Here is a 144,179-nt window from a genome sequence, read left to right on the forward strand (position 1 = left end):
CCCGCACTTTGACTTGTCCCAAGGAAACGAGTGAAAATGGAAGCAATATTTTGAGTCAAATATCAAACCCCAAAAAAAAGAAAAGGCGCAAAAAAAAAGTGTCTCCTTTACAGTTTTATATTCATTTACAGTTAACTTAAAAACGGTAAGAGCCCCTGGTACACGGCCAGTCTTGCCTTATCACAAAGGGTCGTGAATACCTGCATGGGTCTCAAAAATTGCTCCTCCCTGACTATTCCCCTTACCTCAAGCCCATTCTCCCTCAACCCCGCCTACCCACCCCCCCACCCCACCCCAAGAAATCCCATTTACATCCGTCTTTTTTTTTGTGTGTTTTTCTTTTTTTTAAGATGTCAACCTCTCTGTTTAGGTCTCCGTGTTGTCCCAATGTTTGTTGTTTCGTTTAAAAAAGTCCTGCCGCAAAAGGGAGGCGGTGGTTACACATCCCAGCGGGGGAACCTCTCAGCCGAATCAAGAGGGCTGGCACAGAGTTGACAACAAATTCTCCCACCCCCCGGTAAAATAACCCGCCCACCCAACCCTTATCAGTGTGTGGGGTATCCGGCGGCGCCCATCCCTGGCTGGTTGGCTAGCATACTCCCATTCAATCCCTGCGTAGGCTCCATAACCCCACCGTTACTGATGGCACTCACGCCAGTCCACCCAGCACTGGCCGGTAAGTGACTGCGAAAACGAGGGAAAGAGAGAGAGAGACAGAGAGGAGAAAGAGAGAGACAAAACGCCAGCAGGTTAGAAGTGAGGAGGCGACAGGGAGCTGAGGGAGGGATGGAAGGGTGGGTGGGGGAGGGAGGAGGGGTAAGTTTGATAGGGAAAACATTAAGGGCCGACTAGAATCTCAACAGACTTGAATGAGAACAAGAAGGTAAATGCAGTTATGGGAGATCATGAGGGTTTTAGGCAGGCTGGGGCAAAAATGAAGCTGGCGAAAACAGGCTAGTTGAGAAAAGGTGTGGGGGCATTTTGGAAGGTCCAAGGGAGGGGCTTAATTTGAGGGAGCGTGAGAGGGCAAGCAGACAGAGCAAACAGGCCAATAAGCAGAGCAAGCTTTGGACCCCTACCACCCTCCTTACCGCGAATGAACACAAAATTGCCAAAACTCAAGCTCCAAAGGGACAACGGTTCTATATTTGGCCATGATGTAAACCAAACTAAAAATATAACCAAAACAATGTGACTCTTACCATCTTTATGCAACAAAATAAAACTCACAAAGGAAAATTGACAATTTATACAGGTTTATCTACCGATTATATGTCCAAAACGAATGGCATCAACTATGCAATTCCATTAGACTTGTGGTGTCATATGCTATGGAGAGCAAGAGCAGGTAGATTTTAATTCCAAACAGACACGACACCAATTGCCATTTGATGGAAATTAAGATCTGCAGACATTTGGTCCTCTGCTGCACATGTTGGGACACTACTGGTAGATAAACAGTATGGTTGCTTATCCATTTCCGCAGCTATTTCAAAAGGATTTTTTTTGTTGACATGGTATGGCATTTTGTTTGTTGGAGACACGAAACGTCATTGCACATATGTTCCAACATTAACAAAATTAAACAAAAAGATTCAAATGGCCTACAAGCAAATATTCACACAGAATTTATTCAGTTATCAATGTAAAAACAATTCAATGAAAATTAAAGAAAAAAAAAAGTCTCAAAGCGATGATATGGTTGTTGAACAAACAAAAAACAAAGGGTGTGACTGAATCCTTCCATACATTTCAGTAGCCTGGGTCAGCGATGCTAACAAATGTGACCTGCACTACCAAAAATCTGTCAAATGTTGCAAAAACTCATTTGGAGAAAAGTGAGAGTTTACAACAAATTTTGGCTCTTTCACTGCAGTAAAACTAAGTGTTTGCTTTCGGTAAATACGTCAGGAGGACTCATACAAACGTGGGTGATGTGAAATGCAAACTTGCAGTCTTTTGTCCTTCAGTGTACCTTTGAAAACATGACTCGTCTACAAGACTCGTGACTAAGCTTATAAGGTTCTAGCATCAAGACCATCAAATTACCACAAGGACGATATACAGCATTGTGAGCCGCTTTGGATGTGCAATGCCATTTGTAAGCTAGAAAAATACAAAGCTCACAAGAAAGCTCAAATTCAACTCAATTTTCAGCAGCAGCCAACTTGTGATTTTTGTAGAGAGGGTCACAAACGTTAGTCAAGAAATCAGACCATATATATGAAGGTTTGCTCAAATTAAAACAAAACAAAATACTTTATTCAATGAGTTACTCGTTTAAGAGAAACGTTTGCCATTTGCTATTTTAAGGGTTTTGCCAGCCAATCACTGCTATTTTTCAAGCGGGGAAATCTGTTTTGAACATAATTTTTTTTAGGAAAAAAAAGGGGGAAGAAAAAAAACGTAAGCGGCTTTTTGGATTGAAATCCCTTCACATGATGGAGCATGCTTTACCAGAGAAGGGGTTTGATTGCGTGGCTGGCGGTGGTTACTACAACATCCTAAACGACAGTCAATTACAAAATAAAAGATAACGTGTATGTTACATATTGTTGGTGTGCTTTAGTCTCAATCTTCATAAAGCTGGACATGGTGAGGGCGGTAAAGGTGGAGTTGTGGAGAGGAGGGTTACGTGTCACCCTCACGTGGCCCAGAATTGATGCCCCCTGTCCATGGTCTTGGAAGAGTCCACACATGAGACCTCGACTGATGCTTGGAGAGGATGGAGGATGTTGTGGAGGTGGGTGGGAAGCCATGTGCGCACCTTGTTGATACTTACTTGAAGCCTTGCTGGTTCCAGGCTTGGCCATACACGCCGTAGGTGGGCACCTGCCAGCCGTTGGGGACGTACTGGCCGATCTGAGGACCGTTGCCGTACCACTGGCCCCACTGGCCGTATGGCTGAGCTGCCGCAGGGAAACTCATCTTGTTCTGCTGGAGAGAGAGTATGAAGCCAGACTATCAACTCACACATCCCAAAGTTTAACAGCATGACTCGATGCAGAGTCAATACATAGTTTAGCACATGGCAGGGTATCTGTTGGCAGACTGGCAAACAAGTGAGTGAGAGGGTTGTTTATAGCCTAGCTGAGCTAGACATCCCAGCCATGTTAAAACAAGGAGGGAATGGATACTGCAGTTAAGTTAGCTGCATTAGTATATAGGCTGGCCCCAGGCTAGGTTGTTTACAGGGATGAAAAGGGGGGGGGGGGGGGGGGGAATTAACTATTATCACAAATATGCAATATTTGTATCATCCATATGTTTCTGATGTTATAAATACAGCCAACACTTTGTAGAAAAACCTGACTTTTTAACCATCTTTTATACTACATTTACAACCATTAGTTTTATGCGCTTGAACTTTTATTCTACTTCTACTCTGACCAATGCAAATAGGTGATCTATTATTACCATAGGGCTTGACTTAAGTGAGGAAGAAATGCAATATGCCTGTAGGCTTCATTAAATCATCTGAACCATTATTCAACCACCTTGCATTTAAGGGAAGAGGAAAATGTGCACGTGAGAACAGAGATAATTGACACGAGTTAGTTTATAGACCAATTGGTTTTGGCAGCTAACATTCAAACATATAGTACGCTGTTAAAAATGTTTTTAACTGTATTCCGTTTTTAATTTCATCATCTTTATGCTTGACATAAATCTTAAAAGTGAATTTTTGTCCTCAGCAACACTCTAAATCAAGTTATTAACAAATGGTTGAGCGATAATAAACAACAGTTTATGTTCCGTTATGAAACGACATACACAATTTATGTACACAACTGATTATAGATTCACATGCTTCCATAGAACTAGTCTTCACTCCAAGATAACTATTGTTTTAGAGTGGACATGGCAGCCTTGTCATTGTGAGAAGGAAAAAAAACTTCTCAAACTGCACACAGAACATAAATGCTCCTGAATCCAAGAGCTTTTTGTACTACAGACTGCATAACGTACAGCAAGATCACCAGCGAGAAGAAGATATATTATTTTAGCCAATCTGCCTTTTGAGCATTTAAAATGGCTGCCGGATACTTCCACTTGAAAAACCTAATAATACACTTTGGTGTCAGTCTGAGTTTTTACGTAATTTGGTTCAAGCAGTTTTTAATGTATTTATTTTGCATTAACCTGACAGCAAATGCTAAATAAATCTGGAACATTTACACCACAGAATAGAGATGTTAATGTGTCCTGTCCCTGTCAAATAAACAAATACACTGAATCAAACACTGATATCAATTTAAAACAAGGTACAGACTTCTATGAAGGCGTGAGTATGATCTAGTTACAGTAATATGCCGTCCTCCAGGATTGGAACAAATAACCAGAATACATGGCTTTTATCATTATAAAATACTACTACTCAGTAGCTAGAGCTGCTTATTTCTTCTTACCTGGGGTATGGGCATCTGCTGCATTGGGTTCATCATATCTGGCGTCTCCTTGCCCCAGTAGCACTTGACTATATGGCCTTCTATCGAGGTCCCATTGACTGACACAATGGCATGGGCTGCTGACTCGTGGGAGTTAAACCTAGATGGAGAGGGGGAACAACCGAAAGGAAAAGGTCACCCAAAAATACAGTCTTCTAGTCTTCAATTCAAAAACTGATTATGCAAAAGGAGTTTACCAGCAAACCACTTAAGCCATGTTGCTCAGGTTATACTAACTGGTTGCTATGGGACCAGCTAATGGGGATCCTTAATCAAATCAATCAAATCAAAAACTGCATAATCAAAGTTCAGCTCTTACTGTTTGATGTCAAAATTGCTCAACTTGATTAGACAAAGAAACAATCTATATTACAACTGTCATGAAAGAGTAGACAATGACAGTCATTCTTGAGGAATAAGTTAAAACTCTAATTGACTAAGTTGCCAAAAAAACTTCAACATGGAAATGCATTCTGTGGCTCCAATTCTAGCCATAAAAAAAAGAAAGAAAAGGAAATCATTTTTATTATGCAGTTGCTGGCAATATTTATTTGCCAATTACCAGCATCAATATGAAAACTACAGACTTTGATATCCTTCTCTTTCCCTGTGCAAGATAAATATACTACATTATTACATCTCTAAATGAATGAGGGTCGTTTCACTGCTCTTCACACGCTCTAAAATAGCTTGAAAAGTTTTGAATTACTGACTTTCAGACACAGGTGGTTATAAAATTGACAGGAGACATGGCGGCTTACTGATAAACAGTAGCAATAATCACAAATCCGCTGTGAAAGTTATATTACCAGAGTTCCCCTTGTAATACCAATCCTGCGCAGCTTTTGTTTTTAACCATACTGCAGCAGAATTGAATGACTACATTCAGGTTTTACTAAGTGGAATAAATGAGTGAATATTTATTTGTGGTAGAATACAGCACCATGGAGCTACAGCAGTGATGCAATGAGTGAAAACAGGGGTTGCCCATCTTCTAGTTGATTGCATGATGTAGGAACTACCCATCCCTTCGTGATTTGATAAATGTTTATTTTGTAATGCACTTTGAGGATGTTAGGGTTCAATTCAATGATAGTAGTAAAGTTAGATCTCTGGAATTTCACTTTAACATTGGGAAGGACAGCAGTCATACCTGAAAGGGTAGAGGGGCCATCTGGTAATCAGAAGATCCCCGGTTCACCCACCCCACCCCCAGGTACAAGGACATCACCAACCATTTCGTTCTTACCTCACGAAGGAGTAGCCTTTATCTGGGAACACACGGATTTCCATGATTTGTCCAAACGGAGAGAATGTCTGTCTCATCAGTTGTTCTGGAGGACAAATGTAGAGAGGAGAGAAAATCAACATGAGATAGACCTATTTTTTCCATGTGGCTAAATGTGCCATGACGGCAATGTGTGCAGCAAAATAAAACTAAATTATGCTAAATTCAAAAGCAGGGTCTTATTTTTGCCATTACCAGTCACTAAACTATGAACTGCGCCTTTTTTAGTTCATCGTCTAAGGCTAGATTTTCCCCTATAACCAATATACACGTTCATTCTTGCCTTTTTTATTTTTTTTATGCCAAGTTCCCTAAAGTTGTACCGGCTCTCTTGGCCGGAATGGCTCCTCAAGTCATTTCTTGGCCAAATACTCCTTTAGGTTTAATTCTGTGGTACCTGCAGGGTAGGCTATGGGATAAATACTGTAGCATGTCAGTTGGCCTGACAAGAAAAATGCCAATCGAGGAGCAGCTGGGTATCCTCTTGACGTGTGAAAGATTTACTTTTATACGTTTGTGGGTATGGGGACGGGCAGTACGGGACTTAACACGGGCCGGTAACATTTTATTGTGAAAATCAGAGAGCACCTCACAGTAGCAGCAGGACACACACAACCACAGCATGCATGCATATAAACAAAGTAACACGGATATTATTCACTGCTGCGTGAATTCGATAGCCTATGTTCTCATAGCAAGAATGGTTTAAAAGGCCATCTAAAAGAACTAAGAGTGGCAGCCAACCTGGCGTTTATGTAGGCGCTTATGTAATATAAATAGAATGTCTGTAGGCCATTTACTTGTATTGCGTGAAAACGGCCAACGGTTCCTTTTTTTTGACGGGCTGGGCGGGCGCGGGTTGTCAAAATTTTACCCGTGCAGAACTGGTGTATGGCATCATAACACCTTGCTAGAGCAATGGGGGTAATCTTGACGCAATCTCTATGTCATCTATAGAGTCGCTAGCTTATGAATCACCAATTATTTCTGGGGTACCCGGAACAAAAACAGCTCCCCCCCCCCCCTTTTTTTTTAAGGAATTAAACTGAAAAATTAATGTGTATGGAAGAGGGGCTGGGCACAAGCTCGACACAGAAGCGGCCATCTTTGGAGTGGATCGTCGCGAGTCGAGTTTCCAACTCCAGACCCCCATGTGCATCTTTTGAGGGCTCCCGCAAGCAGATCGGCAACGCAGAATATTCAGATTTTTCAAAGGTTAGTGAAAAACTCTCCGAAAGTGTGGCAGGGAGCGACCAAAGTCAAAAAACTATGTTGGCAGTAAATGAGTTAACAGGAATGGCCCCGTCTCCATACAGCAGTGATGTTACTAGGTTTTCAATGTAATGGGTCCCGGGACCCACAGGTGGTCATTCAAATGGGTCCCAGAAAAGTTTTATGAGTCCTCAATACAATGTTTTCGAGCGCTGTGAGCTTGTAGATCGGCTATTTTCAAAATGTTTGCCTATTTCTTATATTTATTTTACAATTTGGCTAATGTTTGAACTTAGAACTACTAAAACTACTAAAACATGTGCCCCTAATGAATTCGGGCGCGCAAAATGGCGTCGGACGTCAGTGGAATCAAAACATTGACGTTTCTATCGCCTGTTTAAGACTTTCTATGTGGATTTTATTTGTGTTAACGTAGGGTAAAGTAGGATGCTTTCACCCATGAACAATGGTGGTGTCTGTGGAATTTTAAAATGTTTTTCTTTTACCGCGACCCGGTAAATTATTTTAACATGGACTCCAGTGGAGGCGCATCCCCGGGACCCCAGGATCATGATATGAATGAGTCCCTGGGCGACTTGAATGAGTTTTTGATGCGGGATGCGCACGTAATGACATCACTGATACAGTATCAATGGTTTAATACAAGCTACAACTACTTTTAAAACCACAGCTTGTTTTGTCAAGTCGATTGCATAGAAAGTGAACCTTGATAGACACAAAACAAGATTTTTCCAGCCAACAGTGAACTGAGCAAAATAAAGGTGAAGGAACTGAAATCTTAACTAGGAACACAGCAGACCATTCTCACAAAGCCAAATGGTTAATGCGACCACTGTGGCCTAATACTGTGTGTGCCGCGCCCTTTAACACAATCAATTGTGTTACTGATATTCTAGGAGATCTTGCTTTCAGACTTTCTTAGGCAGTCCAACCATGCAGAATATTAACATCTGGATGGCACACATTGGCTGATGGACTCTACTTTCCTCATGGACCTGACAAAGATGCTGAATTAATTGAATTTAGTTTACACTGTAAATTGGATAATTATGCTTTCTTTTGTAGTATTAATGAACGCCTCTACACTATGTTGTTGTTTGTTTGTGCTGTATATACACATTTGTGTTGCTTAGTGTTGGACAGGCATGTAATAATAGACATGATCAGTATTCTTGATTGCAGTCATTCAAAGTCAAGCTGAAGATGAACTGTTCAACTGTATAGTGGCAGATGACCACCTTGTTGCATCTCTCATTGCCTGACTTTAAACAGCTAGTTCATGATGCCTGATTGGATTATTTGTATGACTGGACCAGCACCGAAACCTACCAGGGCACCACGCAAGCAATTTATGGGCATAGATAACCATCCAACCATATGGGCATGTGTATCGGATTGGTTCTGGACAACCAGATCACCATATATGTTTGCCTATGCATATTGGTCGGCACAACCACCTATCCGACTGACTCAGCGCTGGGCACCACACTTCCTCAGGTCTTCTGCGATACGCGCAATGAGTTTTAAGTTTAACAGTTATCGAGATATGCAAACTACAGACACATGTGTGAGACTATATTTGTCACTGAATGTATTAATTTTCATTCATTAATATTGCTTGTCTGCGTTACTCTCATGTTCATAATTTTGTGCCATTGTACTGACCTGTGAGTCCTGTGCTGACTCCACCACAGTAGACGGTGCAGTTGCTGGGACTTGACTGGTTCACCACCTCATCAAATGACAGGTGCTTTGAGTTGCCTGGTAGGAAACAATGGACACAGGACATTTTCACATAAATCTACTAACACAACTCAATGGTCAATTAAAAATGTCAAAAGAACCCAGCAGCACTTGTACATGAATACATTATACTGCTGCCTAGGGCATTAGTTGCAGGGGTTCTCAACCTTGTCAGGCTACGAGTACGACCCCCAAAATAATTATATTTTAACTGGGGACCCCCCGCCCTAACGAGCACTATGAGTTGAGCCATTACATTTTGTATAAGACGTTGTGAGCATGTATATCAGCTATTTTCACAATTTCTGCCAATTAAGCTAGTCATCTGGGGACCCCAAAGATTATTTGGAGACCCCCAGGATGAGAACCACTGGCCTAGGAGACACATGAACACGTTATTCTGCTTCCTAAGGGACACATGAAGACGTTATTCTGCTGCCTACGGGACACATGAACACGTTATTCTGCTTCCTAAAGGACACATGAACACGTTATTCTGCTTCCTAAAGGACACATGAAGACGTTATTCTGCTTCCTAAAGGACACATGAAGACGTTATTCTGCTGCCTAAGGGACACATGAACACGTTATTCTGCTTCCTAAGGGACACATGAACATGTTATGCTGCTGCCTAAGGCAGGGGTTCCCAAACCTTTTTGTCTCGGGGCACCCCATGAATATTTTTTTAATCCGAGGCACCCCTACATTATATATTTTTTTCCTTGTATGTCCAAAACCGTTCGTTTTGTATTTATCACCCATAAAATGTACTAAACTAGCGAAAACAGCAGATCTACAAGCACACAGTCTTGTATGATGAAGCTTTACCAAAAGACGTACACATTTGAAACTTGGAGATACAAGGTTTCTGCCCGACAGTGACGATATTTTAGTGATTAAGTTTCGAGGAAAACGTTGAGATAATAGCCATTTTAGTTAGAACTGACTGACAATAACTTATCTCGCGGCACCCCTGGACTGCCGTCGCGGCACCCCAGGGTGCCCCGTCACCCACTTTGAAAACCCCTGGCCTAAGGGACACATGAACACGTTATTATGCTGCCTAAAGGACACATGAACACGTTATTATGCTGCCTAAGGGACATATGAACACGTTATTCTGCTGCCTAAAGGACACATGAACACGTTATTATGCTGCCTAAAGGACACATGAACACGTTATTATGCTGCCTAAGGGACACATGAACACGTTATAATGCTGCCTAAAGGACACATGAACACGTTATTATGCTGCCTAAGGGACACATGAACACGTTATTATGCTGCCTAAGGGACACATGAACACGTTATAATGCTGCCTAAAGGACACATGAACACGTTATTATGCTGCCTAAGGGACACATGAACACGTTATTATGCTGCCTAAAGGACACATGAACACGTTATTATGCTGCCTAAAGGACACATGAACACGTTATTATGCTGCCTAAGGGACACATGAACACGTTATAATGCTGCCTAAAGGACACATGAACACGTTATTATGCTGCCTAAAGGACACATGAACACGTTATTATGCTGCCCATGACACATGAACACGTTATTATGCTGCCTATGACACATGAACACGTAATTCTGCTGCCTATGAGACACATGAACACATTACATTACTTGACGACAACTGAGTTTTAACAGCATTAACAGAAGAGCCCCAAACCAATTCCTCAGAAGCATTCGAAGAGTACCAAGTAAATTGTTAAATGGATAAGCTAATTTTAGCATTTTTTTCAATTAACATGCATCCATGTCATGTGGTACTGGAAGGACAGCTTCAGTTCAGTTGCATTTCCGTATGGGCAGAGGTTAATTTGCTGATCTGACCGGGAAATACTTTATTAGTAGGAGAGGCACAGATAAAACATATTACCAAAGGCACCTTTATGTAAAATGAATGTCAATGACAACATACTTTCATAGTTGGTTTTTGGAGCAGGGGGCTTTCTTGTGGCCCAGTTGGTTCGGATCTGTCTGCCTCCCAACCACTGCCCACCCATCTGCTGAATAGCGTTCTCTGCATCCTGGAACATAGGGAGGGAAAAAATCATTAAAACAAAATTATGTGTTTGTTTCCCATACACTAGCTTTATTGGTCAGGCTGTGGCACTTATTTTAAAGGTAGAGCAAGTGCTATTTTTGGTGAAACGGTTGTTTTTAGTTTAAAGCTCTACATATTTTTTTATGCTTTAGAATTTTTGTTCAAAGATGGGGAGACCCCGTTACTGAACAAACACTCCATAGCAATTATGGCTATCAGAATATAGAACTATCTAACGTTTATTTTAACTAACAAAATATATCACTTATTGCATCTTTAACGGCCTCCAAGGTAAGGACAGAAAGCGATGCAATAATCACTCGATTAACTAGCTGACAATTGCCCTCTTACTCTAAACCTCATGCACACGCACAAAGTCTTCTGCAGTGTGCAGTGAGACACACCATTTTCTCCCTTTCAGCCTATTGTGGAAATATTCTAATTTGGTAGTACAGTAAGTGCAAATTGTATGGAGAAATTGTATTGCTTTATCTTTAACCATGACAAACTGTTTGTTAACACGTACATATGCATTGAAGTGAAAGGTACAAAATGTACTATTTAGTCTAACAACAATTAGCTTGAATTGTTCCACATCACTCTCTACCCAAATGTTTTGCGTTTCCAAGTACCTCCAGGTACTTGGAGGTAATACTTTTTTTTTGTTTTCTTCTTCTTTTGTGCCCGTCCTTTCAAACTTCCACCGGGCTAAGCAAGGTTGAGGCAATACCAAATGGTTAAGTGCAACGCATCTGACCACTGGTCAGATAATTGTCACAGACAATACGTATTCGAAGACGATTTCATCCATCTTCAACTATTAACAAATGTTTAAACTAGATGGTGTAAATGAGAAATAAAATGGATTAATGTTTAACAACTGCAAGGAGCAGGACAGTTGTGGGTATCGCTTGTAACGCGTTACCCCTAGCACTGCTGTAGATGGGCCAGAGTGATCTAGTGATACTTGATAACAGGTACACCAGAAGTAAATACGGTACTGAACCTGTTAGAAACAGTGGCAATGGTAGTGCCCTGGGTTGCAAAATTCCAGTACATTCAAGGTGTACATTTCCCATTGGGAATAATCTGGAATTTAATGAGAATTAAGGGGAAGTAAAAGGAATAAAATGGACATGTACATGTTATTTGCTCAGGTTGTCTTTACCATGTAATATACAGACAGAAATATCATAAGCAGACAATCGTAAAGCCTTCAAATGAAAAAAGAAAAGTTGAAAAAATGTTGTCTCGTTTAACATTTGAATAAACTACAAAGACATTCCCATGACCCAACACTTACCCACTTGTTGAAGAAAGACACAAAGCCATAGCCTTTGGATTTTCCTGTAGCCATATCTTTTACAACACGAGCATCCCTGCAGACACATGCGTGCACACACAAAACGGTTATTCAGAAATGCAATCATATTGGACAACTAACTCACTACCAATGACGAGATATGACAAGCTATTTTAAAAAGCCTTCTGTACCAATGACGAGTATTGACAGATTTTTTTATTTATTTTATTTCATTTAATCCAACATTACACTGCCATTTATCTGCTCAAAAAGTAGCGATTCTTCTTTTGAACGGAAACAGTTAAAACATTTCTGTTTCCTGATCCTGCCTCGTGTCTTCTGTGAGTTTAAAGCATGCCAACATTTGGTCGTGGTAACATGGATGTTTTGTGATCAGATCTGTACGGTGACATGCATGCGAATCTAGCGTTCGTGCACACGCATTGTGCACAATTAAAGGTAAAAAACTATAAATAATCTGGATATTACGAGCAGTTTGGTTAAATATTCCGGTAGTAATGAGCCAATTATTTTTAATCATGTATCCAAAAGAGTGTGCACTTTGTTTAACCAATAAAGCCTGAGGGTAAAACTAGTGCTGCACTTACGATATCCTCCCAAACGGGCCGAAAGCAGCTTTGACGTCTTCTGTGGTGATTTCAGGGCTCAGATCTCCGACAAAGACATGGAAGTGATCTGCAGAACATGCACGGTTTAGAAATGACATGATACGTTATTATACAGGCTGTCCCAATATTGCAAAAGACAAACAATAATCTTGCAATATTTCTGCTAAATACTTGAGTGCACTATGTACTTTGATGCACATTGAAAAGGGATGAGATATTTTTCTTTCTCAGAAATGTCTTGCAGTGTTGTCAAGAACCGCAAAATGGGTATTTGCAGTGTTCTCGAGAATGGCTCATCTGATAGACTTCACACTCAACACTACTCCCATGTGTCTTCAGCAATACACCCGCCAAGTGTTTAGTCGATCAGGTGAACAATTCTTGATACATGCAAAACACAGACAGATATAAATCGAGATTCCTGGAATTCATAGACTGATTGAAATGGAATAATTCGTGACCATGATTTATTTGCATTACTAACATTAGATCAGCTGCAATATGGCTTTACATTTTTTTTTCTTTTTTTTTTTCTCCAATATGTTTTTCTTTCAGAATTACGTGCTCATTTCAGATGATTGCTGACAGTGGCAAGACATCGAGTTGCCAAACCACAGCGTTCTCAACTCCAGGCCTGGGGACTAATACAGGCCTACCCTAATATAACAAAACTAGCATTAATCTGGTTCCCAGGACTTGAATTGTGACTTACTAAACCAAGTCATACGGCTGAAGATCATCATTCCATTAATAGAAGAACAACAATTGCGTCTCCTTTAGTTGTTTGGAGTATTTGCCAAGTACATTTGCACATACCTGGAATTCATTCTCTGCATTTATGCATCCTAACTATTAGGAGCAGTGGGGGTAAAGGGTCTTGCTCAAGGACACCTCAACACTAAGCAGTACAGCCGGGGTCATATCGGGAATCTTCTGATTCCCAAACATCCACTCTACATCCTGAGCCACAGCTGCCACTAAAAGTCTATCTACAACTACAGGATAACATCTACTTATGTATGCATCCACAGATTCCACACCCCTACTTTCCCCATACTTTTTGCTTTATCCTAAAGTCGTCCAAATGTGGAAATGAGCCCCATATTTTCCAGACTGACCTGTGTAACAAACTCTGTGCTACAAATGACACATGACAGCGGAGTTCTTTGGACTTACTGCTTGTGTCTTTTTTCTGACTGGTTGGCGTCGTGGCCCAGTTGACTTTGACTTCCTGTGGAGAGGGAGAGAGAGAGGACAGGCAGGTGGGGTATGTTTACATTATTCACAGCATAACACAACTGCCTGCAGCTGGGGTGACGCCAGGGTAATGAACTGCCAGTCACACACACTAGTGGTGGTGAATGGGAAGGAGTGCCTGACAAACAGCTACAGAGAAATTGAAAATGCAAACAAAAAACGTGTGTGCAGTCTTTGTCTAATGCGAACGTCAATATAAGCCTGCACCAATGCCTCCAGGCCAAATGGCAGTTCAAGTTGATAAAAGTGATGTGATCTCAAATACTGCATCTGTTTTACATGAGTTAAACTGTTGGCATCTGGTCATTCCAACAATGGTATTGTCTAAAAGTGGTTACAACTGGGAAAACTGGAACTTTGATATTGCTAGGATGGATTTCAACAGTAGTTTATGCATATGGCTGCAGGAAACTATTAAAAAAAAGTAATTATGCTTGTTGCCAAGTCGGTTTGTAAATGTTGGTTGTCTAGGAGTATAAGCTCATTCCTTTGCTGCACTCGATGTAATGCACTGGTTAAGAGTATTGCCTAAAATGTCCATGTAAAAAAAAAAAAAAAACTTCAGTAATTGGCAGTGTTCAAATTTCCTAGAGCAGTGGTTCCCAGCAGGTGGATCTTGCCCCAAAACGGGTTTGTGAGAGATCTTGACAATGTCACAGATCAACAACTTAAAATCCAGGAGATTAGGGTCCCAGACAGTCAAAGTCAGTTAAGAACCACTGTTCTAGAAGGTGCGTCATTAAACTTCCCCACCCCAAGCCCACCCATCCCCACTCACCCTGTAGATACGATAGCTTACCTTACCCATTATTTTACGTCCATTCATGGCTGCCAGGGAGGCAGCAGCATGCCTGTGCTCATAGAACTCCACAAAGCAGTAGGGATCATTGCCAGCAGTCTGTTAATAAATGATATTGAAAATTGCTATACAGGATATCTGTACTTTTATAACTATACAGACTATTAAAGACTATTAAAAAAAAACAAGGAAGAAAAAGTATTATATTAGTCAATTTATGTAAAAGAGAGTTAAACATTTTTTATTTCAAAAGCAAAAACAAAAAATTATAAAAAAAAAGCTTTCGGAAAGATCTCAAATCTGTACTGATTTGACCAATCTGCAATACTGCATATCGGGTTTGGACTCAATGTCATGGTGACAATGAAAGCATAATGTGATCTAAATAGATTTTTCATCATAATCATTTAGACAAGACTGTTGACTGAACATTCAACTGGCATAAATATAGGATTAATAGAGAAACTGACATCCCAACTCTACAATCAAATCAAATACTTTAAAAATGCACTGCAAAGTACACTGGTATTTTGGAGTGGTTTCATTTGGCGAGTATAAATAAATACACAAATACAAAAACTTCAACCCTAACTATGTTAAATACAGATTATGTTCTAACACCCAAGTAGGAGATGTCTGTGCGCTTCAGCCAGCAGTTATTGGTAGAAGGACTCGTTGGTGCTCAACAAGGACAAACTATATCAAAGAGACATTATCTGGGCACTTCAAAAGAGAATACCCAAACAAAAATGATGGGAGCATTCAACTGGTCTGCACGTTCATTTATTGTATGTTCTAACACCATCAGTGACTAGGCCTGTTGACAGTTTTTTGTCAGGCCCTTAAAATGATATTAGTCAAAAAAGAAAAGAAACTGGAGGCCAATACTCACGTCAACTATCATTTTACAGCTCTTGCAAGGCCCGATCTGTGTGAAGACCTGCAGGATGAGGGGCTCAGTGACATCCCTGGAAAGGTTCCCCACATACCTGCAACAAGGATGGACTCTTTGTCAAACAGGAAGTAGCATGCAAACAAAGGCTAGTTAACCAAGCTAGTAGCTACAACCTCGGACTTTGACGAGAATTCAATCACATCCATCATAACGACCGACACCTAGATAAAAACGATTAGGAAAAAACAACACCACCCCGGCCAGACAATTGAAGGGCGATGATGAGCCCGTTGAAAGCACGGTCTTGTGTGTGTGTTGGTGCGTTGACGTGGCCGGTCTCTGTCATCCAGCCTGTAACCCGCCGGTGGAAAAATTGCATTCACATGGGGCCTCCACGGTGCTAATAAGCTAGCTCCAAAAAAAATCACCCAACGTTACAACTATCCATGAACGCATAACACGTACAACTCAAGTTTAATATTACGCTGTTTTTAGTGTGAATGTAAAAACAAAAAACCTACACACAAAAATATCAACCTTTAACATAACTAAAACAGCATTAGGAGGCCCCGGCTGCTCAAGTTAGCAGCGTTTGCACATTCAGGCTAGCGTTAGCCACGTTAGCAGCGCTTCACTTTCATTTTAGAACCAAACGAAACGTGACTCGTTGATACTTCGTCGCTGTTGCCCTTTCCGTCGACAAAATGGACGGAATTCCAACCGAATGCGGTTTATCAATTAAAAACGAGTCGTTTTTGTCGAGCTAATTCAACATAAATTCGGCTAAATAGCTAGCCAGGGCCCGGTCTATTGACACACACACATACACACACACACCGCAAGGAACACGCTCGTTCCCATAAAAACAACTTGTCATTTTAGTACACAAAGAAAACACCCAACTGAAATGGTAATACGTTAGAGCGGCGTTGTGTTAAAACAACAGCGGCTTTAGCGTTTTATTGATGGAATCTGGAAACGTTGCGAACATTTTCCGGAACGTGCCGTGCCGTACATGTATGTACACACACACAAGGAAAGATTTTCCATTCCAGGTGATAGACCGATCCCCGCCGTTTACTCACAAGGTTTTGGGTTGATCGTCGTCCATCATCATGCTTCCAGTGGTCGCGTCCTGAGAATGTCTTAATCCGTGAACATACGAATATACGTTCCCGTTTTTTGAACGAAAACCGGCCACGGGCGTTTACGGGAGTCGCTTCAATTTAACATCAAACGTCGGTCCCGAAATATCTACTCCACTCACACACACACATACACACGGCAGACAGCCTCAATCTGATGCAAACAATGGGAAGTTGAAGATGGCGGAGGACGGCGTCAGCAGCGTGAACCACGGCGTCGCGCTTTGCCAAAAAGGCCAGATCTACATGCTATCGACGCGTCGCGACGTGACGTGTTGTTTGGCTTTTAGATCTGGTCTTTTTTGGCAAGCGACACTCATGCGATGGATATCTGCCGCCACATCTGCACACAGTAGTTCGGGAATGTTTTCACACCATATTGCTTCATATTTATATACATTATACAGATAAATATAAACATAAATGGACGTGGTCCAGACCAAACTAATTATAAAGTGCTTTGTGTCCATTGTCCTATGTTCCAGACCGACCATTGAAACAACTGGTCATCACATCTGGAAAATACACGTGATCCAGCGGCAGCTGGTGTTAGTGGGCATTTGTCTTGGAAATGTGCATTTGCAAAATGTATTTATGGGATTTGTAGTATTAGTGTAACATCTGAATTTGTTGCAATACGTTATGTAAAAATCTATATGCATATACCAAAAACACGTGCGCCGCCCGGGAATCGAACCCGGGTCGCAAGAATGGGAATCTTGCATGATACCACTACACCAGCGGCGCCCATATTTAATGCTGTTGGAATAGACTTCTTAAATCTATGTGTGTCAAAGTTTATATTGTCATTTATTTGATAGGTTAGGCATTGATTGATTGATTGATTGATTGATTGATTGAAGACTTTATTTTGCATAGGAAAAGTTACAGTTTCATGACTGCAGTTCATGGGTACAAGGTCAACTAAAAGTTGATCCTAGTAAGCTTTTTGGCTTATTTACACAGGAAACCTTTATGTATCTCATATTATATATAACATTGAAGGACAGACAAATGGTACAAGGTCAACTAAAAGGTGATCCTATTAAGCTTTTCGGCTTATTTAAACAGGAAACCTTTATGTATCTCATATTATTATAATATAATAACATTTAATGACAGACGGATAGAATAAGAATAGGCAAATATGTTAATGATTGATTGATTGAATAATTTATTAGAAGGTTGCATATAGGAAAAAGTACAGTTTCATGACAGTACACTGGTACAAGGTCAACTAAAAGGAGATCCTATAAGCTTTTTGGCTTATTTACACAGGAACCACTTTATGTATCTCATATAACATTGTGTGCTGTACGTGAGTAAACAATAAACAACAGTGAAGCTTTTTTCTCTTCTTTTTTTAGGTTAAGCTCTATATTCAGATAAACTATTCTAGAGTGTTTTTTCAGTAAACAGAAAATACATTTTCAGGTGGATCACCAAATTAATCCAATTGATTGATTGATTAATTGATTGGTTGATTGATTGATTGATTGATTGATGGATTGATTGATTGATTGAAGAATGTATTTAGAAGTTTGCAATAGGAAAAAATACAGTTTCATCACAGCACAAATCACTGGTAATAGGTAAACTAAAAGGAGATCCTAGTAAGCTTTACACTTATTTACACAGGAACCACTTTATGTATCTCAGGAGTGAGAACCCATTTATCTGCTTAAATGGTAATAGTATTCCACTTCCAATTTTGTCTGCTTATATAAAGTATTATTATTAGTAGTAGTAGTAGTATTAATTCTGTGTTTACAGAAGATCTGGAGTGATGGACAGACCATACTGAACAAATTTACACTCTAGTCGAGGGGTCTTCATGATTTTCAGGCAAGGACCCCTTAGCCGAGAGACAAAGCAGGGACCCTACTACATAGCTTATACAGTATATCATGAATTGTGTTACATTTCAACGTTTTTATTTAATTACTTTAGGAGTAAAACATAATTCCTATAACTTTTCCTGTAGAGGACCCGGTAGGGGTCCCTGACCCATGTTGAAGAAAGTCTATAGCAGTGATTAGGACTAGCTAAGATATACTGTACAATATAGAGCTATCTATCCAACACTTAATTTAACAAAACATATCACTTACACCCCCTTTAAGAGTACCTATAACAAAAATATGTTAATTTTGAAGAAAAAAAAACTAAAATTTATTTATTGTTTAATTAGGGGGCATAACAACTCAAAGAAGTATCAAGGCACAAAATCCCAGATGATAGCCTTTAGATTAGAAGCATTAGTTTACCCACATTTATTTCCAAAGTAGGATAGTCTTTGATGGAAAAACACAACATACAGTTGTGTGTGCAGTTGGGTATTGTTAGTGCTACATTACATATACAGTAGGGTTTTTTCCTTCTAAATATTGTCACATTTGCCTTTCATTTCTTGTGTTTTGAAGCTCATGTCATCACTGAGCTCATTTAACATGATATTATAAAGGTCAGATTTGTCTTTCTGCTCTCCTGGTTTCTTCTCAGGCAGGTCGAACATGTCTTTCCTGCAAGGAAAACAAAAGTCAGTGTTACCATGATATTGGCATACTCTGCCAGACTCAAACAACTTTACAAAATATATTTTATTTTATTATAACAATTGTTTTATTTAATTTTCCAAAAGACTTGGTCAGTATACTATAAATTATAACCGTGGACCGAATTTGTGCCATACACTTTGTGATTTGATTCACAAGGAAACTTCATTAACTCATAAAACTAAAGTTTGTATTTATTTCTGCACTTTCACCAAACACTAAGTATAATTATATTGCTGTGAAAATGTCACTTACCCAGTCAAAACTGGTGGTGGAACGCATCGCAGACGTGTCACTACATAAACGCTCAAGACGAATCCGAGTACTGATGAGGCACAGCACCACCCCAAACACAGCCAGAAGGCATTCTACATAAACAAAATGAAAAGATAAAAACAATACATTTGATATACAGAGTATTTGAGATGTTATGTTTTCCAGAGCAACATGGAAAACATAACAGTAGTAAACATCCTTGATTGGTTAACGACATTACAACCAAACAGCAGCAAGAAACATAATAAGAGGATATTTTATTTTGTTTATGAATTTTATGTGAAAATAAAAATAAAATAAAAAATGTCTTTGTCTTGTTTTTTTTTCCTGCATCCCTTCACCAAAAGGACAATGGCAACAATTAGCCTTCAAGCTTTTTTCACTCTTCTCCTTTTACATTAATTTTCAATAAAGTGCTCAATCAATCAAAAGAGTACATCCAATATTGAGAATCCTTGATTTATGATTTGATGTGTCTAGTGTTAGAGAGAAAGATTAGATATTGACATGATTATGAAGAAATTAAATTCAATAATCTCCCTCATGAATCATCACACATGTTTACTCTTCTATTCTGTAAAACGTGTTTCTGCTGTCAAACTGCTGTGTCTCTGACCTTACACTTCTTACTGTTGTTTGTTTTAATGATGGAAATCAAGCCAATCAAAAGTAGGAAATGTAATGAAAATGTCTCACTCACCCATGGGTCAATCACATTTAGGCACATTGCTGTATACACATTGTCCACAGACCTTGCAAGCCAATTGCAACCCATAACCTCATGTAAGATCTACAAACAAGAAGAAAAAAAAAATCTCTTCATTCCAGCCTCTTTTAGTAAGTATACAACGCAGGCGTCTTCAACGTTTTCAGGCCAAGGATCCCTAGCTGAGAGGGAGATAAAGTAGGGACCCCCACTACACTACACATATTTCATAGATGGATTCATAGACTTGTTTGACAGCACTGTCATCAGTCTACAGTATGTTGGATTTGTGTTAAAGTGTTTTTTCACACATTTAACCACTTAACCTCTATACGAAACCTATTTGCCAAAAATAGCCGATCTACAAGCTCTCAACACCTCCCAACGCGAGGCATTGAGAGCTTGTATATCGGCTATTTTTGGCTAAAGTTCTCATTAGAATAGGGATGCGAGGGTTCAAGTTGTTCATGTAAAATAATTATCCTATCACACAAAGATATTTTCATGCACATGGGTGTGCACAGTATCTGAGGGATTGAATGTAGGAGTCTCAGAAGTAATGTTGGAGTGGCCGTTGGGCAGATCTTTATGCCCATACATGGTGTTCCATGTTGGAGTGCCTGTTGGGCAGATTTTTCTAAAGAAGAAGAAGTGTTGTCAGCATGCAGACATTCGCTTAATTAATAGGCATTTTCAAGAAATGGCCTAAGTCTGGAGTAAGTCAGTAAATAATTTGACCTAAGTCAGGTTTAATCCTATTTAATTATCTTATGTTACATACAGTAACTGACAGACTGTGTTATTTTAATGTCAATAGACATATATTGTTATAAACGTTTTGGGTGAAATGATTAAGAAATATCATATAGTTTTGTTTTGGGTCAGTTTTTCAGTTTTTTGAAAAAATACAAAAATAAATAGGCCATTAACTTAAGAAGGTGTGGTGACACTGTAAATCCATTTGTCACAAAAAGTTTTTCGTTATCATAATACAGCAGAAGTTCTTCAGAGATGCTATGCCATGTCTACAGAACCACACAAGTACTCCATATGCGCTCTTTTCATTGCTTCTTCACCCACCGAATGCCGGACCCAGCCCAAGTAGTGCAGTAGGGACCTCTCTGCTTTTTGCTTTGTGCACTTTGACACCTGAAAGAATAGAACATTTAAGCCAAAATAAATTCAGAATGTGTACAGTAATGGGAAAACCTACGGCATATCAAAAGAAAATACAACAATCTCTTACGTTAGACACGATGTACGGAACTTGGGCATGCATTGCTCCTTCAGTTTCATCAACACCACTCAGGGTTTCGTCAATATTAGTCTGCAGGCATAAGAGAGGTATTCCAATAAACATAAACTAATTTACAAAATTATCCTTTCTATATTATGCACATAACAATTTTGTAATGGAGGCAGAAATGTTTGAAGAGTGCCTGCAATATTCAGTACCTTGTATGTTTGGTTTATGCGTCTCAGAGCACCAACACTTTCCTTCATCTTGGCCTAAAGTGCTCAGAAGATTGAAGGAATGTCAGCTAAACATTTGATGGATGAACAATCAAGCTCACATGAGACAGTGAGATACTTCTATGCACTTTTTTTGCAAATGGATATTCTTTTTTGGCTTGAGGTGTGATGATATGACTTGACACAGGTTGACACAAGTAACTCACAGCGTCTGCTTTCTGTTGCCTGACCTGGCGGTGCAGGCCTCGTGTTTTCTCAGCCTCTTCTTGTAAATCGGTCTTAATAGGTGTATTTTCCTGACAGAATAGATGCAGAGGCTGTAAATCACTGCACACAGTTTACAGGATCTGTCTTTTCACCTCATTGCTTTGTTGGACAAACACCTACTGTTAGTTGTGCCTTCTCATCCAGTTCCACAGCCAAAGCAGCAAGGTCTCTCTTCACCACAGGTGTGCTGAGCTGAGGATGCAAAAATAAGCAAAGTGAAAATGTAACTCAACAACAATAAGGACTAAATAGCCAGATATGTGCAATATAGAAATAGCAAGGTAGACACACAAAGTCAAGTACACAGATGCACACAGACATGTACAGTCAGTGAACAAATGGACAAACTGAAAGAAACACATATAGGACACACATTGTACAGTAAACACACTCACCAAAATGCATATAGTCACAGACAGAAAGGAGAAGAAACAGCAGAGAAAGAGAGGGAGATGGCACTGATAGCTATTCATACCAGTGATATCAATAGAGTGTAGTTGATGGTATCAAGGCCAATATTTCGGAAGTCCTGTATGGCCTGCCTGCCAGTGTCAGGCAGCAACTTCACTCCTGTCATGTCTACTGAGATGTTCTCAGCAGTCTCGCTGAAGTTCTCCATGTACTAGAATGGGAACAGACAGTCAAAGTATATCCTATATTCTGTAGTCTATTCTATAACTGTACTAAAAATATATTTTTTAAATAAAATATTTGGAGGAAAGTCCTTTTGCACACCTACTGTACTAGGACAGGTGCATATACTGTAGGAGCACAAGCAGGTGACCAGTGCAACAAAAGAAAGAAAATGGAAGTCCTGCACACTGTCTTCACTTACAGGAGTAGTTTATAGGCTACGTTTCTGTCTAAACAACCTTCATCAGGTATCTCTAGAGATACCTGATGAAGGTTGTTTAGACTAAAATGAACCCTTTAACCTTTTTGTTTTAACTAAAACATATCACTTACCCTACCTTTAAGTTATCCATTCACAACAGGTCCATTACGTTTGTACAGTAAGACAGAGGAATTTACAGTGTTAGGAAAAAATACATCTGGCAAATGCAATAATTGGACCAACACCTTGGTGGAATTGAGGAAATCTTCCAGGTCAAAGCGTTGATTAATATCCATACTGTGAAACATGGAACGTCCTTTCCCACAGCCCCTGGAAACAAAGTCAAAGCACTATAAGTCTGTCTGGATGACAACCTCCCTGCATGGATGAACTGGCAGCTTGTGGGCATTGTGACTATACTGTAGTGACAATTACCAGAAGTGAGTATAATACAATAATCACTGAAAAATAGGCAGGAACATACACTCCACTATACCACTGGTCTGCCCCATAATAAATGGTAAATGGTGCATTCATCTACAGTACCTTTATCCATACATACACTTTAAAACAATGATTAAGAGATTACATTAAATGATATTTTGAGAGTGTATACAGTATATAATGTCCATATTGTGATGTATTCAATGTATCCAAAATCCACACAACAGCTGTCCACGCATCTTTCATCCAGCTATTAAGCACTGATTTTGGGCGTAACCATGGATGTACTCGATTTTCTTCTTTGTGAACATGGTATATGTATGACATTATCACTTACATACTGTAACAGAGTACCTACTGATAGACGGCATATGTGTCAGGGGAAATATTCAAGCTTTGATTTCCTTGATTGACATTGAGACTGCTGAACAGGTTTCCCTGCTGGTCTAGGAACTGTGGAGAAAGACAATGCAATAATATAGCCACTGGACAACAAGAGCTTGTGACAACCGGGTCACGGATGTTTTCTTTAAAATTTGACACAGCAACAGCTCATTGGTGGAGAAAACAACAGTAATATCAACCATTAAATTTAACATTTAAGCTACTGTAATATGAGCACTTACGGTAAAGATCTGACCACTGGTGAAGCTACGGCATCCCAAAGTGTGAGCATTCCCTCCAAAGAACAGGGTGACAAAGACTAAGATGATGGAAACCCAAGAGAATGCACAGCTCAGAATCATAGAACTGTGGAGACAAGAAACAACACAATTATTATTATTAAGTACAATGAATCCATGAGCAATTATTTGATGCAATCCCATCATAAAAATAGGTGTTCCGATCCGATCCCACTGTGGCGACTGTAAGCCTACAAAACATACCCTCCAAAAGGATTACTGGAGAATACAGTAGGCTACATAGCAGTAGCTGACTTTGGTGTGGGGGACAGCATCTTAGTTTAGTTAGGGGGAATGTGTGTGTGTGTGTGTGTGTGTGTGTGTGTGTGTGTGTGTGTGTGTGTGTGTGTGTGTGTGTGTGTGTGTGTGTGTGTGTGTGTGTGTGTGTGTGTGCGTGTTTGTGTGACTGTGTGTAAATGGTGCATTGATATAGCACCTTTACAACGATGGTGGAGGAAACCATGCAAAGCACCAACCTGCACATTAGGAGCAATTAAGGGTTCAGCATGCTCAAGGACACTTCGACAGTAACTCTGGGGGAGCCCAGGATCGAACCCTGAACCTTCCGGTTGCCAAGCAGCCACTCTACCGCAGTGTGTGTGTGTGTGTGTGTGTGTGTGTGTGTGTGTGTGTGTGTGTGTGTGTGTGTGTGTGTGTGTGTGTGTGTGTGTGTGTGTGTGTGGTACAGTATTTCGAGGGTTTGATGAAGGGTAACAAAGTTTGACAATTTTCTGATCTATGAGAGGCAGAAGCAGAGGCAGAACAGAGAACCATTGCTTTGAACCAGAATGGCTACTTACACTTTAAACAGGCAGAGAGATAGTCTTTCCAGTCGCATGTCTGGGTACACGGAGTATACTTTCGGGTTGAACATCACAGGCAGTCCAAGAGAGATGGCTGTCACTAAGAGCAGTGCAATCAATAGCATCACCGTGCAGACTGTAACTGACACTCCCCACCTGTAGAGGGCATTACATACACATGTCATTTTGTTGAAATAAGTTAAAGGAGTAGTTCACCCCCAAAATGACTCACACCATGGAGACTTTATTTCAATACAATTGTTTTGGTATTTGTCGCAAGACAAAAAATCTATTACAGAAAATGTACCCCCATTGATTCAGGATGGGGTCCCACATGCATTTGGGTCCCCATACAGAATCATGTGTGATCTGTAGAGAATAATGTGTGATCTGTAGAGCCATGGTCCATTTAATTTTAGCAATTATATTTATAGCAAAGATGAATCTACCCCTAACCTCACACTTACCTCTACAGTAAAAAAAACTTTACAGACAATTGGGACTTTGGAAAAAAGGGCTGTCGGACCAGTGGGTAGGCTCCCAACCTGTACTGTAGCCTACTGTACTGTATGGAGAGCACGTTATGTGCAGTTTGTGAACAAAGAACCAGTGATGTGCTAACCTTTTAACATGAGCCTAATAGTCTAAGGCATACATGGGCAACTGGTGGCCCGGGGGCCACATGCGGCCCCCACCTTCACTTAATGCGGCCCTCAGGTTAATACCAGAATACTGATATTTTATTGCTTTCAGCTGTTACAATTACAACCATGATCTGCTTTAATTCCGTCAGTCTATATTAGTAGCTTAATGACTAGTATAGTAGTATTAAAAAGTATTTTTTTATGTCCATTGTTTTTGTATTTAGGTTCATAAAGTTAACATGAGTATATAACAAAATGCGTTTGAAATTAAATCAAAATGTTACATTTCAGGATTCCAATTAAAAAATAACAAAAAGAATCATTCAGGATTCCATTTCAAAAGAAGCAAAAATAGCTGATCTACAAGCTCAAAACTCATCGCTATTTTTGCTTATCTTTTGTATGAGATACTAGAATGACAAAGTAGAACGTAGCAATATGCAATGTGGCCCTCTGGAGTGAAGGTGTAAATATAGTAGCCCTCTCCATTATAAAGTTGCCCACACCTGGTCTAAGGTGTGCTGTGATTACTGTATCAGTGTCAGCTGAGCTGTGTGGTTAGTGGTCTACTTTTGTGGGAACATGGCGTAGAGTGTAGACCTTTGTGGGGAGTCTGGAGATTGGGGACATAAATTACAAAACAACTCTGTTCTAGTGTTTTTGATGGTGCAATTCTATGGTGCAATTGTGACTTACAGTACAGTATGTATGTATACTCTGATTAGGCCTTCTGGTGTGGATAAGAAGAGTGCAAAACCTACCTGACATAGTCGTAGAAGGCTATGGCTCCTTTATATTGTTGGATGATGGTTCTCAGATCAGAGACGGCCTCAGTGAGAGACCACAGGCTAGGAAATGTCTGGCTTGCATTCCTCAGTGACACTTGGATTGTATTCAGCTCCAACAAGAGACCTACACAATACATTTTTCATTTAACTAAGAGTGTTTTACCATCTCGATTAACTGAGGATTATACCGTTTCACACCGCACATATAGACACATATGTATAGACAGACATTGAGGCAGGAAAAGAGAGTCGAATTAAGGAGGGACAATAAGAATACAAATTAAACAAACAACTGTGTTATTATCTTGGAGTAAAGGTAATACTGTTAGACTGGGAAATACCTGTGAGAGCAGGTGCCATCTGGTTGGAGCAGAATTGAGGAATGGCATGGAATGTTCTGTTACACTAAAAGAACAGTAACACTGATCAGGTCATTTTTCAGAAAACTATCACAATCACACAAAGTCTTTGAGCATAAATCACCACACACTGGGAACCTGTTCAGCTATTCATCAATAGGGTGCTGGACTGGTAGATGGCAGATCAACATTAGACAACTGGTATGCCTTGTCAATGGCCAACTGGTGGATGACTGGTAGATGATCAGTAGATGACCAGTAAATGACTGGTATATGACCGATAGATGTTTGGTACATTACTGGTACATGACTGGTCAATTACTGTTGGAAGACCGGAAGATGAATTGTAGATGCTACAACCACATAAAGTTGGATTCCGACTACAGACCAGTGTTGCATGTCTTTCCACTAACTGCCCTCAATGTCCTGTCTTTCTACAGTACATTGTCTGTAAAAGTTAATAGTAGTATTAAATCATTTGTCATCCTTACTTGTGCCACAAGGAGCTCAAAATCATGCTTGGGCGGCATTGCATCCAACTTGTCTTGTACACTGGGGATCTGAAATGACAAATTCACGGTTTGGACAACAATTTCAGTGTATCCGAGCAAATGAGATCATATACATGATGTATCAGATAGGATACAATTAAGTACTTGATTGTAGTCAGCATCAGTCTCCAGGTTGCTAGAGTCAGGAACATTACAGGCAGTGCAAAGTTTCAAGGCATTCAGATGGTCCCGGAGTTGCTTCAGCCCTTTCTGCAAAGTGCCGTGTCTTTCCTGCATGGCAGCTCTTGTTGTTTGAATGATCTGCAGGTTGTCAATGGTCTCAGCAGCATCTGTGTGTGGTGAGGAAGTAAATATGTACAGATGTAAAGTCTTTGGATTAACGGTAGGGCAAACACTGAGTTACATGTCTTAAAAATAATAATACTATTTTAAGTTGATCAGGTTAAAATAATTCAACAACCGCTCCTCAGATCAAAGACAAACATGGCCAAGAGTAGAAACTGGACCAATTACAAATGTATTGAAATATCCGACCAGATCTATTTCTGTTTGAGCTTACACGGGGTAGATTGGATACTTTAGCTGGTTTTTGAACATTTGTGAAAATGTATGAATTGCTTTGAACATTTTTGAAAAGAAAAAGGAGAAAAAAAAGTGTGGCAGACAGTTACAGAGGAGAAGCAAACAGCATACGCTGTACGGAATTACTCAATGGAAATCTAAAACCGGTTTGCGTGATAAATATAGTATGCATTGTGTGTTTTGAACAAAACACAATACACATCATACGTAACAAGAGGCTTGTCTTCTATAGATGACACACCTCTCACTGTAAGTGACAAATGTCCGAGGACTCTCTGAACATCACTGCTGAAAGACACGGATATTGTTGCTCCCACGGTGTCATTGGCTTCTGAAATTATGAAATAGTGCAAACAAAAAAGACAGTTAAACAAATATTGTGACAACACTTGCAATGACTTGTAAAGTCAAACTACGTTTTAGATGTTTATTTTAGCTTTGCTTTTAATCACCTCAGAAAACAGTATACTGTACAGAACATTATTAATTAAACAACCAGCAGATTTGTATTACCATTTATTGCCTTTGAGATTTCTGTCTTGGGAATATTGTACTGCTCCACGATGGCTTTCAATCTCTACAGAGGACAAATTAATAATAATTATACCAAAAGTTTTTGTATGTTGTAGCATAAATTGACTTGACTATTGTATTTTGTATGTTAACAGTTCTGATCTGAGAAACATTTTCCTTGTCAACCCAAATGAAACGTATGGTATGTTCATGTGACATATTCATCTCTTTTTATGTATCTTTTTATATTATTCACATTTAACTTCATTGTTACATAACCACTTAAACCCCATTTAAAAATATCAAAAATAACAGATCTACAAGCCAGAAAAATAGGGACTCTCTGCTGAAAGTGGTTATGAAAATGAGATAAGTCAAGGACATAAAGATTATTCAATAATGTCACATTAAAAAACTCACACATGACACACTCACCAGTACACACCCTGTCCCTGACACACATCCACTTACAACCACACACACGCTCGCTCGCACGCTCGCTCGCACGCACGCACGCACACCCGCAGGCAGGCACGCAGGCAGGCACAGGCACAGGCACAGGCACATTCAATCATACAAGAATGAAGTATTCAATTACAAAGAATATTTGGGAGCTGAGTACTATTTTATAAAGTTCAGAGGACTCATCAAATTTCTTTTGACAGATAATGTTGAAGCTAATGATGACGTGATGAAAACCTCAGGGATAGAATGTAGGTTGTCCTGTATGATCCCAACATTGGTGTCCAAATGTTGGAGCCCGGGGCGCATGTTGGCATGGGTTCTGTTGTTGGCTGTGAATGCTAAAATCACCCCTATCCTGCATATGGACAAAGAACAGAACATGCTGTAATTACTGCCTGCCAACATTAGTACAAAGAAAGCTAAGAAAAATGTGTAGAATGTACAGTACATGTATGTGTGAGAGAGAACGAGAGAGAGAGAGAGGCGGGGAGAGACAGAGAGAGAGAAAGAGAGGAAGAGGGAGATAAAGAGAGAGGGGGAGGGAGAGAGAGAGGCAGGGAGAGACAGAGAGAGAGAAAGAGAGGAAGAGGGAGATAAAGAGAGAGGGGGAGGGAGAGAGAGAGGGGGAGAGAGAGAAGATGAGATGAAGTGAGATCAGAACTCTCCTTTCTAAGCTCATGTCTTTGCCTTACAGTTGTAAAATTGTGATGAGAATCAGGCAGCCAGACACACCGATGTCCCTGTGGTAACTCTGTGACATGGACGAGGGGTCGCTGCTCTGTGCATTCAATTTCCCGCTGTGAAAATACTTCCAGACAAGAAGTCCACCGGCTATTGGCATCAGTAGGAGGTAAAGCAAAGCCAGGATGAGACAAACCACATACCCTGCCTCATAGAGCGCCAGCTATGGAGGTGGAAAGACAAGAACAATTGTCAATGACTGATGTTTTCTCTCGTTCTACTCACTCACATATTATTTGTTATATGAGCCCTGAATTTTCCCATTCATTTTCCCCGTAGATCTTTACAAAAATATTTATATATGTTAAGCCTATAGAACCAAGCCATCCAGGATCACAGTGAATCATGACCATAAAACCTTTGATCCTATATAAAAACATATTTTAATATTTAATTATTTGATATACTACATGTAATAAATACCCTTTGTTTAGCGATTTTCAATTATTTCTTCATGATTCACTGACATCCTGGATGGCTTGGTTCTAGGCTATTAGCATAATTGTTATAAATACTTTTGTGAAAGTCTATGAGGAAATGAACAGGAGATATTTCTAGTGGCACGCTGGCACCAGTTAACTATACGCCCACTGCGACACATATCTATGTGTTTAGCCAACGTTGTGCAGTAGGTCCCCTGTGTCCGTCAATGCTGCTATTCTAAAACACATTAAAAAGTCTAATGCTAAATGTTATAAATATTAATATGATGATTAATTTCATGAGTCACAAAGACCTTTGAGGCTTTGATACATGGCACAGTATCTTAACCATACTTTAAACATCTTGTTTTAACTCACTGTGGCCAAGTGAATCGAAAATCACAAAGTATTGAATTCAATGTCAGATATGTCCCTGTGAGTGTCTCTACTGGAGCTTAGTTGCACATGTAGGCATACCCTATTGCAATTATCGGCACAATTAGAACACCTCATATTGATTGGCTGAAACTATTGAGAAGAGTTGAAAGCAATGGTCCAATACAGTTGATATTATAGTATTTCAGTACCCACTACTACACTGCATTACATTGTTTTACAATAGAAGCTGTAGTGACATGTTGTTAGTAATTTGAGATAACAAAATGAACAGAAATACAGTTGCAACAAACCCATCTATAATTCAGGGAACATGTCGTCCTTTTGAGAAAAGAAAAAAGAGATCACTTCACGGGGACTGCCCATAAGTCCTACATCTCATTAGTCCTAATTTGGTTGGGTTAGGTTTAGGCATAGTTTTACTGAGGTTAGGGTTAGGGTTAGGTTTAGGTTTAGGCATAGTATTTTTACCAGGTTAACATTCACCAGATTCTGACTAATGGGATAGGAACAATGAGATGTCGGACCAATGCCATGGCACCCACTTCACAACTCCACAAGGATAATATTCTTTTGTCTAATGGTAAATATCTAAATGGAAAAGACTATATGTTATGGTAAATGTGAAAACTTATACATATTTACTTATAGATTAATAGAATTATCTACAATGTACTGATCACATTTACATACATGCATATCCACAAAAGAGGAAAAAAAAAAGTTTGCTGTACCTGTTGAATGTTCTGTGGTTTATTTCTCCAGGCTTTGGAAAGAATATCTAAAATACACAGTGTGAACATGTGTCATTGTCTGGGTATATTATAATGATTATGAATATCTCAATTTGCCCGTCACGTTTTCATCCCTGACTGTGAGTCTGTCTATGAGAGTAATCTCGGACACTGCTGGACAGATCGGTGTGTATTTTTTGCACGCACACTTAGGGCTGTCACAATTATTAAATAATCGTCTAATCGTGATTATTTGACCTTATTGCAATTATTTTGTCATAATCGTCATAATCATGAATGTTGAAAAATGCCCAAAATAGTGGAAATAGCAGATCTACAAGCTCACAACGCGTTGTGAGCTTGTAGATCGGCTATTTCCACTATCAAAGTTATTTTTTAAGTAGTAAGTTGTCAAATATGTCAGTAATTTCTTTGTATATTTAGGTTATGTGTCATATCTAACATGTACAACTTCAAGAAATGTAATTATCAACGACAAAAACACAATTAAATCGTTAATCGCCAATTATTTGAGTGACAATTAATCGTCATGTAAGATGTCATATCGTGACAGCCCTACGCACACTTCAAGTACAGTAGGCCAAGGAAGAACCTCTGCAACATTTTAAAAAAGATCTGCGTTCAACACTCCATAGGCCCATCCTCGCCTGACTAGATTTTCCACCATTTTGAGTTTTCCCAAAACACACTTTTTGCTACTACTCCTACAGATTTGTCCAACAGACACAAATCAGAACACATTATCTCTGCAGACATGTGATCAAGATCTATCAGTCATATTTTTAACATCCCTTTTCTATTGGGTACGGGTGGCTTCCACCAAATTAGACAGAAATGGGGAAATGACCATAAAACAAGGGTTTGTTACTCCATACAGTTTGCCTGTAATTGCCTTACACCTTGAACGACTTTTTCATACCTTCTGCGGGTACAGGATAGTGTCAGTTTAGTGTCTCCTGTTTCATTTTATGTTTTCTTGGGGGTATTTCAAATAATAGCCTAGATATAAGTTATAAGACAACATAAAGCACTCCAATAGCTGAACTGACCAAAAAGAAACATGTTGTATAACTATGTTGAATAACTATTGTGTGTGTCCACGTGCACATGTTTGTGTAATTGTGTTGACGATGTAACAATGAACATTACTGTTATTATCACTCGCCTTCAGGCAGGGGGTTTGGCTGCACCGCCTTGAGAAAGGCACGGGCGAAGTTGTAGAGGGGCACAAGGCCATCTTCAGATCTCACCACCCGCTGAGCTACAGATTGGCTGAAGGAGAGGAAGGGCTGTGGGTCACTGTCACCACTGAGACAGTGTTGAGCCTCTGCAGCTCCCAGTAGGAACATGGAGGCCCAGAGCAAGGCAGTGAGCTGGAGCCACGCCATTCAGACAGTAGACAACCCCCACTGATACACCCTGGAAATGTGGAAATAATACATTACAAAAATAAAGAATATTCACAGGAGGCAGGCACCCCATGTGCACAGTGCACGACTGCACGTGCCACCTCAGTCATGTCATATGGTTAAGTCATACACATGATCATAATCATGCCAGCACAAGTATCAGAACAAATATTCCCTATACAGTATATTGGTACTGTTTCATTTGAATAGCATTTCATTATTGTTATTATTATTTTTATTATGAATAATTAATGATATGTAGCTTTATTAGTTAAATATAGACAAGAGGTCATTTGATTGACAAGGATGAGTAAGACATTTGCCCTACAATACAATACATTGCACTGCCATAGTAGGTCTATACATAAACCAGGGGTTGACACTAAGGTCTCAGAGGCACTTATGTTCTACTTGCCCGAATGTAATGCCCACTTGCCCGAAAAGTAAATCGTCCATTATAAAATGATAGGTACGATTTTAATTACCGCCCAATATAACACTAATTTCTTTACTTTCTGGGGCTGTTCGATAAAATGTCATACCTCAATACCTCCAAATCCAAATACCAAATACTTTAGCTATGATTGAATATGTCTATGGTTTCACACTTGTTATTTTAAAATTTTAAATGTAGCAACAGTAAAAACAGCACATTATAGGTAAATAGTGCTCTTATTTTACATTCCACAGACCAGAAGACACTGGCCACGTTCAGGTGTTTAGACAGATATCTCGTGTTGTGTTTATAGATATTTGGGTCCCCTCTCAAATGAGCACTTGCCCTGTCGGGCAACCTGAAAGCCAACTTCACCTGCCCTGACGTTTTATTTACCTGCCGGGGGCAGGTGGGCAAGCCTTAGTGTCAATGCCTGATAAACGTATGCAGTGATTAGAAAATAGTTTTAAATGACCATTACCTTTGAAAAGAATGGAAGAGTAGTACTCCATGCAGGGACTGGAGACTGTCCTTCCTTTGGTGTTGCCTCGTTCATTCTGACAGATGTTCAGGATACTGTCTTAAAAAGACTGGAAGGTGTGTTAAGAACCAGTTAGTCAAGATCTTATGAACAAGCACAAAACATGCAGTCCAAGATACTTATCATCATCATCATCATGACCAAAGAAAACTCTAGAGTAGAGACTACAAATATGTTTATTTAATTCTGATGATATTTCAATGATGGCTCTCCTCTCCCTATATAAATTACTCAAGATCCAAGAGTGATTCAAGAGGGTTATATTTGTCTCTCACTCATACAGGTACAAGCAGCAAAATGTTGGTGTGGCATGTTACGCAAGACAACAATAACAAAGTAATTAAAAGTATATCAATAAAGAGAAGAATATATGAAAAATGTTGGCAACAGTACAGGTGAAAGAAAATAACAATTTAAATAATAATAATCTTTTCCTATCATAAATCGGTGAAATCTTATAATCTGATATAACAGTGATGATAATTATACATAAGGAAAGTTTGTGAGTGACTACCTGCAATTATGAAGTTTTATCATATCAATTTCTTTATTTCTCTTCTGTTGCTTAATGCGTGATGGTGAGGTGGTTGGTGGTGGGTGGGTGGGAGAGGGTAGCCAGACAATATCTCACTTGTGTTAGCAGATAGAGTTTAGCTGCGCTAGGCTTGGGAGAGGGTGAGCAAGCTATCTGTGTACTTTGACTGTATCTGTATCCTATATACTTTTATTTAGACCGAAGGTTGCAGTTTAGTAGGTGAAACGACTCTGTCTGTCTGTCTGTCTGTCTGTCTGTCTGTCTGTCTGTCTGTCTGTCTGGACGTGTACACTTTTGTACAGTCTATGGGTTTGCCGCTCTGCCATCACGCTTTGATATCACTGTGATGTCATGGGAACCACTCTATACCATAAATCAATTTTAAGCCCATATATGGAGATCCCTGATGTCATCAATATTAAGCCCATATCTAACAGGACTTCATATGGGAATGCCCATATATGGAGGAAGACAGCCCATATCTGTGTGGCTGGTTCAGACAGGGATCTCCATGTATGGGCATAAAAGGGATTGTATGATGTCAGATGTGATAGACGTCATAGGACTTTCACATAACGAATAACTGAGTAAACATGTTTGGGGTCTCACAGCATATCTCCAGGCCTACAGTATGGATCTCCATGGGTACCAGGGGTCTCCATATATGGGTAACTGGTCCGATATACATCACTGGCCTGATGGCCAAGACATGGCGTGACCTTGCTTGTCGCCCTGAGGCGTCTTACTAGTTGTACATTATCTATGTCTGCTGTTCATGTTTTTATGGGACCCCCTTGAAAATGAGATAATAAAAATCAGAAATCTTAAAGAGGCTTCATAATGTGATGATTGGATTATGAGTACTTATAGTGTTATAAGCCGATTACATTGCATCTATAGTGATTCATGCTTTATAATTAGTCGTGATTATTGTTATAAAGCATCATGAGTTCTATTTATGAGTTTATATTGCATTATTATAATTCATTAGCCTATAGGGATTCATATAGCAAGTGTTAACTGTTAACCATGGCATATAAGCCTGACTGTAGGTTTGGGAATGCTTGCTTGGGAAGTCATTGTTCCAGAGAAGACTTTTCTTAACTTACCAATAAATGCCGAACTCAAATTATTTCAATTGATCATAATTATCTTTGTAAGTTATGGGTTTTCATAATGCCGGTTGGCAACACATTTTTAATGTCAGATACATATGTGTAGGCTATTTTAACAGATGTCAGAAAATATAGACAATAACAATAATAATAAACTTTTCATTGGTCCGGAGCAAAGTCCCGGCCTTCGCTAATATTTCCGTGGGTATTGTAGTCCTTTGGCCAAATTGTCCTGTATCCGAATGAATTCCAGACATTTTCCCGAAAAACTACAAATACAGTGCGGCACGTGATCCACTGGAGTGGAGTGGGCCCTGCGAAATAAAGGGGAGTTTTTTAAAGGGAAACCAAGGTTGTTCAGGTTCCGTGGTTGGCGGTGGTTACAGTGGGATCGGGGTAGGTGAAAAGTGATCTTTCATGTAAATGGCTATTATTTAATGCTGTTGTTAACCGCATGCACAGAATGCTTGCCTGTATATTCGACGAGGCTCGTCGCTCAGGGTAGCGTGAATCACCCGGCTGGGGGTGTCTTGTCTTGGTTCCCAAACAAACGAGTGTAGCTGCAAGCTAAGCAGCTAACCGGAGGCTAACATTGATGTGGGGTTCTTCTGGTCAGCTAGATCAGGGGTCTTCAATGTTTTCAGGCCAGGCAGGCAGGGACCCTTTAGCTGAGAGAGAAAATGAAACGGGGACCCCCACTAGATATTGTATAAAATTGTGTTATGTTCATAGATTTCTTTAGACAGCTTAAGACTTGTTTGACAGCACTATCATGTTGTGTATTTTATCTTCTTTTCCCTCTACAAACCTCTTTGCCAAAAATAGCCGATCTACAAGCTTCAACGCCTCGCAGCTGTAAGCTTGTATATCTGCTATTTTTGGCTAATGTTCCACTCAAAATAGGGATGATATAGGGTTCAAATGGTTAAAGGAAAAACCATGATCCTATCACAATTGGCGCCCCCCCCTGTAGTAACTCTGAGGACCCCCTAGGCGTCCCGGACCCCCTGTTGAAGACCCCTGAGCTAGATTATATTCACTCTCTGTTTAGATCAGTGGTTTTCAACCCTTTTCCATGTCAAGGTCCATTATTTATTCGCCATTTGAGCCACAGACCACCGTTTGATGAGATTTAGCCTCTCAGAAAGCAAAACTTATAATATTTTGTTGTCGTTGGATAATAGATTTTGTCCACAATTCCATTCTGTATTGATGTGGGATATAGGAGAGATGACAGGCAAACGTTGATCAAAATAACAATTCTTCTACATTATCTAATTGTGTGGACACTTCTTGTAAATTGAGTAATGCAGATGTTAAGATAAGGGTCCATTTGGTTACCAACTCTCCATCATTTAGCTGGGGACCACCTGGAATCCCCTCAGTGAATACTGGTGGTGCCCGGAGCACTGGTTGAAAACCACTGGTTTAGATCAAATAATAATCCTGTTCTCAAAGTGTACATTGGTTATGACATTGTAACATTGTATTAAATATGCAGGTCTGTTCCTCACAATACCTGCAAGCATTGTGTTCATAACGTTACATGTTGGTGGTCGTAAATAATGACAGTTGCATTCCAAAAACATTTTTTATTGTATCTTCATTGAGCTACTATTCACTATAAGGTCAGCAGTTCAAGTCTTAAATGACACATTCAGTCAGACACAAGTTCCTTATATGATTAAAGATCAAATCAATAAACAAATCCACCATTTGGTCAATTGCTTCCAATCAAAAAGTAGTGCACTAGGTTTAACAATGGCAGAAAGAGAGTAGACCCACTGAATGATAACCCACAAGACATTTTTTTTAATATAACGTTCCACATGCTATTACCTCAAGCAACAATCCTAAATGTAGGCTAATGAATAATTAGGATATACAAAAAATAGCACACTCATAATGTTCGTTCCTTCCACATTTTTCTGTTACCATGCCAAACAATGCTAGGCTCTGTACCTTTTGAGCGTTTATGAAATACTATCTAAACATATTTCTTTTGCATTAACTTAACCAGATAGTTTAGATAACCAGCAAACGGTAATAGCGAGAAGTGCAGGGTCAGAGACACACTGCACAAACACATATTACAAATATTCTCCTGTCTCTAGCAAAACAATATGTAATGGATGGATTAAATATGACTTATCATGTTCATGCAAATGCTCTCGTGGTTCAAATGTCCTCATGTCTTAGTGTGACCTTGCTTAGAGAACCAGGGTTTCTATTTATTGGGCTTTCCTTGAGACAAATTCCTATAATCCCTTTGAGCGAAGGTCAGATTTGTAACTGTACACTGTGGAAAACGATACTGCCACTCTTGTCTTGGCCCATGTTTTTTTGCTCCAGACCTGACCTTGGTGGAGTCAACATTATCCCCAATGTGTGCTATACATCTGTGTGTCAGGAATTGTAATGACCTTTTATACCTTGAATGCAGCTGTCTGTGTGTTATAAAGAGGTCTTAACAACAATCTGCCATGGTTTATGATTAGGGCTTTTGTTTGTGTCTGCCCCTCTGTCCACTTCTCACTCACTCTCTCGCTCCCTTCTTTCTTGTCTTTCTTCTGCTCTCTGTTTCTCTGTCCATGTCTGTCCTTTGGTCTGCCTTTTTGTGTCTATCTCTTCTTCTGTGTCTCTGTTCAGATTGCTGCTGGTTGCAGGGCTCGTGGGAGCAGCAGAAGTGGTGTGCCATTCCCCAGTCCTCTACATGCCCCTCCCTTGTGTGTGTCCCTGTCTGTTAGTGCCCCTGCCCGTGTCCGTCCCTCTCTGTTAGTATCCCCTACCTGCTTTCCCACCTTGTCACCTTACTTCTTCAGTCCATTGAAGCCCCTGAACCCCCCTCCATGCTTTGGACACATTCAGCTCACTGCCAGCCCAATGACTGCCTGGATCGTCCTGCCTGTCAGCCTATCTGCTTTTTCCATCACTGGAATATGGATAGTGTAAGTAGCAGTTTCATTATTTATTCATATATATACACAGTATATATATGATAGGGCGATGCCCGTTGGGAATGCATGCCACTTGGTTGTTTACCCATTGCAGCCAGTACCCGTTATCACAACTTGGAGGCCAGTCTATGACATAATGCGTCCCGTTGTACCCGTTAAAGTGCAATACCCTTTCGTCTTAGTACCACTACTTGGAGGCCAGTTTACACACACACACACACACACACACACACACACACACACACACATACTATTCAAGCTGTGTCCGGCGCTGATCCGACCAACTTCCCACTTAGCACCTTGTCGATCGACCTCGTCGATCGACACACCCCAAGTTTGACGTCAACACAGACACACAGATTCAGTGCATTTATAGATATATAGATGTTTGATTACAGTGCCACAGTGTTTAATCATCATAGTAGTATAAGTGATACGTAACTGTATAGGACCATTAATACATATAGATTTATACCTGTATATACGTTTGTATTATATTTGGACACTTGCTTTGGCAATGTAAAGGTATGTTCACTCATGCCAATAAAGCTCCTTTGAATTGAATTGAAATTGGTACCCAGCATCAGCTTCAACCTTTATGGAGAAGAGATGTCATCTTGGTTTATGTGTTTGTCTGTCCTCTCTCCAGCTATGCCATGGCTGTGATGAACCACCATGTTTGTCCTGTGGAGAATTGGTGAGTGATGACTTCATACCAGGAAGGGGTGACTTGATTCCAGGACATAGAATAAACAGTTGTGTTGGATTTGTAGCTTTAGTGCAATCTTACCCTTTTAAATTCCTTTGAATTCAAAGCTCTATTGTCTACTAATTAATTTGGGATACTGACAGTATTAAAGCCCCTCTCCAGGCAGTATTATTATATTACTAGTAAGATGCCTCAGAGCGACATGCGACCTCGCCCTAAAGGGCGAGGTCACGACAATTCTTGGCCATCTAGCCAGTGATGTATATCTGAGCAGTTACCCATATATGGAGACCCCTGGTACCCATATATGGAGATCCATGTACTGTATATGGTACACCCCTTTTATGCTCATACATGGAGATCGCAGTCTGAACCAGCCTCACAGATATGGCATAGATATGGGCTTAATATTGATGACATCAGGGATCTCCATGTATGGGCATAAAAGGGATTCTGTTAGAGTGGTTCCCATGACATCACAACATACAATCCCTTTCATGCCCATTCATGGAGATCCCTATCTTAACCAGCCAGACAGATATGGGCCATGTCTTGGCCATCTGGCCAGTGATGTATATCGATGACATCAGGGATCTTCATATATGGACTTTTACATAGGTGATGTCACCTGTGATGTCACAGGGATGTGTCAAGGGAACCACAGTGTCAGGCATGACCTTCAGAGATAAACGGATACATGGACAAGATGTGCCGGCTGTGTCATCACAGTGACATCAGAGCATGATGTCAGAGCAGCAAATCCATAGACCGTAAAAATGTGTACACACACGGAGACAAGCTGTGACATTTCTCATGATAAACTGCGAACCTACAGTGTAGTGTTACAGACATATATAATAATAATAATATTCTTTTCAGAGGCACCATAGCCAATCTTTGACAAATAAGTACATTTTGAGTGCAAGGTTCAACATTCTAATTACTTAAAACAGTATTTTACTAAAAGTAACTTAATATCACAATTCCATTGTCCAGAGTGTCTTAAATACAGTAAAGCCCCTGTTCTACTAGAATACCATAACATTGGTAAATGGTAATAATAATAATAATAATAATAATAATAATAATAAAACATTTTATTTATGAGGCACTCGATGTCGCCGTACAACAATTTAAAAACAGCAGTTGATACTAACGTGGGGAGTGAATAAAAAAAGTAACACAAATTGTTGGCATTGGCAGTGGAAAGTCCCACATCCTTTATGGAGAAGTACCGTATGCGATAATGGCGTCTGTAGGAGATCCGTGGTTTGCCGCGGCTTGTGATTGGCTGAACCAGAGGTAGGGAGCGCTCTGCTGTGTTCAGTTGGACCGCGCGCAGGTGCCGAAAGTCGGGGGGGCGAAGATTTACTATTCTGGCACCCTGGTTTACAGTACCATGCATAGTAGTACATGAGGACCGCAGGAATACACAAGAAACGGAGGGTGAGAGAGATTTGGTCCGGTTGATCCGGTTCCCAGTACATAACACTCCGGATGATTTAGGTCCGTACACGGACCCTTACGTACAGCACCCAACTGGACGGACTGAACGTACAAGATGTATCCGTAGCAAGAAGTACCCGCGGCCACCGTTGTCAATCGTAGGCGCAGTAGTGAGGAAAATTACTTTTCCTCTGCTCTATGACAGCGGTTCTCAAACTATGTGTCCCAATGAGAAATATATTGTATCAAGAAACGGGAAAAAAGGAACGTCGCAACCACGTGAAGAGGACGCCTTGACTGCACACACACACTCTCTCACACAATCACACGCACACCGCCTATCCTCCAACAACAAGACGAGGCACACAAGAAGAGCTGATTAGCTCAGCGGCTCATCAAATACTTGGGAATTATATGAGCGGGTGTGTTTTGTTATAATTACTCCGGGTCCGGATCCATATGTGGTTAAATCTGTACCGTCACAGAGTTTTACATTTACCGCGAATCCGCGATGCAACGTTGCCGAACCAGTCCAGACTGTTACCACTTATAACATCACGTCGGGTCAAGAAATGCTGTGGTTCTACATATTTTGGCTTAATGCCAGCTTCGCTTTTGTTAGCTATTCTGTTCTGTGCTGGGAGGCACAATGTGGCGCGGGCCCAACGGAGAGCGGGTCGGCACGTACATAACGTAGAGGAACTATGCATGTTGACGGATTTACTGTACGTACTCTCTCACCCAAAACGTACACAAAATCAACCATACGTAACTATAAAATAAATGGCCCTTAACTTCTAACAGCGCTGAGTCAGCTCATGTGACCTTCGCAACGCTCGCCACAGCGACTCGCTCGCTACCGCTCAATGTGGCTCAAGGTCGCCTGTGACGGCGTGCCTCCGTTGGCATCACCGAAAACAAGCGCTCCTTTCCCTTGCATCTCCTACGGATACAATAATAGTGACATTCCCACATTTATATGTATGTAACGCGTACAGTACGTAATAATGAGGTGTCTAAAGCACGCTAGACTAGGAATTTGGGGATGACAAATTACGTATTTGGGACGAATAGAATTGATAACATCCATCTGCAAGATCACAGATCTCTGGTCGCAGTGCTCCGTCTCTCACCCACTCGCTAGAGTCGCTACACACAACGTACGGAGCTGTTCCTTAAAGGATTCATGCTACTTGTATTACGCCAGGAAATTGGAACTCAGTCTAGTTGGATACTCCATGTGTGTGTCTCTCTCTCTCTCTCCCCCATGCTCTCTCCACCAGCATGAACACAAGAGCGTATGCCATCTTGCATTGTAGTTTATACACTTATAAGACTGTCATATATATATATATATATATATATATATATATATATATATATATATATATATATATCTGTCAGCGAATCTCTTAATTACACAACACTGGTTTTATCAAGCATTTTAGTTTATAGAAATGTATTTTCATATAGAACTAATTTCGCCGTCATGGCACTACTAAGTAAACGGACGCTTTTCATTCCCACTACAGCTGTGTGAGAACAATTACTGGAAATCAGTCAAGGTAGGGAGTTGTGAGATTGGCGGTACAAAATAAACAGACATTCGAAATCGGCGCCGGTTCCCAAAGGACTGCCAAATGATGATTACTGGCTTTACATGCCAGTGGGAAAGCGGTTTAAGACTCACAAGTCTGTCTCTAAACACTTTGCACAACTAGAGACTGAGGACTGTCTCCCAGCTTTCATTGCTAAAACTGGGTGGAGTACATTTTTAAATTGGCTGATGGGGGCTTTAAGGCATAAGCTCAACAATAAAATGTAAAAGAAATACATGTCTTTTTTAAATGGCAAATGGCATCATGACCCCTATTAATGTATAGGGCATACTGTAGTGGCTGGCCCTATTCACATGGGACTGGGTATTACCTTGGGACCTCTGATAATTGCGGAAGTCGTCTGTGATCTTAATCCTGCGTGAACTAATGAATACTTTGTAAAGTAAAACTTCCCCAATCCCCAGGTCTCTAAAGTTATGTGTGACTTTCATGTACTAAGGGCGGCATAGCTCAGGGGTAGAGAAACCGTTATTAGAGCACGAAGGGTTCCCAGTTCGAATCCGGGCTCCCCCTGAGTTAATGTCCTTGAGCAAGACTCTGAACCCCTAATTGCTCCTGGTGAGTAGGTTGGTGCCTTGCATGGTTTCCTCCACCACCGGTATATGAATGTGTGTGTGTGAATGGGTGAAATCTATGTAAAGTGCCTTGGATAAAAGCGCTATACAAATGCACCATTTACCCTGTATTTGAACACAATTGCAGAATTCATTGCGTGCTTGTTCTGGGGACAAATTGACTTTTTGTGTCAATTCGTGTCAAAGGTCGTGTCCAGCCTTTACAAGATCTAAATGTCTCAATAAAAGAGCAGGGAGACCAAATACAACCGCCCAAATTGTATAACTATTTATTGTGTCTTTATGCAGGTCTTACAATGTGACCTGCACAGAGGAGCTGCCACGTCCCGGCTTCCCCAAGACATGTTGCACCATCCAGGACATTCCTCTCATCAGGTCTGCTGTTTTTTTGCTCTTCCTCTGCACAGATGTCCCTTTCACTCTCTTATGTCCACAACAACACAGGAAGCAATTGTCTGCGAGCGAAGTCCCTCCCGGCATGATTTGTTTTAGCGCCTTGTTTTATGGCACAGCTGTGGCCATTATTAGCACACATGCAGTATAAAATTGATGGTTTTTATGCAAAACCTGCATTTCTTTTTACCACTGGTAATTGAGTACTTTTTGTTAAACATGCATCAAAGGGGCAAAAAGAGGCACTGATAGTCATAAGCACAAAGACATCAATCCTTAACTTGGTTTTGTTTTATACACAGACATAAAACATAGTGTGGCGTGACAAACGTGACATTACAATGTTATAGTCTAAAGTCTACGTCATAGTCCAGATAGCATGAAAAAAAGAGGAACTCTGCACACTTGTTTGACGCTCCAGCGGATCTTCATCAGGTATGATACCTGATGAAGACCCGCTGGGCTTGAAACGTTGTTATCCTGAAATAAAAGTTGTCGCTGGAGCGTCATAACAGTGTGCGGACTTCCACTTCTTTTCATGGTGCGTATTTTTGGTCCAGCACCCGTAAATATTTTGGAGATGTGCGTGCTTCCTCCTCTGCTCTATAGTCCAGATAGCAGACATGGCCTATAAATAAACTGTTTCACATCGACATTGACATTGACGCAGTGAACAGCTGTTTTAACTATTCTGTCTTTAGACTTGGCAAATACAATGAGCTTCAGCTTTTGACTAGGAATGGCTAAACATTTGGACTGGACATACAGTATAATGAGCTGTTGCAGTCTTGATAAACTCCAAAAATTAGGACAAAACTAAGGCACGAGCACAATGTTGTTGTGACTAAGTGATTCAGTGGAAAATAGTTTTTGTATGCATAGATTATCAACTGCTCAACCTACAGATGACAATATTCTTTTATTTTTGTATTTAGTTCAATGAACATTATTAGATATCCAGTCTATGTTCATATCAGGGCTCGAGACTAAGGGACTCCCGACGTCCCGGGGACCTAAAAATATGTATTTGGGACGCAAATTAATCTCCTCTGGGACACAAATCGGGACGTAGATGATTTTTTGCACTGAACGTGCGCATATCACTGTCGCTACATACAGTAAACGGTGCGCAGCTAAAAAGTTACCACAGGCGGTGTTATCAATATCATCCTTTTCAGGTAGAACACGCTGCGTTAGAGGTTAATTTACACTGCAGAAAGAGGCGGAGAACAGACTGTCAATCTAGATTACAATTTAAAACGGCTTCAAAAGAGCCGATTTACAAGGCTGAGGCACAGCCAGCCATGCAAGCTGGCGCGTTCCCGAGCTGTGGCGGCTTATTTTCTCTTTCTTTTATTTAACTCTTGACAACAACAGGTCCGCTCGCTCAAATAAATAACTCTATCTCATCAGAATCAGAATCAGAAACACTTTATTGCCAAATGCGTCACAAGGACACACAGGAATTTGTTGTGGTGTTACAGCACAGATAAAAACACACAGACAGAACACATTTAAAACAAGACACTCAGGACATGATATAACCCATAATAAAAACTATAATATATACGTAAAACATCATTAGTCTTTAAAAATCAGTGGAATAAAAACTAGCTAACAAGAACAACGGGGGGTGGTGGAGAGGTCCTTATTAACTCATTCGTAGTTTACGGCCGTAAAGCCCGTTAATTTCTCTATGTCTTTCACTGCCGGCTTCTCCTACCGGTTAACGTGGGCGCTCGTCCAGTTCCCATCGTGCGTTATCGGACACTGCTATGCATCGTGTGTTCGCGTATTCCATCAGCTTCTCAAATCCGTTGAAACTTTTTCAATTGATCAATAAGTTCTCCATCTGTAAGCCGCGGAGCTCAGACAGAAAGTTAACGGGCCAAAATAGAGGACGGACTTCCGCTTCCGGTTCAGGGACTCCAATGTTAAAGTTGTCCGCTCAATAATGTGTCCGTGTAGAAACTGATCACGGAGCATTAGTTCCGGCCTATTTTAGTTGCGCTTCGATAAAAAAATGTTTTTTAATTCATTTTTATTACATTTACGGGCTCTACGGGCATGGCAGAGAAGGGGTACAAAGGGGTATTTTGATGGCAGAGTTTCAGTTAAGGAGGGAAAAAACTGTTCAGGTGACGAGTGGTCTTGGTCCCTATGGCACGGAAGCGTCTTCCTGAGGGGAGCTTCTTAAAAAGACCATTACCAGGGTGAGAGGGGTCAGAGAAGATCCTCCCTGCCCGCTTCCTGACCCTGGCATCGTACAGCTCACTAACAGAGAGCTGCTTCTGTCCCGTCAGCTTCTCCGCTGTGCGAACAACCCTATTTACATCCTCATTACAGTTCATCTGAACAAAAACAACGATGCGAGCCGTGAAGCAGACTGCATGCCATGCAAAGAGACCGTGGTTATACTTATTCCGTACGGCCATGTTGTGCGTGAGCCATTATGATCTAAAAGCCCTCCAAGCCCAGAGGATGCGACGAGTTATATAGTCAGGGAATTTTAATAAAACCCTGGGAATAAATTCCTTACCAAACAATTTCTTCACCAATGTGTTCGTAAAGGTGTCTAGTAACATATCAAACAAAGATTGAAATTCAACATCCCTAGCAAAATGTTTGACAGCTAGGGTAATTCTGGGTCTCATTCACTTACTATACACTGTACTATAAGGGAAAAAAATCACTCCCAAAAATATGCTTTAAGTGGGGTGTGAGGGGTCTAACTAGGTGTTTTTAAATTATTCTGAATCCATTGCAAGCATTTGTTTTGCACGAAAAACATTCTTTGGGCTAAAAATGGACCCCCATACCACTGTGAAAAGTGAAGACTCATCACTAAAGCATAGTTTTTTTGGGTCTGTTTTTTTAACCCAAAGAATGTTTTTCGTGCAAAACAAATGCTTGCAATGGATTCAGAATAATTAAAAACACCTAGTTAGACCCCTCACACCCCACTTAAAGCATATTTTTGGGAATGATTTTTTCCCCTTATACAGTGTATAGTAAGAGAATTACCCTAGCTGTCAAACATTTTGCTAGGGATGTTGAATTTCAATCTTTGTTTGATATGTTACTAGACACCTTTACGAACACATTGGTGAAGAAATTGTTTGGTAAGGAATCTATTCACAGATTTGACAGTTATTCTGCTAGTTTTCCCTGACTAATAGGCTTGTAGATTAGTGAGGTTCAACGCGCAACACCTTATTAACCTGGTTAATATGTTAACATGGTTCCACGATTATGGGGGTCCCCCCCTTAATAATAAGTGACATTATGTGCCTCTAAAGGGAGGAATGGTCCTAGCACACAGTGCAAAGTAACAGAATTGTACCGCACTGGTCATGGGAATCTACTAGTGATGTAAATATTGAGTTATGGATGTGTGTGTTAAATGATGGGGTTTCTTTGTTATAATGATGGATGTTCTGTGTCAACTCTCTTCTTGTGTTCTCCAGTAAGTGTGGCTCCTTCCCTCCAGAGAGCTGCCTGTTCAGCCTCATTGGCAACGTGGGAGCTTTCATGGGTAAGGCATCCATAGTCCATACTCTGTTCTAGTGTTTCTCAAACAGTGGGTTTGCAACCAAATGTAAGTTGTGAGATGTTGTGACAGGCTCACATTTCACCAACAACTTCGATAGAGGAAGATCGCGTTTCTGTTACTTGATACATGTGGTTCTGGCTTCACGGTTATTGCAGAATTTGGTTTCTCATTGTGAAACCCCTTGGACCACTGCTCAATCTTACTTCTGCATTCCACACGGCTAGTATAAGCCACACTGTCGCCCGTCTGACTGGTTGAGAGGGCATACTATTGTGTCATCTTTTAACATTGATGTAATTGTTTTACCAGTAAGACTCCCTAATCGGGAGATAAGCGACCGTAGGTGGCTTATCTCCACAAATAGGGCAAAAATTTGTTTTTCCAAAATCTTCCTGATCCATGTTGATGACATGAGTGTAGACATGCTGTGTAGTGATATTCGTAGTGATATTAAAAATCGGCCTGAAGGTGGCGCTAGAATAGGGCCATGTGAGAAATGAGGGGTGGGGTCTCCGCGTTGCCTTGGCGGACGAATAGGTACCGGCCCCGGCTCTCCCGGACGCTCCTAGCCCGAGTTACGGCATTTTATGTGCGCTGCAGTGGCAGGGGGTCCTCCACTGGGGGCGCCACCACTTTTGCATCCGTTCTGGAGCACCAGGAGTCGGTGGTCCCTGGGAATTCCCCGTGAGCAGCCCCGTTCATGGCAGACTTTGTAACTGTTACTGATAATATTTTGTTATGATTTTTTTTGTATTGCAATATTTTACTGTAGCCTACATACACTGTGAACTGGTGACCGTTCATCACAAATGATGTGCTTTCTTGTATTATAAACACAGTCAACCCATCTTTTGCACCTTCATGTGCTCGTATGCACAATCACTAACGGGAGAGTATTTTTTGCAGTCCGAGTGTATCAAAAAAGCAACTGGGTTAAGCACCGTTGGTCCGACCAGTTTAACATTCACCAGGTTTGCATTCACCAGCGTCGGCAGGTTGGCATTTCACCAGATTAGCATTCACCAGCGTTAGTTTTACTGAGGTTAGGGTTAGGGATAAGGTTAGGTTTAGGTGTATCCCCAACTTTCGTCACCTCTGCGCAGCCAATCACAGACTTTAGCTGCCTTAACCCAGTTGCTTTTTTGATACACTCGGACTGAACGAGCTGCAAAAAACACTCTCCCAATCACAAACACACTGTAATGATAATACGCCTTAAGTGAAGTTAAAACCATAGAAAGTAGCTATAATTTAGAACCATAGGAAGTAACCTACTGTCGTAAACACTGTGTCTAATAGTACAATAAAAGATCTTAACCTGAGTATACCATAAAGTACAATAGCATTAGCATACAGCATGCTGTCTTTGAAAGTATCGTCATTTTGTCAGTCATGGGTCACGTACAGCCATTTAAAAAGTTAGCCACTAGACATTACTTTTTGGTCTTCACATGCTAGCCACTAAAGCTCAGAGCATAGTACTGAGGGCCTTTAAATAGCTAGCACTCGGCTATCAATAATAGATGTGGATTTTCTCTTCCTCTTCCTTCCTCTCTCTCTTTCCTCTCCCCCTCCCCCATCCTTTCTGACCTTCCCCCATTGCTGGCCTTGCGGTCTTGTTTATCATCTATAATCTCTGCCCCGTTCTCCACCTCTGCGCTTAATTACATCCTCCTTCTCTTACACGTTTTGGCTCACATTTCACTTACTCTACTCTTTCTGTTGTGGCCATCTTATTCCCTTACTTATTTTTTGTATCATCTGTTTTCTGTAACTGTGTGTGTGTGTGTGTGTGTGTGTGTGTGTGTGTGTGTGTGTGTGTGTGTGTGTGTGTGTGTGTGTGTGTGTGTGTGTGTGTGTGTGTGTGTGTGTGTGTGTGTGTGTGTGTGTGTGTGTGTGTGTGTGTGTGTGTGTGTGTGTGTGTGCGTGTTAAAACGGGTCTTCAACAGGGGGTCCTAAGGGGTCCTCAGAGTTACTACAGGGGGTCCTCCAAATCTTTGTGTGATAGAAACCTTTTTTTTCCTCCTTTTTTATATTAACCACTTGAACCCTAACGTCCATATTCTGAGAACTTTAGCCAAAAATAGCCGATCTACAAGCTCACAACGCCTCGCAGCGCGAGGCTATTTTCGGCAAAGAGTTGTGGTATAGAGGAGAAAAGGTCAAGTTTATTAAGTGTTGACAGTTCAAGTGGTTAAATATCTGAAACCACAAATTGACATGAGTCCAAAATACAAGGAAAAGGTTGTGGGGGTCCCTGCTGCATCTTTCTCTCAGCTAAGAGAAAGATGCAGCAGGGTCCTTGGCCTGAAAACGTTGAAGACCCCTGTCTTTAAAAAGTTGACAAGTCACAGCTCATGCATGACATCATGAAGTAAAACCTCCAGGCAGCCATGCCTGGTTGGACTATTTGATTTATGGAAAGGGCTCACTGGAGGAACACATTGTTGAATAACTTTCTTTGCTACAGGTGAAGTATTTATAAAGACAAGTCTGTCACCACAACAGTCGTCATTCCCACAAGCAGCCAGCTTTTTGGGGGGGCTTTGCAACGCAACATGACATTGTGACGTGTGTTTCGTTTCAAATTGATTGCACTTGGAGTCCAGGCTGTTATTAGACTACGGCCTTGTTCTGCTGTTGCATTCATTGTAATTAATAATCAGGAATACCGTCTTCTATAAACTCCTCCAGTGGTAGTGTTAAACCTGAATATGTGCATCAACTATCAGGCCTAGAATTATTGAATGCTTTAACCAGGGTGCCGCGCCGCGAGCTTGTAGTTCTGCTATTTTTGGAAAAAGTTGTGAAAATGTGTGCAAATCTTTGAATATATGTATTTTCAAAGCGAACGTTTGTAACTCAAATTTTGCTTCTGGGTGGTCCCTGGAACTAGATATCTTGAGATGGGGGTCCATGGCCAAATAAATCGGGTCAAAATTCACATTTTCACGATTTTTCAAAAATAGCAGATCTACAAGCTCGCAGCGCGGCACTCGGTGCCGCGCTGTGAGCTTGTATATCTGCTATTTTTCAATAGTTAAAGCATAAAATAATGATACAAAATAATGTGTACCCGTTCTAAATGGGTTCTAATAATGTAAATGTTTCTTTCCTGGCGGTTTCCGACAGTGGTGATGGTGTGTCTACTGCGCTACGCCCAGGTCATAGAGCACAGCCATCAGTGTTGGATCAACACTAGCGCCGTGGTGTCGGGCTGCACCAATGCTGTGGGCCTGGTCATGGTGGGCAACTTTCAGGTGAGCGTCTTCACTATGGATTAAAGTTCCCAGTCCCCGCAACTGCTTTCAGTCATTTGGATTCCATAGAAGTCAGCATGTCTTCTAATGGAAGCATGATGCGCAATGAAAGTAGCCTATCTACAAGCTCTCTTGTAGATAGACCAAAGCTCGTAGATAGCCCAAATGAGGATTTGGCGAATGCTTGCCGTGGCGGTGTGGACCGTGCGTAAAATGACGAACGCGTTCGTCATAGGCATTAAAAGAGTTAAAACATAACTTTACCACTGAACAATGACACACTGTTCAACAATTTTTTGAGCGGTGGTCACACCGTCTCCATAGCGTGGCCGTGTGTGTAGGTATGTATGTATGTTTGTTTGTATGTATGTATGTATGTGGGTGGGTCTGTATGTAGCCTCAAGCCTGTGGTGTAGTACCTTTTATGACCACACATGTTAAGGGAGGGGCGCTGTTTTCAGGCCAGGCCAGGCCAGGCACACACACACGCGCACACACACACACACACACACACAGGGGGGGCGGGGGGGGGGGATAAACCACCGCTCAGTTCACACGGGTGTGTTTTTTTAAGTTTCATGTTCCTCACTGGAAAGAGTTTTGGTTTATGACAGCCTTTCAGAACCGGTTGTATAACTTTGGGTTAGGTTTGTGGTCAGGTTATTTCAGGCACATTTCCTTATTCCTGAACAGTACCTTTCTCTGCTACCTGTTGCTTGCCTTGCAGTATTGCTTACTCAGCCATTGACACACTTTCGGGCAGGTGAAGTTTGCTTTCAGGTTGCCCAACCGGGCAAGTGCTCATTTGAGAGGGGACGCAACGTTTACAAACACAACACGAGATATCTGTCTAAACACCTGAATGTGGCCAGCACACTCTGTCTTCTGAGGTGTAGAATGTAAAATAAGAGCACTGTTTACCTGTAATGTGCTGTTTTTACTGTTTCTACACTTAAAAATGTAAACTAACAAGTGTGAAACCATGGACATGTTCAATCATAGCTATGTAGCTAGCTATGTGGATTTGTAAGTATTGAGGTACAGTATGACATTTTTTATCGCACAGCCCCATAAAGTAAAGACATAAGTGTTCAATTTAGCGGTTATTCAAATCTTACTTATCATTTTATAATGGACAATTTACTTTTCGGGCAAGTGGTCATGACCTTTAGGCATGTAGAACATGACCTGTACTTGCCCGACAGGCAAGTGCCTCTGAGACCTTAGTGTCAACCCCATGTTGATGAATGTAATCACATTCTGCTGTCATGTTCAGTCACTCTAGGTGTGTGATCAGCCAAATCCCTTAACATCTAAATAAAATCTTGACAATATTGTGTACAAAGATATAAATTAGAATACTCTTAAAGAGGTGGTGCCATATACTTTTTCTGTTTTGTATGTGTCTATGAAGTTAACATTACTCTAATAGACCTCAGGGTGGGGTTGTAATGTGCAAATCTGCCTTCCCTGTGTATTGTTGATTACTTCCTGAAAGGTGAAAGCCAAAGTCAAAAGGCCCAACTGAAAAACACTGAGTTAATGACAACATATAATCAACCCCTCCCCCTTTACCATACACCCCACACTGTGGGTGTGGCTAACTTCCGCTGGGTCACCACCCACCTGGCAACCAGGCATACCTAATGAACTGGTGGGTGTGGCCACATAAAAACATAATTTTAACACTTTTTGTACACTTTTTTTTTTTTTTTTTTTTGAAAAATCTTCTTCCTAGTATAATCATAATACCTGATCACCATGTTTTAGGGGGGGGGGGGGGGGGAATCATTGCACCGCATCTTTAAGACTGCATTTGTAGACCACAAATTTGTAATTATATTTTATGTTTTTTGCTGGCAGGTTGACCACGCGAAGTCTCTCCACTATGTGGGTGCGGGTGTGGCCTTCCCAGCCGGGCTTCTATTTGTGTGCCTGCAATGTGTGCTCACCTACCGCGTGGCGGTGACTGCCCTGGACTACTGGATGGCCCACTTCCGTGTCGCACTCGCCATTGGAGCCATGATCTCCCTTGTCCTCAGTATCCTTTTGTGTCCATCTGGGGTCAGAAATGGGAAAGAAAAGAGGGGGTATATGAATATGTATTCACGCATCATCAAGTCAGTGCTACAGTCGAGGAGGCTGTACGTTTTTAACGAGGCACAAGAGAAAGGTTGGACTCAGTCCTACATCAGTTGTCAACCACTGCTAGACTATCAATGGACACGTGGCCCTTATTTATCAAAGTGGAGCAGACCAAAATCCACCACAGTAACTGTCAGGATTTTCTATCGTGACTTTAACTTGAGCGTGCGGCCAGCTCAGATCTCAACTTCTGATCTGAGGTCGTGAAGGATTTGTCTATATCAGTTTGTTCCATCATAGGCCTGTGGCGCAGCATTGTGGATATTTCCAAGTGTACAAGCAATGAAAATTGCAATGAAAAAAAGTAAAGCCCTGCTTCATCATACAGTACATGCCGTCTCACAAAAGTAGTGAAAACAGCAGATCTACAAGCACACAACGCCTCGCACCACGAGGCGTTGTGTGCTTGTAGATCGGCTGTTTTCACTAGTTTAAATATTTTTTAAAATGATGAATGCAAAACGAATGGTATTGGACATACAAGGTTTTCACCCGACAACGACGATATTTACGTTATAATTTAGATGCTTAATCATTCAGCCATTTAAACAGTGCTTTACTGTCACCTAATATCACCTACAGTAATGCTAGTTGACAGTCATATTTTTCTGCTACTATCAACATACAGTATATTTTGTTTTAAATAGAAAAAAATGTTGCGTACTGGTGCTTCTGCAACAAGGTTAAAGTACAGCACACTAAAATAAGGTGGCCTAAGTGATCACTGATTACGCTTATAGTTTTCTGAATCCGTATTTAAAACTAAATATAAACAACTTATTTTTCCTTGTTGGAGGTGTGTACAGGCTGACATTCATGCATGAGAATATATAGGAATAATATTGAGGTCATAAGTATTAACTAAAATGTACTTGTATTTCCCCCTGGTAAGAGGTAAAGAATATGGGAGAAATTGTTGTCCAGAGACCAGTCAATAATGAAACCAAGTAATGACTATTGTGTTGTGTCTGTGAATGTTAAGAGAAACTATTGAATCATGAGTGTGACTCATATCTCTTTGAAGTCACTCCTAGAATCTTGTTTATTGATGACTAGGCAGATTTTTCTCTGGAGGGAAGAGTGGTGGGGGCTGTCATGAGTGAAGTATGTTGGAACAGGATATGTCGTTGGGATGGGCAACAGAATGGCTAACATAATGTTGATATACAAGCATGTCTTGAAGTTTTAACTAGTGAGTCACAAATTATGACTTGTATGCAGAGAATGTATAGTAAGGACGTATGTAGTAAGGTCATTCGGATGAATTTAAACTGCTGTTTGGTTATGTGTATAGTACAGTACATGCACACAGAGCGATTAGCCCTATTCACGGCCCGCCCACTCAGCATCCCCCTGGTGCTGAAGTCACGTTTTGAAGGGTAAAACCCTGCTAAAAGCCCATAGAGTTAACACAGAAATTGCAAATTTAATGCAATTTCCGAATAGTAAAGTATAAAATACGGCTAGCATGATCAAGAACACAAGATAGTAAAAGGCACAAAGCATTATAATTTACTTTACCATTTGAAATAATGATTTGTTGGCTATTTCCAGCTATTTCTGTTATAGTTTCCCCTTCTAAACTGACGTCAGCACCAGGAAGTTGCTGAGAAATTTGCTGAGTGGGCGGGCCGTGAATAGGGCTAATTATAACGAGGCAATGAATCAACATAATATTTTTTTAAACAGCGCAAATAAAGTCAGAAAGGGTCTGGGCAGCCCAGTCGGTAGAGCACTCGCCTTTCGGCCACAAGGTCATGAGTTTGATACTGGGCACCACCAACTCAGCGTATGAGTACTCTGAGTGGTGTGGCAAGTCGTGTGGTTAGTACTGGGAGTGGGAGCTGATGGTAGGTGTTGCGCTCCACCTCAGCAATCCATCTCCCAGGGGTCTAGCACGTTGCGAAGCGGGGATAGACTCCAGTGCTCTGGCTCCGACCTACTTACTTCAAATCAGAAACCTGTATGAATAGAATGAGGTATCACCAGTGCCACAATACAAGTAATCACATTGCTTTTTAGTATGGTTTATTCGTGTCGCTCCTAGTGTGTAATAACCTTTTATAAAAACTATTTCCATTACTAGAGCTCACTAAATTAGAACTTGAGTTGAGTGACAAATGCAACTTGGGAAATACATTCTGAAAGGGCTTAACACACTGTTAGGTGATTAATAGAACATGATACCCCATTGTATGAGTGCAAAGGTTCTTTGAGTCCTTCTGCTCCTCGTCATACTCTGTGCTGCAATCGTGCTGGGAGGGATGTAAAAGCAGATGCTGTGTACTGCTGGAAGCATATGGGCCTGTCAGCCTGTTCCAGCCTTAAAAATAACATGATCTACAGTGACGATGCCTCAGTATACTACATCATCCTATTCAGTTTTTTACCATACAGACAGAACTCGCAGGCATTTTTCATGGGGTCCTAGTGCATTCCACAACCTGAATATAAAGAAAATACTGTACATTTACAATACAAACAATTAGAACACAGCAACAAATACAAGAAAATTATGAGATTAGATTATTTGCACAAGAGTAGAAATTGCCCTCAACTTTTCTAAGTAGCAGTTTATCTTGAGTTATAAAAACTAGCCCTTACCCGTTCAAAGATATGAGCTCCAAAATGATGTGCAGTGTGTGGGTTATGGGATGTGCACTGTGCACACAGTATATGAGGGATGGAAAGTAACTTTAACTGGTGCTTGCATGATGTAGGAGCATCAATGTAAGAAACCCGTTTCCTTTAATGGCTACAGAGATACTGTCCCCCCCCCAGCCCGCCCGCCCACCCGCCTGCACACACACCCGCCCGCCTGCCTGCACACACACACACACACACTCCCCCCGTGTGTGTGTGTGTGTGTGTGTGTGTGTGTGTGTGTGTGTGTGTGTGTGTGTGTGTGGGTTTGTGTGTGATTGTGCATGGCCTGAACAACAGCGCCCCTCCCTTAACATGTGTGGTCACAAAAGGTACTGTAGGCTAAATAGATATAGATACACCATAAAAATGCAAATATACAGCATACGATTTGCGAAAGTGACAAACGGGCTTCACAGTTATGTCAGGTGTGTTCATATGCTTATGGTGATGCGATTTCAGATCAATTGCTCCAGCCACTGATGAGAAACGCGGTTTCAGACAGACAGACACTCAGACAGACAGACATTCCGAAAATTATATGTTAGATGAGAAAGGAATGGACTTGCCCAAAGAGTTTTAATAATGAAGATGGGGCAACCTGCATCGCGCAACCTTGGATCCACTAGAGTGCGACATTGTACACAAAGCCTACAAATAGCCTCCTAAGTGGGCGCCGGCTCGGGGGCAAATCTCGCGAACGCCTGTTTACTGGCGCTATAGATCCCGCGAGAGTGTGTTTACTGGTGCTATAGATCCCCCGAGAGTGTGTTTACTTGTGCTAGATCCCACGAGAGTGTGTTGCTGGGACAGATAAAGGGCGATAATAAAGTAGATTTTCTCCTTTTTGTGTCGCTGAAAAAAGCCACTTTAGTATGACAACTTTGTTAATGTTATGTGGCTTGTGAGTTGTGACGATGGGGTCCAATATTTAGTTCAGTGACCACGGAGCAAAATAATAGTTCAGAAGCTGTGTTCACATTAGCTCTCTCATTGTAAATGAATAGACTCCAAACATGCTTCCACCTCCTAAAAAGGTATCCACCTACGTCACGCAGAAACGGGAAGTACGGGTCTGTCCCGCCCTTTTGCTATCGCCCTCTTGGACTTGCCCCAGGCCTGCTTGGGATACATGTGGCCAAAGATCAGAGTTCAATCAAAAGTCATTACCTTCAACAGGCATAATGTTACACGCTCTTAATGTATTTTTGTGCCAGAGAGTTGTTCCTTAACTTGCTTCCTCTAGGCGGCATCTTCTTCATCCGTGAGAGCTTTGTGCTGCAGCACGCTGCGGCCATCTGTGAGTGGGTCTTCACCGTGGACATCCTGGTCTTCTATGGCACCTTCACCTACGAGTTTGGCACAGTCACTAGCGAGACCTTGATGGCGGGCCTGCAACATACACACCTCCAACACCACCTTCACCATGGCTCAGGGGTTATCTTGGGATCTGGGGCCAGGGCCACAGCACTTGGTGGGACCTCCAAGGGCCCGCTGAAGTCTCCCGGTGGAAGCAGCACATCCACTCATCTCAACTGCACCCCTGAGAGCATAGCCATGCTGTAGCTTGCTCTGCCAGCCACCAAAACAAAATGGTTGTAGAAGGTCATCACAGAGATGCCACAAAGTCACCTATAAGCTACAACTTGTGGGAAACGTTGGTCTCCCTCATGGCATGTGGAAATGGAGGAGAGGGGTTTTTTTACCCCAAGAATTGGACTTGACACACTTGCTAATAGTGTCTGTTAGTTTTTATATTTTTTTTGTCAGAGGCCATTCTGTTCAGCCATTCCTGTCAAACCTCTGTTTGCATCTGCTGTAGGGGCACGTGAAGAAACTCTGAATGTGTGGTTGGACCTGGGAAGAGAAGGTTTATGGGATACTAGTCGTAACGAATGTTTTCCAAGATAGCCAATGACTTGAGACACCGACCTGTGACTCCGGTGTCAGGTGTCATTTTGTTCGGCTGTTGTGGCTTTTAGTCACAATTATCCGTGGTCTTCATAGCAGAATATGAAGAAAGTTTCCTTGAGCCACAAAGATTTTTTTATTTGACTTTTTTATTTCCCCCCAGACTCTTTATCACGAGATCCCCTCTATCCCAATGCTTGCCACAGCCACAATTGTACTATTTTGAACCCCCGAACCTACCACTCGCACGCCACACTTTGAATGAGAGCATAATAGTACTCTTTTTAAGTTTGTACTGTAAAAGCATCGTAATAGAAAATACTGAATGTTCAAGAAGCAAATCCTGTGGTAGTGAACAGTTATGTACCTGTACCTTTTGAGGGGCTATACATACATGGACAATTTTTTACATGTGAATCAAGTATAAATTAACTGCCAAATGATTGGTGAAAATCATTAAGGTAATTTGACTTGGCAATTTTTATGTGCACAGTGTCTGTCTGATATCTGGAGTAGACCCCCATATGGGCAGGTGGTATAAATCCTAATTTAGATTTATTTATTTTAAAATATATATAAATCTCAATTGAACCACTGAATTTGATAGTTTCATTCCAAAAATAGACATTTGTTATTTACAAAATGCTTTCAAGCTCCTCATGTCAACCGCTGTTTTTTTGAGGAAATAATAATCAGTGTTTTTGAAATATTGCTTGATAAATTTCAAGCAGCAAACAATATGGACAATAGTGTTCCATTTTGGAATGAAACCCTTTTTTGTTCTTGTCAGGACATTGCCCATTGTGTCAACATGTGAGTGCAGAATGCTTGCATAACCTCAATCACTGCTTTCAATTCTTGATTTATGACTGCCCTCATTGATATTTTAATGTACTATCCCTTCCTTTACATCATTCCATTGTCTTGTGATTTGATGTTTCTGTATATGTTCTGTACCTTTCATTGACGCCCCTTTTGGTGCAGTAACCCTGATGCCTTTGTAATCCAGGAGAGGTTGAGCCCAGGGATCTTAATTTCTATGTTAGGATACTTGAACTGATCTACTTCAAAGTTTAATTCAGTGGTTGTCAGATCCAGTCCTGGGGAATTGGACTACAGTCTAAAAGGGTTGGAACATGTATTAATCTGCTGATCAATTGGACTTATTAGATGACTAGAATGAAAACCAAACCTCTACTGAAGTTGTATTAGTGATTTATGAAAAAGGGTAAACCGATACAGTCTGTCATTAACTTGTAGATTAATTTCACACTTGATATTACAGTGGAGAAACACTGCTTTAGATTCCAGGCTGGACCCTTGGAAGCCTTATTTGAGTGTGGGGATGTGATCTCAATTTAAAGACTTAAAAATATGAAGTAGTAAGAACCATTTGGTGGTGGTGGCAGATGCTGCATGTACTGTAGAACGGAGGTATCTAATCCTGTGCCATGTGAGGGCCAAAGCTTAGGTAGCTTTTTATTCCAATCAAACTACATCAGTAGTAGGGCATTAACGAAAAAGTCGACTCAGTCGACTTCATTACACAAGTCGACTCCCACCAGAGAAAGTCGAAGTTGAAAAAAAAAAAAAAATCTGTTGTGAAAATAGCAGATCTACATGCTCACAACGCCTCGCGTATGTAGATCGGCTATTTTCACAATTTCTGCCTCTATATATTTGACAATTTGGCCAATGTTTAATTTGTCATTTTAGAGGTATTAAAAAGTCCTTAAATTGGCACTTTAGAAATGTGAAAATACCCTCTATACACTTAGACTTTATGTTGGTTTGTTTACAGTTGAGTGAGAAAACAATGTTTCACATTAAGTTAATCATCTGGGGAACCCCCAAAATAATTGTCGGGGGGGTTGTGTGTGATGGGTTGTGTGTGACGTCATCAAACGATAAAGTCAACTACAACTCAACTTTTTACTGAGTCGAGTCGACTTACAAAATCACAAGTCGTTAATGCCCTAGTAGTAGTCTCATTAATTGGCAAACTGAATTGTCAAATCACAACTTTTTTTCCTTTCTTTTGGTTGGTATGAAAACGTCCTTACTTCTGCCACTCCATTCTCATTGGCACCTAGATGGATACTTCTGCTGTAGACCTTGTGCCATTAATCTTTGGGTGTGTATGCATGATGTGATCATGAAGTTCTAAATACATTGTTTAACCAAGCAATATCAAACACCCAATTCCTGTTCAATCACATGCCTGAGTGTATACAGGTTTTAGTACAACAGCTAATGTCACTCTTTGGAATGCCTTTGACCAGACAGAACTTATCAGTATAATGTTTGGTTAGAATGAAATAATGTTTGGTTAGAATGAAAGCCTGCATACACTCAGGCAGGTGATTAGTTGTCATTGACCTGTACAATGCACCTGTCTTTCGTCATGACAAGTGAAATGAACACACATTTTGAACATGTCTTAAGTTGGTCACACCTCAAATGGCAGCAAACTAGCACCACCTTGAGGAGACACTGTCACTGTTTGAATGATGTGTGGTTATTCTTTTCGGGTCAATCACGTCTGTGATGAATGTCAGGGGTAACCTGTGGGTTAGCTGTTGGTAGTATTGGTGTATAAACTATGTCAAATCACTGGATGCCAGCAATATACATTTAAGTTGTCATTTCAGCTACCTCTGTTAATATCAGTGAAGATGGAAGTCAGGGTTCTTACAAATCCCCCCCCTTTCCAGTATGTTGTTTTTTTTGACAGATTTTTGAGACGTTTATCAGTGTTCAATATGATGTATGCTGATTCTGGCTTTGCAATGTGACTTGGCCAAATCAGCAGTGGCTCAGGAGGTAGTGTTCACTTCGTATTAAGACACTAAACCCCTAACTGCTCCTGATTATGAAGTTGATGCCTTGTATGGTTGCCTCCTACATCGGTGACGGTGTGTGAATGGGTGAATGTAAGGCACATTGTAAAGCACTTTGGATAAAGGTGCTATAGAAATGCGTGCATTTACCATATCGCCTATACAGCTTCAAGTTATTCTAACAAATATCACAAGATGTGAAATGACAGTGGGTCTACAACTTGATAAAATACGAGCAGAGTATGCAACCGAACAGTTTTTCCCAAATACCTTCTCAGAATTCCTGTGCTGTTTCAACAGAGGTCCCAGAAACAGTCTAGAAATGTATTTATCAGATTTTATCTAACTGTTTACAGGAACCTGAAGTAGAACAGCTGTGTCAAAGATGGTGTCTCAAACTCCTACTCTTGCCAAAAAAGAAATAAGATTGGAATCGGCACTGGAATTTTGATGCATCTTAACGTTTTCAGCCATCTGGCCCCTGGCAGTAGGTGAGATACTGTGCGTGGGATGTGCATGGTTGGTTTCATGTACTGTGATAGAGATTCTAGTTCCTGTATATGCACAATGTTCTTTTGGCCTTATCCTGCCTCATCCTGTGCCAGATGTTTTGTAGAATCTTGCTTTCTTGCTGTAGCCCATTTTCACAATTCTGTAAAACGAAGTCAAATAATCATAAGACTTCACTTGGCAGCTTGTTAAAACTAAACTGTACAAAGTCAGATTTATTCTGTGACAAAAACCCTCTTCCATCTTCCACTGGACAAGCCAAAACATACAGTATAAGTGGCTTTACAACTGGCTTTGTCAACATGTCATTTCTCCGCTTACTGGAACCCTACGGAAAACAAATGTCTGTAACATAATTCCCCCCCCCCCCCCCCCCCTGTAAAATGTGCACTCGACTTTATCTGATGGAAAACTGAGGACAACCAATGAACACCCCAAAAACAAGTTAACAAGGCAACACAGAGAATATTTTGTTTCCTTTTTTTTATATATATATAAATTACTTCTGTACATACAGTATGTATGATTTGTTTATCATTTAGGTAATTTCTTTTGTCAGAGATTTATATTAAAATATGGAATAAAAAAACAAATTATAAATGCTTGTATGATTGGTTATTTTTGCATGCCCAAATAATACCACTAGAGGGACCTTGGGCTCATTCATTGACATGATGGCTAGGTTCATTTGACAGGCATAGTGGCATACACTTACATTCTATCAATTTCATAAGCTATTACATTACATTTGAGGGAATGAGCAACTTGATCAGTGCAGCATATTTTTAAAATAGGGGTATATTATATGATGTGTAGATCAGGGGTCTTCAACAGGGTTCCAGGACCCCTAGGGGGTCCTCAGAGTTACTACAGGGGGGCCTCCATATCTTCTAACTTATCTAACTTTTTTCCCTCCTTTTTTATAATAACCACTTGAACCCTAGTGTCCATATTCAGAGAACTTTAGCCAAAAATAGCAGATCAGCTATTTTGGCCAAAGGTGGAAAAAGAGCACACCAAGTACAGAGTGAAATGTCAAGTTTATTAAGTATTGACGGTTCAAGTGGTTAAATATCTGAAAACACAAATTGACATGAATTAAAAATATACTGATGATTGTGCTGTCAAACGATGAAACTATATGGAATCTATGAACACGTTGTGGGGGTTCCTGCTTCATCTCTCTCTCAACTAAGGGGTCCTTGGCCTGAAAGGTTGAAGACCCCTGGTGTAGACCATCTACTGACAGTCAGCAGTCAAACAAAAGCAGGGAAACCATCAGGGTGGTTGCTCTTTTTGTTTTAGTGCTGAAGAAGGCAAGTTTGGCCAAAATGCATACACTTCATGGGACTGCTTCAATAAATGATTGGCGTTTGCTGTGATATTTGTCACTGCATGTATTCCTAAGGGCTGGGGCGGCACCTGTCAGCAGGGAGTGTTGGGCGGACGAAGGCTCTACGCACTGGCAGGTGAGTCAGTAGGATATAACAGCAGTGACAACACAGAAATGTGTGTGGGGAGGAATTAATTGGCATACCGACGATTTGGGAGAAAAAGGGGATGAAAAATCATTGGCTACTCTAAATTTAAGAAGGCAAAAGAAAAAGCATAAAATACCTATCTTTAAAGAAACAACAAATACTCATTCAGGCATCCTTAAGGCAAAGAAAGTAAGACTAAATACTAGAACATACAAACTTGGAATTCCTCCTTTTGTACAATCACAAATCATACTTTTAATTTCTTTGGGTTAAGAAATTCCAGTAGAATAGCCGTTTGTACACAATGTCTAGCATCCATAGTTCTATAAAAGAGAAAACGCTAAAACCTTTTCATTCACTCTAATTGAATGCAAGCAAAAGTAAAATAAATCACAGTTATGCAACCCTGTCACTTTGTAGGGACAGGGAAAATAAATTCATGCTACCTAGACAAGTGGAAGAAAATAACCACGTGTCCTACCTGATATCCAAAATAGACAATGACCTTCTCACATTTACATTTTTACAGATGGTGTTCCTAAATGTCTTTCCTTTGTATTTAACATCTCCAGGGAATTCCTTGGGAAACATATCACTGCAGACTATGTCATGAATTGCACTAAGGCCAATCTATATTGCATTACACAACCCCTTTGGCGCTAAACGGAAATTATGAATTTTCAGGTAAAAAGAGTTGTGTGATGAAGTATAATTTGGCCTGAAGATTGACATCTCAAACGTCATGTGTACATGGCTCCATGTAGGTCCTCTAGTCTGTGTTCCCTTTGTTTTCTTCTCTCCTGAAAAATATCCAGTCAGTTAGTTTAGTCACCAATTCCACAAGAGAATGACAAGAATGAATTTACTGAGAAATAAAGAGTACAATACAACTTTTTCTAACCTTGTCTTTTTTAAATTCTTCATACTCTGGATTGTCGGTTGGTAATTCGAGGCGACATAGAGGACAGGAGTTGGTCTATGATTGAAAAAGGAATAGTGTGCAAATAAAACATATGATTGAAAAGGGAACATTGTGCCCAGAAACCATATGATTGTGGACAGTTTTTCTGAAAACACAGAAACAGGGTTCCCTAGAATCAAGTCCCACCAGAGCCCACTTCCTCTTTCTCTCCCTACATAAGGTCTGCCCATCGGCTTTCCTACTGTCTGCATCAATAAAAAGATATGATTCCTGGCCTAACATTGAACTAGAGTTGTAGATATAGATACCTTTATTATCCCAAGGGGGAGAATTTGTTGCCCAGAGGCAGCACAGTAGTATAAGGTTATTTACAAAGTTACAGAGAAGTATGAAAAAGATAAGTTGTGGTGTGGTGTCTTGTCACTGGTGTGTGGTGTTGTGGTGTGGTTTTAGCCACTCTAATCTTAAATCCCACTTACTCCAAGCTGCATTGGTCACAACAAAAAGGTTTATTTTTACCATGCAAAAGTGATCCAAAAACAAAAGGATTTGCATATTCGCATACGTTTCTGCTGTGTAGCAGAAGAGTCCAAGATTTTGCTGTACCGATGGTGACAGATGGACATGTATAAGCGATGACAAGAAGCATTGTAAAATCAAGAAGAGCTTACTCGACTCAAAGCAAAGGATGATTTGTCTGATGGCTTACAAGATTTACAACTTTGTGTGTGCTTTACCTTCCCCAACCAGGGCAGGATGCATCCTGAATGGAAGAGGTGTTTGCAGGGCATTTCTCGAACTGTCTCTTGCTCCTCAAACTCCAGCAGACACACAGGACACTTCAGCCCTTTATCTGTGAGAACAACAACAACCAGGTTGACTTTGCTTACCTATTATTCATCGGATTCATCCATCATCTTCCTCGTAAATATGTACACTCTATTGGCTGGAATAACAAGCCTCCACACACAACCAACTATCATCATCATTGCAGATCTCATTCAGCTTATAAGCTGCATTTAAGGGATGAAAACAGGAGGATTTGTTTCTATACAGGACATTATCAAGCTTTTCTCCTCAAACTTCAATTCAAAAACCAATTTGGCTAATGGTGGATTCTGTTAATCTAATAACGATGTATTACTGACTCAAAATGTCACAGATGTGAAAGCAACAACAATTAGGGTCGTTCGACGACTTCACCTAAATTCAACCATGTCATCCCTTTTCTCTCCCGTCTTTCCCATTTCTCTGTACAGATTTCTCGAAGTGGTGATTAAATTCCAAAACATGCTGCTTCTGATTAAAAATTCCACCACTTGGTGTCCCAAACTAGTTTGGAAATCTGGGGTGCAGGAGTTCTGAGAATGCCCACCAGAAGTTCTGAACGACATTTGTAGCTATATCACCAGAAGGAGGATGTATTGGTCTTAAGATCTTTGGGATAGTGGTATTGGCCCATCTGACGGACATCACAGTCAGATCCTCTGCAGTTCACCTATCAGGCCAACATGGCCGACTTATGCAAGGATTCCTTTTGTGGACATTCTTGATCTGCTGCTCTTCTTGCACCTACTTGGGCCGATGCAGGTCAGGAACGATGCAAGTTGGGAATGCATGCCTCGTTTATCCATGCCTTTTGCACCAAAACATTTTGCAATTTAATTTGTTTTCACTGGTTAGTGGCTACGCTGTCCTCCCTTTGGCTGGATGGAAGCGATGGTCGCCCACATGTAGCCAGCCAGCTTTTTTCATTATATAGCTTGCTAGCTAGCCCACTCAAAAGTGCAATTTGGAAACGGGTGATATACTATTGTCTCGCCAACTTAGACGGCACTTATCCATGTGTAAGGCCATCGGCTGCTCGGGGCAGGCACTAGCTTAGGCGCATTTCACTACTCACAAGCCTCAAGGACTCCATTTTGGCGTGCCTGCCTTGTTATCAAGTGATGAGAAAACGTACAGCGATTGGGCATGGTTTGCAAAGTTTGCTCGTGCAAAAGACATACATGCCAAGCCATCCAGGTAAGGAAACTCACATTCGGTTCCCTGACAATCATCACTGGTGCCACCCCCCAGGGATGAATGCTCTCCCTCTTCTCCATGAAAATGAAAGACTGCTGAGAAATTCCTCAAGTTTCCACGACACAATCTGTATACAGATGGGAAGTCAAACATATGGTATTGTTCCAATACCATTACCAATATCGTAAATGCCTCCGATACTGCCTAAATTCGGAATTTACGCTACACAGGCAAACAAATGTGCCACTCACGACCAACAACAAGACCACTGCCTACAACATAATAAATTACTTCCCTTTGGCAGATGCCTCAGCTGACTGAGCACCAAAACGGCCAGACACACCACATGCCATCGCACTTGGATGAATGGCTGAAGCAGCACAGGTGATGACTGAATGTCTGTCAGGTTGTATTTATGAGTTTATGAATGCCTGGTTGCTAGAGAGATTTCAGGGATGTTTGTGGAAGTTGGCTTGTGTTTCTTCCAAACTACTCTGTCTTTCACTTGCTTCACTGCTGCTGACAGCTGGGCTATATACGAAAACAATGCGGAATGTCTGACTAGCCAGTTCGGCTAGTCGCATAAACTCCGAGACACAGAACAAACGAACTTTAGTTCTGATCCCACCCATCCTAACGTCTGAATGACGTCATATTGTAGTTTTGTTGCTGCGATATGTTTCTGCTGCTGTAAGTAGGCAACCAGAGTAAAATGTATTTAATGTGTATAAGCATACAGGTATACTCTGTTCACTGTACAATCCAGTAATAAGCCAATTAAATGAAGTCGCACATCACTGAACCCATGACCAGAATTGATCATTCTTTCTAACATCAAATTTGATGCTGATCATCATTCAGTTTCATCAGAGCAGTATAATTAACTCTATGATGACTCATCAACTTCAGTGTGTGGTGGACTACTTTAACATTCGATAACAAAAATGAAAGTTAATTGTCAATGAGGTCAATTTCTGTGCTGTTGAGTCACCTGCTTGTTCTGGAGAGATGATGACCACAGAGAGGGTTTGGACTGCAGTTTTGGCTGCTGGAGGTGGAAGACGCTGGTCCCAATCTGATAGGTCAAATGCCCCTGAGTCGATGTCCAAGCCCTGCATCAAAGACCTTCACAGAGGGAGAAATACCAGCAGTCTGTCAACACATCGACTTGTTACATTATTGATATATGATACGATATGATGATATAGACACAGCAGCCAATTATGCAAAACATATATATTATATTATTATTATATAATATATATCAATATTATATTATTGTTTTCTTTTTGACAACGTGTCACTTATTTACAGACATATCTAAGCTGGAGACAGTTGAGAACATTACATTGCCTACATTCATTATAGTCTATATGTTCATGGTTACAATTTTAGTTGAAGTATGATTTCCTCTCACCTGGCCAATTCAAGTAGTGCATTCTGCCGGTACTGTTCCTCTGGGTTAGTAGGCTCACAATCATGTTCATCAAAGTAGGATGCCATAATTTGGTCCGCCTAGTCCTAACATACAGATATTTACCTAACAGGGGAAACGTATTCAAAGTTTTACTGATTTATCAAATCATCCAAGCTGTATGACATCCCAATTATATGCTATATATTTTACACTTATGTCGCTGTGTTGTCTTATGTTGTAACATGCTTAATAACCAATTAATAACTAAACACCAGTTCTGCGAGAACAACTCACTGTCAGTTTCATTTCACGGACATGAAAATGTAACCCAAAAAGTTGCCTGTAGTAGCACACAGGCTAATAACAGCATTGGCTGTCTGAAGCTATCTAGGTAACTCTTGTTAGCCATTTGTAACGCTTTCTGAGTACTTATATAACTGGCAGACAGTCAGATACGTAACGGACAATAGCGCGGAATTGCCCTTTTAAAAAAAATCAGGAAAACAAACAAACAGCTCATAAACTCACCACAGCAGGGTCTCCTCTGTTAGCAACAGTAAACATTGGTCATTCTACCGGGTATGACGATGACGCATAGGTATGACGATAAAATCATGTGTCCGTTTTCCCAGGCCCGTTTTATCCAATCAGAACGGGCCAGTACATTTCTTCATAAGCGTGGATACCGTAGATACCTACTCATTGGCCGCTGCTGTTCATTGGAGTGGTGCGTTATTTCAGTGCCTCTCAAAAATTGTTATTTTTCATGTCAATGACCCCAAAATTGACACTTACTCGCCCACGGACCCCCATTTGATAAGATATGACAGGGACCCCCATAAGAGAAGATTTTTACACCCCCCCCCCCCCCCCCCGCCATTTTAATTTCAAGGACCCCCAGTTTGACGTACGGACGGACCCCCATTTAATGGAATTTCTATCTCTGCAGCCCCAAAAAGTATGAAAAGTCACCTTCAAACAGCTGCTACCCGTGACTTGTAAATAGACTAAGCCCCCATGCTCCCCCCCCCCCTTTTTCTCTTTTTTTTGTTTTTGATGTTATGCTTTTGAAACTGATATTATCCTAGATAAAGTACTATGTTCTATCCGTCTGTCTTTCAATGTTGAGATACTTAAAGTGTGGTTCCTGTGGAAATAAGCCTCGGCTTTCTAGGATCTCCTTTTAGTTGACCTTGTACCAGTGATTTGTACTGTCATGGAACTGTACTTTTTTCTATTGCAAACTTCTAATAAATTCTTCAATCAATCAATCAATCAATCAAACCAATTTATATTTAAAAATCAATGTTAATTTAACTCTGAGAGTGTACAAACGGAACCAAATGGATCTGTTCAGGCATAATGGTTCTTATTATTATTTGTGTTGCATTACTGCCATCTTCTGGAGTTAGGTTGTCTTTTACAGTTGTTAGATTTGTCTGTTAGATCTGTGTGCTGTCCAGCCTGTCCTGGACTTCAGCAAAGTTCAGATATGCCCTGCCCTGGCCACTTCAAAGATATGACATCAGTAGGCCTATGTGACTGCAATTTGTTCTTGTTCGCACTTCGCAGCCATGACTCCTTGTCTTGGGCAAGTACAAATTGCAGGTTGAAAAAGCCCTTAGTTCTGAAATAGGTAAAATCACTGATAACAAACTATCTTCACTCCTGGGAAAAACTGAATCCATTCTTTTTGGGTCCAGAAAGGCAAAAGACTTCACGGTCAAAGTGGGCGACAATGTTATCACAGGGAAAGAATAAATTACCTACCATGGCTGGGTTGTATTTTAGAGGACAACCTTTCAGTGGAAAAAATGGCTGCAAACCTAATCATATAAGTCAACCAAAGAACAAGATTTCTATTCAGGATCTCCTCAGTGGCCACTGGTCAGTTACTGTACTATTTGCAACTGCTAATAAAGTAATCAATCAATCATTCAATCAATATTCCACCACACTCCAGTGTGCCCTTTAAATCTGCTCCTGTTAGTCCAGCTCTTTTCCAAATTGGGCCTGGCACGCTGTAGAGATAGAAGAGTCTCAATTTCCTCATTTGTTCTGTTCTATTGGTACCTGATGTTCACAAAGTCCTGTTTTGTGTCAGGGGTGTAGATGGTATAGACATGTTTGACAGCACTATCAGCAGTGTGATGTTAATTTAACCATACACACTTAGTGAACTTGACCGTTGGCTTTGCTTGGACTGCTTTCCCTCTACACCAAACCTCTCCACCGAAAATAGCCGATCTACACGTGTCACAAGACCACCCGGTATTTCTGAGGAACCCCTAGGGGTCCTGGACCCCCTGTTGAAGAGTGAAGACCCATGGAATACAGTATGTTATGGCTTAGGCATGGCAGGGACGGCCTGCAAAAACTCATTACTCATGGATGGAATATCATTATATTGATGCAGAAAATGGTCTTCAACTGTCATTTGATTTGACAGCAAAGGGATTATTCTTTATCAGCATTGTCTTTTTATTTATTTTTTACAAACACTGTACATTACACCTTTAGACAGTTTGAGATGACATTTGTCACAAATGTTAACATGCAAACAAAAACACAGAATATCATAAACCCTTACTAGAAAGAATACTAAATGGATAAAAAACTCTTCTTCTCTCTGTTAAGAAGTCTTATAGTGAGTTCTCACCATCTCTGATTTCTCTGAGATCTGATTTGTACACTGCTCATAGTGCACTGTTAACTTGGATGAGCATAATATTCACTCAGCACACTTTGTCTTGTTTTGTTTAATTTGGCAATATTATGTTTATGTTTCTTATCTTATCTTATAGGGATTCCTCCCTCAACTGCGAACATCTCTACCAGAGTGCAGCATGGACTTAATTTCAACCTAATTAAATTAGGTGATTGATTTGAAAATACAGTAGGTCCCCCAACATAGATTTTTGACTTGATCCACTGCATTTTGAGGTATTGAATGACAGTGGTGGACAACGTATACTCAAGTAAATAAAGCCAAAATCTGAAATGGTGTAATGCGTTGTGGGCTTGTAGATCTGCGATTTGCACTATACTTTTTATAGTTTATACATTTATTTTTGTAAGTTTGGGTTCTAAGAGTCCCTTCCTAGAAACCTCAAAATGAATATTTAAAATTTTGGAACAGGGCATTTTCACTCTTTCTGATAATCCATTTCAAATGAACAGGGATACGAGTAAACCTTTTACTCAATCAGACAGTTATTTCTCATGGATGTTGTTAATACATGTATAACAACATAGAAAATGAATTTGTTCATGAAATGTGTTGTCAATGGTATTATTGTAAATCAATGAATATTTACTGAGTGAATTCAACACATTACTAATAACATATATACTGTATATAATAAGTAGATATTCCACACTCCATATTCCAACTTCTCAGAAGGCTGGTTAGAAATGTAACCATTAATAAAAGAGAGTGAAAAAGTAGCTGAGTTAGCAACGGTACCATTACAATTGACAACCTACACATAAGTGAAAAAGAGTGAACCTGACATATGTCCATAAATGACGCTAAATCAGTGGCTTTCAACCTCAATCCTGCATGGGACCCATATAGTTGCTAGTGTATCATTGTGCAAGATTGTTAACTGCATTACCGTGATATCACAGGTCTAAATGAGTCCTGCTGGTTTTCGTGTCATGGCAAAAGTAAAAACCAGCAGAACTCGGAGCACCCATGCCCCGGACTTGAGACCATGGGCCCTATTATGATCCAGGTCTTATGCCTTATGCCTTAACTTCTTTACATTTTTTTCACTATTTTGAAAAACATTTTTAAATACTTCAAATGCTGATCTACATCTGCATGTTATGAACTTGCAGATAAGCTATTTGAAATATTTAAAAAACAAAAACAAAATAGTAAAAAAAGGCAAAGAAGTTAAGGCATAAGGCATAAGACCTGGTTCATAATAGGGCCCCATGACTTTAAACAAGCAAACATCACAGACATCATCGAGTGGTTTTGAGGTGGTACGTGACAGCTTTTTACGATCAGGCCTGTCCAATCATCACCATGATTATACTTCTCTCAGCTGTCTCCACTGGTATATTTTCCATCTTGTCTGTCATTTTAGTCCTGAAATATTAATTCCCCACGATGCCATTTTTACTTGTTAGCAATAGGTTTAGCCTCCTTGCGCAGCACTGACAGTGTAATAGATTATAATTACAAGAATGACAGCTGCCACGACGATTCCAATGCTAATCAGCACTACTTTCATCTTAATGCTGTCCCAACGTTTTTTCTCCTTCACCTTCTGGGTGGTCTTTTGAAAGACGATACTCTGAAAAAAGAAGGCACACAAAATACAAACATTACATATCAAGATTAGAAATCTCTTAATAAGGATGATCCAGATTTGTCCTGTACACACACATGATGCGTGTTTGTGTTCAAACATTGCAGTAGTCCTATAATTCAACAGCAGCAACAGACTCAAATATTCTCAATAAATGGACATAGGCACTGTAAAACATTTGAGAATTATTCTCCTGCATAGACGTTGTTGTAGTCCATGTCTGTTTATTTTCTCTGTGTTCTTCTAGATTTCACAGCTGGGATGTCCTGGTGGTTCAATCAGTCAACATGCATACCAAAAGGAAACCTTGTTGTGTTTTGGGCCTAGGTCATGACCTGTGTCACGTTTCATCCTGTCTGTATTCACTCTACAGTAAAACTAAAATGCCTCATAGTTGTCTTTATAATTTCACAGCAGTTTTCTTGGCATGCCTGCTAGTTTGCTAGTTTTTCTCAAGCAGGCAGGCCATCCATCCTTAGATAACTGTGCGACCCAGTGATGTAACAGGCCAATGTGGGAAAGAGGTGACCTCCTTAACTGACCCCCGGACGGACATGCGCCTCGTGGCATGTCCTGGACATGCTCTGTCATACCCAGGGAGACCAGTTCACTTCATTCATCTTAGGAAACAATAGGAAATACCTTTCTAAAAATAGACCCATAAAGCACAATCAGGATGCAAATTGTACATTTGTTTTCCCATCTAGCTCCACCTAAGGTATATTTATAGACATCAAGATGACATTTCCTAGTTAATTCCCTGGGCTCTTTCGAGACCCCTGAATGCTGTAGTAACAAAGTTGAAAACAAGTGATCACAACAGCCCTTAATCAAAGCCTGTCATGTACTGTAATGTCCAGAGAGTGTCTAGACTGTCTACCTGTGGCTATTTGCATCTTGCACTAAGTTGGAGGAGTAAAAGTAAATGTTTTAGATTCTTAAATCTTGATTCTTCAATGCTTACCTTTCTTATAATTTAAATACCATACCAAAGTTCTTTTTGTGTTTTCAGGGAGGAAGAGGTAATAGTTTTGCAATACCTTTTTTGGTGCTTTTATGCCCCCCACCACAGGCAAATGCTCACCAATGTTTCTGTGACAGGGATATAATATGTTTATTTGTCCAACCCAGGGACTTCCACACTGACTGATCCTGTAATAATATTGAGTGAAAACATATGTTTAAGTCAACCCCTTTAATTTACCGGTCCATACACCCACTGTACCACAATTATGCTGTGCTCTGCTGGGGGGGCAGCATCACGGCCGATGACAAAAAACGGATAAATAAATTGATTAAAAAGGCTGGCTCAGTGATTGGCCTCCCTCAGGATACTTTAGATATCACTATAGCCAAGCGAATGAGGACCAAATTGAACACTATTCTTTCCTTCGAAGGCCATCCTCTTTATAAGGTATTTAAGGACCTGCGTTTAGCAACAGGTTTTTGATGCCTATAATCTCTGAGAGAATGAAGAGATCCTTTGTTCCTGCTGCTGTTAGATTCCTTAACCTGTTAACAATCCTGTATAATTTGCAAAAAACGCCTATACACAGCGTACCCAAAGTAAATTGATTGTTGTTTTTAAACCATTTGGAGTAATGCATTGGGCATGGTCTCATCTTGAAGGAAACATTTTGAAGTTTTACCCAGAAATAAATAATCACTCTGTGTGCAACTGACATTGAGTAATGCAAGTTTTAACTTACTGGAATAGCAGGTTTTTAATCCTCGCCTAAATATTTTCAGTAAATAGATGCCTACATAACACTGTTATTATCATATAGGAGCTGAAAAACACAATGTGGCCACATTTTGAAGCCTTACCTAGCCCAATTTCAAAGGACATGATAAAACTACAGAATATGAATATTTTACACATGTTTTACTAAGTGTATGTTTATGCGTTTTCATTTGGAGACATTTGCATATATCATATAAAAAGGTTAAGAAGGGCTAATAGACTGTTTTTTTTTGTTTTTTGTTTTTTTTATTATTTTCATTTATTTATTATTATTATTATTTAATGTATTTATTTTACTGACAGCCCTAACACTTTGGTCTGACATTCGGCACCGCTGCTGCGCATTTACGCACGTCCAGTAGTGCTGTTACGCAGGGGTTTTGGGGTATTGTAGTTCACTTCAGCCAAAATAAAGTAGACACATTTTGTGGAGAATTTCATTGGCTATAAGAAGTGCCAGTCATCAGAACAAACTGCTGCCATTGGCTGAATATATGGGCCAGGAAACGGAGTCATGGACCTCCTCTGAGAACATACTATTGGTTGCTATTGGGGGACTGGGAGACGACTGAGACAGGACTAGAAGCTCCAATTGGGTGAAATGAAGTGTCAAAGTGTCAATCAGTTTGGGGGCCATTTTGTGACCAAACAAAGGGTTATACTGAAAATGTGGACTGGATTTACATGCAAAACACCGTGAAGAATTGTCTGTCGTCTTCATCACGTTTGTATATCTGGCAATGGGAGAACAGTGATGGCATGAAGGAAAACATGGTTTGGACTATTTTCAATCAATGGCTTGGATTATGTGTACTTTCCACGAAATAAGAACAACATTATTGTGGAAATAGATCATGTTGGTGGACTAGAAACCAGTTTTGAACGTGAGTAGCAATAACTTTATCAACATTTGTTTGTTTATGTATGTTGATAGTAGCGCGAGTTTTGATGCTACAACCACAGGGTTCTGTAATCACAAGACTCTTGGCTTTCTATAGGTATGCGACATGCCCGTTTAGGTGAAACACACGCTTGCGTGGACGTGAATGTTTGTCAAAGTACGGCCGGCGGGCCCGCCGGCGGGCCGAGAACTGATAAGAGGCTAACGAACACCACCAGCTTTGTTTTGGGAGGGTGTTTGTTATGTCAATTGTAAAGTACGTTATTGTCACTTGCTGTGTATTGTATGTTTGTTATATGTTGTTATTGTTACTTGTGTATTTGTAGGGGACTGCCCATAAGTCAGAAGGTTCATTAGTCTGAATTTAGTTAGGGTTACTGCAATCTGAGTTCCCAGAGGTTCTTTTTCTCGCCACTAGGGGGGCGAGAAGAACCTCTGGGCCAAAACTATGATATTCCTGGGCAGGAAGTTGTCCCAGGCTCAGAATCTGAGCTGGGACAATACAGGAAGTAGAGCCCTGTGCAAACCTTCAAAACATTCAGAACAGAAACCAACCAAAAACACTACAACAATATGCAGCCCATGTTTCAAGGTGAATCCTACCAGACTAGGGTTACTGAGGTTAAGGTTAGGGTTAGGGTTAGAGTTAGGCATAGTATTCTTAACAAATTCTGACTAATGAACCTTCGGACTAATGCCATGGCACCTGGTAAATGCAGAGGACACATGTCACGTATGTGCCAAATATGGACCCGACCCCTCCAGTCTCAGGGTAGACAATCTAACCCCAATGCCACTGTGTTGGTATGGTATGTTATGGTTATTGCTTAATCCCAGAGGGGAAACATGTTTTGCCACCAGAGCGAATACGGATTAAGCAATAAACCATACCATACCATACCATACCATACCATACCATACCATACCATACCATACCAACACAGTGGCCTTGGGGTTAGAGTGTCTACCCTGAGATTGGAGGGGTCGGTCCATATTTGGCACATACGTGACATGTGTCCTCTGCATTTACCAAGGGTGCTATAATTACAGTGCTCAGTGGTTAGGGGCAGTAGTTGACTGGTTAAATGTAGTCAGGGACAATTCAACACATAGACCGGGGCCGGGATGTGAACCGGGGAAATTCTTTTTCTCAGGAGGCCTCTACACCGACTCTAAGGCCCACTTCATGTTGCTGCAGACCAAATGTCATGTTTGTAACAATAAAACCATAAACTTGTACCTTGGACAGGAGCTCTTCAGCCCTGTCGTCCAGTTCGCCAAGCTTGCACTCCCTCTCGCTAGCCTTGTTCATGTTGTCCAACATGATGACCCTAACATCCTCCACCTCCTCCTGGGCCTGTTGCAGGCGGCTCCTCCCATTCTCCTGGACAGAAGACCAAACAGGTGTTACCGGATATACACAATTGAATACATGAAACAGTATGGCTTATAAACAACAATACGTTTTAACCAATGGCAATACTTATTAGAAAGACAGATTCCTAACTTAACTGTGGTAAATACAATTGATTGGTCAATACCAAAAGCGGTTTCCTGCAATGAGCTAGAGCAGTGGTTTTCACACTGTTGGTCTCCAAGGCACACCAAAGGGCCAGTCAGAGTCTCAACGGACATTCGACTCAAAGCAAAAATAGCAGTTGTAGCTCACTGCTCTCATAGCAAAGCAAGCTCTGACATGCTCTTTCTCCTTCTCCCAGTCCCAACCACCTGCTCGCTACACCTATGGTAATGGTTTGTATAGTATAATGCAATAACATTGCAGTTTTCACAAAATTCACAAAGGCACACAAGTAAGTTGAGAACCCCTGAGATAGAGTGACATTGCAGAAGAACAGAGTGAGAACTTGGGCAGTCAATCAGTGACAACAAAAGGTTGCCAGGCAGGTTTTCTCTGGCCGAGACAGGCCAGTCTACCTGTATATTAACAACAAACAAGCCATATCCAGGAAAAATGTAAACCTCTGATCCTGAGGCCTCTACAGATTGATAAGAAACTAGAGCAGGATATGTGGGGCACCGCTGGAGCCCAGAGTATTTTGTGTTCTGACAGATTTCTCCATGACATTTTGCCATCTGTAGCCAGGGGGGGAAACGCGTGTCTCAGAAAGTCAAGGCTACGATGCTTAGCCTTTGACATGGACAGGAAACCAACCAACAGGACAAAACAAGTACGACCTCAGCATCTTGAGTGGATTCATAATTCACCCATTTCCTCAGACTGTCCCATAACCTTAAACAAGAACATGTCCTATAATGAGCAGACACAGTGAAGTAGCTTCAGTTGATATGTTGATCATTTATTTTACTTTTAGGTTTTCAAATTAGCCTAGATAGCTATTAACAGTATAATTTGAACAAACGTGTGTTCAAAAGTAAACCAGCATTGACTCAGGAACTGCCCATTCGAGTGCCTTCCTTCCTTCACTCCCTCCCCCTTCATCCAGAATGAGTGGACCTGGCATTTTCCTACCAAATCCCAATTCAGTTTAACCACCTAGGTTTCTGCACATCCTCATACAGAGAACGCAAAAAATAGCAGATCTACAAGCTCGCAACAACATGACACATCGCGATGACTGTGAGCGATCTGCTTTTTTGTTGATATCATTTTCTTTGAGGGAACATTTTGGACATTTTAAGATCCCTGTACTGGCTGCCAATTGAGTTCAGAATTCAATAAGGCCAGGCACATCTCTGACCTACTGCCCCCCTACTTGCCAAATAAAGCACTCCTGGACATTCCAAAAGGTCAGTTAAAAACAAAAGGTCGCATGGCCTTTGCTTTCGGAATGCCCTTCCCTCGGATATCAGTCTTGCTGAGTCTGTGCCCCGTTTTTAATCTCTCCTTAAAAGTCACTTCTACAGAATCAGCTTTGAATGCCTATTCCTCTTTATTCTCAGCTATCTGCACAGGTAATTCACCAATCACCAGTAGCCAAATAGGCCTATATAGTCCTACTTGTTTATCTGCATTGCTTTCTGCATAGTTTTTAATAAAAAAAAAAAAAGGCTTTTTCTGCCTTTATTGGGGGGGTGGGGGGTGGGGGGTGGGGGGGGGGGGGGGGGGGGGGGGGGGGGGGGGGGGGGTGGTGGGGGGGGACACAGCAAGGGTCATCAGGATCGGGACTCGAACCAGCGACGCTGCAAGGCTGGTCTGGATTACCAGCCCAGATGCCTGGACCACTGCCCCGTGGCCTAGGCCCTGCATAATTTTTATGAATTTTATCTTTCATCATCTTTCTTTTTGTTTTGTGTGTTGTTCTTTTGTTGTTTCCTTTGTAAAGCACTTTGTAATGCAATTTTGAAAGGTGCTATATAAACAAAGTTTTATAATTAGGCTATTGTTGTTTTCATTTACATTTTCCCAAAACGCCAGGGGTAATGTCATTTACAGCCCTTATGCCTACCCTCAATTAAAGGACAACTTTTTTTGTTTTTTACAACAAGGGTTCATATTTTAGATTGTAATTAGAGAAAAGAAAAAGTGAGTGTTAAAATGTTTTCATTTGCTTCGTTCTATTGTTTTATTGCGTTTACAGTGCTAAAATGTGGGGCATGCGTACACATGGGGGCATGTGTACAAGTGGCTAAATATGTCTTTTTAGACACAATAAGCCAGCAGTTTATTTATTGCTATTTACGGTAACACTTCTAGCCCCCATAAGTCACATCCAACCATGAAAGGTTACGTTGTATCTTAGAAATGGGCTTATTCTGTGTAAAATGACATATTTAGCCACTTGTACGCATGCCCCAAACCACTGACATAAGAATCTCTAAAACAATAGAAAGAAGTAAATTAAATAATTTTAACACTCATCTTTTATATTCTTCAATTACAATCTAAAATATGAACCCTTGTTGTAAAAAACTAAAGTTGTCCTTTAACTGCTGCGTGACTCTGGGTGACTGAATTTGCCCCTTGGGATAATTAAAGGTATCTATCTATCTAGATCGTCTATTTCCAAATGGCCGATATGGGCTGAAGTGGTTCATGTATGTTTTGTAAAAATAATCAAATAATACAAAGTAAGAGGAACTAAAGATTTCCAATTAAAATGTAGTGGAAGTAGGCTACAATCTTTTCCTCTGAGATGTATGGTAGGCTATATGTAAAAGTATTGGAATTTGGAAATACTCAAGTCGGCCTAATGTATAAATACCTCAGAATTGTACTTAAGTGCAGTATTGAGTTAATGTAGGCCTACTTTACTTTAGTAGCCTATCTCTTATCATTTATCAACAGGTCTTCGCAGATGAGTGAAAGCCTGGCTACGCGAGGCTAGGTTTTTGCTGTGATGGTGATGTTCGCGTCACCTCATTGGTCCCTGGTGCTGTTGCTGTCTGTCACCTTTGAGGACTTTGCCCTCTGCACAACTGTTTTAATAATACCTCATGATATAAGCCATTAAAACCGTAAATATAGTGGCACTTTGATGTTGAGACTAACTTATGTAGGCTACTTAAAACAAACAGGCTACGCTACACATTGCATACGCACTTCTGCTAGTAAACATGAAATGCACTTACCATTTCTCTCGCGTCACAAACTTTATTTCTGTCCTGACTTTGTCACCATTGGAAGCGCCAGCGGGACTTAATTCAGCTCAGAATAAAAACTAACGGTAGATTCACACGATAGGCTTCTTCTTTCACTTCCAAGTTCCGCGCCGACACAGTTGCTTTTGCGGCGTTCTTTGTAGCCCTTTACTACTGCCCTAGTTTTTCCTCACTTTCACTTCAGTTGAGCAGAGTTCACTTGCGGCTGTGTGGATACTCGATATAGTGGTGGGCTGGTGGCTCAGACGGCCTGGTTGACACCACCCACATCCTTATCTGACCAACCAACCAACTAAAGCACCAGCCAACTGACTGACATCTCGGTGTGGGAGTGTATAAGTATTATAAGTATTAAGTTACAGACAGTCAGAACTCTCGTTTACGAATTGGTGGCAGGGAAATGTGATCACATAAATAGATATTTAAAAAAAGGAAGTGTGGAATGGATTCTGTGGAGAAGAGACTTTAACCAGTCTCTTCCAGTCATTCCACTTCCACACTTCCTTCATCATCATAAACATGGCAAGGCAGCCCAGTCCCAGTGGACGAACCGTAGCGCATTACCTCATGTAGGCTAAACCAGCAATGGGTGTAGTCAACTTTAAAGCAATAATCTGGGAACCCATCGGCAATCGGAAACTTATCGAAAAACAAGTAAAACATTTAAACATATAGGTCTACAGGCCATAGCCGCCAAGACAAAGGTGTCTGTCTTTTCAAAGTAACTGTGTCCTTGTGTGTTGTGTCAAGAAGATGTCTGGGCACTAAAACGAAGTGGGCACTCGCGGTGAATTGCACTAAACCGAGGTAGAACAGCCCCTCGCAGCGGATACGGGGGTAACAACTACAAGCTGAGAACACAACTCCATTGTAGTCCATCTCTTTGCGTCAGATGCACAATTAACATTCCTCCCAATATCCAACAAGCTTCATCTGTGTATTCAATTATGCTACTCTGCCAAAAAGCACACCAAAGAGTTCTTCATGACAGAGAAATCAAGAAGAATTCATGTTAAAATACATTACATTATCCACTCACTCAGCAGCCTACTCAATTCACTGATAAACAAGGACATGTGACTGTTAGTAAGCCTATAGACCTAATTTGAAGTTCATTCAAATGTTTTACATAATGGTCAAGTCATATTACATCACTTAGACTAGTCAAATCATATCATATCACACAGGTGTCTATCACATCATGTAAACAAGTCCATGTCATGCATCATCCAAAGGCCCCTGGAATCTCCCCAAGTTGAAACCCCATTCAGTGGTATTTTCATTAATGAAAGAAAAAGAAAAAAATTACTGCAAGTAGGCTAGGCCTTTGATGAGGATGTTGTCATGGCTACAATCTGTCTGAGAAACTATTGCAAACAACATTCATGGGATCCTTTTATGAATTTCATCAGATATAAAATATATTATACAATGAACAAAAGATGTCTATCCAATCAATGCATGCTCATTCCTATCTTTGAGCTTGCTGCTACAACCATTAGGCCTACTATTCCACTGGAGCAGTTGGGTGTTTAAGTGCTATAACTATATATCGTTCACCATTGTACTTTTATACAGTATAGTATAGTTGAGGATTTTCAAAACTGTATTCTTATAGTTATAGCGCTCAGTGTGAATGGCCCTTTAATGTTACAAAACACATAACCACTCCTCCAGTGTAACCGTAAACCACATCCTCAGCCCAAAGAGCCTTTTTTTGTCTCTTGGTAAACCCATTTTCATTATGCATGTGTTGACTTGTCAGAATGATTTCACACTCAGCTATTGCCATTTTAAAGGAATTTTATTTGGAAACTACCATCCCACCTTGACTGTAACTGATTCCTTCATGATGGTTCATTATAAATGATATTATTCCAAAATAAGGTATAGGCCTATTATAGTAGGCTATGTTGAAATAAAGCATTCACTTACTTTTAGCTCTAAGGATGAATGGTGTATCACTATCAACGTAATGGATTCTGTTAGATACCCTCACAGATATTGTATTGGTTTGTAAAAGGCTTTTCAACAGTTGCAGATCTTTTATTTTTTTTATTATGAAAATTATTTATTTGCACGCAGCACAACTCAGCATAGGTGCCTAAAGAGTAAAACAACAAGTTGCTCATCCACAACCATCTCAACCCTTGGACCAAATCCAAATGGATAACATCACCCATCAGATTTATCCCTTCCTTCTGACATTCACTGATACTCAATCTCAGTTGCAAAATGACACATTATGTGGCCAAAGCATCTTATATTTACAATTGGCTTAAAGCCGCATCCCACTTCCAAGCCCATGGCACGCCCACTCTGCATCCACTCCAACTCTACTTCAACTCAACGGTAGGGAGAAGGACGTAGGGAATAATACCGCCCACCTCTATGCCGTCCGCTCATTCGCTAAGCACGAGAGAGAGGAGGCAACAGGGGAGGGGGGGCGGGCAAGCGAGAGAGAGAGAGAGAGAGTGAAATTTAACACCACTGTGTTTGCATGTGCGTGCTGCTGCCTCCACAGTGAGTGCAGAGAAATAGCAGAGGCATAACAGTCACTTCTCTCCAGTGCGTCCGGCGGTCAAATATGTCCGACCGGAAACGTGCGCTGCGGCACAATAGTTCCGCCACAATTTTTTTTTCTTTCTTTTTTTTAACTTTTTTTTTTTTTTTTTTTTAACTAGATGGGAGCGGCCCGAAGGGCCGCAACCCTCTAGTTTATGACAAACAGCCTTTCGAGTGTCTCCCTAGGGAGGTCCTCACTGCATGTCCCACTGGGAAGAGACCCTGGAACAGACCAAGGACCAGATGGGGGGATTATATCTCCACACTGACCTGGGAACACCACAGGATCCCCCAGGAGGAAGTTGCTAATGTTGGCCTGGAAAGGGAAGACTGGAAATCTCTGCTGGAATTGTTACCCCTGTGTCCTGATTCCGGATAAGCGGTTGAAGATGAATGGATGGATGAACACACAGACTGTCCTGCAAAATGAAACATCACGTACACAAGTGAATGTTTAGTTCATGTAAGGTTCAGACGGAGAAATTACTTAAGGGAAGTTGGAAAATGCCTGGTCAATTCTCAATAGGGACAACGGCTGAGGACTGGAGTTCCTAACATCACTTATAGTACCTGTATACAGACAATGGAATTAGCCTTAAAAACTGTAACACCTTGGTGAAATTTACCTGTAAAACCTTTACTGAAACAAGGTGTGTGGATCTAGTAGTACCTACCTTCTGTCAACATTGACTTATCAGATACCACTGATTACCTGGCTTCATCAACAGAGGGGCTGGGAAATCCTGGTCCTGTTGGATTTTCAGAGTTTATGTTCCCAGATACTGTAAGCTTCTTACACAACTGTTGTGACAACATCTGACCAAAAATTCTCATGTGTAGGAAAATCTTACACAGATAACCGTTTTCCCAAATATTCTGTGATATGCCAGTGGGTAAATCAAAGCCAGCATATCACCACAAACTTCATTTTGTCAATTATGTAATCATATTCTTCGTATCATTTCCATAAACAGGTTTGGTGACTAGAAATCACTAAAGCATGAATAACAAAATGAAAGATGTTTTAAAACAGTCCATAATGTACTCTCACTAGGATGCCAAGACAGACCCATAGGCAAAACATTTTTGCACAAGCATTTGCAAGAAATAAAATAAATACATCTAATTTTAATTACTGAGGCTTCATATGATTCTGTAGCAGGTCGCCTGGAGCTAATAGTCTCAGAAGTCCCACCCAACAATGGGGCTCTTTTTTTGGCAGAACCACACAAAGGCCATATTGACCATGCCAAACACTCACTCTCTCTCTACATCATTGTCCAAATGCATGGTGTTGGATTCACATCCACATGACTGGCTGACAAGCTGAAATCCATGAGATTTGTCATTGCTGATCATCCTATTGTTGGTTTTCTGGGAACTCATGTGACTACATTGTCAATGTGTTTTGTCACAGTTTCTTAAAAAGAATAAACAGGCCAATACTGTGTATATTGAAATAAAGTTGTAGAGAGGCAGGCCATGTCAGTATCATTGCTCTAATTATTAGAGTTGGGTCCTAGTCACAAAAGGTTGAAAATCCTTTCTCTATTATTAGAGTATCATCTATCTATAAATGCGAGAAGTCTCTGCGTGTCTGTGTGTCTGTAATCCGCGTATCTCGAGAACCGTTCGTCCCACGGGCTTCAGATTCGGCACGCGCGTTCCCCGCCGCGGCACGGAGTGCAGTGCCGGGCCTCGACCCGACCCGACGCACGGTTTTCCCTAACCGGCGCGAAACGTTCGGAATCTCCTTATGCGGGCTGATTGTTGACATCAGGCTGTTCCGGAGGAAATCGGCATCGGCGCAAGCGCTGACTCATTGTGACATCACTTCATAAAAGGCTCTGACATCACGTACGCCACATGAGTCAACAAAAAATCTCTGTGCGTGTGTATGTATGTATGTAATCCGCGTATCTCGAGAACCGTTCGTCCCACCGGCACGCGCGTTCTCCATATAATGGGGTTTGCATTAAAGGGCGGGGCATTCATTCCCTATTTACATTGTTCCGAGTTGGCCAGGTCGCCGACTAGACGCATGATGATGACCTACAGTTTGGGGGAACACCACATGAGAGAAATGTGAGAGAAATGCACCATTATTTTAATGTTGGTAACCTAAAAATGAACACTAGAAATTAAAACAGGTTTTATAGAGGCTATTTTGTGCCTTTAGAGTTTCACTTCCCCATTGGTGTGCCTTGGGCTCAAGAATTTTGGAATGTACAGAGGTGCTTTCAGGTAAGGAAGCCAAATACCCCGGGGCACTTTTTTTCTAGTTATGCTGTGTTTACACATGGCAGATATAAAAGATACAAAGCTATATAGCATATCTATCGCTTTGTAGCCTTGTATCTGAAGTTGAAGCCTGCTCAACTTATTTGTAGCTTTGTAACTTTTGTAGCAGCTGCAACCATTGAATGTAACATTGTATTTTCATGTAGCTGGCTTACATTGAACATTTATGGTAGACTGTTTTTTATATCTGCCAGTGTGAACACAGCATTAAACATCACAACACTACTAGCCTCAGAAACCCAGACTTTTTCCAACACTACCAAGTACCAACCACATTTACCAGCCCTATTAGCCTTACTCAATGTCGCCCTCTTGTGTTAAATGTACTAAACTAAAATACATAATCTCGTACATTGTACATTGTACAGTGTAAACATATCCCCAACACTTTTAGTGACTCAATGAGGAATGATGCAAGGAAGACATAAAACATTAGTTGCATTACACTGATTTGGGAGTGTTAGTAATCTAAAAAAAGGGGGCATTAAAAAACGAATTATCTCTTAAGAGAATCAATAATACTCAAGGCATGACAAATATAGTAAACTGTCAATTTAAATGAAAATCAAAGAAAGTAAAGCAAACAAACGTGCAAGTCAATACTATTTATTGTATTTTAGATTAAACTACTAACACCATAATCAAGATAAGTTCAAAGTTAATTATATTAGTTTAAACACAGTGACCATCTGTGGCAAGCATTTCCCCATACTAAATTAAAACACAGACAAAGCTTTCTGGAAGTACATTGGTTCTCCCCTTATAAGGATTTTCAACAAATCCCTGTCATTTAAAAATATTTTAATTTCTGTCATTGAACAATATATGTTGTTGAGACGACAAGTGCCACAATTTCTCATCTCAATCTAGACATCTTTTTTTTTATACAATTCTAAAATTCATTTGTCCAAAGAATAAGGTTTTTTACATTATATCAGTACAATACCCCTTCATTTTCCAATATTTATATATGTATATAAAAAGAAAACAAGAGATTAGAAAGAAATAGCATATCTATGGAAAACAAAGTCATTAAAAATAAATACACTCTAAAGAATACATACTTTCTTTAACACTGAGGTTAAGGGCCATTACAAATGTACAAATGGGTGAGGACACTAACTATGTACAGTACAAGTTTGAGACCTCTTCAAACGACAACAGGTATTAAAACAGTTGCTTTGGACTGACACGGACAGTCCTTTAATAATTGTAGGTCAGATCTTTTAGTTTTTTCCAGCATTCTTTTGGGAAGTAATGATTGTTACTTTTACTGCATGTTTACTAATCTGCAGATATATTGTTTGCGGAAATATGAATAATAATTTTAATCTGATATCTTAATTTCAAGACAAACTAATTTTATTCCTGTGAAACATATTGTTGGCACTTTAAATAGCAAATGTGCCCATTAGTTTTCCCACTAGGGGGAGACATTGCTTAAAAAGCTACATTCTCTCACAGCTGTCTGGCTGGAAGATTTGTTTCCAGAGGTATGAGAATAGACTGAAACAGATTGCTAAGCCCATTATTTGAACAAATAATAGGCTTCTTCACTGCCTGGCTTGAGTTCTCCACTGACGTCAAGGACCAGTGGAAGGAGAACAATGTAATTCTGTAGTTGTGGTTAAAAGCAGAAGAGGAGTGCTTCTGACAAGCGAGGGAGAATGCGACATACATGGACAAGATCAAGCACATCTGGAATTTAGAGCCAAGTTGAGCAAGAAGATCCGAGACCTCGTTGGACAAAGGAAAGCAGGGACACAGACCAGACAACACTTGTACCAGAGCCCCCCTGCCGATGACTCTACACTTGCATCAGAGCCCCCTTGCAGATGACTCTAAACATGCACAAACCCCCTCTATTTGAATTCATATAGTTTATCAATTTATTCAGTCAAAGCAGTGATGTCCAGTAATGTGCCATGGAAGGCACAGTATATGCTTGTATCCAATTTCAGGCATAACATTGCTGGCCCCAAATCTCTTACATGAATGAATACAGGTGGTATGCCAACAACTGCACCATTAGTTTATCTAAGTAATATACTATACATGGTCAATCCATGGAGCACATTAATCTGTTAGCCCATGAAACCTAAGCAGACGTTCAAAATTGCATGGTCATTTTGTCGATCATTCACAGAAAAAGAAAACCTTTGCAGGCCAAATGTAATTTCTCATTTCTTTGCTGTGCTCTTATTAAGCTTTGACAGTGTACCCATAAGGGACCATTTTTCACTCTCAGATTAAAACATGTTCACGTGTATATATTTGGACAGGAAGAAAACTAACACACAACAAGAAAGTAACGACAATACAAAAGTTGCACAGTGACTGGGGACATACCGACTTTAAAAATGTGCAAATAGGCTATTTAGGCCATTACAAATTACAGAAACTAAGATCGGAGGAAACCACATTCACCATTTTAAGCTATACATGTCACATTCAAATGCATACTGTGCAACTGTGAGGAAATAAAACTTGCATCTCCAAAGTAATAATTGAGAATAATTTAAACCGACATAAGTTTTAAAAAATTGGTGTGCCGAATAGGAACCAAATAATATGGTATTTGAAAGGTTTTTATAGTCTCGAAGGTGATATAACTTTCTAAAAAAAAAGTCAGATGTCTCAATCCTTGACACAACTGAGGACAAGTGAGATCTTCCATTACAGCAATTAAATAAGATAAAATGTTGATCAGTGGAGTAAAGAGGTGAAAGAACAAAGGATTTACAAGTTTTTACCCATCATCGACAATGTACAGTACATGGATCCATTTGTGTGTGACGCAGAATATAAATGTGTGTGTATGTATGTGTGTGTTTACGGGTTTATTGTTGGCTTTTTGGTGGGGGTGATAGGGGGGGGCAGAGGAGAGCTGGTGGGGATGACTCCTGTGGCCAGGAGGATGATGATGAGGATGATGACGAGCACGATGACCACGATCACCACCACCAGCTTGACGTTCTTCCACCAGTAGGAGCGAGCCACCTTCTGTGATGTCTGCTTAAAGTGCTGGGCCTGGAGAGGAAGAACAGGGGGACGGGTAGAGACACGGTGTTACAGGCCTAGAATTATTGAATGCTTTAACCAGTGAAAAATAGCAGATATACAAGCTCAAAGTGCCGCACTGCGAGCTTGTAGATCTGCTATTTTTGAAAAAGTCGTGAAAATGTGTGCAAATCTTTGAATATATGTGTTTTCAAAGCGAATGTTTGTAACTCAAAGTTTGCTTCTGGGTGGTCCCTGGAACTAAATATTTTGAGATGGGGGTCCGTGGACAAATACATATCGTGTTGGGGGTCCTTCACATGAAAAGGTTTGAGAACCACTGATACAGTAGTCTCTCAAGAACAGACTAACTGAGCTCCAGTTAAGTGAAAAGGACCTTCTCTTTGACGATGGCTGGCCAGATTGCTAACATAGAAACATAGGTTTTAAAAAAAAAATCTTAGAAGGATTCAAAAGACAGTAAGACACTTATAGAATCGGGTCAAAATTCTAATTTTCAAGATTTCTCAAAAATAGCAGATCTACAAGCTCGCAGCACTGCACTCGGTGCCGCGCTGTGAGCTTGTAGTCGTAGATCTGCTAATTTTCAATAGTTAAAGCATAAAATAAATGATACACAATGTGTACCCGTTCTAAATGGGTGAAGTGACAAGTGACAACTTCACTTTACAGTGCGGCACCAAGGAGGCAAGCCGTCTAGAACAGTGGTTCTCAACCTTTTCTGACCGCGACCCCAAAGATAATCATATCTTAACTGGGGACGCCCCCACCCTGACGAGGACCAAGAATTGCATTTTACATTACATTTTGTGTAACACGGTTCTATTGTGAAAATAGCCGATCTCCAAGCATTATAGATTGTCTATTTTCACAATTTCTGCCTCTAATATTTGACAATTCTACCAATGTTTAATTTATCATTTTAGAGGTATTAAAATGATAAAATTAAGAAGTAGTGAAAATAGCCGATCTACAAGCTAAAATAAACATGACGTTATTAGACCCGTCTTGTGTTACATAAAGACAAATATATCCTCCTAATCTGATCGAAAAGCACAAAGTCACATAGCTGGTGCCAAACTAAACATTACAGCTGAAATTCATTCAGTGGAAGCCAACTAGAAAACAGGACCAATAACTGCATGGCTTCAGTCTCTGACATAATGTTGATGATCACGTCAGTCTTGACAAAATATGGAGAGACAGCAGGGTGCGGATATGAGATTATGTATTCAACAAATCATTGTTGTCCGGTGGACAAATCCAAAATCTTTACACTTCAGATCCAATGTACTGAAAATATCTATAAGCTAACAATGCGCCACAACGCGTTGTGAGCTTGCAAAAAAAAAACAATATTTTCACTGTGTTGCGTTGTATGACAAAGGCATTAATTTGTGCACACACACACACACACACACACACACACACACACACACACACACACACACACACACACACACACACACACACACACACACACACACACACACACACACACACACACACACACACACACACACACACACACACACACACACACACACAAGGTTACTGCCCGAAAAAACATGGCAGAGAGCAGGTATAAAAAGAGTGTATGACCTATGTAAATAAGATGAACACTCTTAATGCGTCAGGTGATTCATATCCACTAGAAAGTTGTTTTATGGAACAACAGAAACAAGAGCATTTTGCATCAAAGTTCTATTCTGAGTTGCAAGAACTGAATCAGAATAGACTTTCCCATTTGAGAACAACCTGGAGCTCAACAATAGACAATAAAACATGGGAAAGAAATCTTGCTGTTACCCTCCAGACTTTCTATATGAAATAGATATAGGGAGATGCAATATAATATCCTACATCATTTATACATATCCCCATATACGTACACAGCAGGAGTCTCCCCAAATTGTCCCAAACGTAAATTAACAGCTGGAACTAGATTCCATTGTCTATGGGAGTATACACAAATTCAGTCGTCTAGAAGGTAATATGCAAAGAAATTAGCAAGATTATCCAATAATGACAAAGTGGGTCGGAGCTGATGAATCTCCGTCCATTCATTTATTGAAATCTCTGATATCCGAGGCAGCCATTTTAGAGAAATTGAGATACCGTATTAATGAGAAAGCACGCCTGTTCTCTAGAATCTGGGAGAACCCACAGAAACTAGCTGCAGCTTTTACTTTTTATTTCTGATGACCACTTCCTCCAAAAGGCCCTACAACATTGCACCATATAACCAAGCCTGAAAATAGCAGACCTACATGCTCACCACTATGCATCACATCGCAACATACATGTGAGCTTTTCCATTCCTACGGAGGAAGTGATCACCTAAACCAAACCCTAACCTCAGTAGGAATGGCAATGGGTAGGAATGGCAGGTTTAGGAATGTAGGAATGCCCCCATTTTCACACAACACTGTAGTACAACCAAGAATACTGTAACCATAACTATATATAAGATAAATAAAATACAGAACTTTGTTTTTCTCTGAGAAATAGAAATACAATATGTCTAGAATCTCATTTTGTAGAAATAAATAAATAAATGGGAAAATCACATAGTGAACCATATCAATATTGTGAAGTTTAACCATATCGTGAAGTTGGTGAATCTTGTTACATCCATAGATGAGCCTCCTATGAAGCCATGCCTAAAAAAATATATTCAAAGCCAAGAATAAGCCTGCCCTCTAAGGGACTAGCACACTGATTCATTGTAGAAAATACAGAGTAAAAGTACAGTGTTTCAATATGTAGCTGTATCCATTTACAGCCTGTAGCCATTTTTTGTAACTGTATTTACATTTTATACAGTAAAAAGATACAGCCTCAAGTGTTCCTGGCATTTCCTGGCACAACTTGATGCCAACGTTTGACCTTACTTTCATGGTTACAATTGCAATGTACAAGTGCACCATCAAAGGAGTAGAACTTTGGGTATAGAGAAATTACATAACTACCATCAAGCCTATAAAGTAAGATCCAGCAATTAGAGGTAATACACTCCGCAAGAGCCCATTCTGGCGCAGCTGTTGGTCCAAGATAGCGGCACCCTACCAAGTACACCAAAACACCCGTTGGCATCAAAGACGAGTTATCTTTCACTCTGGCTCTACATCACACAGAGACAACAGCCCTTGCTGTGGTTCTGGAGGGCCAAAGATCTAAAATATTTAAAATGGCTTCCAAATCTGATCATGTAAAACCGGCAGAGCACTGCAACTGGTGTCCAAGCTATGGCTAGGGATGGGACGATATGAACATTTCATATCACGATTATTGTGACAAAAGAAATCTCGATTTACAATATTATCACGATAATCAAAATCCTGGGGCGGAACATTTGCCAAAAAATAGCCGATCTACAAGCTCACAACGCGTCGCGACGCGTTGTGAGCTTTTAGATCAGCTTTTTTTGGCAAAGAGATTTGTTAGAGATTGAAAAGAATACTGTATCAAGTAAGTATATTACAAGTACCTTTTACCAATTATAGAGGGTTTAAGTGGTACCGGATATGCAGCTAAAAGTGCATGACGGAGGACGATATGACGATATATTAAATCTCCACAATACGATTATCGTAAGTGTTTTTTATCGCGATAAACGATAATATCGCGTATCGTTCCATCCCTAGCTATGGCACACACACACAATACATTGGTGCCAGTGGAAAAATAAAATGCCACGCATCCTCAACCCCACCCCCTCAGTCAACCCAAAGGCTGTGGTTTCCCCTCTCTTCCAAGATGTTTTAAATCCCACACAGAGATACCAACCCCCGCCTGCAGGTCTTCTGACTTGTCCATGAGGTCGTCCAGCCTCTCTCCCCGCGCCAGAATGCGGTCCACATTTTGGGTCATGATGTCTTTAACTCCATCCACCTGGGACCTCAGGGCCGATACCTTATCCTGTTCAACCTGCGACTCAGCCCCATTCCGCTCCTATAGAAAGGGAGGGAGGGGGAAAGAGTAAATAGGGGGAAAGAGAGGCCAGGGATAGAAAGAGTGGGGTTGTAGTTGTAGATGAGGTCAATGTTGATTCTGTACAGCACCATTTGTTCTGATGTAGCTTGCAGCCCACTGAGAAGCTGCAGTATTCCATTTTACAATTGTATTCTTTTTTCAATTAATTGTAGAGCCTCTCATATAAAATGCACTGCGGTAATCTCGAAAACACATAGAATTCTCGTTAATGATAGGCTACCTACCTCACCCCCCCCCCCCCCCCCCCCCCCCAACACACCCAAACTACAACAAAATGAATTTTGATTTCAAGAGTGTGTTTTATACTGTGACACTTTCAAGAGCTACAATGACGTCACGTGTGAGCACATATAAACAATAAAGAATAAATAAACGTGTGTGTGTGTGTAGGGGTTGACACTGACACTAAGGTATCAGAGGCACTTGCCCATCAGGCAAGTACAGGACTCATGTTCTACTTGCCCAAAAGGTTAAATCTAATTATTGATAACTGCCAAGTGGTGACAGACAGTCACTTTGAAAAACCAGAATGAGCGCCAACTGCTAGTTGTAAAAAGGTAGCATTATTGTTCTTCATAAACCCAATATCTAATGAGACTGAGTGCACTTGCTCGTCAGGCAAACCTGAAAGCAAACTGCACTTGCCCGAACGGTTTATTTACTTGCCACGGGCAGTCGGGCAACCGTTAGTGTCAATGCCCTGCGTGAGTGTGTGTGTGTTTCAGCGTCCCTGTACTGATGTAAAATTCCTGCCCAACTACTGTACTTGGTAAGTAAAGTAATTATAACATAACTATAACTACGGTCAGCTGCTGCTAACTGTAGCAGCTGACCACGAAAAGTGGAAGTGCCCTGTGAAGGCCTTATGTGCCACAAAGTGGATAGGTAACAGATAATATAAGTATATGCTATAACAGCATCATGGTTTTCATTTCTATATATAGTTCACATATCTAAAATAAAAGGTAACTGAAGTTCGGCTTTTGCGCCAAAATAAGAGTCAGTGAGTAATTTCTGTTGAAGTAAACAATAAAGCAAACAGGACGTACAGCATTTCTTTAGAAACACTTCCTTAATCAAGGACAAGTTCACACGCTACCAGCAACTAAGAAGGCAATCAAATGATGCATATCAGGAGGAAGGAACATATTTCTGGTTGCCAGTCTGTGTGCTGACTAGATTGTGTTGGCCAGAGTGTCACTTAGGACATTCCCTTCCTTGGGCTTCTGCACTGCAGCAGCCCAACCTGTTAGTTTACAGTGCAGCCACCAGACCTGCATGGATGTGAACGACACCTGCCACTTGTCTGCTATCTACCAAAATAGGTTAGCAATGTGGTAATTGTTACGTGGTGGCTTCAATTAGGATGTAGCCATTTTACGGTGAATATAACACATTGTGTGCATCTGTGTGCATGTCTATAGCCCTTTCTAAGTCCTTTGTGACGCCACCAGACAATAAACAAAGCCGTCTCCGGGAAACCAGCTGCTTTGGATACGTCATCCAACTCTCCTCCCTCCTCCCTTGTCTTTCTTTCCTGTAAAAAAGACTGCTCCCCCCCAGAGGCGTCAATTGGGTATGGCAAGCTATGGCAGCTGCTATACCTTGGCTACAGGGGGTAATAATAAAATGTACTTTTCATCGTGCCTGTTGCTAAGGTATGACAACATGACTGGTGTCTTGGGCGCGCGTGCAAGACACCAGTCATGTTGCCATACCTTAGCTTTTGCTGAACTGACGCCACTGCTCCCTCCCCCCTCTTCAAAGCAGCCAACATGCCTCTCTACTGGCACAAGGAACTCCATGAGGTCTGCTGAATGGCAGAAAGCTATCGCATGTCAGCCACCTCCATCAAAGAAAGGGAAACAGTAACACTCCCTGAAAAACAAGTTCGTTGCCGTAGTTTGTCGACGGCAACATTACGCGTCATATTAATTTCAGGTCAACATTACGCGTCATATTAATTTCAGGTCAACTTCATGATCATTCCCGACTTACATTTGGAATAACTTGTAACTTGCACTGAGCACATTAATTGAGATTTGACTGACACTTAACTAAGAAAATGATTTGCCAACGGTAATGGATTAGATATAGATATAATGCAACAATACGATGAGATGTCCTTGTGTTTCATTAACCACGGCTCACATTTCAAGCGTATTTTGAGCAAAGAGATTTGGTGTGGACAGGTCAAGTTTAGACTAGGGTTTAAGTAGTTAAGTCTCAAATCAAAAACATGGCACTCAGTCAACATAATGAGGTGTTCCATCCCTTTTCTGAGCTGACTACATTCAAACATTGATCAATTCAACAGATGAAATGATTCCCCCAGATAGGTACATGGTGTACTTTTTTCAGGCCTATTTGAATGGTTTCCAAGACAAGGGACAGCAATGTCATGAAGGTGGTGACGATCACGAGGAAGAGAATGTTTTTTAAATGAAGTAGTCACACACTTGTAGCCTCGAGTCGATGCAGTGTGAATTTCATTAAAAAGAAAGCAAAAGAAAGCTCCTAAGAATTTACAGATTTTGTCGAAAGCGAAACGTTGGTTTATTTTTAATAAGACTCACTGCTTCTTCTAAATGTGATCCATTCATGAATTCTAAAATATCTGGGAAAGTAGGATGTTAGAAAAAGGGGATGTGACGTGTTTGTATTGTAGGCTAAACTCCTCATCTGTAACTCAAAAGTGTGAACAAAATCGAACCTTATGGGTCCATAAGTTGTACAAATTTAAACACTCAAGAGTTGAAATAACACCCAGTATTTTAGTGCATGTAATGGATAAACTGTGTTGATTTTGGACTTCCTCTCAGCAGACTAGTGGTGCCACCACCAAGGTTCAAAGGTTATCTGAACCTCCACAAATGAGAGCTTATTTTACCATAGCACTGACTGAGGTCATGTCTGACATCATTTAGCATCATAGCATAGCGAATTGAAGAGAACATTTGGAAGCATTTAATACACGTATACTTTGTGATTTGTGTATGACTATTATAGTTTGCTTGTATGATTCTTTTAATCATAATAAAATAAAGGAAGCACTGAGATCATGTCTGCACCCATCATGAATACAACTAAAATGTTAAGAACCGCAAACATATTTGATCAGTTGAAACATGATTAGTTTTACTGAATTGTCAATACGTTATGCAAACAGTAAACTGTTACGACCATCGCCACGACATAAACTGTGGCGACGATATTACCCGAAGAATCACAATTATGTTCAAGCCAATAAAGATAAAACTTTGAATTGCAGTGGCTGTAAAGAGGCCTTGTTGTACAGGCTACTACTCTTGCTTTGTGATCTCATTTAACAACGTTGGAAAGGCATATGATTAATTAATTATATATTGTTGGTTGGAGAAAACAAGCATGGAAATCTAACAGAAAGTGTTCAAAATAAGTCTGCCTATAACAGGAAAAACAAGATGGAGAAGGAAAAACAAACACTTGTTGCACCTGAGCTGAGCTCTAAACATTTACATGGACAGAGAACCCTCTGTGTCGCGTTTCTCACTTACCGGATCTATGTCCATTTTGTCTGAAAATACGAGCCCTTGTCTCTTGACGACCGCGGTGAAGTTGTCTTGGGTTAATGTTATTAGTTTAAACCTTTATGAACTTGTGCTTTTAAGTTGGTTTCAACACTCGCTCCTGATCCTGTTTGTTTGTTTCCTCCTCGGTCTGTGAACTTCCTGGTTTTTTTCTCCCCCTCTCCAAATTCCATCGCCTTGTCCCTCCTCCTCCTCCTCCTCTCCTCCCCCCTCCTCTTTCACCCTCCATCCCTCTGGAGGGCGTCACATATGGGCGTTTCCATCAGCCCAGGTGTGTGTCACTTGTACCAGTGGTTCTCAACCTTTTCAGGCCAAGACCCCAAAAAGAATCATATTTTAACTGGGGACCCCCCCACCAACCTGACAAGCACTAAGAGTTGACTCAGTTGAGGCATTACATTTTGTACAATATCTGGCTAGCCATCGTCAAGGAAAAGTTCGATCGCTCTTTTCACTTTTTGCAGCAATGAAGAAGTCTGTAATCGAGAGACTACATTTTGTATAACGCAGTTCTATTGTGAAAATAGCAGATCTACATGATCACAAGCATGTAGATCGGTTATTTTCACAGTTTTTGCCTCACATTTTGGCCAATGTTTAATTTGTCATTTTAGAGGTATTAAAAAGTCCTTAAATTGATCACTTTAGAAATGTGCAGAGACCCTCTATATACAGTACACTTAAACAATATGTTGGTTTGTTTACTGTTGAGTGAGAAATCATCTGGGGACCACCTAAAATAATTTGGGGACCCTCTGGGGGTCCCGACCCACAGGTTGAGAACCACTGACTTATACCAGTGTTTCTCAAACTTTTGAATTTCAAGGTCTCCCCATAACTAACTAACAGAAATGGAACCAAATGAACCCGTCAGGGATCATTTGGTTCCATTTCTACACTGTCAGAGACGAGAGTTACAGACTCGTATGGGTCAATTTAGATAGACCCCCATAAAGGAACCCGCAGAGACCCTGAACCCACTTTGAGAAACACTGACTTATATTATTCCATAACATAATGACAGTATATTCTCTTCTTAGAACAAAAGGATCTAGGATGTACGCTCAGGAGTTATGACAAGTTTTAGACTCAGGTTCCTATCAACTATGTTGGAAATTGTAATGCTGTTGTTGTTGTTGCAAAAAAGGTTAGGCTATATGTAAGAATATCCAGACAGTTGACCTGAAAATAAATTATCCATACAATTACATACTGTATGTCAACTCTAGATTTTTTTTTATTTTTATGTTGAATATTTGCAATTTGCGACTACATATGTCTATGAGATAGAATTACATACATTTTATTTACATACATTTTATTTATTCTCCCAAAAGAGTACTGCAACTCTACAGGATTTGAACTTGCGTCTCCCTTGTGGGAAACCAAACAAAGAACATTCCTCATTGGAAGAATAGGGAGACCAGTCAGATCACCTATACACGCAATGATATTGTATGGATATACTACCATACAGAGTGGTTCAAATGTTTTATTTATTCACACCAATGACCTCAAGTTTTTGTATTGTATCGTGTTGTATTCTATCAGCGCATGCACTTCCTGAGAAGGCTCAGGCCAGGGTCCATGGTGTGGCAAAAAAACATCGGGCAAACATGGAATCTATCATCCGCTATGCCATGGTATAACCACCTGGTTTGGTAATAAGGAACGGGAAACACCTATATGCTGGTGCAATACTGTGATACTGGACTGGAGCTGGAGGCTCTTGATATATTTGCACACTGGGGTGTTCATGATAATAATAATAGCTACCTGTTTCGTCCCACAAGGGAAATTCAATATTTTCTGCCCAACCCAGCTGATTCGCTGCCCACAAGGAGCACGTGAGCAATTAGGGGTTAAGAGTCTTGCTCAGGGACACATATCGACATTGCTTCCTTGGCCTGCAATCAAACCTGGGACAACCAGGGGCTCTGGTTCCCCAGGCGGGTTCCTAACCATTCAGCTGATAAGGCTTAAGCGCTGTATGAATTTTAGGTATATATATATTTTTTGTATGACGCTGTTTCTTTCTTATTGCCAAAGACACATTTCTCCTCGCATTTGCTAAGTAACAATGTTAAAGGTAGTGTAGCCACGTTCAAGTGTACAGTTAGTGTATGAACAGTTCTCAAAGTGGTGTCCGAGCCATGAGGCCCATAGGGCAGAAGTCTATCTCCTGTTTACTTAGCGTGAGGCAGCTTTATGTACAAGTAGGCCTACACCCCCTGGACATGACGCTTGCTTTGTTTGATTCATTGAATTATTTTATTAGACTGAAATGTAAAACAGCAGGAGTACAGTCACACTTAGTCTAAAATGGTTACACCAAAAAAGTAATTGCAGTCTTATTTCCATTGGGGTCCTATGCTTATCGCAGGGGCTCTTGATGCGTCCCTGCAGTGCCAAGCAGTGAAGGCATTCAGTCACTTTTGTTTCAAGTCTTTGGTATTTTATTACCCAGCCAGAGATGGAACCCCAACCTCCACTGAGCTGGAAAATGGAATATTACAGGTCTGTAACTCTAGTGTGTAAATGGACACATTATAGATTAATTTCCACACTCTCAGACTTATGGGAGTAAGCATTAATTTAAGTATGAGAAACACTGTATTAGAATCCTCTCAGCCAGTACCGTGAGGTCAACGTTCTAATCCAATCACTTTGCAATTTCATTCCACACATTCATCGGGACATTGGACCATAATAAATGTAACCCAGATGTTCAGGTCAATTTGACTGTATTAGATTTGTTGTGGATGTTGGCAGAGGCCAGACTCTTTGCCTATAATCTCCCAACCACCAACAAGTTAAAACGGGAACAAAAGTAGGTGAAATGTTCTTGCATGGTTGTGCAAGAACATTTCACAGACCTTCAATCAGGTTTATTTTAATCAGATTGAAAGAAAGATGTCCATGTAAACGCAGCTAAGTAACAAGAATTCAAATCTTGTGAAATAAAATGTCACTTACCAATCATCAAGGACGATCATACACGAAAGAAGATACCTCATACCAGCTCAGCAGAATGATATAGCTGACCTGTTCTGACATCACCTCATCCCAGCTCAGCAGGATATAACTGACCTGTTCTGACAAATTAATTCCGTCCTTGTCCCTTTTATGCCCATATATGGAGAGCCCTGATGTCATGTGCATCACAGTGCATGACACCTCATAAAATGTCCACATTTGTCCAACTTACACAACCAACCACAACGCGAGTCACACTTGCAAATGAATTCCGTCCTTGTCCCTTTTATGCTCATATATGGAGATCCCTGATGTCATCAATATTAAGCCCATATCTGGGAATGCCCATATATGATGTCAGACGTCAATCATCTCCATATTTGGGAAAATATGAAACATTTTGTCCAACTTAAACAACGAACCAGGTCTGTGGATTCTTTGGTCAAAGTTGATCCCATTAAGTCTCCCAGTTAGGCTGTTCTAAGTTTTCTGAAAAACGTCAAATATTATTCAAAAATGACAAAAACAAATATGTTGCTGCATACTGTACATGTACTGCAGGGGTTCAAAAACTTTTTTGGCTCATGGCACCATTATAAATATTTTTTTCATCTGAGGCACCCCTGTATTATATTCACAATTTTCACTCCCAGCACCTTATATTTTAGCGATTATGTTGCGAGGAAAACGTTGAGATAATAGCCATTTTGGTTAGAACTGAAGGAAAATAACTTTGTACTTGTAAAGTTTAAAATTACACTAAATAAGTGTCCAAATATTATCAAATTATCTCACGGCAACCCTGGACTGCCATCACAGCACTCCAGGGTGCCCCGTCACCCACTTTGAAAACCCCTGATGTTCAATGGAAGCCAGCAACATGAAGATACAAAGATTCATCAGAGCTACAACAAAAGCTACAAATAAGTTGAGATGGTTTCAACTTCTGCTAAAGATACAAAGCTAAGCTGTGTATCTTTGTATCTGCCAGTGTGAACGCAGGATTATAGCCAAACTCTCAGATCCATCTTTCCACATCGATCCAGATCGATTCTTTAGCCTGTGGACTCGTGTGGAGTAACTCTGCATGTCTGCAAGTAACACCATAATGACTTTTCTTTGCCTTCTCACAGTTGAAAGACTGCCTCCTCCCTGCCCAGAAGGTCTGAAAGTCACATTGTCTCACCCTGCCAGCACCGCTAACCCCGGTCCAACCGGTTTCTAAAGTCAAGTGTGTGTGGGGGGGGGGGAGGGGGGGGGGGGGGGGGAGGGGTAGGAACAGGACAGGAACAGGACAGAAAGATCTGTCAAGACTCAAAAGAGCTTTCTCTGGTTCCAGAGACAGGAGTCTTAAAATGTAATGGTCATACAACAGTGTCTCCTCCTAAATATTCTGTCTGATCTTTATTGATCTGTTGAGCAACACTTTCATATGGCAAAGTATGAATTAGGCTATAAACATCACACCATCATTAGGCACCTTTATTGATATATTAACGTAGATTAACGTAACCAAAACACAAAGAAAAGGAAAACTATTAAAGAAACTAAAAGCGACAAGGTACCACATGACAGTTTTATAACAACATCTCTGAATAACTTTGAACAGTAAAGTGTGTAATTCTTCATTACAAGCTAAAGAGCTGCGTGGCTTTGACATAAACGCGTGTTTCCTAAACCCACCAGGCTTGAGTTAAGACCCGCCTCGCAGAAACGCGAGGACTTTCAGGAGTGGCTGAAATCCTTGCCGGACACATGTAGGGTGGATAAAGTCTGACCTAGTAAAGGCATGAAGACAATCTTAAAACTTGTACTGAGAAAAGCCTGTCACTAATTTGTCACTACAGTGCACAAAATAAACTGTGCCAAAAAACGTAACTTTGTTAAAGAGAAAAACATACTGAGAAAGCTATTAATTTGTCACTTCTGTGCTCAAAATAAAAACGTACTGATTATCAGTTAAATTATTATAGTTTGGATATGGCTTTGGGCGTATTATGCTGCGTGTATTATTGTAATGGATCGGTAGGTAGTAGGAACGCTTTGCAGTTTGCACTTGAGCGAGCAGCACAAACGTTCATACGAACTGTCATACTTAAGATTATTGAGAGGGGCATTTCCGCGAGGCGGGTCTTAACTCAAGCCTGGTGGGTTTAGGAAACACGCGACAAACAGTAGAGGAGACACAATTCCAGATAGAATAGCAACTAAAACCAATTCATCCAGTCTTCCATTGTCCCTCAGTGGCCTTGTTTGATGATTATATCAGTCATGTCATCAACCTTCTCCAGCTCCAAATTCTGAAGGAAAAGATCATAAAAAGTAATGTCAGGTTCCCTAACATGGAAACCAGTAATTCACAATATAATAGAAATGTTATCTGATTAATTCTGAACAGCGACTTTCAACTTTTCTCACTTTATACAGTTATACATAGTGAACACAGCTTACCTTTTCATTGGCAAGGTGCAACAAAGCCACAAAGGCCAATGGAACGGAAAGGTTTTGAGCCATCGAGGAGGGCAAGCTGGAAAAACATGGAAACAGAGAGAGGATGGGAGTTAAGAAACAAGACATAATCCGTGTATCAAAAAAGCATCTTGGGTAAGGCAAGACCCGCCCACGGAAGCTTGTGATTGGCTGAACCGGAGGTTCAGCCAATGCATATTAGAGCCTAATATTATACGGTAATTATTGGATTATTGTTAACTTCTGATTGTACAACCTGAAGCGTTTACCACCAACCTAGAGATAGAGCACATCCATTCATACAAAACGTGGTCAGATATTTAGCCGAAGCATAAAATAGGGCTAAAGTGGTTAAGGACGTAGAGATGCCAGAAGTGTTAATGCTTGGTTCACAGCAGGGCCTACGGTAAATTGTTCACAGCAGAGCCTAAATGAAATGTGTCTAGCAATAACAAATAAAATTGCTTTTCATCGCTTCCTTAATGTTATATTTACTGTATATGTACTGTATATAAGAGTGTTGAAGATTCTTCCTTCATTTCCTAGACCTGCGGAGACCCTGATCTCACCAAACAGTGGAGATGTGAGTATGTGCCCATAGGTAATGTAGAGCTTAAGACCCCCATCTTTGAAACTAAGCCCTTCTGGCAAAGGATCAAAGACTACCAATGCCTTCTTCGGTCATCAGCCTCCCCAAGCTGTCTTCCTCCTAGGTTTTCTATCAATTAAAACAAATGAAAACCTACAAGGAGAAAGCAACTGCTTTGCCTTAAGTTACATTATTTATTTTAAATGGAGGTATCATCAATAAATCTGGTATAAAACAGATTTATATTGACTGCACTCCACATTTCTTATTTGTGAGCTTGTAGATGGGCTATTTTCACTAATATGTTTTAAAATATTAATAAAAAACATGCATATCGTTGCTGTCGGGTGGAAACCTTGTATGTCCAAAATGTAACTATGCAACGCACAGATTTTGCTATGCAGTATGGAGCATTGGTATAGCAAATCATTCTGACTCCACTCAGGGTTCACACACATTTCTACCAATGAATTTCCAAAACATTTCCAAAATATTTAAGCCAATTTCCAGGATATAACAATAATTCAGCGCACAAAAAAAAAGAAAATAGCAAAAATAAAGCGTGCACGCTGCGAATGGGCTGTGGCGTGCATGCGGATCATGCACGATGGACACGCACGTGCCCACGTCAAAAGGTTAGAAAATCGTGGCAGGTCGATTTATGGTGGCAGTAAATCAAAAATCACACTCGTGTGAACTGAGCGGTGGTGTGTGTGTGTGTGTGTGTGTGCCCCCTGTGTGTGTGTGTGTGTGTGTGTGTGTGTGTGTGCCCCCTGTGTGTGTTTGTGTGTGAGTGTGCCTGGCCTATGCTTGGCCTATCCTGAACAACAGCGCCCCTCCCTTAACATGTGTGGTCAAAAAAGGTTACTGCATGCAGGCTACATACCCGGAGACAGACAGACAAACAGACAAACAGACAGACAGACCCACACACACGGCCACGTATAGGAGCGTTGTGACCACCGCTCAAAAACCAAAAACAATGAATAGCTATTTTTTCCAGGACGTTCCAGGGCCCTTCATCAATTCCAAAACTTTTCCAGTACTGGAAAAATATTTTTCTAATTTCAAAATATCTCCAGGAATTTTCATGACCGTGGGAACCCTGTCCACTTGATGAATTTGGGGTCAACTAAAACCCACAGATAAATTATTATTATGTCTTGACATGAGGATGACCTAGAGAGACTTTCCCAGCATACCCTCTGATGAAACTTTCTTGTTTGGAGCTATGATTTTCAACACTACATGATTTATCTTCAATGAAAGATGTCATTATTATATAATGATGCACACTCAAGTCAACCACAATGATGCCACTACCTTTGAAGCAGAGAGTTTGTAGTCTCACTGAAGAGTTTCTGTCCAGGCACCTCTGGTGCCTCTCCTTTCTCTGCCTCCTACAGAGATCACAGTGAGGCGAACACAATGGAATGAGGGCAGACAGACAGACAGACCGACAGACAGACTCATAACAAGCATACATCATATCAACACAATTTACAATAGAAAGTCAGGCATTTCAGACACTGACTTACAAAGTGCAACACAGACATATTGGCAGCAATACTAAAGACCAACAAACGCACCTCTGTAGGTTTTTCTGGGTTCTCAGTGAGAAGTGTCCACATAGAGTTCTTGAGTCTCTTCATGTCCATTTTCTTGGCGGTCTTGGCATAGTTGATCTCAATCTTATTGACCTAAAGAAGCAAGCACAGCTAGACATTAAGCACACTGCAAGCCAATTCATTGAATTCCATTAATCAATAGTGTACCAAGTGTACCTTCTTAACTGGTCGTTTGAATATGCTTGGTTTTACTGTCTGATGACCCTTCACATTTTTGTTACTTGGAATTTAAGTATTTACTGTATATTATGCACCAAAAATGGCCACATACTGATGAGCAACAGAGCAATTGTTTCATACTTTGAACTTTCACAAGGCTGACACCATTGATTTCACAAGGCTGACATGTTGAGAATAGCAATGAGGTGTGTTGTAATTCTCATGACCATACACAGTAGAAGGGGACAGACTCGGCAGGCATGGGACAATATGAACATTTTATGTCACAATTATCCTGGTCAAAATAATTGTGATTCACAAAGAGGTGGTTAGTGTGGCCCTGGCTGTTGCAGGTCTGATTCAAGGCCAGGATAGCATTGTGTCGATGTGTGTCCCTGAGCAAGACTCCTAATTGCTCCCAGAGCGCGGTAGAATGGCGCACACTGCTCCTACTCCTAGTAGTTTTAGAATGGGTACATTTTTATTTGTATGATAAAATATCTAATCTTATATCCTCCATCCCAAGACTCCTGTCACATGACCCCCGTACAATTGTCGCCTCGAATGGATTCTTCTTCTTCTTCCCTTCTGTCTGCGCCCTCCCTAATAATAATAAACAAAAAGAAAAAAAAAAGCTCACCCTGTGTGGCTCAGGGACCAAGTTGTCCTCTCCATAGGTGGAGAGTCCTTCTGGGTCTTGGGACGAGAAGGGCATGCTGCCGATAGGAGGCTGCGTGTCATCTGAACCAGCAAATGCTTCTCCTTCATCATCGCTGTCTCCACCCTTAACAAAGAAGTTGAACATTTGTGAAGGTGGGTTAGACCATTTATTATAATTGACCAGCACCTTTCAGCTCATCTACAGCTGGGTGTTCTAGTCAGTGGTTTGAGTGCTAAGTGTCAAATAAAAAAACAGACCTGCAGACCAGGGCAGAAGTTGGCTGTATCGTTGGCATTGTTATAGTCGTAGTCTCCAATACCTTCTCCAAGCTCTCCAGACAAACGTTTTGTGGATTCTTGAGAATCTTGAGACAACTATAATAAAACAGGATATAATACTTAACAATGACATCAGTATCAACCCTTATTTGCTGCATGCCATTATAGGCGACAAATTTAAAAAATAGCATTGTCTTCCATGTAAAGATAGCTATGAATAGATTCATAGTACACATTTGCTGCTTCACAAGGACTAGGTTGTATTAACTATGAGATTCAATGAAATAAGCTTTTACATGCACACATTATCAATTGCCATAAAAATATCATTCTCCACAAGTTTCACTGTGGCATTTCCTAGTTGTACAGACTTAAGTTTCTGTTGACATACTTGACATGCATGAATTGTACAGAAAAAAACTGCCGTTCCCTGCTTCTGCCACACAGAAGGAAAGAATAAATTATGATAGCAAACAGTCTAATAATCCTGCAATGTCAACATTAATCCTACTTTTTTTTAATGTATACAGATCATTTACTTTATTACTCGATATAATCATTTTCTAATCCTGTAATTGCGACCGTAGGTCGCAGTTACTTGCACACTATCCAAACCTCCACCGGCTGTCCCTCCGTCACTCCCTCTGTCACACGTCACACGTCACACTTTTGCCCTGCTCATATCTCTGCAACCGTTGCCCCGATCCATGCCAGATTTTGCACACACACTCCTTGCCTGCCAAACTACAACCTCCAAGGACCCCCGGAGTTTCGGGGACCCCCAGGTCCCTGGGGGACCCCCAGGTGTAAAAAATTACCAAATGTGCAAAAATGACCAAATGACCACCCCAACGGGGCTGCTCACGGGGCATTCCCGGGGACCACCCACTCCTGGTGCTCCAGAACGGATGCAAAAGTGGTGGCGCCCCCAGTGGAGGACCCCCTGCCACTGCAGCTCACATAAAATGCCGTAACTCGGGCTAGGAGCGACCGGGAGAGCCGGGGCCGGTACCTATTTGTCCGCCTTGGCGGCGAGGAGACCCCACCCCTCATTTCTCACATGGCCCTCTAGCGCCACCATGAGGCCGATTCAGATTTTGCCCTAAAATCACGAAAATCACTACACAGTATGTCTACACTCATGTCAACAACATGGATCAGGAAGATTTTGGAAAAACACATTTTTGCTCTATTTATGGAGATAAGCGACCAACGGTCGCTTATCTCCCGATTAGGGAGTCTTACTGGTATAATCATTTTCTATTCCTTATGTCGCCCATCCTCCACCTCTATGCACATTTTTTGACAAAACAATTTAATTGCGACCGTCAGGGAGCAGTTTACTATGAAAACCTCCACCGGCCGTCCGTCTGTCCGTCCGTCACACGTCACACGTGACCATCAACAAACGTCACACCTTTGTTGATGTTTAAATCGAAGAGTCTTGGTCAAATACTTCTGTTGGTTTCTGCACTGATCATTTATACAATTCAGCTGTGTTTGCTCGTGTCATCATGATGAGGTCATAAATCAGCCATGCCCAAATATAGATTTTACGGGTTTACATGCTTACTCAGTTATTCGTTATGTGAAAGTCCTATGACGTCTATGATTTCTGACATCATCATACATACATTCCCTTTTATGCCCATAAATGGAGATCCCCTCTGTAGAACCAGCCACTGACATCACTGTAATGTCAGGGGAACCAAATCCCTTTTATGCCCATATATGGAGATCCCTGTGATGCCAGGGGAACCAAATCCCTTTTATGCCCATATATGGAGATATGGAGATCCCCGTGTTGCCAGGGTAACCAAATCCATTTTATGCCCATATATGGAGATCCCTGTGATGCCAGGGGAACCAAATCCCTTTTACGCCCATATATGGAGATCCCTTATGTCATCAATATTAAGCCCATATCTGTGAATATCTTTGGGTACCAGATGTCTCCATATATGGTTAAATGGTCCGATGTACATCACTGGCCAGAAGACCAAGAAATGGTGCAACCTCGCCCTTTGCTTTTCTCCCTTAGGCATCTTACTGGTAGGTAGTTTAATGAGGAATGCAGTATGGTGGTAGGTAGGTAGTTATGGCCTTTGATGTAAGATTTTCACTTTCTAGGATAACTATATTTGCTATTCCCAGATGATGCCCTTTTAGGGTACCCCTCATGCCCATATATGGAGATCCCCAGGCTTTACTAATTAACATAAGTTTTATGCCCATATATGGAGATCATTGTCCCAATGTCATCAGATATATGGGCATAAATGGACACAGGCAAACTAGATGGGCTGTATGGATATCCAGATGTGTGATGTAAGTGTTTTATTCCAAATGTGGCACCCCACAGACATATTTCCAGAAACAAAATCCCTTTCATGCCCATATATGGAGATTTCTGATGTCATCAATCCCAGGCCCTGTAAAAAACATGGTTGCTATGGTAAACAGTTGGTTGCTAGGGTAAACAGTTGGTTGCTAGGGTAAGAAAACATGGTTGCTATGGTAAACAATTGGTTGCTAGGGTAAACAGTTGGTTGCTAGGGTAAAAAAAACATGGTTGCTGTGGTAAAAAGTTGGTTGCTAGGGTAAACAGTTGGTTGCTAAGGTAAAAAACATGGTTGCTATGGTAAACAGTTGGTTAGTAGGGTAAACCTTCAATGATTTTGACATCTTGTTACTAATCTGTCGGTAGATAATGCCGGTCTTATATAAGGGTCATTTGTGTACGGTGTGATGTCATACTGATGTCAGCAGTGTGACAGGAGATAAGCGACCAACGGTCGCTTATCTCCCGATTAGGGAGTCTTACTGGTCTCAATCCTAAATCTGAGCGGGCAAGTCAATGTGGATAGCCTTACCGTGCTGGAGGGTTTTAGGCTGAGCTGTGACAGTGTTTCTGGGGGGAACTGAAAGTCTGCTGGGAGCGTGGTCTTTTTACTGGACCTGGCAGTACTGAGGGCAGACTTGGTGTGAGTGGTGGCAGCCTTAAGGGACAAAGATTAAGACAGATTCAGTTCAGTGAACAGTATTCCACAGGGCACCTACAGTTTCTATTCCAATATTATGTAGGCATAAGTTAAGTCATTTATGGCATTTTATGGACCTTGTGGGTGTTCAATGACATATTCTGACAGTTCTTAGAATTATATTTTATAATTATAAAAAAATAGAGTATAAGAGAGAGAGAGAGAGAGATAAATACAAAACACTTGAAATGTCATGACATGCATATCCATCTTATTGGAAGTTACAAAATCGTCAGTAAACATAACTTCAGATAACACAGGCACAGACTAGGAAAGGCTCATTTACTGTGACCTGGGTTAGCTGCCTGCATCAAAAGGAGGAAAATAAATAAATAACTTGTCCCAAAATGATGATTAAGTGGTTGCTATAGTAATGGAACCAAAGATTTGACATTTTATTGTATATTGAGACTGCTCTGTGCTAAGGTCAAGTGTCAAAAGTAAACACAGGAAGTCTTCTGAGGACAACCTAAAGAGAGGCAAGTGGTACAGCCGATGTATGGCAGGAAAGTCCATTGCATTCTCAAAATATTAACCTTTTGGAGGAGGACATCATCATCTAGGAACAAAGATTTTTTGCAATCAAATCTACATAAGTCAGCTTTTTTTGTCTTTTAACGTGTAATATGCACCCACATGAAATGTTTCTGTATGATCGATAAAAAATAAATAAATAAGTTTACTCTGGTGGTTCGAAAGAAGGTGTCAAAGTCAACATCATCCTTGAAGTCTATTTCAAAGGTCTTCTTGGGCTTCCTTTTACGAGTCTCCTTGTCAGGCATATGATCGACTAGAATAAAAGGAAAGATACATTGAGTGATTCATCTGTATACATTCAGCACAGATGCCATAGGTAGAAAATGTGCACCTTTGCTCAATTCTTTTGACAATTCCGCTTTGCTTTAGAAGGGAATTGAGGGACACTTCTAAAGTAAAACAAAGAACTGCCAAAAAGATTGAGCATTAAAGTTGAAGCATATTTTGTTATTTGTAGCCATACACACACAACACATATAATAGTCCAATCAGACACAAATACACTAAGTACAGAGAAACATACAGGTAACTGACTAATATTTATTCTACATAATAAAAGTAGTATTAACCATGGAAGCCACTCACGCTTGTGCTTGGGTTTGAACTGCCAGTATCCAGGTCCTGCCCAGGTAGCCATGGTCCTGGGGCTGAAGTAGGAGTACTCCCTGGGCTGAGAGGACAGCTGCAGACACATGGTGGTGATGTCTCCCTCCCCGATGGGGATAACGTCCCTGCACCACCAAGGATGAACACTCAAGTCAGTATGATAGTGACGTAGAAATCCTACTAAATTTATGGACTTAATGACTAAAGCTCAGTTCACTTTGACACAGATCTAAAATGATACAAAAAGTTGTATTTACAGCGCTGTAACATTCACACATCAGACATGTTGCTTCAGCGAGGGAAAAAGATGGACTGACTTGCCCTCCCACTCACAGTTCATTATTAATTCGCTAAAACAAGACATCACTCTTTCTTCTCTCTCTGCAGAGCTCATTAAACGCCAAGAACTTTATCTCTCTCTCACATCCATAAAACAAAGGGGCCACTATGTGGCAACTATGACCTCCTTACCTATCCTCCCTCATCCCTACCAGCAGCTGTGTCTCAGGGTCATGAAACACATAGAAATCAAAGAATATACAGTAATAATATGTATAATTCACTTCATTAGCAACCCTAACCATCAAGATTACTAGGATGGTGTTTGAGGTGGATTCATGAATGATGATGTCTTCATAATACAGCTATAGTAATACATTTCAAAACACATAATATACCCTCCATTAATACATATCATATACAGTATACAGGAGTAAAATACACAAATTAGTTATTGACAGACCGGCATACTGTATTAGCCAGCCTATGAATAAACCTTTATGAAGAGCGCAGTCAAGTTGCCTTTGTATTTATTTCTTTGAGATGGATAATAGTGACAATAGGTTCTGACAATATCCAATGCCAAACCAACAGCATTCCAATATTAACTATCTAAATCACTATGCTAGACAGAACCCTATGCTCACAAGCCTCACAAGTCTCTTTGGGGTTGTTATCTCAAATGAACAAATGTGCAATCGATGCTGTCTAGTCAATAGAATGCTTGAAGGCCTGGTATCAGTGCTACAAGGGACTTAACACAGTGTAAACAGACGGACAAAAAAGGAACTGTGGACCTGTCCTGCACTCATTTGTGTTTTTGTATCACTGAATTTTACCATTGTACTTTCATTATTTCACTTTTAAGCTTTAATATCACTGTGCAAGTAAGCCAGGCACAGACAATAAATATTAATTCTCTCATTAATTCAGTATGTCTGAAAAAGAGGATTTTGCCCCAATCAGCATGTTTTAACAAATTAACCACCAGCTTTCTTACAGACCACAGGGAAACCAATTACCTTTCCCAAGACAAAGTTACTAATTAATTTCATAGTTTTCATAAGGAGGCCATCGAAAACCCCACTACTGTTCCCACTGTTGCACTGTACCTCAGCTGGTCTCACAGTCACCATGAATGAAATATCAGGCCTTTTAGAATAAGAACCCATGGCATTTTCCAGATGCGAATTCTTATTGTACCCAACAATTTTTCGCATGGTATTATTCATTATTATTTAAGATGCCATAATGATTAACACAAAATTCATCTTTACAGCAATAACCTGGGGCAGTAGTTGGGACTGGTCATATCTGCCCTTGCAATTTGTGATTATAGGAAACCTAAAAACCAAACCAAACTTTTAAGTTGTATTCATGTGTTCCAAATTTGTTCAATGCCAAAAACAATTCAATCATTATCCACAATTATTTGTGTCACAATTAATCGCCAACTTAAATTTGTAATGGTGACAGCCCTACTTTGAGCCACCTGGCCTCTACCAGACCCCCATCTGTACTCACCGGCCTTTGCGCTGGGCCTCGGCGCCCTCCTTGAACTCCTCCCCACCTTCTCCTGGTCCGTCCTCATACTCAGCATCAAAGTCTTGGCCAAAGTCCTGGCAGTCTTCCTCTTCTGCCTCTGGCTCAGGTTCTGCGTTGACGTCGAACACATGCTCACCCTGCTTCACCTTCTCCAGCAGCTGGCTCATGGTCTGCAAGGATCCACATTTGATTTCATCATGAAGCAGTATGCAGGGGTTAAAGCCAAAAAAAATCCCAAGACTGAAATGTATTTTCAGAACATGTCCCAATATGTGATTTTAGAAACATGGCGTGCTCAGCACACACCAATATTTAGGGTGTTTCCCTGAAGTCCTTCACTGAATGTGTGTGTGCCAATCCATGCTTCATTTTATAGAAGTATCTTCTGAAGTTGTTCTTTCTATTCTATTGCTAGTCTAGACAATTCAAATACTCATATCTTGAAATTATAACTGCTTTTTAATTTGGAGATCACTTGACTAGCGTTTTGACGGCCATCGCTACATCTCTCCATTTTTTTATACATTTTTTGATCTCAGAAACAGTCCCTATGGAATCCTCAAGACTGAAATCAGTCCCCAGGACTGAGAACTTTAACCCCTGAGTATGATCTGCAGTTGCATGTTTCACTATGCAAGTAGTCCTATCCTCTTTTAGGGTTTTCAAATGTCACTGTGCCAAACCAAGTGTTTTGCATGAACCTTCAATATAAAATCTGATTATGTTAGTCATGTGCAATAAAAGGATATGGAAATGTTATGATTGAATGCAAAAGACAATGTAGCAATACAGTAAACGGCACATTTACATATTACAAAGCAATATACACACGCATCAATGCGTATCCTTTACTTACAATACACCAACACACTAATGCACACAGGGCACAGGTAAAAATACGAGGTTGCAAACCACCATTGGCCAAACAATACAGTAGGTGCTGAAAATCATCCAGATAAAATCCAACTGGTAGCAGAGTAGGATAGACAAAGAATATTCTATATCCAATCCAATTTTGAATATAAAAAATGAAGTTAAACGCCCTCCTTTGCCGTCTGCAGACAGTTAACCTTGGCTGTACTGAATGCACATGAGAATTACATATCATTACTTTAATTCAAGATGATGTAGATCAGGGTGAAACAGGCAATCCATTTGGTAATGATAGCAGACAAGGTCACAACCACTTGACCGAAGAAAGAGATATAAAAACTCAATTTGGAATTGTCCCTCAGGGTAAAACTTCTTTGTCACATTGAGTACTTCAATAATTAATTTTACAGAAAAAACATTACAAAAGAGTATGCTATACCAAGTCTGACTGACTAGATTGGTTTGATTATAACAATTTCCCAGAGCGTCGCTCGGAGCAATGTCCAGTCTCAATAATCTTCAAAACGTAATAGCCTAGCCTGGGCTTTTATTTAAACAATTATATTACCTAATCTTAATAAAAAGAGCCTATAAAATAAGATGTTAAGTATGAATAATTAATTTATCTCTCACAAGAACGCATTTCTCAGCACCACCCACAGCACAGAGAAATGTATATAAATTAAGTTTTAGGGCATAGAATATTTTACATTATTTTGTAAAGAATATTCAAGCACCATTTTGACCAATTTTGTTCTCGTGTTTCTGCACAACACCTCCACTAAATTATAGTTTGTGTCGATAAAGAAAAACATACAGGTGGATAAACAGTAACACCACCCACCCTACCCCAACAATACTGTATATTTCGGACTACTTTGTCTCACCTGATCAGGGTTCCAACTGGTGAAGGAGAAGTCTTTCAGAGAAGGACAGATAGCGTTCCTCTCCTGGGAGCGCTGAAGACCACCTGACAGAAACACAGTGAACAGTGAACTCTCAATTGTTTAGGTGTGTGTACACCGTAAAGTGAATTATATATTATTATATTTGATTGCTATGTGTTGCATGACCCTGAGACACAGCTGCTGGTAGGGATGAGGGAGGATAGGTAAGGAGGTCATAGTTGCCACATAGTGACCCCTTTGTTTTATGGCTGCGAGAATGATGTTTTGTTTTAGCGAATTAATAATGAACTGTGAGAGGGAGGGCAAGTGAGTCCATCTTTTTGCCTTGCTGAGGCAACATGTCTGATGTGTGAATGTTACAGCACTGTAAATAAGCTTTTGAGAGTTTTCAATTCCGCTAGGCTTTAGTCATAAAGTAGGATTTCTATGTCAACCGGTATGTACAGTATATAGTACATTGCTTGTCAAAAGGTGTCAGGATGTGTCTTAACTCAGGGTAAACAAGAAGATTTTGCTCCTTGTAGCACAGGTCTCTGCCAGGCCAGGTAGAAGTCAATCTTAATCAATCAGGATGGAATATGAAAAATTGGTCCGTCTTAATGACATGACAATGGAGATAACGTGCCAATTTGAGCGATGCTCTGCCTCCTAGTGGCGCTATAACAGGCCGATATGTAGTTTCACAGCAATTAGCCTGTAGCTATGCCCCTCCCAAAAAGCTTTTGTCCAATGCTAGCTTAGAATAACTTCCTGCTTGCCAAGGCTTTTTGGGAGGGGCATATTCTAAGCTAGCATCGGACAAAAGCTTTTTGGGAGGGGCATAGCTAGAGGCTAATTGGAAGCTGTGTTCATGATTTGAGGCATTTTGTTCACAAACTTTGGAAGCCTGTCTTATCCAATAAGGATGTTTGGATAAAATCTTAAGGAGCAATATAAAAAAATATGTTTTGGGTGGAGAATAGTTTTGGCTCCGCCTTCGGCCTGGCAGAGAATTAACACACTGTATTTAACTGTGGGTAGTGTTAAAATGGTGGATACAGCTTTCAAAAAAGGTCAGATAGATTACATTACATACCATCATTATTAACTCATATGCTGCCATTTAACAATACCTTCGTACTCTTTAACTGCCATTCGTCTCCATAGACTTCCATGTAATTCATAGTGCACGGATCATGCACACCCATGCCTAGATAATGCACCACGTGTGTCCACATTGCTCACAGCTTTCAAACAAAAAAATCCGAATGGAAATCCGTTCAGGCATTCATGAGATAGCAGCCATTATGTTTTACACTGTTGTGAGCTTGGAGGTCTGCTACCTGAGTTGTATGGGGGTTGTATGGGGGTTAAACAAGCAATTTCGCGATCGCTATCATGCCTACTAACGTTTTTGGGGTCCCAAAACATTTTTTGAAAAAAAAAATTTTTTGAATTTTTTTTTTTTTTTTTTTTTCCAAAATGGCGGAAATTCTCGGGTTCCTCGGGCGTGGCAGGGAGGGACATCGCGAAATTCTCGGGTTCCTCGGGTTTGGCAGGGTATGAGTTAAGAAACCGATCTGTAACAAAGTACTAAACAACGGATGCAAACACAGATATAAAAAGAAGACACTCCACTAGTGGTTCTTCGGTCATTGTAATGTGAGAGGAACTTTACATGTGAAGGGTGATGCGGGGACGCGCTGCAGGGGCGGGGCGCTGTAGGTAGACGTGGACTGCAGTAAGGTCATGTCGGAGGGGAAGAGAAGCTCGCACCGGCAGTTCTCACTGAAGAGCACCGACAGGAAGACGCCCGCCGTGCTGCTCTCGTCGAAGGAGGACGCCATGCGGTGGAACATGGGGTCCACCTGGGGGGCAGGAGGTCAAACCAATGGAATGAGCAAAGATGAGCATTCATGACCTTTTAAGCACATTCATGGTTATTCATGCCACGTTTAAGGATGGGACGATAGTACACGATACTCGATATTATCGTTTATCGTGATAAAAAACACCCACGATAATCGTATCGTGGAGATTTAATTTATCGTGATATTGTCCTCCGTCATGCACTGGGATCAATTCACCTTTTATTTGCCGAGCTGCATATCCGGTACCATTTAAACTTTCTACAATTGGTAAAAGGTACTTATAATATACATACTTGATACTGTCTTTTTTACACTCTATCAAATGTCTTTTCCAAAAAATAGCCGATCTACAAGCTCACAACGCGTCACAGCGTGACGCGTTGTGAGCTTGTAGATCTGCTATTTTTTGGCAAATATTCCGCCCCAGGATAATGGATTTTGATTATCGTGATAATATCGTAAATCGCGATTTCTTTTGTCACAATAATCGTGATATGAAATTTTCATATCATCCCATCCCTAGCCACGTCAAGGAAAACTAAGGGTTGCCAGAATGACAGAAGAGGATGTCTTCTTCGGTACGTGATGGCCATGATACTCTACCTCACACTTTCTCTCAGACTCGGCGCTGTTGATGTTGCTGAGATTCTGTTCTACAGTCTTCTTGGGGGGCCTTTTTTTCTTGACCTGCTTGACAGCCAGTTCTCCACTGCCATCCATATCTTCCCCCTCATGACCAGGCTCTGAAACACGCACATAAGGAAAAAGATTATCAGTGTCTGTACTGCAGGTCTTGCGTGTTTTTGACTGGCGGCCCCTGAAGTATTGTCTTGTGACTCGCGACCACTCCTACTTAACAGCATACACATACTACTGAACAAACAAGCATGTCTATAATACATAAAACTAAAAACAGTCACTTTAATCTTTCACACCAACACTTTATTTCTGAACATAAACAGTAATAGGTTGGCTTTAATATTGTTTAATATTTCTTTCTCACAAATGCACACTTTTGTCGATGACAACAAACAAACAAAAAAACAAAAGATTATTTGGGACAAAATATAAATCTTATTTGAATTACATGGGTGGGCCTGCTTGCTATACAAGCTGGATTCTTGGCCTAACCAAACTAAAACACATACACATCTACAGTATACCTGCATCCTCCTGTTTTTCCATGCATATTGATTTGACACAGTGAAATCATCTCAACTAATAAGAGGCTGTGGACACATTGATTGGACAGTAGCTGGATTGCTTTCTCACCCTCTCCAGGCTTTGTTTCTGCGCCAAGCCCACCCAGCACTCTGTAGGCATCGGCATGCACAGCATCCACTCTGACAGCATAAATCTTTGTACTGGCATCCAAAGTGCCGGCTGCCACCTGGATGATCACAGGCAGAAAAATATTTCAGAGACGGGCAACTCAACAAATACAAAGGGCATTTGTCCATGATATAGTGCACCACTTTACACATCAGCCATGATTTATAAGGTGCAATACTAAACCCATGGATTAAAGCAAAAATCTCACAACTGGAAAATGTTTGTATAACCATGTCCTAATGTGTGATTTGTAGTGAGAATGGAGCCTCTTCCCACATTAGCGATGATTGCTAAACAATTAACACGATATGTAAAATGAGGATGTTTTAGTAATATTGTTCCTGCTGCTTTACATACTGCAAACCAGGTGAATAAACCACAGCTTGAGGCTTTAACCTTTGTTTTTAAATGGAATATCCGAGACGATTAAGATTTATTTTTTATATATATAATTTTATCCTACGATTTTGCAACCCATTTTTCACCTGGTGCCAATTATCTAATGTTATCCTGGGCGCTACACTCCCTCTGCCAACCTGGGGAAAGCAACGGACCGACCTCATGCTTCCTTCTATGCATGAGGAGTCCAAGCCGCTTCTCTTCACCTGACAGGGGGGAGTTTCCCCAGCTGGACGTAGCGCGTGGAAGGAAGTTCAAGGAACACGTTATTCCAACCAGTTCCTTTCCCCTCCATCACACGCCCCGGCTGGCCAGGGGGAGGCAGTATAGAGACCAGGATTACTGCATGTTTTTGTGAGGGTACATTTTTACACCGTGCCCCCTACAAAATGCTTTTGAACGTATTGCTGGTTTGACAACTTCAAAAGCTCTAGATCTTACCGCATTAAAACTTAGTCTACAAAATGAATGCCATCTAAATCAGTAGTTTTCGTAACGTTTTCGTGCCAAGGGATTTGTTAATAAATGCAAAATGATTCAACATTTTTCAAACACTTTCAAAAATAGCAAAAAAGCCAATGCCAAAATCTAAAACGACATGGATGCTTTCCTGGTTTTGATGGGTTGATATAGCTAATCTATAAGCTCTCAATGCATCTGCGACACATTGAGAGCTTGTATTTTCACTGCGAAACATGCTTTCATAGAAGACATGCTCGCTTCTATGGAATCCAAATGACTGAGATCAGTCGTGGCGACTGAGAACTTTATTCCATGTAAACCTTTTAGTTAAGAAAGCTACAATAGACAGTAGTATTGAATTCTGATCATGATTGTCTGAAAGATAAATGTAATTATTGACCAGTGGCTAAACTTGATCTTCCAAACATTTGACTCTGATACAATAATGATATATTTGATTTAAGTAAATAAACCGGCTGAGATCTTTAAGCAGGTAATGCCCTGCACAAAATGCACTTTCTTTGTGCCCCAAGGATGTTACAATGATAAAAAAAAAATACGGTTCATACCTTAAAGTTTGTGAGCTCAGAATCCTTCTGCTTCAGAATGTCAGCCATATAATCAATCAGATGGAGACCAAAGGCATTCTTAGTGGTGATTTTCTGCAGCAAAAATAAAATAAAACATTTACATTTTCAAATGTGTATTTGCATTAGTGCAGTGTGAAAGTAGTCGTACACAAATCCCATTCTAGGGTGCTCAAATGAGGTTCAAACAGCAAAGATCCATTAGGATTTAAAGGTGTTTTTAAGCCTATGTGTTTTGTGAGGACTATCTTTCCTTGTTTTATCAATGCTACAATGCGTTTACAATAAGGCAAAATAAAGGCCTTTGGTTGTTTACTTTTCTAATCATATTCTATGTTTCTGCATGTTAAATATGATATACTTACATGATGAAATTGCATTCTGAGTCGATCTATTCTAAACTATTAGCTTTGTTTGTTTTTTAAATGCAATCTAAATGTATATGCACAACCACACAGTATGCACTTACATTCTCTGTAGAGAGCTTGATGCAGGTGGAGTAATGCTCTGAGATCTGAGCATTTGACAGCTTGGGCACAGCAGCGGGGGTCCCTGAGACACTGCATACACACAGACGTACAGAAATCAATACAGAAACATTTCAAGGAAGGCACAACACACTAATATTCTCTAATACTGTATATACCATTGATTTGTCCATTTGTAACTCCAAGTGTTTACAAATGGACCCATCTGTACACTCTCAGTATTACATTAACTTTGGTATTTTACTGTGCAGAGGTGTTGATTTTATGGGGACTGGGTTCTCATTTTAATAATAACAATAATAATAGCTTTAATTTATATAGAGCCTTTCATGAACTCAAGGATGCTTTACATAAAAACAATGAATAACCAACCAACAAACGAACAAACAAAACAAACAACTATTTGCCATAAGCCTGAGAGAATAGGTGTATTTCAAAGACAGCCTTAAAAGAGTCCAGTGTCTGTTGGAGCATGGCGATTCCCCATTGGGACTGGGAGAGAGTTCCACAGGGTGGGGGCTGCCACACAGAAGGCTCGGCCCCCCAAGGTTTGCTTGGGAGATAGAGGGTAGGTGCAAGTCTGTGGACCAGAGGTTCCCTGACAGTGTACGTTTATGGAGGAGGTAGGGGTGGGCGATAGGGTGCTAAATATCGTTGCGATGATACAATGTCTCCATCCATGATAAGCCTTTTCAGAGATATCGTATATATCGTGATACAATGAAAATCCTGTTGAATTGTTAATACAGAGATTCATTCATTGCAGAATTAATTTAAACCTGCATTATGGTCTAAATCAGTAGTTCTCAAACTTTAAAATGTCAAGGTCTCGAGACCCTTAACTCTGACAGTTTACAAATGAAACCAAATGGACCCTTATCTTATGGGTCCATTTCGTTTCATTTGTATACTGCCAAAGTTACATACTTGTACGGTTCAATTTAGACCTCCCAAAAGGAACCCAGAGTCCCTAGACCCCTAAATGGTCTGTTAACACTTTTTCTTGTAGTTTTTGTTATTGTAGGTGGTTGTACTGTTAAGTAACTTGAAAAATAACCATAAAAAATAAAATGAAAAAGAATCGTGATAAGATCGTGTATCCAGTGGCGTGATATGGATTTTAGAAGTGTGGGTCCTCTAAATTCATGACGTCATGCGTGCACAGACTGCACACTGTTTTTATTGTTAATTAGTGTGCATATGAGGCGCGCGTGCGTGCAGCAAAATAAGTGTGGGCTCGCCGAGCCCAGGCCAGCCCATGGCATCTCACCCCTGCGTGTATTGTGTGATACAGCTTGGAAAAATATTGTAATATTGTATTTTTCCATATCACCCACCCCTAGGAGGAGGCCTACCTGTGAGCCGGAGACTCAGAGATGGAGGAGTCATTTGCGGATTGCAGGTCAATAACTTTGGACCTGCGTCTCTGACGTCTCTCCTGCTCGTCGTCATTGCCGGGGAAGGCAGCTAGGAGCGGAGTGCTGCAGGCTGCTGGGGACAGTCCCTTGTTACTCTTCAGAGACGTAGAGCTCCAGTTCTGTTGACGCACCCGGGACACGGGTGTCGTAGACGCACTCATCTTCTGGCGATAACAGCAACTCAGGTCTCACCTGAGTTATTGGAAATGCAACATTGTTAACACGTCATGTAGGAGTCTAGGTGCCCGGACCGCAGCAACTAGACACCGAAGTAGCCTTACAGCGCGTTGTGGGTTCGAGTCCTGATCCTGGCAGCTTTTGCTTAGTGTCACTTAGCACATATTAGCACATATACCTTTTTGGTATTTGGGAAGATGTCTTCCCAAATACAAAAAAGGTAACTAGTAGGGTCCCAAAAGTGTCACTTAGCATCTCTCTCCCCATTTCCTGCCAATCTACTATCCCAGGGGTCTTCAACAGGGGGTCCAGGGCCCCTAGGGGCTCCTCAGAGTTACTACATCACTCTATCACTCCAAATCTTTGAGTGATAGAACGTTTTTTTCTAATTGTTTATATTAACCACTTGAACCCTAGTGTTCATATTCTGAAAACTTTAGTACAAAATATCCGATCTACAAGCTCACAACACCTTGCAGACTAAGTACAGAGTGAAAGGTCAAGTTTATTAAGTGTTGACGGTTCAAGTGGTTAAATAACTGAAAACACAAACTGACATGAATCCAAAATACACTGATGACCGTGCTGTCAAATGATGAACTATATGGAATCTATGAAAAGGTTATGGGGGTCCGTCCCTGCTTCAGCTCTCTCTCAACTCAACTTGGCCTGAAAACGTTGAAGACCCCTGTACAGTCTATCCCATCAATAAAGCCATACCAAATACAAATAAATAAATAGTATACAAGTAAAAAATAAAATTAACATGCACTGTCAGTGTCGGTAAAACAATATAAGACATAAATGTACCCTACTTTAGTTCAACTTCTTTTGATTGATTGATTGAAGAATGTATTAGAAGTTTGCAATAGAAAAAAGTACAGTTTCATGACAGTACAAATCACTGGTACAAGGTCAACTAAAAGGAGATCCTAGAAAGCCGAGGCTTATTTCCACAGGAACCACACTTTAAGTATCTCATATAAAAAACTTCTTGCACTGTCAGTGTCGGTACAACAATATCAGACATAAATGTACCCTACTTTAGTTCAACTTCTTGTTTATCAGCATGGGATCAAGCCAATTCCAGCCTGCAACGCTACGTTCAGAGCCAGAGGATTTGTTTTGTCACTGACACTGTCAACAAATCCACTGAACGTAGTGTAGCAGGCTGGATCCCAGGCTTGTTTATACCTATATTTTATACAGTCTATCTATGGTTTATACCCATAATGACAGTAGAGCCAGCCGCAAATTGGGTATAAATTCGTCCGTGTAAGCGAAGAATAAGCAATTATAATGAAAACAATTAAAACCATTAATTGACGCATGGCATGAAGATAAGGGAACATGTAGCACGCACTGCACTGCAGCATTATTATCCCAAGTTAGCATTCGCATGTAGCTAGAGGTAGGCTAACTACAATAGCTAACGGCTAACAAAGCAAAGGCAGTAGAATTATTTTCCTTATATGAGCACAACGTACCTTATGATGTTTATAGTAAGATCGGTCGGTGTCAGATGCCTGTGAAAGTATAAGGAAGATATTTATACTGTCTGATCACTGATCACTAGCAGAGAGAGAAGAATTATTCCTCCTTCCTGTCTGTGTGTTGTTGCTCATCTTTTGAAAATAAGCGCCGAACGGTTTACGTGGTGAAGTGTTGCGTCATTACGTTCCACGCCCACCTAATGATTCAACCAGGCAGTGGTGGAAAAAGTATTCAAATGTTTAACTAAAGTCAAAAGTATAATCCTGTAATGTAGAAATACTCTGTTACAAGTAAAAGTCCGAAAAATATTATTATTATTATTTCTTCATGATTGTACTGAATGAGATATACAAAGAATATGTCTGAAAGTGGCCGCTAGGTGGCAATAAAAACCAGCCTGGCATTGCACTGACCGTTGAGTGTTACAGTAAGGGCACTGAACTGGGTAGAGTCCCATTTGATTAAATTAAAAACTTGGAACATATTCCATTTCTCATGGTCCCACTCTGCAGTAGGCCTACTCATTGACTTTCACTTGGCATTTACAGTGTAAAGTGCTTTAACACTTTGCTTTTACACTGGCACAAAAATCCTTTCACCTAGTCTCAGAGGTCCAGACAGAGTCAAGACCAGTAGACTACCATAGAACTTCTGTGGTAGGCCTATACAGTATGAGGACAAACAAACAACAAACTTTTTGTATTTTGACACAGATGATATATTGCTGCTTTGAAATAATTGGCCACACATTCTAAATAGGTCTACAAATTAAATGTGTGTATTTGAGCTGAAGTAACAGAGTGCTATTTATATTGAATACTTGATTGAATTGAATACTAAAGAATTAACACAAAAAGTCTTGGGGACTTGTTTCCATTGTGTTCTAGAGAAGAAGATATTTTTATTCTTGTATTTGTTACTGAGAATAAGGTTAGAAATAACTTTAGGATTACGCATATCTTTCTGAGGTTAAGATTAGGAATATTGTTAGGTTTTGGCACCATTTTACTGAGGTTAAGTTTAGGATTAGGAATAAGGTTAGGTTTAACCGTTTAGGCATATAGGTCTATAGTTTACAGAGGTAGGCTATGGATATTAAGGATCTCAATGGAAAATAACAAATAAGCCTGGCCTTACCCGAGTTTCCTTTTAGTTGACATTGTATCAGTGAACTGTACTGTCGTGAAACTGTACCTTTTCCTTTCCTAAACTTCTAATAAATACCTCAATCAATCAATCAAAAGGCATAAATCATCAGCCCAGGCGACTTTCTTTCTGACGACTCTTCTGGTATTCTTCCTGAACATAAGGGTTCCTGACTGATCCAGATTTCTGTTAGGGCCTACAGTCTGGTGTGAATACCTTTTGGTCTGTGCTGTGGTCTTGACTTGAACCCAGCCACACTGCATCTGAGAGGGCTCTTACACGGAGACGAATTTCTTATTACCAGGTAGTTTTTAGTAGTAAAACGGCCATTTTGACACACGGAGACGCGTTTTTATGACCTAATCCGACACTTTTTTGAATTCGGGTCTGAAAGTGGAAAAGTGCGTTTTCGCATCAAATACGCAGCTGTGTAATAAAGGAAATCGGCGAGGGAGAGTGCGATGATGTCATAACACCCCCTCCCCTGACTGAGCACTGTTTAATCTCACTAATGCATCCACAGAGAAGCTTCTCTTATATATATTGTTATGTTGTGAAACTGACAGAAACAGAGAGAGATTGCACAGTATTGTTTATTAGGGATCCCCATTATAATCCTCACCACAGTGAAGACTGTATAGCCTACTCTTCCTGGGGTAGAACACATAAACACACAAGGAATGCAGTGTATTGGTTAATTTGAAATTCATGCCCTGTGTTTATGCACTACTTGAAATACACAGTCATACACACACGCAAACACGCACACACTGCACACATGCACGCACACACACACACACACACACACACACACACACACACACACACACACACACACACACACACACACACACACACACACACACACACACACACACACACCACTGCTCACTTCAAACTTGGTTTGATTTTTATATTTATGGGGGGGTGATGATGATGACGATGTTAGTTCAAAGAGGGTAGAGCTCACACCAGAGTAGGTACAAAACATCTTTATTTGTCTGACAAAGTTTTGATCTGAATCTTCGTGGAAAGTCTGGTGACGCAAGGTGAATCTTTATCAGGTCAATAAATTGCATGCCATGGTTTTGTCTTATAGTTCACCTCCAAAATTGTCTATCTATCTCATGAAGCCTTGAATTTATGGGGATCTTTGTGTTTTTGTCGCATTCCTAGGGCAATAATTTGATGACTGGGTCATCAGTCAGTAGGAGACTCAGTATGAGTCTGCATTCTCTGCAAGTCTCCGCCGGTCATCAAATTAATTGGCTTCAGAATGCGACAAAAACAAAATAAATCTCTGTGAATTCAAGGCTTCATGGCATATAGTTATAATGTAATACTTTTTGGGGAGAACTACTCCTTTAATCTGAAAGTGTTCTTGAAGAATGCTCGAGGTCTAACCAATGCTCAGTCCCTGCTTACACTTATATGTATATGTAACTCCCTTTACAGTACACATCCTTACTCGTTTGTTAACACTATTTGGGGAATTACTTTATATATTTTTTTATGTGAGTGGCCTATACATACATAATAATTTGACAATATGAATATCTGACATTCAGCACAGTGTTCTGCTTAAAATAAATCTCTTAGGATGTTTATCTTGTAATTTTATAGTAATCTATAAAAATACTGTCTCTGTTAGTTGCTGGCTGCTATACTGTACAAATCCCACTTTGTTAATTAAGTTTATGAATAGCATGGGGATTGGGGATCCTCAGTGGGAACAGATTGCTTCCTTAAGGCACTTGAAGTGTGCTCCACACAATAACTGTGTGGAGTACCAAGGATTAAACAGTAGTCAGTGAATACTGAATATGCAGTGTGACAAGATCAAAATGTGCTCCTCGGAGCACAGATCTCTTCCCTGATCTCTTCCCTGCCCCTTTACCCCCGCCCTACACACCAATCTACCTGCCACTATTTATACCGTGCCCAAACCACCCAGAAGCCTCTATGCTTTTTGTAAGACCACCAGACAGGAGAAAGGGAGAACATAAAAGCCTATGCTATGCTGTACAAATTCCACGCAGTTATCCCTCCTTCACACATCATATCCAGGAGCAATTGGTGCTACAGGCCTTCATTCAAGGACTCTTCCCTAACCATCTTCCAAGAGCATATCCATCTGTCCAGCCCACACATATTCCATGATGTCCTCAAAGAAGCAGAATGCATAAAGCGCATACTACATGTTACCAGCCGGGCTTCGACTGCCACTGCCTAGATCAGCGGTTCTCAACCTGTGGGTCGGGACCCCCAGTGGGGTCCCCAAATTATTTTGGGGGGTCCACAGATGATTAGCTTAATCATTGTTTTCTCACTCAACAGTATTGGCCAAATTGTGAAATATTAGAGGCAGAAATTGTGAAAATAGACCAGCTGTAGATCAGCTATTTTCACAATAGAACCGTGTTATACAAAATGTAATGGCTCAACTCTTAGGCTCGTCAGGGTGGGGGGTCCCCAGTTAAAATATGATTATTTTGGGGGTCATGGTCTCCTGTCTCCACTCTCCAGTCTCCCTCCTGTCATTCACAGACACTGCAAAGGTAGAGGGAAGGACCACACTCCTGGATTGAATGTGTAGAACCGGGGCACATATGTACAGTACAGTAGCACGTAATTGTTCAGCTCTGTCACCCATGAGTCCTTAGCCTCGTGGACAAAGGTTTCTTTTCTGGACCGATCACACATTCCTGAAATGGTCCTTCATTTCAAAGACTGTCTGTCCTGTCTTTGTCCAGAAGAACGGAGCACAGCAGCTGGCTGTGCAGCGCTGTCTAATCTCACTAATGCATCCACAGAGAAGCTTCAGTATATATGGTTATGACAGTAACGGAGAGAGATTGGACAGTAGAAACGTAGACTGTAAAAAAAAGAATGGACAAAATGACACCATTGGTTTCTACAGACCCGTTTTGAAGCCTGTTTCTCAGTGATTTCAAATCCGCCATCTTTCTATATCCGGTCCGAAATGTTACCGGAAACAACTGCTATTGGCTGCAACTGCAGCGAGGGCGGGTCTTCACTCAGTAGAACCAGTAGAAACTCTAGAAAACATACCCTTCTTTATCATTCATTTTAAAATTAATGGGAACATAAATTACGCACATCATGATCATTTAAAAAATCACACCCGTGTGAACTGAGCGGTGGAGGCCTGCGCACCTTGAGGTACATGCGGGGATTGAGGTATATGTAGTAGAAGTAAAACTATTGGAAATATTCAAGTACAAATACCTTAAAATGATCTGATCCAACTCTCTAAAGGGCTAGTTAAATTTCTATGTATGTGTGTGTGTGGGGGGGGGGGGGGGGGGCTGTGTGCGTGTGCGACTGTGCGTGTGTGTGTGTGTGTGTGTGTGTGCGCGCGCGCGTGTGTGTATGTGTGTGTGTGTGTGTGTGTGTGTGTGTGTGTGTGTGTGTGTGTGTGTGTGTGTGTGTGTGTGTGTGTGTGTGTGTGAGTGAGTGAGTGAGTGAGCCACACTTGCTCACCAATAGAGAGAGAGAGAGAGAGAGAGAGAGAGAGAGTGTGTGTGTGTGTGTGTGTGTGTGTGTGTGTGTGTGTGTGTGTGTGTGTGTGTGTGTGTGTGTGAGTGAGTGAGTGTGCCTGGCCTGGCCTGAACAACAGCGCCCCTCCCTTAACATGTGTGGTCAGAAAAGGTACTGCAGGCTACATACAGACAGACAGACATGCACGCACGCACGCATAGACACACGGACATGTATAGGAGACGGTGTAACCCCCGCTCAAAAATAAGCAACAAGCAATTGAAAACAAAATGTTTATGAAAAGTTTTACTAAGGTAATAAAATCAAGTGTAAAGTTCACCCAAAACCTCATTGACTATATAATTGCACGCACGCACGCACGCACGCACGCACGCACGCACGCACACACACACACACACACACACACACACACACAGGGCAACAAAGAGAAGTCATTTGCGTCGTGCTGAGAGAAACTAAACTGTTTTATTTTCCTATTTATATTCAATGGGAGGTGCTGTTGATGATTAAATGCCTATAGACATTTTCATTTGCATTCAAAGAACAGACAGTGGAACATTGAAAATGCTATATTGTGCCACTTGCTTCTGACATGAAAATCCAATCATTTTCTGTGTAGTTTGACTTTTATTCGTGGCAGATGTAAAGGACTTCTTCCTCCTTTGGATTAAAGCGAGCAGTTAAATCAACCACTGTCACTCACTGAATACAAAATCCCCATGACAACACAGCTGTAGAAAGGAACATACATGACTGTAGGTTGAGCATAATGGTAAATGGTGGTTAATGGTGCATTTATATATTTACATCATTACATTCACCCATTCACACACACATTCACCGATGGCGGAGGAAACCATGCAGGCATGCAAGGCACCAACCTCCACATCGGGAGCAAATAGGGGTTCAGAGTCTTGCTCAAGGAGACTTCGACACTAACTCTGGGGAAGCCCCACACACACCATCCTTTTTTTATTCATATATTCTTATTTTATGATTATGATGATGATTTACATATTTATAACTCTGGATTTATTTATTTATGTATTTATTTCATTCCCTTCCCAATGTAGTCATTGCCAATTACCCCATGTTTGGTTGCTGTCACTTTCAACCCATACTGTTTAGCATAGGTAGGCCGTTGTAGACAACCACATGTCTCTTCTGCTAGTCGTCATCCACTTCTTTTCACTTGACAATGGGGATTTTGACTGGGAAGGTGGTAACGTGGGCACTAGGCTATTTCTCCCTGTTCCGCATCTGGAGGAGAGCACCAACCACCCTGAAGAACCCGGACACTCATTCTCCTTTCCCTTCCTCCCAATGGGGTGGTTTTGTTTGTTCACTGCCTCTCTCCACAAGCTGCCTGCCGTAAAAGGCCATGTAACTCAGGCGGTCTGCATCCCTGCAGAGACCTTCGGATTAGCAGACATCCTGAGGGAACAGGCAAGAAGTACACTCTAGGGGTGTCTTGTCTGGAAGGACACATTCTATCCGCTTACCTGCACTGTATAAGAAAACTCACTATGTTATTTGAAAGCAATAAATGTATGTGTCACTCTGACATGAAGAGATTGACCATATGGCAACACAACAGACAAAGCCAATTGAAGTATAGGCCGGCCCTACATTGGAAAATGTCCTTTATTTGGGCATAGTAGGCCTAATCTCAATGTGTAAAATTCAGCACAGCATGATGCTTCTGGTTTCCATGGTAATCAAGGCAGTCACACACGGTCAGTGTACTTGCACCAGTTAATCCTCTCCCACTCCAATGAATGACAGAAACTGACATATTGTAAAAACTGCAACTATATGAAATTGTGGAGCTTTTTGTTGACACACACACACACCGGTACACGCGCGCACGCGCGCACGGGCGCACACACACACACACACACGTACGCGTGCGCGCGCACGCTTCCCTCAAACATAAAGCTGTCACTGCCACATTCGTACGAAGTTTGACAAGACAGTAATGGGACTGATGAAAAACACTGGGAGCCTTACAGTAAATCAATGCACATCACAAAACAATATCACTCAGGGGTGTCCAAACCTTTTTCAATGGGGGCCACATTAGAAAATAGTAAAACACCCAAGGGCCGACTATGTCTCCTGACAAAATGTAATTTCGGTTGGACCATAACAAAGTCACATGCATATGCATCGCAATTGCAATTTTATATATCATCATCAATATTTAATATATCAATGTTTTTTTGTCAGGTGTTTGCTCTGAACAAAACACACTTTACCAAATGTAAGACATGCAAGGTAAGAAATACAACAAAATAGCCTTTCCTTGACCCCTTCAGCATGAGACAACAGGGAACAGGGAACAAATATTCTTGTTTGACGGTGCTGGCAGGCCGTTTATAGTACAATTTAGGAATGAAGCAGCGGGCGTATAAAATGTGTCATCGGGTAAATAAATATGTGTTGTGGCAAGAATGCAGTATCTCTCAGCATTCTGTCTGTGTGCTCCTAACCGCATCAGTGTCGCAGCATGCCATGCTTTCTCTGCACAAGCAGCAGGGGAGAAAGTGTCTTATCCAACCCTTGCAGCCGTCCGAATGAATGTCTCCTTAGGCTTCGCCTCAAGCTAGACCATTCACTCATTGAGGTTGTGATCATACACCCTCCAGCGTTATGCTGAAAATAATTATTTGATTGGATTACAGTAAGGAAAGGTGAATATGGGGTAAAATAATAATAATGCAGAATAAAGTGTGGATGTTCAATGAATGTCCTGGCATCAAGTTCAAGCACACTCTGAAAAAGAAAACATGAAAATGTCAGACAGATATGCAGAGTACTGAGGACATCATCAGTAATCTACTGTATCACTTCCACAAAATAGTGCAACTCTTTCACTTTGTGAGAGTTCTACTCAAATGGAACCTGACAGACATTTCATCCTGATGTGGTTGCACTTTAGGACATGGCAAGCTGTTGATAAGCTGAGACTGTTTATAGGAGCATCAATGGCTAGCACCATATTTACAATTGCTGTTTCTTTATCTGCAGTGAAGGAGTCGCCTATGCCTTCCCTTCTCATCTCAAATGGCACCAAAAGGCCACAGTGAAACGGCTCAGACTGGGTTGCAAAATGCCGACCAGCCTCTGGTCAACCCATGGTTGATAACACAGTTGACTAATATCTCTCGTATTTCATTTAAAATATCTACCCTTCTTCCTCTTCGTGCTGATCCTCGTGCTCTCCCTCGCTCTGTTGGTAGTGATTCCAAACACAGAAAAAGCTAGGTAATTGAAAGGTTTAGCGAAATGCGTTTTAGCAGGTGTGGATGAGTACTAGACCAAAAAATATAAGGGCAGGGATGGGCAACCTGTTCAGGCACATGATCACTTACTGTAGCTGTTTTCCAAGGCTGGTGTGATTACCTATGCCAGATGGTGAAAACCACCATTGCTTTCACATAAATCTTTTGCCAGATAATTAGAATAACACAAGCATCCTCAACACAGAATGAGTCAATGATTGAATATTAATAATATAGTTAAGATAAATCCTGACTATCTGTGGAGAGAAATTGTATGTACAATCAGTCAATCAGTAACGGTTAATAATGGCTGTTTTGATCAACTCAATTAATCAATAGACCAATCTGATCACCTGATAGATCAAAAAGAGGTGGCTGCCCACCCCTAAATTATTTGTGTGTAGGGTAGGGTAAAAATTAGATTTGTGAAACAAAATAATCGTGTTTGGTTTTACAGATGTCTTTAATGATGATCATCAGCTTTAGGTTTTCACCATTATGTGCATAGTTCTATATTTTGTGTAAGATGCACACACACACACAGACACAGATACAAACACACGGCATACGCAGATACACATACAGACCGACAAACCTGTCATAAATAACCTGTCTGTCATAAAAATCGACTATTCACCCTCAAATACTGTGTCCCCCATTACACATCAGCTAGAGGCATAAGTCCATAACAAAATCCCCTCAAGGCCTGAGTGTTAAATATGCATCACACCGAGTCTGACTGTTGATGGTTTTAATACTTCATCACTGAATCAATAACATGCAGGTAATTGATTTCTGTAAGTCCCCACCACCTGCTTTATGAATATGAAAGCAGTAGTAGTAGTAGTAGTAGTAGTAGTAGTAGTAGTATAAGTGTTCATAGAACGACTTCAGGACATTTTCAGTTGCATGAGGTACCGTAGCACTGTGACCATTACGAGGTGTCCTCAATTCACCTAACCATGAGAAAATGTATGGATTAAGTCGCTAAAAGTTGGATTAGGGTGATCTCCCAAGCAAACACTTCATAAATACTAATGAGGACATTGTGCTAAAATATATATTAGCACCTGCTTTAGTACCTGCTTATGAATGTGCATGCATTTGAGTATCTTTGTGTGAGCATGTGCACTGAATAAGAGTGTGTGTGTGCGTGTGTGTGTGTGTGTGTGTGTGTGTGCGTGTGTGCGTGCGTGCGTGCGTGTGCACATGTGTGCGTGCGTGCGCGTGCTTGAGAATTGAAGCTTGCTTAAGAATATTAGTTCTATGTGTCCACTTTGTACTAATCTCTGAAAGTCAACAAACCCTCCACTATTTGATGTTTCTTGGTCGCATCCTGGGCCCAACGTACTGCCTCAGTTCCTGGGGAAATATCATTAATATTATTGCGCTTATCTATCTCCCTCACTGTACTCAGTGTAAATGTCAGAGGCCTGAACGAAACTGAAAGAAAGATCAACAGGGTACTTTAACGTGAAATTCTAATTACATTAAATGAATCACATTTTATGTGCCCTAAAATATATTCTTTTAAAGAGTTATAGAATATTGTCAGGGGATAAAACCTTGAACCCAGGTCAGCGTTACTAGTGAACCCGCAACATGTGGGGAAAATATCAAATGTTTAATTCTGCCTTAACACCTTCTAAGCCAAGGGGAGCCCCTTAATGTTAAAACCGTACTATATCGGACTCTCAGCCACGTCGTACATTCCCGGACTTTGTCTTTAAAACCGGAATAAAAGCTTTTGATCCGAAAATCGGCGATCGTCTAACCTTCCCTAGTCACCACTCGTGCACTGATAGCTCATGCAGACCGTGCATGAAGCAGAGGTGACGTCAGCGCCTCTCCTTCTCCAAGGCACCTTCCACCCATCCGTTTACTGTCTACACACTCGAGCTCCTCCTGCAGCCATGCTTGGGGCTATGCTAGCGAAACTTTTCAGTTCTGTTCTTCAGTCACACATGGACTATTTGCGGGGACATTTACGTGAAAGGATCGCGCACGCGAAACGCACGGGGACATCGACGATCGGCCAAAACCCCCATTCTATCCCAACGGAAATCGAGAAAATCATGGTGAGTTACTGGCCTGGGGGAAAAAAAAAAAGAAAAAACAGCGGCGCTGTTCAAGATGGAGGGGCTGCGGGGTCATGTTTATAAACATAATATTATGTCTCAGATCACAATACAATAATAGAAATGTCACGGCTAATCTACCAACCACCATTCTATTTCGGACGTCAAGGTGTTTTGCAAGCAAATTTTTTTTTAAAATCCATTTCAAACATTTGTTTTGTACCAAAGCCACTGCTTGGTGGGGAGAAAAAACGCCACGCCCACTTTTGCAAAGTGTTGCAATCCCATGTTCTTTGTGAAGTGAACATATACATTGGGGGGTGCATGTAAATTAAAAAGTAGTTTTATTCTGGAAAAACAAATTTTTGCCCTATTTGTGGAGATAAGCGACCTACGGTCGCTTATCTCCCGATTAGGGAGTCTTAGTGGTTTAAATTTAGAGATACTGCTACACAATGTCAAATGCCTCTCGGTCACTAGAGCCAGGGCCTGGTACCTGTCTGGAGGGCCCGCCTGGGTGGAGTGGAGCAGGGTTATGGTACACTTCAGGCAGGTAGAGGGGTGGGTGTGTAGGTCAGTGAGGTGGTGCATAAACCTCAGTCCTCTTTACTGTCTTTTAAGTAAAGAGGACATTACTGTGGCATGGATTCGTCTATGTATCGTCCGACCAGATTACGACCTCCCTTTCACTGACTGACTCTTTTCAGGTATAGGGAGCATTTTGGATGGAACAGTGATCTGAGTTTCCAAATCGCTACAGGTGTTGCATGTACTGTAATGTGTTGGTAGTACGGTATTTTGGGTCATTTTACAAGGGGTGCATTTTACAGCCTCTCATATTTCAATGTGTTGCATAGTGTTTACTTTCATCTGCTTGGAACACCAAGTGGGTGGGGAGTCTGGGGACTACTATAGTCTCTCGATTACAGACTCCTGCATTGCTGAGAGACCAAACATTTCTTTGACGATCGCTAGCCAGATTGGGGGACTACTACTAGATTAGAGAGAGCAGCTCTAATGTCACATGCTATAGAAGTATGAAAATGAATTGCAAACACTGTCTGACTGTCTGTCAAGCCTACTCAGTTTCACATGAAACCAATCTGGCTAGCCATCGTCAAAGAAAAGGGAACACCCACTGGGGTTGTCATGACTCTGTCTCGAGATAATGCATGAAACAAACTCATCCAGTACTTTATTACGACAAATTATCAGCAGTTACCACTCAAACTATGACTAAGACTTGTTTTGAGGATCTTGTTTGGCATGAATGCCAACAGATCTGAGACCATGCACCGAACTGACATAACCCCCCTGACTAGCCCCCCAATGTCTGCCCTCTCGACATTTCCCACCCTTTATCTCTCCTACAGTCACACTACTTCCACATTTTTACTCTTCTCACTGCTGTCTCCTACTCTAATTGCATCTCTGTAGGCCTATCTCTCTCTCCTGTCTGTGCATTTCCCCCACCTCTTGTCTTTAGCGGTCAAAATCCCTCCATTTGTTGCTTCCCATGTGTCTCTCCCTCCCTTTCTCACTTTCTTTCAATCAATATTTGCCAGCCAATGGCCGCAGGGCGGCTCTTTAACTCCCATCCCTCTTCTCTCGCATTGAAATATTAGATATTCAATCACTCCACAGGGTCGGGATATCCATTTTTTGTTTGCGATCTGTTTCCTGTGGACTGGAAATTGCTCTCGGTCAGACGACATGTCAAACTTTACACACTTTGCACCAAACTGCTCAAACTTCCCATAGAGCAGTAAATGTAAAATTTCCCTAGATTATAACCTAGTATCACGCTCATAAGACTGTGTTAGGTGATTCATTATTCCATCTGTTGTCTGTCACACTGTCCCTGAACAAATGAGATAACCGGCATCCAGCACCACATTCAGCATGAGCCTGATTGCGATGCACGCAGACAGACAGACCACCAGTCTGTCCAAGAAATCGACTGTTCACCTTCCAAGGTGTTTGCTAAAGAAAGGAAACCAACAAAATTGACAGCTGCAGTGGTTTTCATCTCTGCCAGTATGATGAATGAGTTAGCAACCCATTCTCCGTGCTCTAAAAAACAATTTCTGTGTTCTTCATTTCTTTTATGTGAGCTGAAAGCACAGTGTGTTACAGCGTGTGCTGTTTTCCAGGGTTAATTATCTCTGCCGGGAGATAACGCATTCACCCTTGTGTGTGTGTGTGTGTGTGTGTGTGTGTGTGTGTGTGTGTGTGTGTGTGTGTGTGTGTGTGTGTGTGTGTGTGTGTGTGTGTGTGTGTGTGTGATTTGTGGATGGGTTGGTCTCAAACTGGTCAGCTTGTCGGGGAGGGTTCCTGAGCATCTGGTTTTTGGTTTGCAGTTCGGTTAGTGTCTGTAGCATCTGCTACAGCACGTGCACACATAGACATGAAAGGGTGCTTGAGCCCCTGCCCTTTTATTCATCAGTAAAAAGGTGTTCTCTCCAGACCAAGAATGCAGTTTTTACTATTGTGAAAGAAATGCAAATGCCCTCATGCCATACCCGAAGGCAGCACTCAAGAGAATTGCCTTGTCCAAACTCTCCTGAACTTGAATGCAGCATCTTATGTTGAAAGAATTGCCCTCTGTGTGTAGAAATCCATGCCGTACGCCACATCTCCAGTATTACCTTTTTATGCTTAGTTTAGTTTAGTGTAGTATCAAGTACTGAAAATAGCCGACCTCCATGAGCTTGGAGGTCGGCTATTTTCAATATTTTCACCAAAAGGCCCTTTTGGAAATGTCAGCCCCTGCCTCTCTAACATTCTCTGTATGCCCTGCTCCTGGTATTACCACTGTTGAGTAGATCCTCTATTTTGGCCTTGTACAGTACACTATTTCTGATTGATCGAATACTTTATTCATAAAAATAAATAAATAAAATAAAATAAATAATTCAGAAATAAATGTATATAGTGTAACTATATAATGAATCTCTTAGAAAAGTGTCCCAATGAAGCCTGTCGATTTGACATATGGCCCATGAAAGTGTGTGCCACCAAAACTGAGCTAGGGAGGAGTGGCGTGCAAAAAGAAGTTTATCGGGAAAGATGGGAAGATGGATGGATGGAAGGAATAAAGTCAGACAAGTACTATAGTCTGGTTGCCCTGCAGGCAAAAAAATATATATATCTAACTTCACTGGAGGAAAGTGGCCCCACATTCCCGGATCTGGAGGCAACGTTACGTGCGTGTAGTGCAGCCCGTGCCATTAATACACGGTTTCTAGTTAGGGTAAATCCATACAGTCCTTTTTGACCTAGTCTCGCGTGGCCAGACTGTTGTCTCCCACAATTTGCAAATGCTCCCGACTCCGTCATACAGTCTGGATGAGTATCTGGCATGAGAAGATTTAAAGTGGTTGTGAAGCCTCCTCCCCACTTCCTTTTCGTTTTTACAGTCGCGCACATTTATCCTAATCAAAAATCAAAATCATCTAAGCCTATTTAGCTTGCTGCTTAGTAGAAATTATATTTTAAAATATATTTTCCTGAACGGAAATGCCAGCTTCCGTTACTCGGATACTCAGGAGGTGTAGTTCCAGATTGCATTTGGAGATTGTGGAATAGTTGTCTGGCCACGCAAGACTATTTTTGACCCAACATCAATGCAGAGTCAGACCTCCCTTTCACTGACTGACTCTTTTCAGGCAGGGATCATTTTGGATGGAACAGTGATCTGAGTTTCCAAATCGCTACAGGTGCTGCATGTAATGTGTTGGTAGTACGGTATTTTGGGGATACTGATCCCCTAGGCCTAGGGGAAATCACCAGAGCAGCAGGATGAATGGTTTCCTGCTCACTAATAACTCAATGTTTGCTCGAGCATCATGTGAAAATCAAATCTAACCCTTTCACTGAATCTCTTGGATTGCTTGTGTGGGGTAGTTTTGTTATTATTTGTTATATCTGTCTCTTTCACTCAGCGCCTACTGACGCACATACATTGAATTCTCTGAGAGACAAGCAAGCAAGAATGAGAGAGAAATTGAGACACTGAGAGAAAGCTAGAGAGACGGAGGGCAAGAGAGAGAGAGAAAGACATGCAAGTTACTGAGTCCGACAGTGTGAAGCCCAGCTCACGCTACAGGATATTATGGGTTGGGAACGCCCCTCCCGATGGTCGGGAGGGGCGTTCCCAACCCATAATTTCCCAAGACTGTCTATACAACATGTCTTCCCAGACACAACTGTTTGCACGTTTGCATTTTGAACCGTCTGTGTTGTTTATAATCTGCTTCACGCAAGATGAGAACATGTGAGGCTGCATTGCTTCGGCAGGCACGATAATCAACAATCCCTGAGGCTGGTTGAAGCAAACGTTGAAAAGTGGCCAACTCTGGCAAGCTTGCCAATACGGGGTCCAACCTATGTTCCCCAGGTTCTATGTTCCCCAGGTTCTATGTTCCCCACCTCACAGCATTAGTTTAGTGAGGTTATGGTTAGGGTTAGGGTTAGGGTTAGGGGTAGGTTTAGGTGGTAAGAAAGTGGGGGGAACATAGAACCTGGGGAACATAGGTACGGTCCCCATGCATGTGCTACTTCTGGGGGAGTATGCGCTGTGTGAGCAACTTTCATTGAAAGGAGGATTTGTGCACTCTCCAGTTCATACTGTATATAGCTGTAGCCTACGGTCAGTTATTAAGATACACATAACTTTCCCTGCCTTTTCTCATATCAACAACTTGGTAATGACCGGATAGCGTGTATAGGACAGGACTCTTGTTGTACTGTATGTACTTTCCACGGATCTTCTTCGATGTCATTACACAGGTTTCAAGAACGAGGAATGTAAACAGATCTGCTAAGCATCAACGTGACTTTGTTGCGTGGTACTTATATGGAGCGTATAGCAGAAGTTCAGGAGCAGGACCATGCCTCCAATTCTGTCATCTCCACCTAAGCCACCTCCAATCAGGTCACCTCCACCTGCACCCATATCCATAGGCGATTTTAAGGGGTGTCCTAGGGTGCACGTGCACCCCCTGGCCGCCAGGCGGCCATTTTGATTTTTTTGATCATAATAAACATTAAGAAGAAGAACATCTCAAATTCGCCTTTTTTGACCCTTTGAAGCACCCATAGCATGACTTCTAAACCAATCACAGCAAATGGGGGGCGGGAGGTAATAGGACTACTGGTTTCTCAACCAATCACAGTGACTGTCTGAACGTCTCTGACAGCACAGCTGAAAAACAAACGGCAGATGATGACACCTGCAGATTTATCTAAATAACAGAATTAAACAGTTGTTTCACAGTGGAATATGCTACCTGGGGTTAACTACAGACATCCATAGGACATGTGGATAGCTTTTACATTTACCATACGTGTACTAAAGTTTTCGGCGCTGCTCAACGAGGCTGGATTACACGATGTGTTCTGTGCCTCCAAGGAATAACACTTTCTTCTGGGCACCTCAATATAACATTGGATATTTTCTTGTCATTTTCTTAAGGTAAGACATGGCTTTATTTAACTATCTGTTCACTGTGGAGTTAGCCAGCCTGTTTTCTTCTCCTCCGTGTGTGTGTGTGTGTGTGTGTGTGTGTGTGTGTGTGTGTGTGTGTGTGTGTGTGTGTGTGTGTGTGTGTGTGCGCGCGCGCGAGCGAGCGCGCATGCTTGCTTCACTTGCTTGTAAATATTGGTAGCTGCTGGTTATGGATCTTTGGTGGTGTGGTTGTGCCACACCACCAATGTAAATGACTGCTTGATTGCTTGATGAATGATGATTAACTTGATGTTTGGCTTTATATGTCCTGGCTGTGCTGCCTCTGTCTGCAAAATAAGTAAATAAATCCTATAGATAGACATATGGTGTCTAGAAAAAGAAGCACCTGTTTTACACTTTTTTTTGTTTATATTGTGTTACATTTGGGTACAAAATTAACTGCAGAAATCCGCTAAAACAACATTACAAAACCGCTAATATCCGCAATTTTTTTCTCGTGCACGCGCGCTGCGTTCTCGCTTTCTGCCACCTTTCCACCCACCCTACTTCCCTTCTTTCTCCCTCTCTTTTATAGGTTCCTGACTGAGGGGGGTTCGCCGTGCCCGAGAGCCACGGCGGTACCTCGAAGCTCGGCTTAACTAAGATGACCAGCCTGGATGGCTAGATGGTCAATCGTGGACAGGGCTGGATTAACCATTGGGCTGTTGGGGCGGTTGCCAGGGGCCCTTGGCTCTCAGGGGCCCTTGGGGGAACTGGGCCGTGTGGTCATTGACAATTTACTAAAATTAAATGTATACGTTAATTAAAAATCAAACGTGTGGGCCCCTCCTCTGTTGTCTACGGGTGCTTCCTTGGCCCACAGATGATCATCATGGCTTAAAATCCGAGCTGGGTAGTGCGCGTCAGGAGGGAAGGGGGGTTATGGTGGTGTTTTTTGGTTAGACACTCTCAGTAGCCGATCTTTTCCAGTGTGAGGTACAGTAGGCTACATCCATAACCCGAAGGAATCATTGCCCTACGATTGGTTATTTTTTGTTAGGCTAACTGGCAGACCAATGGTGTAACTTCATCACTCAATACAGCATTTATAGGGCTGGCCTGCTGTTATAACCTGACTCCACCAGATGGTGGCAGTAGTGCGTACCGCCCAGGGCGGTATGCAGGCATACACTGCTGCCACCATCTGGCGCAGTCAGGTTACTGCTGTTATGGTCCAGCTGAAAATATAAAGGGAAATTGAATTCTACATTGTCCAGCTGGTGTATAAAGTATAGATAGACAGTGCAAGTGTGAGTGTGTAACCTTCCAACCCCCAGTACACTTTAGTTGCCTATATATTTTGTTAAGTCACAAATAGAACCTCAAATACTGTATCTGTTGCATATTTATTCTTTTGCAATAGTTCTCCTTCCCCTTCCTTTTGGCCTCCACCCACTCTCATGCATCTTTTTCATCTGTCTCTTGTATTGTTGATCTGCTCTTTCATCCCTCATTATTCCTACCTCTGATCTATTTTCAGACAAGCATTCCACTGACTGCAGGAGTAATAGCTGGAGTATTGCAAACTCGTTGTCTTGATATTTGAGAGAGGAGGCTCTCTGAAACCAATTGCTCTTTTTAATCCATCAGTCCCGTCCCCATATACCCCCTCCCCTTTCCCTATCCCTCCCTCACTGTCACCAAGCCCATGCCTCTGCTCTGACATTTTTTGCAGATGCATACATTTCCTTCATCTGTCACCAGCCCCTCTTCTCATTTCAGTGTTAGACTATTTCATGCTTGCAGGCAGCACAAGCATAGCGTCCTCTCTTCATTTCCTCCAAGTCTGAGTTATATGTTCCCTGCCTAAAACCAGATAACTAAAGCATGTCTTCTCTCTCGTGCATGATGATGAGGAGCAATTATTTATGGGTTTGCAGTCGTTGTTCACTGAAGGGGCAAGAAGATATATGGGCGTAGCTGTTTGTAATTGACATAATATGAGGTAATTGACTAAAAGCTGTACCTGTGAATATGCGTAATTGTATGTTGTGTGGCCAAACAATTAGGGATGGACAATGGGTTTCGTCCAAAGATCTGTGGCTTTGAGCCAGGGCCCCTTTAATCACTCAGTGAGTGCTGGAACACTGCAACTCATACTCTTCTCCCTGTACGCCAATGAATGACTGTACCTCCCGCTCCGAAGACCAATCTGTCAAACCCCTGAAGTTCACAAATGACTCTGCTTGGTTGGCCTCACCGGTGAGCGATGAGGCACAGAGGAGGTACCGGTACATGAGGGAGCAGGAAGCTCCATCACATGGTGTCTTTAGTGCTCCACCATGCAGCGGCCTGGAGCTGTTGGGTGACTTCTTAGGTAGGCTGTGAGCTGCCAGTGTGTGGTTGATTGGTATGGTTTTAAGTTAAGCTTTACGTTTGCCAAGGCATTTAAATATCAGGCGTAGCTTAGAAATGTGGATCCCTAATGTATTATTTACATTTGCAAATGTTTAAATATTGACCCATTTCTACTAATAGGAGACGATGGGGCCTATAACATTTGTGTTTATGCGTGGTGGGAGGCAGCTCCAAATGTGTTCGAAGAGAACAAACTCATTCACATTTATTTGCTTGTTTATTCCAGAAAATATGCAATCTTGCTTCCGCTTCTCTTTCTGCTCTGTTCTGAGAGAAAAACACATGATCCCTATGTATGTGTATGTGTATTATATACTGTATTATGCTGAAAAGGTCCAGGAAGACTACATTTTCCAGACAACAGCTTTTTACCAGCTAACAGGGCTGTCTCCCCGACTATATAACTGACAGGCAGTGAGATGGAGATGGAAGCACATGTAATGGAAATGGATGATGAGGTTCTGTGGCAGGTCAGTGTTTTCCTCCAATTATCTCTCCCCCATTCCACACCATTATATCCAGCCAGGTCAAGGCAGCCAACAAAATAAATATGTTTTGTCCCTGCATCATCCAAATGTGTGCAGGTAATGCATGTTAACTAGACAATCTTCACAGTAAAAAAAGAAAAATCAAGTTGTTTGTATTTTGATCTAGTCTTTCAGATTGGTTTAGTTTGCGATTTATATAGTTTTATTGTCTCCGCCAGGCCGAAAGTCATGGCCGAGACTATGATTTCACCCCTGTCCGTCCGTCCGTCCGTCCGTCCATGTATCCTTCAGCGTGCGTGCGTCCGTTTGTGGACAGCTAATCTCCGGCACCGTTGGCACAATGGCAGTGAAACTGTGCACGCACACTCCCTGCATGGGTGCCAGAGCAGAACATCTGCCTCCAATTTTTTTGCATGGGCCTGTTATAGCGCCACCAGGAGGTGGATTTGTGCAAAACAAATTTTTGAACAGTAGGCTACTACAGATTTTGTCCAAACATCTTTCAGATTTTTTCTTTTTGAACAAAAGAGACACACACAACAGCCTGCCTGCAGGCTGCCGTGTGTCGCACAGGCTGCAAGATTGACAGTTTGACGACGAATGAGAACACATTTATTTGCATCGCGGGTCGCAGATCCAGTTCTAGACCGGATCCAGGCGGATATGGCAAGCATTTGCGGGAGCGGCCGGGATTTCCGGGAGGTCCGGTGCTACTCGCGGGCGCCCGGGAGGAGACTCTGATTTCCAGGAGACTCCCGCAACATCCGGGAGACTTGGGATGTCTGGATATTTCATACTCCATCCTGGTTTCCAAAGTTTGCAGGGTTATGACAAAAATCATAAACGCAAATTGCGATTTCCATGCAATTTTGCACGCACAGTCCCAATAGGTAAAGGTGCTACCCTTTTCACATTGGCCTGTTACAGCGCCACCAGCAGCTACATTTTTGCTAAGCACATTTTTGGAACAAATCATGACAGGCAGCAGATGCATAGCACCCTATTCACATTGTTCTATTATAGCGCCACCGGGAGGCCACAATAACCTACCTGACCTGGCGGAGACCTGTGCTCGTAAGAGCACTGCTTCTAGTTTTAGTTGTACTTTTTTTGATAAGCTACCGTGAAGAAATGGAAAAAGGGAGGATGAAAGAACACAAAACATGTTATTGTTTATTTAAAGGTCCCAGCATTTTATATAGGACACCATGAACCCCAGTCTCACCAGCCATGACCACAGTTCAAAGCTGATTTTACCTACAGTTCTATTTAGAATTACCGGTAGTGCCATTTTCCATGCCTATGTGGCAATGCCTAAGTGGTATGCATCTGGACCAGTAGGCCAGCAGGCACCCAGAATTAGTGCCTTCTTCATTGTTCATTGTGGAGCCAGGCATGCTATTTGTATGCAGCCAGTCCCTCTTGTATTTCTGATTGCATTTCTGAAACAATGTGGCACACAGGTCCAGTCCTAGATGCCAAATTTCCTCAACTGCCACAGTGGGCCAATAGTCTTAATGGTGCTACCGTTTATAATGACTATAATGAGTTGTGTGTGCTGTTATCACTTTGCATCTTTCATCAAAGGGCCAAGTGAACAGAAATGTTCATTACTCTCTCTTTCTCATAAACTGTAAAACCTTTATCTCCTGCCATATCTTTGCTCATTCGACTCCAAACTGGCTATAACATCTTCAGAACACGGAGGTTTAGCCAGATTCATGAAATATTGAAGCTTTAACTCACATGGCATCAGCATGTTTACTGTAAACAGCACTGTGACCATCTACCACAAATTATTGCAAATTGCTGCAAAAATTAAAAAAAAAATCATCATAACATATTCATATCATGATAGATATGTGTGGTGAATTACAGTCTCAATTTCAGTAAATGCAAATAGAACATAATAAACATTAGTTTTCTTTCTTGTGGACCTTTGTACAAATAAATTACAGACATCTCTATGAATTACAGAATGTACTTTAGTGTACCAAAAATAGCAGATCTACAAACTTAGATATTTTTTCGGTGCACAACTAATTATAACCCTTTAGAAATCTCTCTCTCCCCTCATTAGTCCTTCAGCTTCAAAACTGTCAGTCCACAGATTTATACAGTGTAATTATTTATCCCCTGAATCTGTGCGTGCGTGCATGCAAGCTTGTGTGTGTGGAGAGTTGCGTATGTGCACTTGTGCAGGGACGTGCTGGCCATTGGGAAAAGCGGGACAACTCCCGAACGGCCGGTTCATTCCCATTAGGAAAAAAATAAAATGTCGGCCTTCGTTCCATTTTGGGGGCTGGGCGGCTGACAAAGTAAATTGTCACTGTCGGGCAGAAACCTCGTATCTCCAAGTTTCAAATTGATACATTTTTTCACAAAGCAAAGCCCTGCTTCATCATACAAGGCCGTTGCACAAAAGTAGTGAAAACAGCAGATCTACAAGCACACAACGCCTCGCGGTGCGAGGCGTTGTGTGCTTGTAGATCGGCTGTTTTCACTAGTTTAAATCATTTTTAAAATGATAAATACAAAACAAACGGTTTTGGACATACAAGGTTTCCACCCGACAACGACAAAATATAACTCATGTACAGTAATTGGCCCACTGGCTTGTCACTTGTCATGATCTGAAATGGCAAATCTTTTGAGTAGCAGCAGCGCTATAGAGAGAGATATCTCTCTATAGCACGCAATTAGGGCCTCTGCAACTCTTTTTCCCGGGCTGAATCAGGGGCCCAGCACGTCCCTGCGTATGTGTATGTGCTCTTGTGTAGTTTGGATAGTTGAATGAGCTGTGTGGAGCTCATTCTAAATCACTCCACCCATCTCAGGTCAATTGCATTGACTTTTTTTTTTGTGAATGCTTTGAAGTGGTTGTGTGGCCTTGGGTCAGTTAGAGATCTAATTAGATAGCAGCTCACTTGAGTGCATCAGTGACCTTCTCATGACAAGAATTATCACTCACAAATTATTTAGTTTTGCATTCTGTCTATAAAGATGTTAATTCTCCTGATAAGCCAGTAGGTAGGTAGACCAAGAACAGTCTAACAGTAGTAGAATCAAACCAATTCTTTTTTATCTGTACATCAAAGTTATACACTATAGCCTAGGATGCCAGGTCAACAACGACTGTCATCAGTCTATATAACATGCTATCTTACATTTTATGCTTTGCAAAGCCTGTATGGTCATTGAGGCTAGTGCAAGTGCTACGGTAAGTGCTATGGGCTACGGTGGAGTATGAAGAGGTGAGTCTTCAGATTACAGCAGAAGCAAGGGCAGAAAGGCAGTGATTCTGCAGTTCTAATTGCAATGGGGAGTTCATTCCACAGTTTGCGGGCCAGGAGGGACAAGAGTCTGGGACAATGAAGTTTCAATAAAGAAGAGATCACACCGATTTGAGCAAGCAAATGTTTAATTATAAAAGCACAGATTAGCAAAACAGATTTGGCGATTAGACTCCATAAGCATTTAGAAGCATAGACCATTAACAATAAATGTATAAGATTAGCTTTTAACATTAAATGTATATTAGCTTTTAGTGGAGTCTAGACACTGGTAGTGGGCTGGCTGTGCAGATGAACCTCCTTCACTCTTAACGATTGAGACAAGGTGGAGTTGGGGATGGAGGTGGGATGCTTGTTGCATGCTGAAAGGAGAATGACAAGGTTCAGCCGCAAGTGGAGATATTTAAAGGCGGAGTCCAATCGCCTGATTGGCTGACTGTAGATTGGCTAGAAGTGCACACACTTTGAGCTGAGTGTAACAAAGGCGGCTTAGATCTTTTTTATTGAATTTGCGCTGAAAGCTTCATGGAGCGTTGTCCTGAATGTTTTATAGTTGCCCACTTTTCCTCAGTTTGCTGATTGAACTATTTCAGATGGACAATAACTTTCAAGGTCATGCGATGCCAGCGAGAAGAGTTGTCTCAGTTCAACTCTCTACACATCCATCCTCCATAGAATAAGTCCATATTATAGTGCTGTCAGACTCACGCAACCTGCATGACAACACGGTTAGAATAGAATAGAAAATATAATATTGAAACAATATAATAACTTCTTCAAAATTAGGAGGTGTCTCGTGGCAATCTCCACTTGAAGTTTGCCCACCTTAAGCTCTACATCACTGTTCACAACATGGAGAATAATGTGGCGTATCTCTGCCAGCTACTGTAGCCTCAGAGCTCTCGCACGCACCCACCCACTTAGTCTCCCACTTGTGTCAAATATTTCTGTGAAAAAGAACTGAGAGGGAGAGATGGACTAGTGTGCATGCGTGAGTGTGGGCATGCGTGATGTGTGTGGAAAGATGTGTAAAAAGAAATGTAAGAAAGAAAAATATATCGTCACTGTCGGGCAGAAACCTTGTAGCCCCAAGTTTCAAATATGTATGTTTTTTCGCAAAGTAAAGCCCTGCTTCATCATCAGTCAACAGGACTGTCACACACAAACTAGTGAAATTAGCAGATCCACAGGCCAGGGCGCCCGCTGGCCTACTGGTCCAGGCACAAAGGCTCTGATGCCTGACAGCGTGTTGCAGGTTCGAGTCTCGATCCCTACGGCGTTTGCTGCTTGTCACCCCCCATCTCTCTCCCTGTTTACTGTCCTAACAATAACGGCATAAAAGCCCCAAAACAAGACTTAAAAAAATGGCAGTTCTACACAAGGCTTTGTGTGCTTGTAGATCAGCTATTTTCACTATTTTAAATCATTGTCTCCGCCAGGCCAAAAGGCATGGCCGAGACTATGCATTTTTATAAAATGTGCAAAGTGAACGCTTTTGGACATATGAGGTTTCCATCCAAACAACAACGACATGCCTTGAAGAGAGACAAATCAATGAAGGAAGCAGCTTGATAAGCATTAAAAAGAAGAAAAGAAAGAAGCTACGAGAAAGGCAAAAGCTAGGCAGTGAGAGACAGCCAGACAGACAGACAGTAGTGTTTAATGGCAACTCATGTTGTGTAATGATTGTTGCAGTCAGACCCTTTGGAAATGTCAGACTTAAGTGCCATCTTCTGGCTGACATTTCACTTATCCAAGCCTCTGCTCTATTGACCACAATATCACTCTTGAAGAACCAAGAATCAAGAGGGGTATATTGGTCACGCACTGAAGCAGCAAAATGTTGATGTCACGTTCCATAAGACTGAGCTAAGAGCAGCAAAATAACAAGATTAAAAATCTAATGAAATAAATAAAGTAAAGGGGGTTGCATACTCCGATCATTTTTCGGACACGGTAGCTAATTAATACAAAATGACATCATTCTGAACTTTAAATGGCAGTTTCTCGGATGATCCTGCACTCCTAGATGTTCTGACTGCCCAAAGAAAGTTCCGACAGTGTGATTGGTCAGAAGTTGGAGGGTGACTGATTTATTTCGTTTTGTTTCGTATTCAGCTCAAGGCTTCATTTTGATGCCAGCCAAGGGTGTTGCACTGCTGTATAGAGGTTGTGAACTTTTATAGGCCTACACCAATGAAGAATCTGCAACTACATGGCATATTTAAAGTCTAAAATGTATAGGACTACATGTGTACAAGCAAGCTGCCCTAGACGAGCTTGCAGTGCCCTGCATTTCTCATGTCGGTGTCTGCTGTGTGCTTTGCTGCAGCTCTCTGCTGGTATACTCACTGCTCAATCAAGCTACTCTCACAACACGAGACCACCTCCAGGAGGTACAAACACCTCTGTAAACACATTCTATCACCAGCAATAGCAAAAGGAGAGTGTAACAGTCCCACTCAGACAATTAGAAGTCAATGTCTGAATGGCAACATGTCTGAATGGAGAGCGGCCCCCATTTATCTCCAAAATAAAATAAAACAACCGCAGGATTTCTACAGTGTAGGCTCGAGGCATAAATAATATACTATATAAATAAGACTGGCCAAAAAGAACCAAGAACTTAAGAACTGGAATAGCAATGCCACCCACAATGATTAGTAATTGTCATATTCAACTCAAACAAGGCTAACCATGGCCCATGAGTTAGATTAATTACACAATCACACTTTCCTGAACAAACTCTAAATGCATTTCCACGTAATCAAATAACTCACAAAACAGGAACAATACAATGAGACAACAGAGGGTAGGCACATGCATCACTTTTCCACCAGGACACACCCCCTCACCTAGACTGAGTGGTAAAATACTGGGCATTATGGAGCATTGGAAGCGCTCATTGGAAACCACTCAACGGTCCTGCGTACAACCTGTTTCTAAATTGCACATAACACATGAGGCATGCAGGACAGGTGTTGCATTATTGAAAATGAGCACTTCCAAACTCTGACACTTAGAAAAATAATCACCTGCACGGAGTTGACAGAAACCAGTTAATAAGATGTCTACAGTGGATTTTTATGAAACAAAAACTTTGCAGATAGCACATAGCCTCTATACAGATACACAGCCTACACTGGCTGCTGAACAGACACACCCCACCTCCAGCTTGGAGGTCCACACTTTGGAGTCCTTATAAGTGGGCTGTATTTGTATTGTCCATACTTAGCCTTACATTAAGACGCATTCTGCCGAGACTCTCGCATTTTGAATTGGGGCGACGGCAGAAAGCGTCTTACCGACTTGTCAGACAGGTCCGGAGTATGGTCTGCAAGTGTGTGTCTTTTCCAAATCTAGCATCTCTGGTTTGGTTAAAGATGGCTGCACTTATCACGTGATGTTCATCCATTCCCCCATTCGCTCATACAAGGACATGACGGAAGAATGCACAATAATGCTTCCAGCCACCAACGGGCGCTGTTGCAGCTAACGTTGTAGCAAACGAGGAAAAGCCGTACACTTGGTAAAAACTCATTTTATTTAACAATACGGACTAATACATTAAACAAGGCTTCCGGACAAGTCGCATACACCTTGCAGAACTTGTACGGAAGATATGTCTCGCATGTGTGCATGTGTAGAGCCGCAGTAGCAGTTTTGCAGACCATACTCCGGACCTGTCTGACAAGTCGGTAAGACGCTTTCTGCCGTCGCCCCAATTCACAATGCGAGAGTCTCGGCAGAAGGCGTCTTAATGTAAGGCTAGTCCATACTGTCTCCGACCACTGAACCTCTTGTCAGAGAGTTCAGACTTTCCGACGTGCAGCTTTCCGAAATCTAATTCGGGGTAATGCTTTTCAGAAGATGCGAGTGACATCATTTCGTAGTTGAACCGGACCTTTCCGAAGGTGGTCGGAGACAGTATGGGCCTTTAAGTTAAGACGTAAGAGCTGGTACTTAAGACAATCAAAATAAATCCTGTGCTTAGTGTCTATAGGGCTCTGTGACAGAGAGGATAGCGCCATATTTCAATGTTTTTGGGCATGTTTTTTTGTAACTCAATGTCTTACTTTGTTGTACAAGAGTGCCATGCAATGTAGCAAAACTAGTTGATCGACAAGCACACAACATGTTGAGATGCATGCTTGTTGATCGATAGTTTAGCTGTTTTAGAAACAATTTGAGAGTGAAATGTACTATGTCTGTGTATGGGTGTAATCAAGCAAGAAAAGTATGTAATAAGTATATAAGATAATAAGAGCTTGTGGCCATTACTGTATGACCAAACTGGATCCACTGGAAGGCTACTGGTTCTTTTTCAATTTTTCCTGAAAATGTATGCCCACCAAACACTGACAATATAGATAAGTACTTATTAGTATAGTACATTAGTACAAGTAAAGGTTTTATTTTGTCTGCGTTCAGGGAACTGACAAACGCAGGGAAAAGGCAATATGCCTTGAGCTGTGAGTGTGAGCACACCAAGTAATTGCCAGTCCACATTAATTATCCCAAACATTCTATTACTGGGGTGTTTGTTTATCTTTCATCTTTTTTTCAGACCTAATGTGTTGTATCTTTGTATCTATATGCATGAATATTATATGAAGAATAATATTGGGTACTTGTTGCCTTGTGGCTAACAAACAAAACAAAACAGTTAATCTCCAGAGTCTGCCGTTAAGATATTGGGAGCTGTATTTGTCTGCCTGTATCTGTCTCACTCTCACTTTGGACAAGTTCACAAGAATCCATTTGGAAATTGCCACGTTTGAGACTTCTGCTTAATTTATGGGCCTAATACATTTTCATGTTTTCAAATTCATTGTCTTCTAGGTTTTGTATTTCGATGTGTTTTATCGGTCTAATTCTAATTAATTGTCGTCTATGTTTTGTATTTCTTCTGTAGGTGCATCTGTGTATATTAGCGTTGTTGGTCACTCCTTGTCGGATCACTGTCAGGTGATATGTCAGTTTCTGTGTGAGACCCGCCAATCTGTGCTTACCTTGTCACCTGCATTTAAATACCCTGTGATAATGAGTCTTGCATTTGAGCAGTGGTGGAATACTCAACCAAGTATTGGGTCAAAGTATACAGTATACTCCTGGTCAAATATTACTCAAATACAAGTGAAAGTTGCTCAGTCAAAATTTGTACTTGAGTTAAAGTAGGCCTACTGGACTGGAGGACTTAAAGCAGGAGCAAAATACTTCGACTGGGCCACAGGGTAGTGGTCTATAGGCACCCAGGCTGGTAATCCAGCCCTTGCAGCGTCGCAGGT

The 144,179-nt window shown here is 41.1% G+C and overlaps 6 protein-coding genes across 6 annotated transcripts; 1 reads left to right on the forward strand and 5 right to left on the reverse strand.

Annotated features, from left to right (window-relative positions):
• Positions 1-312: 312 nt before the first annotated feature.
• LOC308295120 (cytotoxic granule associated RNA binding protein TIA1-like) lies at positions 313-16,949 on the reverse strand. Its single transcript, XM_080738098.1, has 12 exons — positions 16,737-16,949; positions 15,649-15,745; positions 14,757-14,855; positions 13,877-13,931; positions 12,680-12,767; positions 12,072-12,147; positions 10,643-10,751; positions 8,635-8,730; positions 5,698-5,782; positions 4,410-4,548; positions 2,783-2,937; positions 313-684 (listed from the first exon to the last, which is right to left on the reverse strand). The coding sequence occupies exons 1-12, from the start codon at positions 16,766-16,768 to the stop codon at positions 546-548; spliced, it is 1,170 nt and encodes a 389-aa protein (XP_080594224.1). The 5' UTR covers positions 16,769-16,949; the 3' UTR covers positions 313-545.
• An 18,449-nt stretch (positions 16,950-35,398) lies between these two features.
• On the forward strand, positions 35,399-60,167 carry LOC308295928 (transmembrane protein 150A-like). The gene is made up of 8 exons (XM_080739005.1): positions 35,399-35,447; positions 37,701-37,999; positions 38,658-38,705; positions 42,646-42,732; positions 46,218-46,285; positions 49,436-49,563; positions 51,427-51,604; positions 55,598-60,167. The coding sequence occupies exons 2-8, from the start codon at positions 37,935-37,937 to the stop codon at positions 55,915-55,917; spliced, it is 894 nt and encodes a 297-aa protein (XP_080595131.1). The 5' UTR covers positions 35,399-35,447; positions 37,701-37,934; the 3' UTR covers positions 55,918-60,167.
• A 1,200-nt stretch (positions 60,168-61,367) lies between these two features.
• Positions 61,368-66,023, reverse strand: rnf181 (ring finger protein 181). The gene is made up of 6 exons (XM_080738071.1): positions 65,986-66,023; positions 65,458-65,580; positions 65,032-65,165; positions 62,753-62,868; positions 61,995-62,069; positions 61,368-61,893 (listed from the first exon to the last, which is right to left on the reverse strand). The coding sequence occupies exons 2-6, from the start codon at positions 65,541-65,543 to the stop codon at positions 61,834-61,836; spliced, it is 471 nt and encodes a 156-aa protein (XP_080594197.1). The 5' UTR covers positions 65,544-65,580; positions 65,986-66,023; the 3' UTR covers positions 61,368-61,833.
• A 1,907-nt stretch (positions 66,024-67,930) lies between these two features.
• vamp5 (vesicle-associated membrane protein 5) lies at positions 67,931-77,219 on the reverse strand. The gene is made up of 3 exons (XM_080738169.1): positions 76,976-77,219; positions 73,665-73,808; positions 67,931-69,764 (listed from the first exon to the last, which is right to left on the reverse strand). The coding sequence occupies exons 1-3, from the start codon at positions 76,976-76,978 to the stop codon at positions 69,606-69,608; spliced, it is 306 nt and encodes a 101-aa protein (XP_080594295.1). The 5' UTR covers positions 76,979-77,219; the 3' UTR covers positions 67,931-69,605.
• Positions 77,220-82,461: 5,242 nt separating this feature from the next.
• vamp8 (vesicle-associated membrane protein 8 (endobrevin)) lies at positions 82,462-92,589 on the reverse strand. The gene is made up of 3 exons (XM_080737964.1): positions 92,425-92,589; positions 88,682-88,846; positions 82,462-84,901 (listed from the first exon to the last, which is right to left on the reverse strand). Exons 1-3 carry the CDS (start codon positions 92,437-92,439, stop codon positions 84,704-84,706), a joined length of 378 nt encoding a protein of 125 aa, XP_080594090.1. The 5' UTR covers positions 92,440-92,589; the 3' UTR covers positions 82,462-84,703.
• Positions 92,590-97,547: 4,958 nt separating this feature from the next.
• ncaph (non-SMC condensin I complex, subunit H) lies at positions 97,548-117,334 on the reverse strand. The gene is made up of 18 exons (XM_080738136.1): positions 117,207-117,334; positions 115,480-115,734; positions 114,106-114,196; positions 113,619-113,711; positions 112,129-112,246; positions 111,460-111,599; positions 110,664-110,853; positions 108,986-109,068; positions 107,205-107,395; positions 105,381-105,526; positions 104,942-105,048; positions 104,091-104,216; positions 101,197-101,313; positions 100,919-101,062; positions 100,081-100,191; positions 99,815-99,891; positions 97,885-97,960; positions 97,548-97,733 (listed from the first exon to the last, which is right to left on the reverse strand). Exons 2-18 carry the CDS (start codon positions 115,701-115,703, stop codon positions 97,674-97,676), a joined length of 2,094 nt encoding a protein of 697 aa, XP_080594262.1. The 5' UTR covers positions 115,704-115,734; positions 117,207-117,334; the 3' UTR covers positions 97,548-97,673.
• Between the last annotated feature and the right edge of the window lie 26,845 nt (positions 117,335-144,179).

The sequence above is a fragment of the Nannobrachium achirus genome (genome assembly GCF_963921795.1).
Source record: "Nannobrachium achirus genome assembly, chromosome: 12".
NCBI lineage: Eukaryota > Metazoa > Chordata > Actinopteri > Myctophiformes > Myctophidae > Nannobrachium > Nannobrachium achirus.

Excerpts from the sequence above, each read along its gene's own strand:
- vamp5 (XM_080738169.1), bottom strand. Across the intron at positions 69,765-73,664 it reads CTGAAGAGCTCCTGTCCAAG|AGTATCGTCTTTCAAAAGAC; the intron begins GTACAAGTTTAT and ends TTCTTTTTTCAG.
- rnf181 (XM_080738071.1), bottom strand. The coding sequence starts at position 65,543 with ATGGCATCCTACTTTGATGAACATGATTGTGAGCCTACTAACCCAGAG. Across the intron at positions 65,166-65,457 it reads GCACTACTTGAATTGGCCAG|GTCTTTGATGCAGGGCTTGG; the intron begins GTGAGAGGAAAT and ends CCCTCTGTGAAG. Across the intron at positions 62,070-62,752 it reads TCCTGCCCTGGTTGGGGAAG|ACCAACTCCTGTCCTCTATG; the intron begins GTAAAGCACACA and ends TTTCAATCATAG.
- LOC308295120 (XM_080738098.1), bottom strand. The coding sequence starts at position 16,768 with ATGATGATGGACGACGATCAACCCAAAACCTT. Across the intron at positions 15,746-16,736 it reads GACGATCAACCCAAAACCTT|GTATGTGGGGAACCTTTCCA; the intron begins GTGAGTAAACGG and ends TCCTTGTTGCAG. Across the intron at positions 12,148-12,679 it reads GGCCCGTTTGGGAGGATATC|GGATGCTCGTGTTGTAAAAG; the intron begins GTAAGTGCAGCA and ends ATGTGTCTGCAG.
- LOC308295928 (XM_080739005.1), top strand. The coding sequence starts at position 37,935 with ATGACTGCCTGGATCGTCCTGCCTGTCAGCCTATCTGCTTTTTCCATC. Across the intron at positions 42,733-46,217 it reads CAGGACATTCCTCTCATCAG|TAAGTGTGGCTCCTTCCCTC; the intron begins GTCTGCTGTTTT and ends TGTGTTCTCCAG. Across the intron at positions 46,286-49,435 it reads CAACGTGGGAGCTTTCATGG|TGGTGATGGTGTGTCTACTG; the intron begins GTAAGGCATCCA and ends GGTTTCCGACAG.
- ncaph (XM_080738136.1), bottom strand. The coding sequence starts at position 115,703 with ATGAGTGCGTCTACGACACCCGTGTCCCGGGTGCGTCAACAGAACTGG. Across the intron at positions 100,192-100,918 it reads TGGTCCCTGAGCCACACAGG|GTCAATAAGATTGAGATCAA; the intron begins GTGAGCTTTTTT and ends TTGCTTCTTTAG. Across the intron at positions 97,734-97,884 it reads TGCACCTTGCCAATGAAAAG|AATTTGGAGCTGGAGAAGGT; the intron begins GTAAGCTGTGTT and ends CTTTTCCTTCAG.
- vamp8 (XM_080737964.1), bottom strand. Across the intron at positions 84,902-88,681 it reads CAGAAGACCTGCAGGCGGGG|GCCCAGCACTTTAAGCAGAC; the intron begins GTTGGTATCTCT and ends CTTCCTCTCCAG.